The sequence below is a fragment of the Gallinula chloropus genome, assembly GCF_964237585.1.
Source record: "Gallinula chloropus genome assembly, chromosome: 3".
In the NCBI taxonomy this organism is placed as follows: Eukaryota; Metazoa; Chordata; class Aves; order Gruiformes; family Rallidae; genus Gallinula; species Gallinula chloropus.
Genome location: NC_140087.1, coordinates 57,376,032 through 57,497,927, shown reverse-complemented (window position 1 = coordinate 57,497,927; position 121,896 = coordinate 57,376,032). Strand labels below are relative to the sequence as shown.

Below are 121,896 nucleotides of genomic sequence, written 5' to 3'. Positions count from 1 at the left end.
CACACAAATGATGCATACTGTTACCAGCATTTTAGAAGAATGGCTTGATTGATTTTAAATGTTTGGATGTGTATCTCTGTGCTTATATGCAGAGATCTGAAGCACATCACATACTCTACTTTCATTTACGTGTTGCACTCCGTGGAAAACTCCTAGTGTAACCAGCTATAATGCCCAGACACTGTTAGGTAAATCCTCCCCACTTCTTCTGAAAGAAGTAAGGGTGAAAGAACACAAGTATTTGATTATCCTGTTTGGCAATTAGGACTGCCACGTTACTTTCCCTGGGTCCCATGTGGCGATAAATTCTCAGGAAGACCCTAGACTAAAGATGTTAAGCAGGTCTGATATAAAGAACAGCTTCAGCCCCAGGCAGCAGTAAGGAATCCCAAACACTCCAAGGTTCTTTTAAGGTGAAGTCTACCCTTTCTTGCCGGTTCTGCTGCATTCGATTTCAAAAACACCCTGCTTGATCTGATACTAGTGCCATTTTGAAATTATCAGATTTTCTTTGCCTTTTAATGGCAAAGCCAATTCTTTCAGTCCAATTCAGCATCATTAAATTGTCAGAACAGCAGCTTCCTGTTTGATTCTTAATTATTCCTTTTTATTATATTTAAGACACTCAATTTTTTTAAAGTGGTTTACTCTTCCTTGTAATGATCTGTTGTGATTAGAATCTCTTTTATATTACACTGAAGTTTTAAGGGTATATATTGGTACTTCTAGTCTAAACCTCTATTTTCAAGGTATTTAGAGGATTAAATTCTAGGCTGACTCTCTGTTGTGAATTCACTTTGATGTTTAATAAAAAAAGGAGAGACACAATGGGAGAAATTAAAGACATAAGGGACAGCTCTGAATTTTAGGGGCATATTGTCACGCACAGAAATCTTCAGGCATCTAGATAAGAATATACCATAGCCTTAACTTCGAATTTCCTTCCTTTTGTGAAATTAGTCAGGCTGCTGACATTACTTAAACAGCCTTTTTCAATTTAAAATTCCACCCTCTTTAACATTATGCAGCAGGACCAAACGGTGTGAGTGTTTCAGAGGTGGTGTTATGACAAGGGTAGATGTATACATAATGGGGACTTGAGCGGTGAGCCTAGGAACAGCCATCGTATGGAGTGTAGGAAGAGCTATCATAGGATGTGGCCAGGCCTGTGTTTACATAGGAAAAGCTCATATTCCATATACTACAATTACATTAGCACACTGCCTATGATCATATCTTGTTTCCTTGATGCCTACAGATGGGGAATATAGGCTGTGATTATTGTTACAGGCTTTAGCAATAAGAAGATGGGAGCCTTGAAACACCGGCAATTAGCGTTCCTGCCTAACAATAGTATGCTGTGGGGCTGTGTACAGAGAAGAGCACGGGGAAGAGTGGGTGGATGACACACAACCTGCCCCACTCATGCTACTGGGGGTTGAAAAATAGTACAAGTTTTGGAGGAATTATGCAGCTCTCAGCCAGTGAAGGTCACACTGTATGCTCTGGTCTCTATGTTCGTGCCCTGCTTCACGACAGGTGCGGGTGGGAAAGGTTCCACACTTCCACAGCAGAGCCACTGCAAAATCAAGTGGTTAGCGAGGGAAGAGAAATCTTCCTGGGAGTCCTAACCAAGCCTAAAGGTCACCACTGAGTTTCAGCACAGCTTTGCTTTCCAAGTAGCTGCTCCTTTTCCTCAGAGCCCCCCTGTGTCAGCAGCAGCTCTGTGTGCCCTCCTGCCTGCACCAGTACAAGCCAAGCCCCAGCTTGTCTACTCAACAATCGCATCACAGGAACTGAAGATCACAAGTGGGACAGTGCACAACCTCATCACATTGCCTGTTCCACACACAACAGCCTTTGGTTGGTTGCAGACTAAAGTGCTGTGGTAAGGCAGCTCTGCCGTTCCAGTGGAGCCCTGCCCACCAGCCCGACAACGCCGCCATCCCCAGGGCTCACCCAACTGCGTCTTCGCTCTCCTGCTTCCTCCTTGTCCACGAGCAGAGATTTCTGCAGTTTTAAGTCATGGTCCCTGCTACTGACAGCAACCAATGCAGCACAAAACCATTTTGAAATGGCACCAGGTTGAATCGACTGCAGAGTTCCCAAGGGGTTTTTTTGCCCAACTGCTGCTTGAACGGCCCCGTGCGCAACTGGTATGCAGCAGGCTAGGGGGTTTCGCTCTGCACACACTTCGGATTTGGGAATGGGAACATCAAATACCAGCAACAGTGATACTTGTAAGGACATTATACAAATAAAGCAGCATGTGGCAAACAGAGCCATGTGTTATTTTGTCTGTAAAGACATAGGTAAGAAAAAATTTGTCTTTATTACTTAAGGTATTTAAGACAGGGAGAGGTGGGAAGCTCTTCCCCAACCTCCAAGTTTACGCAGTCCCTCTGCTTGGCAAAAGGGACAAACTTCTTCAGCGCTGGAAAATGGCTTATAGAAAAGCTGCTTTGCATGTTGGCTCGTGGGCAGTGGCAGTCCTCCAAAATACTTTTAACTCATCATTTGGCAAGCACTGGCTTTCACTTTGGGTATGCTAAATGATTAAGTAGCTGTTGGAAGTTTCATCCCATATTCGTTCACTGCAAAACACATTCAGAAATGCTAAACCAGTAACAAGTACTGACAGCTACCCCTTCTTTATTAAACACCTCCATCTCCCTGATTCCTCTAAACAAACCGACCACAGACAATACACTATGGAAGGAGAGCCTATGGGTAAGAAGTTAGAGGTGTTGGTATGTCCACTTGCACCAGAAATAACAAAGCTTTTGGGTTTTAGTCACAATGATTAATTTTAATGGCAGTAGACAAGAAGCAGTGTACATGGAGCTTGGTGACATGCTGCTTTTTTTTTCCTGTAATACTCTGAGAGCCAAGACAAGCCCTTCATACGTTAGCAGCTATTAATTAAGGCAACAATGTTTAAGCAGTGGGTTGAGGTAATTTTTAAAGCGCTTAACCCTTTTAAGAACTGACGAGCTTTAAAAAGCATATGTGTGTGTGTGTTCGTATTAGCACGTATATGCAGAGGTATCTGCATGAACAGATTACATACATACGTATACACACACACACAATTTATATTTTGCCTGTGATAGCTCACAATTCATTTCCAGGGAATATTTAGAAAGCAATTCAGACCCAGCATTTATAGAAGCACTGACTCCCAATTCGTGTCATTAGTTATAAGGCTATTTGTTGATGTTTGTCTTTGAATCAAACATGGTTATCTGGAATTGCAAAGTTTGTCAGCATTATTTTGCTTTTGTGGTCACAACTTGGTATTTTTAGTGCTTCCACTGCTAAGAAACCTGAATTTCAGAGACCCCTCACAGCCTTCCCATCAAGGCTCCTGAACCTGTGCTTCCATCACCACCACCACCACATTCAGCAAGCATCTGATCGGAGCCCAGATCCTGCCCAGATGCCTGGCATATCTCGGTACCATTTCCTCCTCACCTTATTTTTTCATGTCTAAATAGTGGGTTTAGAGGCAGAAACATTCTGAGTACTGACCAGAGCCTGTACTGTAAGGAAACAATGCCACTTGCGTCCAAAATCATTTGTATTCTGTACACAGGCAAACGAGCCCACACAATAGTTATCTGCTACTTCCAACCTGACTTCTCAAGCAAACGCATGGCAACTGGAAGCCTGCGAGCATTCACATACTGTCAAAACCAAAAAGTCCAGAGCCTTGTGATGACATACAACCACACTAGTTAGCAGATAACCTCACCATTCTTCAAGACAGCGCTTGTGCTTACGTTCATTTACCGGGGGCTGGAGACAGAGTTTAGGAAACAACAACAAACTTCTTATATAAAAAAAGGCTTCATGTTTCACCAAGAAAGTCAGAAAGAGAAAAAAAAAAAACCAATGTATCCCCACTGCTGTGCCAGTCCAGCCCCCACCAGCAGCTCCTCCCTGGCACAAGGCTGCATCTTCCCTCCCATGATGCAAGTCACAGTGCTGAGCAGAGTGCCCTGCGAGAACCAAGTGGTATCTCAATGACCGCTTTTTAAGACACCTGAATCTTCTGCTACTCCTAGCAGAGAAAACCTCATCTCTTTGTAGCTACTCTTCAACTAATTGTAGAAAGGCACCAAGCCAAAAAAGAGTTCCAAAGCATGCTGCACAAACTGACAGCCCTGGAAAACAGGACATGCACTGCCCTGGATCAGCTGCTCCCAAATGCAGGATGCTCCAATACATGAGGCCAGAGATCAAACCTGTAGCAGCCATTCCCCAAGAGACTGACCTCTGCTGAGACTGACCTCTGCTGAGAGAGGCAGGGTGCCAACAGCTTTTTTTTTTTTTTCATAGCAATTTAATAAACTTTTTGGCATATAATTCGTAGCAACTCAGGCACAGAGGCCCCATGGAGCTGCAGGGGCCTTTCAGGCCACCGAGAAGAGGCAAGAAGGCAGCAGGGCCCTCCCACCACTCCTGTGCTGTAATTCTGCACAGTGTCTCCGTCCACCTACGTTGTGTGCCGTACCTCCTTCCCTGCCTTCCCCCCACACCTGCAACTCCTACCAGCACCCAGGGAAAAAAGTTGTGGCCAACTGTTACTGTTACCTAGAAAAGTCACAGAATCACATAACTGTAGGGGTTGGAAGGGACCTCCATCAATTCCAACCCCCCCAAGGTCACCTGATTACATGGGAGCTCGGCACTGCCCAACACTTCGGGACACTCTTGCTCCAAGACTGCCCCTTCTCAAAGCAAGACGAAAGGTGAACCAGTATTTTTTGCTTTATGCACTTCACAGGGAGTTTTTCCTGGCTTTAGCATGAGAAAAACGCCTTGCATCTTTGTGGTGTGTTCAGTGCCAGAACGAGTGATAAATTTCCACCGGAAAAAACCCCTCTTGTACATGACTGACAATAGCAAAGCCACAAATTACCGTAATTTTATGCCCCCTGCAGCTAGTGGTATAAAACATAGTTTTCAACCTTGTTTTTACTTGCTGAATTTAGACAAATTTATAATGTTATTGATGACAGTGAGAAAGACAGTCAAATGCAGAAATTGTATTCCTGGGCGGAAAAACAATAGGAGCACAATATTTTATACATACTACATATGCTAAAATACATGGCTGTTATTAAAACTACCAAAAAAATAGACTGAATATTGAAGTGTTTTATTTTTCTTAAACTAAATTTAGCATTATATATGTTTATGTTCCACTATCGCACTTGATCAGGGTTTTTCCCTGCTCCCTAGGATGCTGAGCAGTTCACCAGGTGCAACATGTGGTATTACCAGCTCCTCACTTTCAGCACTGTGCTGTCTAAAATACAGCTCAAGCCAACAAAATCACAATGAAGAACAAAAACCTTGTTTAAGCAAAGCCTACAAAATACACGGCTCCTAATGGCCTTTCCCATTGAGCATACACCTCCTATCATATTCCCCATTTTCGGAGGGTCCTGAGGGCCCTAAAAAACCCTGACAACTGCTAGAGATGATGAAGAACTACAGTTGAGCTAACCTGCACATGTGAACCGTTCAAGCTGGGAGGGGAATCCCAGGGAACTCTGCATGTACCAAGAGCAACTTCTTGACTTATTTTGGGTTTGGCAGAAATTTTTTCAGAGTTTGGCTCTGTCGTCAGCTCAGCAACCCAACACAGCTGCTTCATTCCTTCCCTCCATTGAGAGTCAAGAGGTTTCGCTTCTTTCTGAACTGTGAGTTCAATGGCACTTACAGCTCTGTAAGTAACATAACTACGAGAAACACAGAGCTACAGAGAGGTTTGGATCTACCACTTCAGACAATAGCAATTCTATAGATACCACTGCTTTATCATGGTGTTAGAAAGATAATTGCATGAGAAACTGCGAAGCATTAGCCAACTGTAACAATGAGGTTTAAGAGTATCAAAGAGAAACCTTGCATTAATAGTTTTATCTAAAAGTAGATCAATGTGGAACCCCCGTCTATAGCAGGCACTGCGTAAGACAGTTTCTATTATCTCATTTTCTTAATTACAGGAAACAGAGAAAACTCAAACCTCAAGCTTCCGTATTTGCTCTTATTTCCATACCTAGTGGGAAACGCAGAACTTTGCTCCCATAGCTGAGGCTCTGCACACTCGTACTCGGAGAGCTGCCCTGGGATTACATTACAGTCTCAGTTGGAGCCACTAACTCAAAAGGGTATTAGGTTTCCTCTGATTATTGATTCACAGAAGTATTGGCAAGCCACAGGAAGCTGCAGCCATTCTGGAAAGGAAGTATCTTTTTGCAGTTGACTTTACATAGAAATTATGGGAGTAATTTTTAAAAGTGCAGAGAAATTTTTGCTGAAAAGATTGAATTCAGTGACAACCTCCTCTTTTTCTTACATGCTCGGACTTTTTTACCTTTACAGCAACAATATACTGGCACTGGAAATTGGACTTCCCTTCTAGATGCTGACAGACTTCTCACATTGAACAGCAAAACCTCCTGGCCACATCCATCACTGCCTCCTCTGCTGTGTTCCAGGAGTGTCCAGGAGCATCACACCTTCAAGAAAAGCAATAAATACAGTACTGCTGCGGTGAACACATTCCCAGTCTATGTCTCTGCCAGTATGTGCACCTGTGATCCTACCTTCACTGTTACGATCCTCCCTTGCTACTGTAAACTGCAGCTGGAATCCTGCCGACTCCGGCATTCAATCTATAAAACCATCAGAGCTGTCTCTGCTGAAGACACGATCCATTCAGCTACTCCATTTTCAACAGTGGGCACATATTAAGGATGTCTGGAGACAGCTACTGACCTACAAAGCCACATTTCTTGCTGTAGAACAGGGTCTCAAGAGACAAAGAGTCAAAGGAACTGGGTTAGTAGAGAAGGATGGAACTACAGCATGTAATTATCATGCTACAAAATCATTGTATTGGTAGTTAACAGGGAAACTTCTCCCATATTGAGGTCAAACCCCCAAAAGCAGCCTCCTCCTCCCCCCGCCCCCCCGGCCCTCCCCACACCTTCACAGAGCAGGGGAAAGAGGTGAGCCCATAACGTGGCGCAGGGTGCGGAAGTGAGGTGAAGCTGTCTCAATTCAAGCAAGCTTTTCCCAGTCCTCTCAACCCCAATCAAGACACACTATTGTGCAAACACACAGGCGCCCGCACAGTTTGCTTTTTACAGTAACATGTCAGGTCACTGCATGTCAGCACGCTCTCAGCTTCCCACGGAGGCCGCTGGAGAAGCGCACTCCTACCTCACAGGCACCGCACCTGGCCTGGATCTTGCCCAGTCTGTTACCCACTAGCCAGTAGCACGTAATTCTTTTCTGCTCTAAAGGGGGTAAGTGCCACGGTCAGCGTGACAGAGCTCGTTTGGTCTCTGGAGTAATAAATCACCGTGGCAGGTTCGCAAGGCTGCTGTTCTGCATTTTGTCATCTCACAGGTTTCCTTCTTTGAACATGAAGATAGAAATATCAGAAACGCCCACTTCTCTGGTGAAGAAACACCAGCCTTCCAAACTGTGCTTTACTTCATGTGTGAAACAGCTGAGTCTCAGCACACCGATGCACACAAAATACCGTCATTTCAAGCACGTTCTAGAAGAGTTGGCACAAATGCTGATCCTGCAAATCCTTCCCAGTACCACCTTGCTTCAGACCAAGATGACTGTGTCCCAGAGTGGCACAAATCCCTCACTCTCCCATGTTTTGAGGACTGGAGAGACTGCCCCACTATGTGATCATCCCTTATTTGTAGGCAAAACACTTAACTGGAACAGAAACCAGAAATGCTATCACAGAACAGCAGGCTTTGCTCATCTTTTGAATTATCTTTGCCTTCTTGTCTCTGCCACAAGGCCCCACAGGTCAGGGCTAATCCCAAGCAGGATGGCCCACTATCCCACCTCAGTTGTCACGCAGCCCTGGTACCACTTGCTCTCTGGCACCTGCAGTACCTTACAGGTGTTTCACCCGCTCAGCAGCCAGCTCTTTCCCGTAGCTTTCCAAGAGGCCACTCAAAAAGCGATTTCAGAGCTGAATATAAATGGTTTTCACTTACAGGCTATCAAATTTGCTTTCTATTTCCACAACTGCAGCTAGAAAATCATAGGGCATTAGTTCTGTTAGAGTTAAGTCAAGCGAGTTAGAAGGAAAACCCGTGGATGCTAGCTAGCACTAACCGTGCATGGTCAGACCTCAGGCATGAGTGCCAGCAACAGGCAGGCACACATCTGGCTGCGGTGCCACGTACCATGTTTCTGCCTCGGAAGGCAGCAGCCAGCACACACAATCCACCAGCATCACTGCACAGACCAGTGACAGATGCAGCACCTGACAGACAACTGCACCCGGTCCCCGGCCACACGAGATTCCACCTCCTTGTCAAGAAGGCAGCTAAGGTCTACGGATCTGCTGTCAACGTCCTCAGTGATGACCTGGTGTTTAAGTACATTCATCCTCTTCCTCATCCTATGTATCAGCTTAGCTCAAAAAGCTTACTGGCCCGTTGCCACCAGTTACACTCAGATGTGACTCCACAAAGTGGAACGCAGCTAACCCTGTGGAAGGAGAGATGCACAAGATGACCTCTAAAAACAAGAGCAAGAGAAAGGGGTCACTAGCCATTTGAAGACCTCTTCAATTACACTGCTATTACACCAAAGCCCACATAAGGTAGCTGTAAAGCTTCAGAAAAAAAAGCATCTCCCTTTGTGAAACAAAACAGAGCACTCACTGCCCGGGCGTGCTTTCAGGTAGGGCGCTGCAGCCCTCAGCCATGAAGGGAATTTACAATGTTAATGCCTTATCTTCACAACCCAGGAACAAAATGACCAGACTGTTAGAGCCACTTTGGGGCAGCACGTTGTCAAGACAACTCCCGAAGTAGCAAAGGTCCTTGTAAAACCACACCAGCAATGGAGTAGACACAGGTAGGATTCACCCAATTGGTCTGGAAAGCAAAAAAAAAAACCAAAACCCACCCTACCCCCTATTAGTTATGCCTCATTTTTTAAGTAGTGCAGGAATTTTAAAATATACTAGCTAACAAATTGGAAATCTTGCTTTAAAAAATTAGGTCACTTTTGTTCCTAACTTTGGAACATTTGGATTACTTGTACAAGTCTTCCAAATATTCACCAAAACCCTGTGTGCACACATGAATTTTTAACAACCAGTGCTGCCAATGTGGGAAAGCCTAGGAAAGATAATTAACTGAAAATGTAAAGATTGATAAAGAAGTTATTAAATGCGCAGAAACAAGCTCTCGTGTCATTAACACCTGCCTCAGGTACTGCATAGGCACCCTATTCCATTTCTTGTATCAATGGCAGCACCTGAGCTTCCATTATCATTCACACAGACAGTGGATGTTTTTCCTCAGTATTCTCTGTAATTTACACATCTGGCTTTTATGATGCTACAACTCCAGACTGTAAAACTTTCACCTCAGAGTGGGTTTACTCCCACAGGAATGCGAACAAAGCATCCCTACCAGCTTCCCTGCAAGTAAACAACTACCACACCCACAAAGGATGGGCACGCCTTTGTTTAAGAAGAAACTTTTCATCAACTTCCAGGTCTTCTATCCATCAATTTAACTGGACCACCAGTTATGAGAATGAATTAAAGACCCTATAAAACTACAACGCACAAGCTAGCGTAAAACCCAAAAGTGCCTTGGCTTTACGTGGAATGCCCAACGCCCTGAGGAGGTATTTAACACAAGAGAAGTACAGTTAGGAGAAAGTTTAAAAAAAAAAATCGTGTTTATTTTCTGTGTACATACAGCTGAATCCTGAAAAAGATATTCTTTACCCTTCTCTTCCACTTAATGTCCACTGGCCAGGCAAGGAACGACTGAGGATAAGACAGCTTGCTGAAGTTATAGTTGCACACCCCTCTAGCGACTTGCTCGATATACATGTATTTGGTGAAGCAACAGGAGCCAAAACACAGTTCGGGTTAGAGCAGGTGATACATCAAAACAGAGATAGCCTAGAAAGCTGCATCTCAGTATTTCATTAGCAATTTTAACAGCATTTCTATTCATGGCTGTTTCTATTCAATTACAGCTACAGAAAGTGCTGTTTAAACACAGATTTCTATTAAAAGTTACATGGAACAACATGCTTTTTTAGGTTTTTATTGAATGTAATATTTAAACCATTTCATAAACAACTAAAAGATAAAAAGGCTGTTTTTGTTCACGACGCTGCCAATCTTCTTTTTCTCCATTTTTCCACATAGTACTTGAACGTCTCCTATAAATAGAGTGGAATAAACAAGTTCAACATATTTTCAACAGAAAAGTTACTAATTCTGAAGAAAGTCTTACGTCCTGACAAGAGCAAAATCTATTATTCTCTGTCATGCAAAACAGAGACTGTTCAATACCTCTGTATTGAAGTCTGTATAATTAAGAGAAATACCAGAGAGAGAGAATAAAAGGAAAAGGAAAACCTTGCCAAAAATGCATAATGAAGCTTCTATTACAAAATGCAATAATATAATCAATTTCATTTTAAAAATGAAAATACTTTTTAACTGCAATCTGCAATTCTGTCAAAAAAATTCTGAGAGCTTTTAAAGAGCAAGCTGCATTAGAGAAAAATTGAAGCGGGAAATCAGAAAATGAGCCATTTCAGGGAGGTTTTTTTTAAAAAAACCCAAACACCCACTATTATTTTCGCTAGGTACATGTAAGAAATAGGCATTTTAGGTTTTAAATTTAAAAATAAAAGTTCACATTATAAATTATTTCAAGGTTACAGGAAAAAAAAATTGTAGCTGTTAAAAGGCTAAACCAAGCATTTTGTGCCAACAATTTTTTCTCAAATTCTTTGCAAAATGAGAAAAGAAAATCAGATTTATCTTGAAGCAATACGGAGTAACAGCATATAATCAGGTCTTCCTTAGAAGTATAGAAAAACACTTGGTTGAGAATATAAAAAGTGGCTAGAAAATGGCAATAAAAAGTTTGCTTAGAGAGGGAAAATATAATCAGTCTCTGACGTCTACTTTCACTAAAACCGTCCTATGAGTCAAAGGACTGATGTGAAAGAAATATTTACAGTCTTGACAGATTTAGTGTCATGCCACTTGTCACCCTCAAATAAGATATATTTGCACAGTTGCATATATCTGTTGTCAAGGCAGCTAGAAGCAAAGGTGCAATAGAAAAATAATTCCTATAGTTCTAAAATCCCATCCTACTGAAGCAGCAACTTGTAGTAGGTACAAAACAGGAAATTACTGAAAACTACAACCCATTAATCGTTAATGAAATACACATTCTATAAGCCTTTTAAAGTTCAGTTTCTTAGATAAATGCCCCAAGGACATTTGATAAAGGCACACCTGTAGATGAGTGCCTGATAAGGATCAGGTAGCTTAAATATCGTGAGCCCCAAGAGGTTTATTTCCTCAAGTCAAATCCTATGAGAGATTACTACAGCTCCTACAACATCAGTTCTTCACGCATTACCTCCTTTCAGGAGTCTCTTTAGAGATCTAATCCCTCTGTCACTGTTCATGCAATTTGTTTTATTAATATCGACCATACACCATTCTGCAGATCTATTTCTTAATTAGGAAATACTCACAGGGGGTTCAGTGAAAGGAACAGGCTCTCCTACTTTCTTCAGAAAAGTGGCTAGAGATTTCAGAGATAGCTCATGCAGCTGGATGTTTTTGGCTTTTGTTCTCTCATACACAGCCTTTAAAGAAGCAACATCCCCATCCAGTTCTGAAGAAGAAGAAGAAGAAAAAAGAGACAAATAGCCTCCTGTGGTTAAGTGTTTCCCTTTTCGCCTGCTTCCATGATGTCAAACATTCCTGCCGCTTGCAAAAATGTATTCCAAATGTTTCCATAGGTAACATTACATATATTCTGAACACCACTTTACTTCCTTAAAACACAAAGGTGCAATGGAAAAAGCAACATCATCTTAGTAGGACTCATCCAGCCCCAACCCTGGTAAAGCAGGCCAAGTAACTGATGTGCACTCCTCGACTTGAGACAGGAGTGGAATCAATGTCTTGTATAGTGAAATGCTTGTACAGAATAAACTGGGAACAGCTTTTAAACCTCTTCATGCTGGTACTGAATGTCTTCTCAGGAACTACCTATGAGCCAGCTCTGCCTCTGCTTGAAGAAACTACCGCAGCCACCTCTTCCCATAAAGGGTGGTTTCAATGTTGAATACACTCTAACCACTGCTTCGGGTGTAACAGAGCAAGGGATTGATTCTGTGCAAGCTCTGTATGGAACTGTTGTACTACCACGTAGCTGGAACAGTTACTGAAAAAACTTACTGACTTTTTAAATGAGATAGAAGTAGTAGAAGGCTAATGACAGTGTACAGCAGTGGAGAGCACTGCTGGTGACAAAAGGGCAAGTTTTTGAGGTTTTTTGTATGAAAACATTTTAGAAAATTCACCCTGTTGTGAATAAAACCATGTGGCTAAAGGATTTTGGAAGTGAATGTTGTTTTAAGCATTACTCAGGAAGTGAATTTTCTAAGTTAAGATACTACATGGTGAGAACTTCTACAAGTGGATTCAAATACAGTGAGGTTTGTATCCCTTGATAGTTGATTTTGGTTTGAGGTGTTTTACTTAATTCTTCCTATGTATTTCCTCTGTGATAGATCAGAGCACAAGGTCTTCTGTCGTTATTTTATGCTTGTAATACACGTGTGAAAAGCATTTACACCTTGTAATCAAAGTGCAGGACCATGTCAGAGTACACAAGGACACTGCAGCAGAGACACAAGCTGCCAACTGACTGTTGCTATGGTGGCTCTGTGTCCTGGTATTTCAAGAGTATTGCAAACAAACATATATATATATACAAGCCATTTGAGTTTCTTAGCCATGTTCTTCTCTGACTTCAACTATAAAGAGAACTGATTATCAGTTCAAATCAACTATTTCAGCAAATCCAAATGAAGGCATCTGCAATATTAACTTCAGCTAAATTATAACAGGTATAAAGAACCTACGCTGCTAACAATAGCGTTCTTGCACATTACTGACAGAACTAATCACTTCTGATTCTGAAACACATACCTAAAAGGAACCAATATATTTATTACATGTTCCAGGGGAAGAAAGATAGATTCATTTTATAAGCCATTCATTCCTACAGTATTTCTCTCCATGGGTTAGGAAGGATTCTTTTTTTATTCCACTAAGCCCCTACTTAGCCTCTATTGTAGTGGTATCCATTAATCTAATACAGCTCCTTTTGTCAAGGATTCAAGGCTCGGTTGCTTTTCCAACCTCAGAGCTAGGATAGCACGCAGACATATGCAACAAACCACCCTACCTCTCTGGGGCTCAAACTGTAAAGCACGTTACACAGCATAGATCCTACTCCCCTTCTAAGTCTTTCCATGCACTTTCTGAATGTCTCAGGAGTCCTTTCTAAAGGGCTACTCCAAGGAGAGTGAATTACCGTAACATCTCATGAGGTAACGGTAGGCGATTTCCGTATCTAGATACTCAGGAATCAGTTCTAGTAGTGTCTCGATCTTCTTAGCCTATGAAATTGAATGCACAGAAGAGCAGCGTTAACTGCAAATCTTAATGAACCAAATGAAATTGCTGAAGTTAGATTAATTATTTAAGTGATAGGAAGCATACTGATAGCAAGGAATGGACTGTACTACCGAGAGTAGACAGACATAATAACTTCTTTCCCAACATTTCCTATGCAGATAAGAAATAGTCAAAGTAGTCAAGGTACAAAATAAAACAAACAAAATATGGGACTAAAGAAGTCTAAACATTGTTGTCTCGGTTTTTAATATTTTTTTTGAAGGAAGTAATTAACGTATCAATGAGAATTCATCAGGATTTCAACCAATTGAATACAAAGCAAACCAGTCAGCCGCCTTTGCTGACCTAGAACTCAACGGCAGCTACGATCAGTGAGTGGTTGGAAGTCAGATCACTAGCTGATGTGCTTACATCTGGAACATCCCTCCTTCACCCTCTGATCAGTGTGTCAAAAACTCTCAGGTCTCAAATGAAAAAAGTTTATAGAAGTCAGTAACGTTGCATACTAAACTTCTGCGCTATTACAAATTTCAGTTTGAAAAGCTAGTAAGCTTCAAGTTCACATATTTCTTTTACAGACACCAAAAGATGGTGTTTCCCATCATCATATTTATCAGCATCACTTCCACAGAATAACCTTTAATGGCAATTTGCACAAATCCTAAATCTGTTTCTTGTCGCTGTTTAGTATTGGGAAAAAACCCAACGTTAGGGGCTTAGGGTTTTTTTTGTGCATTTGGTGGGTTTTTTGCTTGATTGTTTTTGTGGGAGTTGGTTTTTTTTGTTTGGATTTTGGGGGCTTATTTTGGGGTTGTTTTTTTTTTTCTATTTTGAGGGACACACATGAAGAGGGAGGACCAGTAGTAGAGCAGGCACATAAATGAAAGCATTTCAAATTATAGTGAATGAGCATGAAGCCAGCAAACTAAACAGATGCTGAAACATGCCCAAACCACCCTAACAAGTAATATGTAATATGTCTTTTAACATAAACAGAGGCATTTTATCACTAGAGAGAGGATAAGGTTTGCATTTGTACTCATACAATGTAACCAGCAAAGTAAGTACTTTCAGGTTGTGATGCTGAGCTGGATAGCGCAATGAAACAATTAAAGCACATTTGTAGGATATAAAGTTAACATCAAAAAAACAGGACATTACAGAAACCAAAGAAAATATTAACATCACCCTTCTTTTCACTGTACTCCATAAAGCAAACTGTTCCTTTAAATGTAACCAGCTCTGAAAATTAACCTTCCCCCTCCCTGAGAGACCCGATAAAGCTGTCAACTGGAAATTCAACATCCAAAACGCTTCAACAAAGGTTGAGGAAATACTATCTTGATACATATACAATGATATGCATTAAAAAAGAAATAAAATTGTACCTGGCCAGGTTTAGATGCTGTTCTAGCCATAAAACTCCCTAAAGTTCTCTTCTGCTCAGCTAATGCACCATACCTCTAAAGAAAAAGAAATAATTAGAGTATCAGTCATGAGTAGGTTAGTGATAAACAAAACGGCTGAAGGGAAAATTTCCAATTACAGATGTTTAAAATAATATACTAATATATTACCTATTTACAAGGTATATAATTGACCATGAGTCTAAAAAGAAAAAAACCCAAGCAACAAACCATCACCCAACATAGGAAAAAAAATCCATTTCATGCACCTTTTTGGTAAACATTGTTTTTAAAATGGTAGGTATAAAGTTTGTTTAAAACAAAACAGGGAAGAATTAAACTAATACTTCAACATACCACAAAAATGAGGTTTAGGACTGCAAAAGAATGAAAAAGAGAAACACTATTCCTCTCCAATTATACTGCCAAGCATTCACAAGTGAGCTAGGGATCATAAGGTTAATTATACATTTAATAAGGTGTCAGGGAGATAACTGCTCGTTTCTTTATAAAAATTAAAATGTACAAAGCAAGTTCTCTTTAAAGTATAATTACCTACACTTATGCATACAAAGGACTGATTTCAATCTCTCTATTTTATAAAAGGCTTTCACTGCAATAGACAGTGTTTGAGAGAGAGAGAGAAGTTGAACTTAAAAAAGTTTGAGACAGACCAGATAAATCAAAAATCTGTCTCCCTTTAGAAACAAGGGCAAAATAAAATATACAAGACAATATTTTAGTGTATGTTCCTCAAAGGTGTCAGTCTTAAAATTATCCCAAGGCACAATGCTTTTCACCAGCTGGAAGATATTTTATCAGTACCAAAATACACAGGGAGAGAATACTGTGAATATAAAACCACAGGTACCATGAGCTGACTACATTGGATTCCTGTTTTAGACATACGCAAACAAGAACTTTGGGCTGATGCCATTATGAACGTACTCTGTGTAATACAGTTTGACAAGCTCTTTAAGATCCAGTTGGAAAGGTGTGAAACCTCATTCCATCAGGCAAACTGAGACAAAATGTACATGCAGTGTTCCGATGAAAATTTGCTTTATGGTGATGAACAGAGGTGAAATATCCACAGGACAAGCCTGCAACATTTTATTTACTGATTCCAGCCATTCTCACCTACTGTCACTATAAGGAATAAGGATGCTCCGAGAGGGAAGAGACAGTCTAGCTGGAGAAATACCTTCTGCAGCCCCCTTCATGCTGAAGTATCACACAACTTTTGACTTCCATCAGTAAAAGCATTCTGCCTCCTGACACCATTGCTGTTTCTTGAGCTTTTACACAGACTCTAATGTATTTTTGAAAGCAAGGATTCTCCATGCTTATAACAATACGTTTGTTATTACAAGCAAAAAAAAAATCATGTAGTTGTCATTTGCCATTCGATATAATAATCAATGGACAGTGATTATTACTATCTTCTAGCTGCCTATTAGTAGAATACCTGAATCACAGTAACAGTCAAGAATGTTTAACACAACCTAAAGTTTCTCCTGCACCATATAAGAAACAAATTCTCAGATACACAGAAGCTCAACTCAAGGTTATCTGTGAACTTAACATGAAATATTTTAAAAGTCACCCTTGAGATACACATGTACAATGCTATTTCAAGTATGCTACAGAGCCAGGAATTAAATTGCACGTCAGATGCTGTTGTTATACAAAGTTTTAGGATTATATGAATGGAAATGATTCCATGTTTTGAAGAATTTTAAGAACGTGCAGATTTTACTTAAAAATAATGCCCTCCACCATCTTCACAAAAGCAAGAAACAGCAACCCCTATGATTCTGTGATTCTGTGAATCATTAAGCAAATAAATAAGCGAAGTAATATTCCAGAGCAGGGAATATACAAATAATACACCTCACACTGAAGCAGAAGTAACTGAGCGCATGTTTTGGCATGCACTCTTCTCAAAAGATAGCGTTGAGATATCATAACACACGTAACAGATAAAGCAGAGCTTTTTCTTTAATGACTTCAAATACTTTGGGACTGGTGAATGAGTAGCATGCACCACCAGAAGATGGTAAGAACCCTCAATGCGAGGCAGGAGGCCACAATCAGGTGCCTGCTGGAGTGCCACCTGCCCCCTTGAGGGAGCCTGTCTGTGCTCCCTGCCAGCAACAGCTTGCAGCACCCACACCTCATCCCACCTTTGACTTTATCACTGTGCCAATGGCATGAATGCAGCTCTCTCGCTCCTTGAAGACAGCTAAGACTGTGGCACGGAGACCAAAAGTTCTCTAAGTTCTCTTTAAAGACTCTCAAGGGAAGAAAAAGCAAATTCAGCTCTTAATAACCCCTGAGTACAGACAGCACATACAGTATTGTGGTAACAAGTGAAATAAGGTCTGTGAAAAGCAAACCGTCTGCCTGCTTTTTGTTTGGAAACTGTACAGCTGTAAGATACTACTGTGCTTACAGCACTTAGGAAATTATGTAAGAAACTGCAAAGAGAAGGTTTGCAAGGAGTAACTGCCAACAGAAACCTCAAAATATTTGCTTCAGATGGGATTTCAAGCAATATACAAGCCTTCCTTAATTTCCTTCAGGTTGTCAGAAGACAAAACCCCCCTGTGACTGGCACCCACTACTACTATCAGAGCTAGAGTGCTTAGCTCGTGGTTTGGAACAGTCAGAACTGTGCCACTGCTACTCACGCTGCGATTCAAAAGCTCCTAGTACTAGCCTATGCTACACAACACCTCTTTTTGTCAATTTCTCAGTTAACCTCTGAAGAGCTTTAAGCGCTTCTGTACCTCTCTTGTTATGTCATTACCTGTATCAGCGATCTGGCATCATCCACTCTGTCTGCACTGACATACTGAAGGAAAAGATCTGTGACAGGTCTGTAAACTCCATGCTGACTGGCCAGTCGTTCTGCCATCGCACCAACTGCAAAATGATGGGTACACAGGGAAAATCTTTGATTGAAAAGCCACTTCTGTAAACTCCACTGGCATGATTTATGCTGACTGAGCAGGTTTTACATGTAATAGCTCTTTCATAACACCTCTGTCTAGTCAGAATATTTAAATATCATTGCAATTAACTCACATTTTTCCAAAGCTGTTTCTAATCCTTCCTCAGACACCTTTCTTAACAAAAAGGAAATATTTCTGACAGTTTGATCAGGATTCTGTGCACCAGAGATAAGCAGAGGCTCAAGGTATTCCATGGCAGCATCAAGGTCATTGCTACAAAAAAAAGAGATTGAACTGGCTTAGTTTCTGAAGTCAAGATTTCTAAACCTAAAAAGGCAATTATATTAAAGTTTTTGTTTTCTCCATTAAGGTTACATTTCCCAGGAATGGCTGAGTACCTATGACTCCATTCAGCCACTGTAAAAGTGAAACCATTTATGACCAAATGAATAAATGAATCCGTAAGTAAGTTTTCTTCATGACTTTTGGACCTGTACAAAGCCTTAGTAATTTTGAAACACACTTTTCCTCATTAAGGAAGAGGAGTTCAGCTCGCTGCAAACCCGGAATGCAAAATCAAAGCATTAACAGAAGGTATCTGAATAATTAATGTACGCAACTCAAGTATTTTTTAAATGCTATTCAATTAATTATTTAACCAATTCTTCCCATGCCTGCCTTTCTGGATGTGAAAGACAATACTAACTGCCATTTGGTCAGTACCTTTGTCTAAAACTTTTAATCTTATGGCCTAAGTATAGCAAATGCTAATAAACTAATGCAGTAAGTATTCACCCAAGTGCAAACTCCATTTCGAGCATTCTAAAAAGTTCAAATGACAGCATCTGTTATCAGCCCATTCTAAAAACTCATTTAATTGAAAAAGAAATTGGAGCACAATGAATGCTTTTAGGGGAAGCAGAAACGCAGCACACTTGAAAAACGCTCTGGAAACTGTATCAGAAATACGAAGCAACCAAGAAATGAAAAGGTATTAAAAATATCTGTAAGAGGTAGAGCTTGCAAGGTATTTAAAAATATATATAAGGTGCTTATTATTTATGTTGCTGCTGTCTTTTCATCCAGCCAAGCTAGTTCCTGTATGGGAAATGAAAAGTTCATGCTGCTTAAAGAACCTGTGCCTGCATATAGCAATTTATTTACTGATGGATTTATTCTTGTCACCACTTCCATGACATGGTACTATAGGAAAATATGCAGCTTAATGAGAAAATCCTGAACTGTCCCATTTGGAGTGTCTCATTTAGGCAAAAAAAAAGTGCATCAAGGACCAGTGAGATCAGTCCTTTGTAGACAGCTGTTTCTCAGTGGCTAAAAATACAGCAAGCTCGCTACTGGAACTGGCCTGTGTGGTTTTCCATCAGGTCCTCTTGCTGCTCCAGACACTTCTGTGACTACTCTCTCTGACCTGGCATGCCTGAGGCGAACAGGTATCTGTTATGTACAACAGCCCTATGGCTTTTGTGACAAGTTAGGCACAGAAGCGGTCCCTGATGAAACTGGTTTGAAATAAAATAACAGAATATGTAGGATTCCTGTGGACTGCTGCCTGCAAAGTATGTTCAAGAAGTTCACAGTAAGCCCTTTTGCCCTGACGTGCTTCCCCCCATGCAGCTTTACACAAAGGATAAGCTAGCACAGTACCAATGTATCAACTCAAGAAAAATGCTCGGCACAACATAACAACTGAATGAAACAGTTGAATCAAAGGATACTCAAAGTCCAGGGACAATTGTCATGATCAAAACTGTGGCCTAAAGTGGCACAGAAGCCAGTTATTTATAATTACACCCCAAAAACCTAAAACCACTCCAGAGATATAGGGATGGCTTTTGTATTTCGAGGGTAAACACAGTAACACTTTGTCATTTCAGCTACCAGAACGGGCAGCAGATTTTTGTACTCGAACAAGTATTATATGCAGAATTTGTGGGTACTAACTTGCAAGATTTTTTTGCATTTATATTGATGAAGTAATTAAATGTTACATTCAGATTTCATTGGGTTTTTGATCTAACATGAAGGAGAACACTTTACATGAGGTGTAAGACGTTAGAACAAAGGTATCAAAGCTAAATTACACCACCAGGGATGACCTTATGCTTTCCCAAATGCTTCATAATTATCCTTGTGATTCATTAAATTATTTCCAACCCCAAATGTGGTTTGGAAACGATACCAGAACAGAATTGAACAGTAATCTGCTCAACTTGACTAGATTTTAACATCTTGGACACAGTAGGAATGGGAACAGAATGACACAGATAATGCAAGTGATTTCCCACCACTCTGCATGGAAGATTTACGTGTACTGGTCCTAGAAATACTTACTTCTTAGTATGAGCCAATGCAATAGCATTAGCAGTTAGTGAGGAAGATATACCAATTGATTTTGTGATGCCTTCCAGCATGGGTTTAAGTGCTTCCAGGTTCTTCACATCTCCTTTTTCTGCTAGAGTCTGAGTGAGCACAGTAACTGCTGATCTACTAGGCAACAAGCCGCTGTCAAGCATTCCTTTTAAAACAGCCATGGCATCTAACAATGGTAAAGAAATATGGGAAGAAAAAAAAAAGAGTCAGATCTTAGTTCAGAAGGCAGCCATGCTGCTGGCATCATTAACCCTACCCTTTTAAAAACATGGACAGAAAATAATTCTCTTTCTGAACTTAAGCCCCAAAATTGCTACAGTGAATTATAAGTTGAATATATACACTCACGCAAACAAAAACTTTCAACAGTAATTCAGGTTAAAATGTTTTAATATTTGCTCAATAAAAAGTGTTACAACACTTTTAATGCTTAATTTCTTTTTAGTACCCAGCACCAGGAAAGCAGCTGGGCCATAAATGTCTGCCCTTGTGACCTTAAACTCATTACCTTTTTCAGTTTGTTCTTTTCTCCAAATATAATCAGTTGCATTACTGAAACCCCAAAATGTTGCAGACTCTGTCCTGGCCAGAACCAGGACAAGCATAAACATAAGAATATAATTCGGTATTGAAACTGTTGAAGGCCAGTATTCAGGAACCTCTTTTTAAGTGTGCACCAAAACGTTGTTTGCCAACATTTGAATTTTAAATAAAAGCAGAGGACAGAAGACTCCATACGAAAATGGAAAATAAACTCAAAACTGGACAGTTACCTCAAGATCTCCTAAAATTATAGCAATTACCTATGTTAAAGCCAGACAAAATTGATGTCCTGTCCATATGTCACAAATTCCCCAGACCCACTGAAGGTGCAGTCACCCTCATTTCTCTAACCAGAATTCCCGTCAATTCATATTATACATCAGCAAACACACACAAGACGACATGCCCCTCTGGTAAAATTATCTTAGTCCTTACCAGCACAGGCAGGATTAATCACAGATAATAATTATAATACCGAGGGGTAACACTTCTAACAATATACACCCACTTGAACTCCACAGCATTAACATTCCAATTCAATATGTGGGTACTGTGGAAACCAAGTATTACCTTTTACAAGGCAGTAAGAAAAAACATCCTGTATGTTTAATCTTCCTTTCATAGCAAATTTTCTTTCTGCGCCCCTCTTTTTTTTCTCCTTTTTTTGTCCCTTTCTTTTGTAGGCAAAAGGAGCAATACAACAGGGGCAAGACTCCCAAAATTTAAAAAGCTCGCTCTTAAAACACACACAAAGTTCAAATTCTCTGTTGACTGTAAGCGTTTGCCTCCCTTCAGCATGGAGCATGACAGCCTTCTCAAGAACAAGGACAGAGAAAGACCTCAAAGTACCATGTGAGCAACACTACTGCAAGAATTAATAATAGATTAAAAATAGATTAAAAAAACCCCAAACACTGCCAGCAGAATTTTCTCGTGCTAGAACACTTACTACTATCCAAATTCATAATTTCATCATTCATTATTTAGTGCTTAATAGCAGGTATTTGGTCTTGTGAAAACCAAACACTTAACTTACATACAGCTTTCCTATAAACTCTTCCATACTGTGCAACTCAAGTTTTGACTCAAAGTAACCTGGGTTTTACCAAGTTCTTGCTAGAAGCTATCAGAGCTCTTACAAGTGTATTGAGGGACCAGTGTAAAGAATTTTAACCGTATCACATTACACAGCAAAGAAGGGTGGTGAGCTATATGAGGAAGTGATAAAGCAAGCAAGGTTTCTACAATTCAAAGTCATCACAGGATATAGGTCAAATGGAGCTCACCACCAAAAGGTTACAAAAAACACTGCCCAAAAAATGTTTTGGGCGATCTATGAGCCTCAAAAAATACCAGTATGGTTGAAATATTGAGTAGCTTGCATTTTAAAGCCTTCATTCCAAAAAGAGGAGCAGTATTTTGCAAATTAAAATAGAAGCAAAGATCAAGTCTGACTCTTCATTAACGTTTGTTCAATGTACAAGATAAAGTAAAACCAACATAACCACACAAACTTCTTAAGAAACTCTGTATTGTGCAAAAACATATTTTTAAAGAACAGCAAGGGAGAGGGTTGATATGGCAGTGAATTTAGTATGCTAGCTTAAAAGAAATCACAGAATGAGAGATTGGCAGCGCACAGACACATCAGTGATGTTCTGAAGGAGGGAAGATTTTTGGTGTGCAGCAATTAGGAAGAACTGGCAAAACTTTGTAGTGCACTGAACAAGAAAAAGCAGAATATATATTAGAATAAAATCAGATAAGAATATCAGGTGAAGGCCTTGAAAGTTGCAAAAACTTGCCAAGAGCAAGAGAAGCAAGTGCATTTGCCACAAATACTTCAGCCAGTGACACCTGGCAATGACATCAGACTGGAGACTGAATGGGGAAGGAATCTGAAAGAGAGTTTATCAGCTGTAGGGAAGAGTGCAGGTGAGAAGATGCATCTAAATGCTCCTCTTTCATGTAGCTGATATTGCGTGGGTATGGGCTACTACAGCAACACATAATGGAATGAGGTAAAATAACTGATGACAGAATCAAAAATGGATTTTCTGGTACGAAAGTGAAGCCCAATTCACTGTACTGTATTTTTCTTTGTATGCAACTCTTTGACACTTAAAGGTAACTGGCAAAAATACATATCAACACTGTATTTATGCTTGCATGGGGTAAAAGGCACAGCACTGCATATAAAACTATGTGCTTGCAGAGCTTTTCTCTCTCACCAGAGTTATCCAGAGTAACTAAGTTAAATGCAATGCTGTGGAGCCAAACCCTAGGCTGAAAAACCACCAGCACCGAGAACTGGAATAACACATCAAACTTTATCCACCATCTTGTTGGGTACCCTTACATACTCTTCAGCCACCATTTTCTCTTCCATCGCCACCGTCACATTAAAAAGAAAACCAAACTGAATATTTTGTTACTGTTGGTATTGAGAACTATTAAAAAGTATTTGATTAAGTTTTTAAATCAATATTATAATCATATAGTGCACAATCACGCACATTTAACAGTCAATTTAACTCAACTGGTATCTCACACAACCAACACAATATGCAAGAAACAACTGCTGGGAATTGTTTCAGATGCTCTAAAGTATGTTAATTTCCAAAGCAAAATGACTTGTGCTGTGAATTTTAACGCACTTGAAAGCCTGTACTTTCTCTCGTTCTGGAGCACAAATTTTGCATGTCTGAAGAGCTGTGATTCATCTTAAGAAAACCCATCTTGTGTTAAATGGAATGGAAACTGGACTAAGTGGTCAAATGACAAGTACATTCATATTCAAGCTGTATTATAAATGCATGTACAGTAATTTACGTCTCTCAGCTACCACAAAAGGCTCTTGATAAGCAGGTAATTTGCTAAATGGACTCCTTTATCCAAGTATTCGAAGGGCGTTACAAGAAAAATCTGCAGAGGCATTAATGTGACGTAAAGGTCAAGCATTGTGACATACCTTTCAAATAATCCCGCCTAACTTGCGATATGATGAGGAGGCTGCTGGCAGCACTGTTCAGTGTGAAGCCCTTGATGTGGGTCTCAGCACTAAAAGAAGCAGACATTTAGAAAGGAATTACTGACATGCTTCTGATACGATAATAAATGGTTGAGCACCAAGGTGAAATTATAAAAACTACTGTTCGTATGTTAAAAATATTGCTGCAAAATATCGACCTGGAGACAGCTTTTGTGTTATCCTGTCAATGGTTATAGAAGGATAATTTTTTTTTGCATTCTGACAGATGACAAAGTTGGAAGTGAGCAACAAAAGAAACAAAGTACAAGATTTTTTTTAAACAATCGGTTCAGATTCTTGAATGCTGACATATTAGATGACTAAAATAACTGCATGCCCTGCATTGTTCTGTTGTATCCTAAGCTGGATACTTTTTCTTCTTTTTTCAATAGTCACCATAATTATAAAATGTAAAACTATTCTTTCAGCAATAAAAATGAAACATTTATTTTCAGCACTGTATATTTTAAACATAAACTAAAGCATATTATGAACTAACACCATATCATTTGGTTGATTAATTTTCAAATTTCTGTCATCTAGATGTATACAGGTTTTAAAGTGAACATACTACACTTGCTGCCTTAGCCACGTTAAAATTGTATTTCGCTTATCATTTCTTTATCTCCCGTAACACAAAACTTCACCTATCCATAGCAAAGAGAATCTTCAATAACACTCCTAAAGCCTTCCTAACACTCTGGAAATTAGTCAAGAGAGACTAGCAATGGCATTGATCCTGCACTTCAAAACATTTCCCTTCCTAAATGACCTACAGCCACGTTTTTAATATAGAAGGATAACTTTACAAATGTTCATTTCTAGATTACAAAATCTCTACACAGGAAAGGGGGGCATTGCCATTTACCATATCAGCAATCAAGATAAACCTCACTGATCATCTTGTGGCAAACAACTGAGCAGCCTACCTACTTGAACTTAGAGGCTGAGCGGATTGGGAGGTAAGCAGGGTCGTTGCTAAATTATTCTCCTCAATCCCAAGAAAATCCTTCACATCGCACACACTATGACTATCCTCTCAGTCACTTTCAGCCTCCCAGGCTCACAAATGCAGTCACTGGACTCTGGATTTTCTTACTCTCCCAACCAATCCTCTTAATCCCTGCCTAAGCACCCACTGCTCAGTTCCGCCTTCTCCCCCCCCCCCGCCCCCCCCTTTGTCCCATCTGTCAAAGCCCTTAAGTCAACAATTCATGCATGAGACTGTAAATTACATATAACAAAGGATTTACTTTCTCCAATCTTCCAATCTTCAGTGTGATTAAATAGATGTTAGCTACTATTACAGAACTAATCCATCATTCCAATACTCCTAAATTTCTATTTAAAACTTCTAGGCCTAAATGTAGTATGTATTGCCCAAAACAGCGCTAGAATGCCAGAGCAACTAGACTTGGGTGGACCAGTAGATCAGTAACCTCTGGGTTGTTTATATTTTGGTGCGTTTTGTTCATTGGTTGTGGTGGTTTTTTCAACTGTACTGCAGGAGTGCAATTTCCTTCTAACACCTCACTTTCATGTCTCCTCTAAATTTCTCAGTTCTGATAGCAGAAGGGAAGTTTTAAATTATCTGACCTTTATTTAAAGGTTTTTATTATGTTGCCTACGCTTATGCTAAGACTTTCTAAATATTATTTAAATTTGCCTTCAAGCAGAGTAAAAAAAAAAAAAAAGATGCTAGGTTATAGAAATGAAGGTAGCTTTCCTGTATTTTATGAAAATATTAGGAGTTGCACAAGTTTCAGGCCACTGCACACATTTAGGCTTTGTAGGAGTAATCTCTTTGTAATACGGGGTAGGAAAAATTGTCAAGCATGCAGAAACGTGTACGAAACACACAGATTTGCTATTCCTCAAGCACGTATACACACACAACTGCTTTCTCTATTTCAGTGAATAATTCAAAACTTAAAACTTCTGAAAATGCATAATGTAAGCATGATTTTGTTACTAGGAAAAGATATACAGATAAACACCCTGAAAACTGCCAATGTGAAGCATTTTCTGTCTTAATGTAACAGTGAGCTGTTAACAGGCTGCTTAGAATGTTATTTGGCATTTCTATGCTACAAGATAGAGCATGAGAGTTCTGAAAAGCTATGGGGTTATTATGATAGTTGGCTCTGACCAGTGACCAAGAATAGAACCCCATATTAAACCCTATTTTCTTTTCCCCTAAGTATCTCAAGGTTCAAAGGCTCAGTCCTTTAAAACACACCTCCAATTCTTTCAGTCTTTTACATTTTTTGTTCAATTTTCCCCTGAGTTTCAGACATTTATCTGAAGTGGGAATTCCAAATCATTGAAACACTAGGAGTAAGCCGCCTTTCTGCTTTTCCAATCCGCAGATTACTGCAGATAACATGCAAGAGTTCATGCATCTTCCTTACAAGCGTGTCTGAGCTGCAGAGCAGGGAAGCAGTCAACGCACGCACAAATCTTAAGCAGAAAGTTTCATGCTTCTTCCCTGAAGAATCTATCAATCCATCTTTCAATATGAGAATATTTTCTATGGATGATTAACAAGCAACCTAAATTGTATCACCATTGTTTATACTTCTAAAACATGTCCTTCCCATCTTGTACTTCGATTTCTCAATGCCTTCCATTTCAGGAAGCTTTATTTGATACACCATTTTAGTTTTTTCTTGCTATCAACCATATATTCATCAAACACAAACATGAAAATAATAAAAATCATGTTACACAATACCATTCCTGGACATCAAAGCAGACTCTAAAAGCGATTAGATTTTTATAGTGCCCTATGCATCATGTAAGTTACCTACAGGTACCTTCAAATCCACTATTCATTCAGAGAACACAGTTGATGACAACCACTGTTCCTTTTTTAGCTGAAGAAACTGGACGAGTTAAATTGCTTAAATCTTTGTTCTTCTTACCTCTACACACTGATGAGCAGTAACACTTTTACTTTGAAGCCTATAATCTGACCAAAACATGCATTACAGGCAATAATTACAGTGGCGTACCATACAACTCACTAAAGGTTATTTCAATTCTGGTGATTCTAATAACGCATGACAGCAGGTTGGATTTATTTCAGAAGTGTAAGAGTTGGATCTAAGGTTTATGGTCATCTCCTAGCCACGGGCATCACAGTCAAATGTACCATTTTGCATCTGGCAGGCAGCCAGCTGCCAGGGAGCGTGGGTAGGGTAGGACAGCAGCAGGGATGGGCATTGAGGGGAAGGCTCACGGGCAGTTAAATGAAGGAATCTTGTCTGTTTGGATATTGCTCTGAAGAGGAAAAGGCTGACTGCCAGAAGGGTAGACTTTCAGTTCTGATGCCAAGTACATTTGTTGATACTGTTAGTTGAAATGAGTTATTAGCAACACATACTGTTACTTTAGTAGCTTTTAAACATACGGCATACTGCTCTATGAGCACTGGTGTATTTCTTACTGTTACTCCTGATTACCAGTTTTCCCCATAAGGACTTACCTGAAAAGTGATTCAGGAAGTATTTAAAACCAGCCCGTGCTAAGCAATTAAAATCCCCCAAACACAGAAAAGCCTTACATGCGTTTCACTTCGATGGCTTCTTCTAGATAATTCTCTACTAACAACGCTTTTATAAGGGTGTTGTAAGAATGATACTGAAGCCTGCTCTTCTCCCCCATTTCCAGTAAAACCTTGTAGGCCTCTAGAAAAGATAAAAAGAGAGCCAAAATGAAGCATCACATTGCTATGACATTGATCATAGAAAGAAGTCACCCATTCATTGAAAAGGTCTGTCTTAAACCTATTTATCTTCTGCTTACCTCTTTGAGCCTAAAGCTGTTGGTCACAGTTTGTTCAAAACTGCTGGCATACAACAATCAACTGACATGTACCCCCGTGGCACACGAAGTGCTCCTGCTGTTTTTCCTGTATGTGGCTGTTGCCAAAGTACTGACACAGCCGGTTAGGAGGCTTTTTTAAAGCAACACCTAATTTTGGGGTATATAGTTACAGTGTCTGGTGCATGATCACAACAGCATTCAACAAATAATATAGGAGGTGATTCCAATATGGGGAGATCAAATTATTTGGCTACGACAAGATTTATACAAAACATACAATTTACAAATATACAGATATTTAACAGGTAAACTACGCTGCATTTGTTTGACTGATTAACAGTTTTATTTCAAGCATTCACAATAACTGTCAGTGTATGAAAAGATGTTACCAAAAAGGGGGAAAAAATGATAAGCACACTTTTCAGTCAATTATTTTTCTGAAACAAGATTATGCAGCTATAAACATGCAGCTAGAACTGTTATCCAGGCTGTAACATTTGCTAGAAAGCTCTATTAAGAACCACAAATGATCTTTTATATCTAAATTGTGATTGTATGTTTCATTTAATGAAACTCAAAAATAACCCATTTGCCATTTCAAATCATAGCCACAATAACCTTTAAAACTTTTCAGAAATATGTGGACTACTACCACTACAAATGTCATAGCTAAACGTTGAGGTTCTTCTCTTATACTTTGAAAATAAAGATGAAGACAACTCATTTGAACCTTACCGTGAACAAGCAGCATCACACTAATAGCACTTAGTACAGTGTTGTGCAGATTTTTAAACTGGAATATCCCAAATAAAAAATGCAGTTGTGCTTTTTGGTTTGAATCAAACTCAAAGCAGCTCTTGAAATCCTCCACCACATTTACATGTAGGTCTCAGGTTAATGAACTCCCTTGCTTGCCCAGACGCTGAACACCAGCATCCATAGAGCATTTAGAATGAAATTCATGTGGGTAAGACAATTTTTTCTTCCACTTTTCTTAAACCTGAGGTACCAGTAAACTAGCAATCACATTTAACAATAACAAAATCCCTTTCACAGATATTATCTCTTCCAACTGTAATTTGTTATTTCATTAACAAAAATATAGCTGACTGGTGACAGGTTCGTCCTTTGCATGTGAAAGTTTGGTTCAATTCTATTTTTTAAAGCCAAAAAGTTCCTTATGTTTAGAGGCGCCTACAAAAGCTCTGCTGTCCTTCAGACCAAACTGGGATTTCACCCTGCATTTAAATACAGCTTTCCATTGGTTGGATACAGAAATGGATTTTGCCTCCAGTGGACATGACGTCAAAACATATATTACCATCAATTATTACAATGCATAAAAGACATTTTTCTACAAGGAAAAAGAGAAGATATATTTCTATATATTTACATATATATATACTTTTTATATAAATTTTATATATTTATATGAATGCAGAAATTAAATCCTTTTGTAACAACTAGTTAAATGAAGAACTAAAATCTTTGTGTCAGTTTTGTTTTCCTGTTCTAGGATGTTTTGTTGTGTATGTCAGCCCTGACCTCAGAATTACTATCCTATACAGATTGTTTTAAGATTGTGGTTGGATTAATTTTTTTTTTAATTTTTTGTAATAGTGTAATGTCTATCTTTGAGGAAGAACAGGAGGAAAAATTTGCGAATTCTACAGAGAAACATGAACAACTTTAACCTTAGTTGTAAAGCAGCTAGACACTACACAGCACATGGAATCCTCCCTTCAAATAGAAACAAACAGCCTTGAGACATTGACAGAGAGAAAACAGACTAACACATGAAAGCCAGATAGGAAGACAGCAATGACTGTGTCCATGACATAGTTCTATCTCATTTAATTTCTTTGCCAAATCTACAGCTTAAATAGGATACCTAAAGTATACTTCAGAACCACATCTTATTTTTAAGATTTCAACATCATATCTGAAAAATTTCTTTTAATAGGCCTTCCCATAAATATGTCCCAGCTATGACACTTGACATTAATTTTTCTTCTTACTACAATTCTCATATCTCACACCATAAAACTTGCAACCAAACAGCCAGGTTTTCTGGCACCCATAAAGCCAGTGTTTTTAGAATCAATCCTGTACATAAATTAAGTTTCTGGTGTTTAATGGATACATTTAGGTCCAGAAACTGATGTTAACACAGCAGTACAAAGTGAACTACAGACCAGCAATACTTAGGTAATTTTAAAGTTAGCTACATCACTGTAGACTGGCTTTCAAACACATATTTAGAAATCAGCATTTCTGACAACATTTTTAATACTTTTGCATATCCTTTTTATATCAGCTTCTGAAGCAAAATATTGGCAGGTAACATTATAATGTACCTTTCTTAATGTACTAGCAAACCAACAAAAGGCAGCAGGAAGCATCCGTTGCCCTGTAGTTAAATCAAAATCTTAAAATTAGTGCTGAAGGGGGAAAAATATAGTGGTTTTCAGTTTACCTTTTGCATTGTTTTTCTTGCAAAGCGCCACTATTTTTCTGTCTTCCACATTAGAAACACTTGGAGTGCTAGCATCTTCATGTCTAACCTTTAAAATAAATTTACTTAAGTTACTGTAATGCTATCAATGTTTTTCAAAATAAAGAAATGTATTCAGAAGTATTGTGAGCTAGGAAAGTTAAACTTCAATTACCTTAGGTACCTCAAATGGAACAACCTGACCGTTTTTCTTAAGTATGTCAGCAAGTAAGGTTAGTGTTCTCTCACGAGGAACAATGTTTTCTTCTTGAATTTTAGTCCAGACAGCTTCAGCCTTTTTCCAGTCACTGTTGTTCTCTGAAACAAGACCCAAATCTTCAGACAAATGCACATTTAGAGTACACAAACTTTCTGAAGTGATTACCAAAAAGGCTATCTTCGGAAATAATTTATCAGTTAATCATGTGCTTCTGCTTCATTTGATCATCAGCTTGAAAAGTTCTAAACTACTTTTAATATAGAGGACACCAGAAGATGCAAGCCAAACCCCCCCAAATGGATAGTATGAATTTTCAAACGCATGAGAAATCAACTCAAAAATATTCCAGAAGTGTTCCTCCTAGCTCATCAGTTCTAATAGCCTTGATTTTTAATTGTAAAAGCAATTTAAATTTCTACATTACCACAAAAAATTACTGTAAAAGATTAACACACTAAAAGGTACCACTTGAACATTCTGTTCTGAAATTCTTTAAATCCTCTGGTTATGCTGCTAATGAGAAAAACTTAATAAATTACTACCAAATTCACAGAGTAATTCAACTGTTTTCAACAAGCTATCAATACTGCTGTACAAACCCACAAACAAATAGGAAGCTGGACTTTGTGAAAGACAACAGTCAATTGCTATTTAATGACATACAGCAGGTACTTTCTTGGGTGAACTATTTTAAGTCATCAGAACAGCACTGAGTTCTGGTTGTAGGTCCTATTCACAGCTACCTAAGCCCAACATCCGTTTGTGGTAATCTGTTCTTTCCATGGTTTGATTCAGTCCCGGAAATAAAAAGATGCCTAGTGCAAGAAGGCAGACAGAAGGTGGATGCCTGTACAAACTGTTCACATGACAGTATCTCGGCTTTTAACAGCAGCAATTCAGCTCTTCTGCCACTGTTAAAGAACTTCTGCTGTACTATGGCTCAGGCTCCACTGGCTTAAGTCCTAATACAAGGGAAAGCTGGAGCAGCCACCTGGATGCACTTGGATGTTCTCTGGAATTGTTTAAAAGGTGTTGTTTCAAAGCAGTATATACATATTGCAATGCAATACAGAATCCTTACAGTACAATGTTGTCTTATTCCCCGGAGTAGCACATGTTTAGGAAAACACATGGATATGTAAGTGGGCTGGTTCAAGATCCAAGTCTACTCTCAACCAGGTTTTGGTATCACTGAAGCTTTTTAGAAGCCATAAACTGGGAGGCTAGTCAAATAAAATATAGTTTAAGGACGAAATTCTGCAGATAACATTTTAAAGTAGATTATTACAGCATTTAACAGAGAACATCTGAAAACTTCTCATTGTGCTTGTCCCTGGGCTTGACAGTTCTGTGGCCACATCGAGAGGACTGTGTCCAGTTTTGGGTTCCACAAAAATAAGGGAGATGCCAGGAACTGGAGCAAAATCAGCCATGAAAACAGACACAGGACCAAAGTGGATGGACTAGAAGTCAAAGGTGATGAGTTTTGGGCAGCCTAGAGAAAAGCAGGCTAACAGGGGATCTAATTGTTGTTTTCAATTATCTGACACAGAGGAGAACAAGTTAATCTCTCCTTGGAAGTGCGCAGTAATGGATGAAAAGTGGTGGTTAGAAGTTGCAGCAATGGAGTATCTCAGATCAAGCCCTGGAACAGGCTGCCCATGGAAGACTTCTGTCCTCAGAGGCACTAAAAAAATTTACTCGACAAGGTCATAATCTGTTCTAGCTTTGAAGCTGTCCTATCTCTGGGACAGGGCTAGGCCTAAAACTCCCGAGCCTCTCTCCAGCAGAAATTATTCTGTGGTTCTACAAAACCAAATGCATTGTTTTCAACATTTTTAATCACAGCTCAGACAAGATGGTAGATTTTTTTTTTTATATGCCTAAAAAGATATGGCTTAGGTGCACAATGACAACTCTCTACTGCATTCATGCACGGGCAGCTTCGACAGATAATCCAAAATGGTTGAAAGCAGGAACGCGCATGTTTTTCGTCTTTCATGGTGACAGAAACCCACCAACATTTTCCACTTCTTTGAATAGATGGAATTGGATTTGTCTTTTGAAAGAAGACTGAAGATTTTGTATGACAGAATTTGATAAACTGTATCTTCATAGATTCTCTTCCTAGCAGGCACACTGTCAGACTTAGTCACTGCCAGAGGTGAATGGGATGAATGAAGAAATGGGAAGGCTCCCTCCCTGTGAAGACAAGATTGCTTTTCAGGCCTGCCTGATTTCTGATGGTGAACCAGTATGTCCAAAGCCAGAATTGGGTAACACTACAGTTTGGTTTCAAAGCTTCCTGAGGGTGTTCAGGAAATGAAAACCAACAAAGTTTTCAAGGGGCCTCTGGTCATTTTTCATGTGGAAGTACTGATCTCTCCTGCCTGTGGCAAGTGCAGTGGGGAAGATGCTTCTTTCATTACTACAAGAAATGAAAAAAAGAGTGTTCCAATGGTATTTTGTTTAGTATTAAAACGTCACTAGATCTACTCAACCCAAAATACACATGGGGAAACAGCTTAAAATTACTTCAAGCTCAAATGCAAGTTTTTCTATGACCAAATAGATTGAGTCACTGTAATGGCTTATTAAAATCTATACACATTACCAAAGTACACAGCAATTCCTATAATACTTTATGTCCTAATTTCCTGTTTAGTACTCTACATCCATTTGTAACACAAAGTGTTTTTCCAAGACTTCAAAATAACTGGACCTGCAATTTCCAACACTTTTATTACATATAACACAGTACGATACAGCAAGTGACAAAATCAGCACAGACCGAAAAACACAAAGAGGAAATGCAAACTAAAATACACTAAGTCTGTAGCATAGAAATCAACTTTCAATTTTAAAATCTGTTCCACTCCTATAAAAGATACAAAAGTTAGGTTGTAGCTGGTGGAGAAATGGTATTTTTTAAAAACTACACCTTTTGGAACAAGATCCAATTACAGGAGAATCCAGATCTTTATCAGCTACGAAGGTGTAACAAATGAGCAGTTTTTCTTCTTTAAGCACATTAAAAACCGAAGCAGTAAATTTTCAAATTGGCATACAAGACCATAGCCTGGATTGGAAGACTCATTCTACATAAGTTCTATGTACACATTGAGGTTTGCAGGTAAAAAACCCCCACCTATACTTTCTGTCCTGCAAGATGCCTCAGAAAAACTATCCCAGCTAATGGCGCATTAGGGTAAAACTCCTCTCCAATTCAGGGTTACTTCCTATTTTCAGTCACAAAATAGACCAGATTACAACATAATAAACATCACAAGCTCGCTTACCACACAGCTGAAGCAGGTAGTAGTACATCTCATCTCTATCACATTCAAACAGATTCTGAGTTAATTCTATCAAATGTTCCAAAGTCTCCATCTTTAAAAAGAAAGAAGGAAGAACACAGTTACACCTCAGCCAAACAATTATTTTCCTATATATGTGCACTTACATGCTGTGTGCATTCAGCTAAAATAATATTTCTGTTTAAGTATACACCAGCATTTACACAGAGCATTAAGTTCACCTCATCAGCCTGTCAAACATCCTTTCACAAACATAAAAATCAAGGAATGAAATATTTCAAAACAATTTTCCTTAGAATATAGTGACAGTTACACAGAAAGCATCATACGAGCCGCATACCTCATTACTTGATATACACTTTTTTGCAAACCATTGCAACCTTCCAGAGTGTGCTCTCAAGCCAGGAGTCTGTAAAATATTTCCACAAGAAGCAGCACATTACTTCCCACAGAACATTCAAAGGAAAAGTAAACGTAATATATGCACTCTTAGTAAAAGCTCATAGCTTTTGTGTAGGTTTTTTGTGGCTTTTTGTTTAGGGTTTTTTTTTAAAATCTGAATGAGACTACAAGCTCACAAATAATTGAGTTAGGTCACATTTATAAGAGACTTAAAAACTGCAGTCGTTTTATTCAAGACATTTTGCTTTTTGTTTGAACAGTGCCAAGAAAGTTGATTCAAACTGCACTTCAGAGGAACTGAATTGTTAAATAATTTCTACCACCACAGTAATATTGTTATTACCCACAGTAATCATCTATATTACTCATGGCTGAGAATTACACCAAATGTTTCCAAACTGTCTTCACAATGAAATGCTCGTACTCAACAGCACTGCAATGTCTTAGCAACTAGAGAACCACACCTCTCAACCGCAACATCATCATTTGGTACCCTTTAGCAGCCAACACTATCCATTTTCTTACAACTATTAATATCTAAACTCAATAGTGTTTTCAGATATTGACTTCTCTTGCTACTGCTCAGTAAGAAAAATTACAGAGAAGTAACTGTGTGAAATGTAACACACTGCCAATGCAGATGCCAGGGATGCTCATTGTAGGGCAACTCCCACCCAGAACAGAGCAAAGGCTTACTCTCATGTGTGTGTACACAGAGGGACTGATGTGTAACAGTCAATATGACAGCCTTTCTGCTATTTCTGTTAATCATCAGGTTTGGTGAAATTTTGCTTATTCATTCCTTTGATGTTTTGAACAGTCCACAGCTCCACAACACACATTTTTCAAAAAGGTTTCAGTAGTTAGAAACTCTGTGTGGTACAGAGTGCCACACTGTGCCTTCTCAGCACCACAGACCATATCCAAAATACTTGGTCCTCCACTCTAAATGAATTCTTAAGTAAATGTAAGAAAACTGGTGTTAAAAGAAACAGGTGTGACAGTACTTCTGTCCAACACATCTAAAAAAGAAGCGATACAAACACCTGTGTATGAAGTATTCATCATTTTCACCTCCCGTAGAGCACTTGAATTTACTTTCTTTATATTCTCGTTTTAGCACAAGGAACATTGACATCAGTACAGCTCAGTGATTCCACAGAAATACTTGTTCATTGCTACAGAGAAGCCCGTTTTGACTCCTGAAGGCTTTTACCTGTTTAAACTTGAATCACAACTTCCAAAATTTAAACACCCCTTCACAGAAGCAGCAATATGAATAAAAGACGTGAGAAATATTGAGTCTCAGTTTTAAAACAGTGGAAGCAATTCACTGAAAAAGCCAATTCACTTTCTGTCTTTTTGAAACAGATAATTTTCCTCTTTCCGTGTTCTCCAAGCACCGAATTATTACCATTACATCTTTCTGAAATAATTCAGCATACACCAGAAATCCAGCATCCAATACTTCACTCAAAACCACTGAATTTGCTTAATATACAGGAAACAGTGTTCTGCAGAGTAAATAAATGTTAGGCCATACAATCCTACCAATCATCCAAATCACTTTATGCAATCATTGTAAGGTTTTTTAAAAACAGGATCATAACCTCACAGTTCTTCAATATGGAACATCTTTTCTGTGTATTTAACTGTACTATAAAAAGCCTCAAGTCAAAAAGGCTACAGAAAAATAGTGGCTTCTCAAGTATGCAGAAGTGGTCTATATAAACACAATTTTGCTTTCCAGGCACTTGCATTTTTCCAATTAGTATTTTTTCCCTACAGTTATTTTTCATGTTTATAGGTACCTGTTCAGTGCTTTTTTTCAGAGCTACCAAGCAGTTCCATGTAAAATATGCAGAAAACCAAGTCAAGAATTAACATCTTACACAACAGGCTCTTGAAAATGAAAAAGAAAAAAGTATGTTGCCTGCATTTGCAGTTAATCCTCTTTAGGACATGGTAAAATTCAAATGCTGAATTCACTTACAACTTCCAATATCATTGCTGATCCGAATGCCAATGAACTCAACAGCTTCAAACCTACAAACTTTTTATAGTAAATCCTCTCCTGTTCAGAAATGATTGATGCGTCTGTCACTACAAGGACAGCTGAGTTATACAACAGATATCCTTGTGTTTCATTTTGAAATTGAGAAGTGTTTTCACATACTGCAGGTCTCAATCATCAAAAGAACATCTAGGTCAGATTAACTAAATCTCCAGGGCTTGCCTGATAGTCCATATTTGTAGCTTATCCCTTACCATCTTAGGGAATTTTAAACATCGCATTTAGCAGGAAGCAGACTTTCTACAATACAGCAGACTAACATACAGAACAAAAAGATTCAACAACAACAACAATGTAAACACTTGTTATTCTAATTACTCTTTCAAATTCCCATTTACTATTTTGAACTTGCTTGTTTCAATGGACTGAAAACAATAATCTATTACTGAAATTTACTGTTTATTTTTTTAAAATGCCCAACAAAACATGAGAGTCACTGCTTTGAGAGTCGCAGGCAATTCATATGCACATAAAATAAATGTGTGTGTTTTATGGCTTTCACATTTTCTTGAAATAAAACACCTGGACTGCACAAAGCCAAAGGCTCATCTAGCTTGTTATCTTCTCCCAGATAGTGCCCACAGGAAAATATAGAGACAGAAACCCCAGCAATACTTCCCCCTTGCTGCTCTTTCACTCTCCAACGACTTGAGGTTCAGTAGATTACATTGTTTCTAGCAAGCAATTTCTCTTCCACGAGCTTTTCTGGTCACCCCAGAACCACCTAAGATCATTCATAAGGTGTCTTGGCAAGAGGCTGTAAACTGCCTTCTGCAGAAAATTACCATAATACTATCATTTTCTGTTTGCTTTCAGCCTAACTTATACTAGCTTCCTTGAAGCCCATAGATTTTGTATTGGAAGACAATGCACAATTTGATCTCTTTATCCTCTACATTTCATATTAATTTCAGGAGTGGTATATATAATTATTCCCTGTTTCATTGTTTCTTCTGCAGACTAAGCAGAACTTAACTACTTAGTCATATATCCTACAGAAAGCATTCCATACTTTTTATCACATTTGTTACTGCTATCTTACTGAGGCTTGACATATAACCCTACACTAATTTATTCAATGATTTTATAACTTCAGAAAGGAAAACAAACTAGAAGGTTAAAAAAATATGACACTGCACTTCCACAAGCTACTACTGGGCACTGGCTGGCACAAAATTGTTACATGTTCGGGAACACTTATTGTGGCCTTCCACGGTGTAACTTCAGAATGAACAGCATCACCACTCTAACCATTCAAATTTAACTCTGCCATCTAAGTGGTTTATGTTTTCTTCTAAATCCTTACATTTTCTTCCTGACGTTCAATTTTTTGTTAGGGAAATGGTTCTACTATAATCAACCAATCCAATCACACCAGAAAGAAACAACCAAATTTTTCCAAGCACCCTCAATTCTGCGTTTTCTGATGCTACTTTTGGACCAGTAGGTCCATTCATTCCTCTCTCCACAGAGGAAAACAGCCAGTAATAGTAAGAGACAGCTAATGTTGCTAAAAGAAGAAGAACACTTCATGATGAGTTACATCAACAGCCATAACAGACTTATGTTACCAGTACCAGAACCAGTTACTGAGATTTAGATGCCAAAGCAATGTCTTGCAAGAAAATGCTCTACTTCCCCAAACAGACAGCCTTGAACAGACAGCTATAAGAACTGATGTGTGTCATTTCTAACAGCACTCCCTAACATAAGCGTCGGTGAAAACAGAACAGTTGATGGGAAGTTCTTAATTTAAAGGCAGATTTTTCCCTGATTCCACAAAAATGTCTATGAAAATCTCAACTTCCATGCAGCTTCAATGAAGCCTGGGATGGTTTAGCATGGCAGCTTACTTGAAGAAAGTTTTTTGCAACATAAACACTGTATGCTACGCTTACATCTTCCCCTGTCTTACTACTCCTGGCAGACATCCTCACTTCTACCAAGCAGTAGGTGTGCTGCCTATTCAGAAAATTAAAAAGACTCTGGCGGTTTGGGACCTTATGTAGCCATCTCTGTGTAGCTGGTAGATGAGACTGTTTAAATTATCTTCCACTTCTGTTACATATTTACCTTTTACTAAATACTCCATCCTCAAATAGCAATGCATTAGTTTTAAAACAAATACGGATTAAAACATTTGCATTAATATTTTTTTAAAGCAATCTTAAATCCATGTTCCTATGTATGAACAAGTATACCACTTCGCTGTATTCCTTAGATTACAATCTTTATAACACAATCCAAGTGAAGTAATGCAGTGGGATAGGGATATACAGAAAATACAGAATTCTCTTGATTATTAGGTCTGAACACAAGAGTCCAGAAGTTCATAAAAGATACAGCTTTAAAGACTGAGGGATCTAAAACTAATCAGTGCATCATGAAGCACCTTTCCTGTTGCAATCCTATCAGGTATTTAACAAAACACATTATTTCCCTTTAGCTCAGCTTTTCTTGAAGCCATTGTACTACCAGGATAACACAACTGTATACTTTCTCTACAAGTTCATTTTCCACCCAAAATGAAGTTTAGCTCTTGTGGATTTCAAAAATGGTGTATTTGGTGATTGCACAGAAATATATCCTCATTCAATATATTCTTTCTTAAAAAAGTAAACTGTACAAACTTCTCAGAACTAAGATGGGACTTCTCTAAAAAAACCCAACCTCAACCTGAGTAATTGTTCTTATTATTTGTAAGCATTATTATTATTATTTGTAAGCATTATTATTATTTGTAATCATTGCCTAGAAATAAGTATGACTAAACACAACCCAAGACCCATAATATTGATTTCTTTAATGAAAGACTCATCTGAAACATCTGGACACTTGTACAACTTTTTGGGGCAAAGGATAAATGTATGGAAGCACGAATACAATAAAATCTGTACCTTCCACATGACTGCTTTTCATGTTTGATAATGAGGGCAAGTACTCTAATGCAGCACCAAAGTTCTGAAAATTAGGAGTTGCCCCACAGCAAATGATGCCTTCAAAACCTACTCATAGCGCATTTGATATTTTATTTGTGCTGATATTTAACAAAAGACAAACGGACACACGTTTATCCTCCCTAACTCTTCTGTTGGAAGTTATTACTATTCAAGCTCATGCTCTCCTTTTTGCATATCCTACAATTACCCAAGGTAGCAACTATTTTAATTTTTACCTAAAAAGCAGTAGTGCATAGTAGGAAAATGAAGAGCTTATAGTCTCCACTGAGAAAATTTTTGCCATTAAGGTGGCTTTTTTCCCCACAAAGTCTGTATTTGCCTCTTCAAACAGAAATCTATGTTACTTTATGTTAGGCAGATAATGAGAAAAATGTAAGGAAACACGATTATTTTCCAAAATACCAATAGAAAAATAAGAAATAGTTCTACAACTTCAGTATTACTCATAACCGAGACTGATGTAAATTTAAGAGCTATCAGAATATACCACACATACTGGTAACATTTCAAAAAGAGAAATTATGCAGTAAAGCAGTATTATTTAAAAAAACCCAAACATTTGTAAGAGAACTTCACAACAATAATCAAGTCAGAAGGAAAGGTGACATCAAAAACCCCGCTCAATACAAAATCCTCAATGACGTTTGAGACTCAGAGAAAAAATTTGCTCTTTGCATTAGAACGTGCTTTTATTATGTATGATGAATGAAAACTACCCAACAGTATAAAACCCAGAGGTATCTTCACTCTAGTAAAAAAATCCCTAGAGCTAAGAAAGGATGCACAGCTCCTACCATAATCCCACATTCCAAACACTTTAGCCACTGCTTTTCTGGAAGGAATTTGTTCAGCAGTCGTGTCCTTTACCAAATCTATTTATTTGAAACAGTCATTTCCTTTCTTTTAAGAAAACAGTGTTTAAGAACTTCCAAATAACGAGCACTGAACTAGTAAGCACTTACTTTTTTGTTAACCCACATACAAACATGCATGTATGCATCAACACAAAATCCAACTTCACTAATAGCTGTATCAAAGTCCAGTTTCATAAGGAGAAGTAATGCTTTTATTAGACTAATAGGACTCAATAGAAAGAAAAAAAATAATCTTTCCTTGTAATTATAGGGCTTGCATGCCTAAAAGCTCTTCATCCTTTCCCCTCTCTCTCAGTTGTATACAGTTACTCTAATAAAAGCTATTACACCCCCTACAAACTACAGTCTCAGACCACCGTTATTCTAACACAATTTGCATTCAACATTCACAAAAACTGAAATTTTGTTCTAATAAAAATTCATTCTTCTTTTAACAGGGCAAAAAAATATCTTTATAGGTTAATTCAAACACTAAATATAGCCACCATTAAATTACACATTTAAAAACCATAAATCCTACTGTCAGAAATCAAGAAATCATCTTCTAATAGTTTATCTCCAGCATAAAATCAGCAAGACTCAATTTCATGATGTAGACTCTTAAAAAAGCAATCTGGATGAAAGAAGGTTGTAATCTCTCAATATCAAGTAGAAATGTTCTCATTGTTTTTATGGTAGATTAAATCCAATGGCAACTGGTATCTTGAGGTCTGCTGACAGTGGATGTCACAATTCTTTGCTTAAATCTATTTACCTCCAGAATTAACTTGACATCTGTTGATAGATATATTCCTGCACAGTAAACTCACCCAAAACAGTTCTTTTGTCAGGTCTTGAATTTCAGCAGCAAATGCCTTGTCTTGCATTTATTCACACTGGAACGCAGTTCATTAAAGCATTCCACAACCATTTGCCCCTCAATTCTTCACCTAAGTGTCTTGAAATGTGTGAGACATGGTACGATATATTTAACTATTAAATATAAATGGTGCATTTAGTACAAGGGCAGGATGAGTAAAGTATCACACTTCATTGAGATCTAGATAGGAGGATTCTGAAGCCATGTGCTACGTGTTGCCATTGTGAGGGGAAGTTCCTCTTATGATGGCAAACATGTACAGATTGGTCTTGTACTAAAAAAAATTGCCATACAGTTCTGAGAGCTTCCCTATAACCCAAATAACATAAATCCTTCATTTCCACTAAAACTACAAGCAGAAGAGAAACAAGAAGTTTTACTCTTTCATTGAGGGAGCAATTTTAACTTAATAGCTAATGTGAATTGATCTAGAAAGATTTTCAGAAGTATCTGTCGAACTGCAAAGTGAAGTTGAACATCTCTAGCAACTCCTACCTGCTATCAGAGGAGTCCATAAACTAATTAAAAGTTCCAGTGACCTGATATCTTTTTTAACATGGTGCTTGTTTTGGTTGGTCCATTGTATTTGTTTTACAGAAGCATATTTCTGTCCAATGAAATATAGTTTAAGGTGTAATGATTTTATCAATACAATGCAGAAATGGATTTAGCACCCTTTTAAAACCTCGCATTCTTTAGCCATAGGTGAAAAGTGTTCATTTCTATGTCATTAAAATATGGTTTAGACTTGCTAAGCAAATTTATAGGTCTTGCTTGAACCACTGCTGCAGAACTTGCTATGGTACTTAATGACCAATGTCTTGCAACTTTACCAGAAAGAGCCAAGTTTGGCCATGAGCTTCATTACACATAGATTCATAGAGTATTTTGATAATTATATTCAGCATGAGTAATAAATTAACAAAAAAGGGCAAGTCTAAAAATACCCAACCATCATGTAGGCAAAACAGGTGCTAGTACAAGATCCCAGTGCAGAATTCCGAGATAATCAAATAATTGAATGAAATAACCACAAAAACTAGATTCTAACTGCTTTAGGTAGTGAAAGCTTTAAACCTCCATGCATCATGCAAACAACATAGCAGAACAGTAGGTGAACAAGGAAGGAAGTAGTTTCCTCCAAGGTGGAGTAACATTCTCTCTTTCATTCTCACTCTCCTGGATGACCTTCCCATCCATCCAGATCTCAACCATCAGCTTAAACAGGTTAATAAAGTGGCAGTCAATAACTGAGTAGATACAAGGGAATTCCAACTGTCCAGTTCTAGCAACAACTAAGCAGCTGTGTCTTGGAGGGATTTGGGAAATTAGGCCCTCCAAAGTTCTCTTACCATTTATATACCAGGGTTAAAAGAACATTAGGTCAAGCAACTGTTCCACACTCTCTGATCTACTACCTGGAGCTCCAGAGCAACACATATTAAAAATTATATAAGAATTCTCTTCGGGAGAAAATTTTATCAGATATCTTCAAAACGAGACAGCATTTCAGAAGAGAGGTAAAGAATTTATTTTTTTTTTCTAGGTGCTTTTTTCCTGTAATCCTATGTATTGAAAATTCACAACCCTTTCTTTCAGCCTACATTAATTTTAACATAGTTTAATTTAGTTAAAGTAAAAATGTATTGACTTGAAAAAAAATTAAGTAAGGAAAAAATCCTAAAGTAAGAAGAGCTACGCCACTCCAAAGGAAAGCAAGCTAATATGTGACCTTATGGTAAAGGGCAAGATGAGAGATGTGCCAACATGGTTTTAACATGATCAGCTTTGAAGAACTCCAGACAAAAGCTAACTTATGTGTTGAGGTGGAATTAGGAAATCGAAGGCTAAATCATGTTTTGATGTAGAACCTGTTTCTAGTGGAAAGCAAGAGAGCATCTACCAGCACATCCATCTATCAACATAATTTCAAAGGCTCATGGATCAACAGACACAGCTAGAAGAAAACAAACTTGTACTTCACAGAGCAGCCAGGGGTACCTCATTTGGAGGTACTGCCTCAGAGAAGTTCTCTTCTCTAGCTACCCGTCGCAAAACAAAGAACAGACTTCCAGAAGTTTAACAAAGCAGTCTACCAACATTGCAAACTGCTACCTTATCACACTCCACAAAGCCTCACAACTTAGCTGTATTCCCCCCTGCCCCGTCTTCTCAATCACAGATTCTCCTCCACTTCGCATCACTTCAAAATGACACTTGCACCAACAGACTACAACACACTTTAGTTTACTTGTTCCACTATTGGTTAGGAGCATTCTTTGCCTCATGCCCTTTCTATTCAACTTTGTTCTTTTATACTATCATTCTCTGCTTAGGCTTTCTGTCCTTCCAACAAGCTGCCCAGCCCCAGAGCTTTCAGCTTTTGTGCTATGATTATATGCAACACAAGCTTTTATATATGCATGCACAACACAGTTGTAACCAGATAATGCATATACACAACTCTGACCTAATTTTTTTCTCATCTCACCCAAATCTTATCCTTCTTCTTTCCACATTAATGTCACCCATTAAGAGTTATTTCCTATTCCTGGGGCTTTGAGTTGCAAGTTTTTCAAAGCCGCACTTGTCACAGTTTCACTTAAGAATCTAAGGTAACTCTGATGCATAAAAATAGCAAGAGCAAGCAGAAGCAGTGGTCTTCAATATGTAACTATTTAAACCCCCATGTCCTCCATGGTCTTCATTTCCTTAGCTCCTAGGGATTTTTTTCCTCAGCTTCATAACTACCCTTTTAGATATTTGTTATTAACTGTATGGATACTACTGAAACAAATGAGATCACTAAAATCAATTGACCACCACAATCAGCTATACATGCCGAAAGTTAATCTATATCTAATACACAACACAGCATCTAAAACAGAGAAAGCAGTACCAGCTGATCATCTTTACTGAATATTATTTCATAGAAAGGAAAATAGAAAAACAAATCTGAGGCAGCCAATCCCAAGTAATTTAGTCACAAAGAACAGTAGAGAAAAAGATATACATTCAGCTTTGTTCTCCGTCTTCCACATTATACTCATTAAGACTTCAACTTCCCAACAAACAAAAGAAGCAAACAGTAACTTGTTCACGGTTTAAACCAATAAAAGCTATTTTCTTCTTCAGCAAAATAGCAATTTTAAGTTGCATATTCACTGACAGTGTAAAAAATGTATTTGAAAATACTTAATATTATTATATAATAAAAGCATACTTACGATATAACACACCATATTGCCATTGATTTTATGCCAATTTATCCACTGGTATAATACATGCCTATTATTCCTGGTTAAACTTGAACACTCTTAAAGATTCCAAATTTAAAACCTCTTTTTCTCAACAGCACATCCAAAGCTGTTAATTCATACTTCACAGAAGTTGAGCAAGAACAAGAAAACCTACTCTAAGTAGCATAAAAAGCCAGAAAAACTTCCTTTTAGTCTCTATATATGCCAGGACTTCAGATTTAGGCCTGTCTTGTTTGTGGTTGCTAATAATTTATGATCAATCACCAATACTGCATATCTACAGAGATAATTTGGCACCTATTAAGGAAGCAGAGTCTCAAAGTCGTAGCAATTTGATAATCTGCTTCCACTCATGACTGCTGAACTGCAGCCACCAATACAATGAGAAATTAAATGCCAGTATGAAAGAAACAGCTGCTAAATCACACCAAGTATCAGTTTTATTCATTTAGTTTTATTTCAAATTCTCATGTTTCTTCCTTTTACTTCCTATATGCTCTATGGCGCTTTGGGCAACCTGGTCTAGTGAAGGGTTGGAACTAGATAATCTTTGAGGTCCCTGCCAATCCAAAGCATTCTATGATTCTAATTATTAAAAACCTCAGTGTCACCTTCTGTCAGATACTAATATTTCTATTCTTCTATATTAGAAGACTATGATCTCAAAAAAACCTTCCAAGAACTAAAATAGTGTTTCAATGTTGTGCTTAGCAATTTCCACATGCCACGCAGCACGACACTATTGTTCCACCAGAGACAAACAAGCAGATCTTCAGTTAGGATTTTTTTAAATGCAAGGTTTCTACTCAGTAAGTCAAGCAGAGGTAACTGGTATTTCAAATATTCTAGGGGAAATTGAGGTGGACACTGTGTGTGTGAGAAGTATTTCGTGCTAACCCAAAACTAGGTTATGGAGTAATGTATGTACATAACAAAAACAATGAGAACAAAGTACTACTACTTATGCAAGATGCCTTCTCCCACCCACTAAACAGAAAACTTATGCAGCATTTTAAAAACATACAACTGTGTTAAGAAGAAAAATAATCACAATCTGGGCAGAGTGTGCAGCTGCCCCTTTGACTTATCAATTTCAGTAAGCACAATTTCAATCAAGTCTAGATAAAATATACTAATCCTAAATAGACCAAGTTTGTCACCTACCACTTCCTATAAGCTGCTTACTATCCTGAAAAAGAGAGAGAGAGAGAAGAAATGCTAAATTAAATGCCAAACAGTAGCAGACAGCGCTTGTTTGGCTGATTAACTTGTAGACAAGCATTACAAATAAATCTGAGCATGGTCTGCAGCAAATTAAATTCCAGTGCTTTTAAGAACAAAGAATTCCTTCGGAAAGAGGATTAGCAACTTTACACCCAGGAATGCCAGTTTAATTTAATTGTTCCACAATCCGATATTTAATATGCAAATATCATTTTGATATATAACAGTGAATTTGAAAAAGTGAGGAAACAATTTCAATATATGACAAGACTGTCTCTCTTCTGCACTGTAATTATACAAAATAAAGCTGGTCGAGGAGGTTTTTTTATTATTGGGATTGAATTCTATTAACATGAAACAGAACAAGTCTAATTAAAGGTTAAAAACTTTAAATGTTTCTAATTAAGAGTCTAAATAGCTGCACGATTAGAGTACTATAGTTAAAATCCCACCTCAATGACCTTCCTGGCCTCTTTGTATTTTCCTGTTTGCAAGAAGGCGAAGAAGAGATCATAAAGAGCCATCATGTCACCATATTCTCTGCTTATAAAATCTGAAACTAGAGAGAGAAAAACAACTTCATTAATTTGCTAAATATATTAAAGCATGTTAATACATATATCTGATATTTTTAATACTAATATTTTCCAAGCATCACAAAACTCCAAGAATGAGCTATAAAAAAATACACTTTGAAACATATGGAATGATTACAACACACCACACCATGTGTTCTAGGTTTGTGGTTGAACGTATTTAAAATGTTTTTATGTTTATCTGCACTGCATTTGGAATTATGTTTAACAAACTAGACCATGTATCAGCACTCTCTATTTGTGGAGTGTGTGGAGATCCCCTTTCTTAACTGCACAACTATTTGAAAAACAGATGAGTTTTACTACTATGTTGTGTTAATATTGTTTCTTAATATATATATATAGGTGTGCATGCATATATCAATACACAAATCCATGTAGCTAAAGAGTATTAGGACTTTGAGAGCTTGATGCTGCGTTATCCCGACATTAGTTCTTCTACATTAGTTTTAAATGCCAACTTTCAATCTGAAGAATGTAGGCATCATTTAAACACTTTAAAGTTACACATATAAGCACTTTTTTTTTTGTTTCTCTCAGTTGAAAGAAATGATATATAAATAACAGAAGAAAAAACTTCCAGAAGCACTCCATATAACCAGACAGCATTTGACTGCACACAACTAACCCTTCTGCAGAAGATCAGCGTCTCCTTTTTCTACCAGTTTACAGTAGAGGTTATGCAGCTGAAGAATTTTACCATACTTCTTATAACAGTTCATTAAGGCTTCCAGAGCTGCAGGCATGTCATCCCTTGTGCAATGAAACAAAACAAGAATAAAACCAATCAAATGAAGGGGCAGTACACAACCCAGTCTTGGAAAATTCATCCAACAGTCTACAACCCAAACGCGTATCCCCCCGCACTCCCAATATGCCACAGGTATTTTTAAATGTTGGGGAAAGTTTTCCAACAAACAAATATCATGTATACTTGACAGGCACAGAAATGAAAACAAAACCACAGACTCATGCTTACACCTCCTGGCTGTATAATTTTTGATTGTGTGACCATTGTTCACCATAAATTAACCAAAGCTGTGAATAGCCTTCACCACTGGATGCACTTCAAGAATTAAGTTAAAGTCTTAAGTTCTACTGTGTACTACTGTGACAAAACCCCAAATTCACAGAACGCAGTTTGTATACGATTGATTTCTATTTCTCTTGTTAGAAGTAATATTGTGCACATTGTATTACATCCAAATATCTCTGTTCAGACATTTTCAATTTTTAAGGTCATTCATTTTTTTCCATTTTTAATCCAAAATTAACTATTAACCACAGCTCTTGAGATTGTTTTATACTTTTTTTTTATATATCTTAACACACTAGATATAAAGCATGTTTTGTTCTCTATTTTCTCCCAAGTGCAGGGCTAGCGTTTTTTATTCTATATAAAAATCAGAATACATGTGTATTTTCTGTAGTAAAAAAAAAAGTTACTTTTGCAATTAATTCAACGATATATTATGGTACCAAAATGTATTTTATGCTGACCTATTTATGTTACATAGGGCCATGACACTGGTATACATACACCAGTAAATTAGAGCGGAAGATGCTGTCTTCCTTAAATGCAGCAAGTACCAGTAACAAGTTGAATACTTTTATTTTTTTCTCAGTCCTTCACTGACACCTTTCCCTGAATACATGGTATTAACACCTTCAGAAATACACATAGTTAAAATGCAAAACTCAAAAGCCATAAAACCAATCAGATTTGGAACTTAAAATAACAACTAATGTACATTAACATTCTACACTCTGCAACTAACAGCACTAAATTATCTACTATAGACCCTTTTTCAAAGGATTAGAACGCAATCTTAAAAAACCCAAACCAACAGAGGACAACTACTGAAATGCTGGTAAAGCAACACATGAAGTTATTCTTTGAAGGGGAAGGTTTAAACTGAAATTCGAATTAAAAAAATGTAGTTAAGCAGCCAAAATGTCAGTAAGAGTGCATTTTAGATTTCAAAAGGCTTATGAAAAAAAAGGTGGTGGAAATAGGCAAGGGGCGAAAAAGCTGGTGGGAGGAGAAATCACTCAGCAGCTAAAGACCATAAAACACCTGACTTGGAATAACAATTTTGCATTCCCGAAGCAACTGTATCATTGATCAACTGAACATTAACAAATAAAGATATTACCATTAAAACAAGCCAAATTCAGATGTCCTCTCCTCACACTGCATTTCTTGTGTAGCACAGATTTTGCTTTTTCAAGGAATGGCCAATCTAGATTACTATGTACTACCTTCATCTATGGTAGTATTTTAAAAAAATTTAAGAGTAAGACACAGAAGAAGAGTTAATTTTGTTCAGTAATACTGGCATTCTGAAAATGAACCAAAGATGATGGATTCCTACCTTCTCCCCCTTACTGAGCCCTGTTTACAGTGCATCTTCTGGCACCCCATGGAGTCATTTGAATTTTTGTCATTTGGGGTGAAGACTAAATTACAGGTTAATTTCAAAACTGCGAGTAGATGTTGCAGGCTAGATTACTGTCATAAAAGAGAAATACTATGGTAGTTACCATAGACAGATATAAAGCTTTATATAATCAGTATTTTTCTCCTGCTTTAGATGCAAGTTCAGTTAACATCTAAAAAACCAGTTTTACAGAAAACTACTCAATTTCTAAGGAGGCACAACAACATTTATACATTCAAATTAAAGTTTTCAGTGATAAATCTAGCTTTTCAGATTGATGCTCAAACAGCCATAGTATTGTCTCAGCTGTATTCCTAAAGGATTAAAGTGACTGTTTTTAGGTCAAAGCTATCAATAAATGAATGAGTAATTGGAATGTCAGTCAAACAGGAACATTAAGAGTTTTCTAGTCTCTAAGTGTAGACTTCTGAAGGCATTAATACCGTATGCACAGAGGAAAAAGAAGTCAGCAAAGAACCCAGATAACAAAAATGGAAACACCGTACTTGTTACTTGTACTTACTGCTCAACGGTGCCTGAATAAGTCTGCATTTAAGGAGGTCGGTATCTTACACACTAATTTACTAGACATTTGTTTTGAATCTATTGAAATCTGATATATTTATTCTGTTACAGTCAAGCAACCAACTGGCATCCACAGTTTAGTAAACTGCAAGAGAATGGTGTTTATATAAAAAAGATGAACCATAAGACTGGCAACGATCAGCTATAAAACAATAAAGGGTATAAAAGTTCAGCTTCTACAAAGAAATCCTTTGCACTCCTACTGCAAAGAAAAAGCATTAAGCTTATGCTTGTACACCTGAGAGTGTGATGTACTCAACAACCTGCAGTATTTCTCAACTGTCACAAACTGCAATTAGTTCCAGGTAAGTATCAGCAACTACTTTTGTAAGCATCTTTTACAGTCCTGTTAGAAAAACCCAGTGTAAACTAGGATTCAAATTTCAAGAATAGGTAACATTTTAATGTGTTTCTTGTTATGACTCACTAACTTCAAGAACTGCACTCAAAAAATTTTCCACATTTTAACAAAATACTATCTGGACATTAGGATTTCTCAGCTAGCAAACAGCCATACATCTGAAAATATCTGGCAGTCTCTCTCCACACTTAGGCATGTCAAACATCCTTTTACCCTCCCAAACAATACTTACTACATTACCACGTTAAAAGCCTGCTCCAAAATTACTATTTAATTAGCATGGATCAAGTTAAAAAATAAGTAAAGCCCATATACTCATAGCCATGCTGGAAAAGTCTGATTTCCAGTGTAAGTCTGGACAAAATAGCATTTCAAATGTGCACAAAGACGATCCATACTTCATTTTGAGTTGGCCGGATACTACAGCTTTAAGTCACTCATAAATATTATCTGTACAGGTCTAATACCTGTTCCACTTAAAGTATTTTTCCCTCCCATTGAAACTAATTTGTCTAAAAGAGAAGATAAACTATTCTTTTTGAATGACAGGAGGAGCCTTGGTCATCACTGCACAGTGTTTGGCCACCGTGCAACCCTGAAGAGTCCTACCTTGGCATTACTTTTCAACTAAATCATTGCTAGGGTTACGATATCCTAAGTGCTTTTGATTCCTCTGCTCTCTGTTTAGGATGCCTAAGAAGTCCAAGATACTTCAGGCACAATCTTCCAAAATATTTGCAGGGGCAATTTTACTCACACAAAGCTATTTGAAGTGACAAAATTACTCGGATGTCTGCACGTTTGCAGAACACGCTTTGCAGCAGGACTGGCTATAACGTGCACGGATACAAACATCCCCCTTCCAATTTCAACAAGCCACTCCCATCTTGCATCAAGAATGCAGCACTAAATCTAACCCTTTTACTTGTAATAAACAACTTTCCCAACCAGAGAGTCTGCCTGATAAAAATAAGACTCCAAATATTGATTTTAATTGGAATGAAGTGCTGCAACATTATGCATAAAGCTTTAGTGAAGTGGCAATTTACCTAAGGGGTTTACTGATTGAAAAGCTCTCAAACCTGAAATCACTAGAGAGGTAGAAAGAAAAAAGGGACTCTCTGGGGTGGGGGTGGAGGGTAGACTGGTACAACAAATCCCTCTCTACAAATCTGAAGCAGATGTTAGTGTAGAGGGAAGTCAATTCAGCAAGGTACAATCAGCTTTACAAAAATTATTCTGTTAAAAGAGAACGGGCTCTTGAAAGAGCTAAATGTTTTTCTGTTCATTTGCTATACTAAGGAATCTTCAAGGAGACTGGTGTTGCAATTACAACTAATCCTCCCCAAAAAATTAACTGTGTTGAAGGCTTTGTAATTTCCCTAGGTACAATTTAGCTGTCACTTACTTTAAAATTTACTCAAACATGCGTTCGGAACAGCACTAACTTCACATGTCAAGTGCTTTCCAGCCAATTGAGTCTAAACTGGAAGTCGGTGTTAAACAACTGAATGATTAGACAAGATAGCTCATTTCCCTGCTCTTTTGTTCAGAATAAAATGCCACATTTACATTATCAGACTCAACAGGATTTTCTGACAGAGGGAGAAAAAACCCTAGTGAACACTGTCCGTACCAAGCACATGAAGCCTGTCATTTACCAATCATCCTTCAAAAAGCAATAGCCATGAATGTAACTTAATTACGACCCAATGATCCTTGACGAAAAATCATCTTATCACTGTCCTGTCCCCATAGGGCAAATGAGACACTTTTGTCCTTTGGCACTGATGATGCTAAATTCCTAATTGCAATAATGGAGTAAGAGAGCCAAACATCCCTAATTTCATTGCAACACGTAAAGAGTTTTAATACAAATATTAAAATAAAGCTGCTGAAAGTTAGGGAAAAAACCTCTCCCCACTAGAGATTAATTTTTCTCTACTAAAAATATCGCTGAATTTTAAAAGATGCTTATTCTTAAAAGTAAATTTAAAAGTCAATTAACTTGTGCTATAGAACCATCACAAAATCAAGGAAAATTTAACTCTCAAAACAACAGAAGAACAATTGTCAAGGCACAGGATTCACACTGTATCTGCTACATAACAAACTAAGCAAAATGGGTTTCTACAGCATTAATCCCAAACCCACACACAATGCTTTACTGGACAATGCTGTATTAAAATACACTGACTGTTTTTAAAGAAACACATTCCAGTTGTAGCCTTTTGATCATTTAAAATACAGATACAAAATGTGTGTCTTCGCTAACCTTAAATCACAAAATGTTTTCTTCATACAGATTGTAACAATGTTTTCATCATTTACCTGTAAACTTTCTTCCCTCTGCTTACCGATATCAGGAATTAATACATTTCAAACCTGAAGGAGTTCTGTTTTGCTTCTTTTCTCAGAGATTATATTATTTAAGGAGAGCAGAAACAAAACTGTTAACGAAGAGACAGGAACCACATCAAGTTTTTAAGATGTGTATTCCTATTTTTGGTTGTACATAAGCTAGCTTGTGTAGCTTTCTTGGAAGAAAAAAAATCATCAGTAGTTACTCTATCTGTAAATAGGTATTATTTGTGTATCAGATAGCAATTGATCAGGTTTGCTTCACAAACCTGATCGGTTTTGTAAAATGGTTTATGTTTAAATAGGTTTCCCCTGAGAGTTGGTAGAGAAGGTAAAAGCCACTGCAATCCTTAAAATAGTAGTGAATTTTGTGTGGTATAGGTAACACAACCTTTTCCAATTATTATCAATTAGAAGAACCAGTCCAAAAGTTCAAAATGTCTGAGGAAAAACGTACAAGTTCTTCACAGGCGTGCAGATTTTGAAAACTAAGATTTTTGTCATGCTGCTCAAGGCAGGCTCATCACCTGGATGACAGACCGTGATTCCACATGTGGACTGTCTCGATTTTCAATGTGATTCCACCATCTTGAGAAACTGCTCAGTCATAAATAAAAATCATGATTACAAGAAGGGCATGGTTCCCCTTAAATTTACACAGGGTAAAAAAAAAAAAAAAATCAAACAAAAACCAAACGACATAGTATGATTCCTCTCTCTAGTTACTTCAGCTAAATATTTCTCAAAATATTGAAGGCAAAATGTCCATTCCAGTAGAATATTGGAATTTTTTTTTCTATAACTTTTGTCAAGTTATACTGTTCATCAATAGTTTTTTCTTTTCCATGCTCTGCTACAAATTGTCACTTTTAACAGTCAATTTTACAAGGATTTCAGAATATTCTGGACTGGGTACAGAGAAAAAGGGTAGATGAAAACATTTTACACTTAGAATTGTTGAAAATTTAAAAAGCACTCCACAGATTCTTTTACAAGTAATTAAAAAGTTTGAAATAAATTAAGAACACAAAACATAAGCACAACTGCTGTTGTGGAACAGTGAAAAAAATCCCAGAGATCATTTCAGAGGCATGCTGATGACCTGCAGCTAAATCACAGCATTTCAGCATGATACTCAAGCTGTAGTAAGCACTACTACTGTAAGAAATGACTAACACTTATTTCAGTCACTCATAACTTTCAAAATTTCTTATCTCTAAGACAAAATAAATTTAGAAAAAAAACCCACAACAATCATCTGTGCAATTCAGTTATTCCTCCCAAGCGAATTACGTGGGAAAAGCTTCCCCCTTCTGTTCTGTCTGACACTGGAGAGGATCCGAGTCTCTGCACCCGTAAGACAGCAGTAAAACCCATAGGAAAGGAGCTTACTTTTGTATCTTATTTTCATACACTTATGAAATACAAGTTATACAGGTGAGTACCTGTGCCTTGTAGCCATAGAGTCCCTTTTTAAAAAGTTTTACCTAACATTTATTTTCTGCAAGAATGTGGATTTGAACTACAATTACACCCTCTACGGTTCTTTGCATCCACACATCCTCACATCCTTGTATCATCATATACTGCTTCTGAAGTGAGAAGAACCCAAGTAGCTCCACATAGAGCTTGCATGTCAACGTGCATAAAGCAATTATGTAAAATGCAGCTGTTCTTACTGCACACTGCAAAGCATATCAGATATTTTTCCGACATGTTAGTTACATATGATTGCAGTTAAATTACTTTCATAAACATCTGCCTTGTCCTGTGATGTAACCAAGGCAGTTCTGCTGACTGACATGATGTTCAGTGTATTCTTAACTGGTGACCACTCCAGTAAAATACTCTTTTTAGAAGAGTATATACATACATCTGTCAAGAATTACACCTTTTTGACAAGAATTTTGAATACAGAAAATGTTATACACACTTTACATATGCAGAACCTTGAGAGAACTAAAAATCCCTACAATTTAACAAAAAAATTAATAAGCATCTTTGGTGCTTACATGATAAGTAAGTAAAAAATTCACTTATTTCACAGGTAATTTTATATATAATATCAATATGTTATATTTCATAGGTATTATACTTATGCCAAAAACATTTCATACACATGAAGCCAACTGAAAGAGACTGATCAATCACTCTGGCTGCAAGAGATTAAAATCCAGCAGCCACATAAATGACATAAGAAAAAAAAAAAATAAGAGGATTGTACATATGGTAAAGGAAGTGAAAGGGACTCATGTCATTTTTAGCATGAAATTGTTATATAGTTCATACATATGTTAACAGAAATATCCTAAAACTCTCTTAATGAAAAAATACGCAAAATGACATGACACATGCCATTACAGATACTTCCTGCCAGAATGTACGTTATGAACTTCCTTTTCTCTAATAAACTGTACTAAATGGCAGGGGACGGGGGGGGTGTGTGTGTGGAGAATCACAACAGACAAATTGGGACAGTACTTCCTTTGAGTTTTAAATTCAGCAACATAGCAGACTCTTGGCAATAACATCAAATTATTTGAATTAAAAATAGTTCAGCGTCCAACCACTGCTCTTCAACTCACCTGAGACGGCACAGCAAAATAACGCTGTTTTCACGGGAAAATGCATACTAGTTAACCACAAGAGCTGAGACTATACATATCATGCTCTGAAGAGCTATCGTGTCAAACAGACTTTAGGACCAACTAATTCATAAGCATATTCCAATACACAGCCACTCCATCTCTGCCGTGTCCATAAAGCACAGCTGTTGTTCCCAGAGACTGTGACGTGATCTATAACTGATGAAAACGGACTTACCTAACTAAAGAAAACATATTTGCTCATTAGTATTCCTAAATCACTTCCGTATTATTCGTGCGTGCACGCGTGCATGTTTACGTGCATGAGCACTTGGAAACGTGAACGGGCAGCTGTGCATAGTGTAGACAGGTCATAGCACACAAATAAACATCGTATCATAACTTGTTTCCTCTGAAGCCCAAACATAGCTTACTTTTCAATGTGAACCGTAATCAGAGTGGAATGAAGGGCAGCAGTTCCTGCCAACCCCAGGTTCACAATGGTCTCGTGTAATCGATTCACAGTTTCGACTTCACCTCGCATGGCAGCGGCGTTAAGAATGCGGAAAAGAGATGCAACTGTTCTGTCTGAGATAGGAACATCCTTCTCTTTCATCTCCGTTAGAATGTTAATAGCATCTACAATGAAACAACACAAAAGACCCTTAGGTAATTTCATGTAGGGAAAACAAACTGCTATTAAAACAGCATTTCAAACCCAGCAGGAATGTAAATTCTGGCGTATAATGCCGATTTCAAGTTAATTACTACTTGCATTTCTAAACGAGACTACAATTATAAATCCACAATAGCATGGTTTTATCATTTTGCTGCAACTTTGACTACAAATTATAGATAGGAACTGTGTGCCCACTCTGCACCACATAACCCTGTATAGTCTGCCCTATAGCTGCAAGATTCTAGTAAATGGATGCTTTTATCATTCAATGCTAACATCTGCTAAATCACTCCATTGTTTCTTCAGCAGATGGCTTGTCACGAGGCCAGATAATAAAGATATGTTTACACTGTATATACAGCCAGACTAATGGTCTGATACCGATAGGGCCTGTTTGCTGTGTCGATACTAATTAGCCAAGGAGAGCCAATGAAAGCTTTCTAACAGACTGCATGTTAAAACATTAGGTTCATTAAGCTTCATTAGTAAGGCAGAAACAAACATTTTGGTATATGGAATAAGTGCATTTTTGTAATGTTCTTAATTATTGCACAGACTGTTTTGACCACTTTACATTTGGCTACATTTATGAATTGTTTTATTTTCCAAGGGACGTTTATGCTCTTAAAAGCAAGCTAATCTTTTCAAACTGCTTAATGCAGAGGTGGTCATGATCTGATTTATTATGATTTTGAAAACATCAGCTTTGTTATTTTTCTAACAGTAAGCTTAATAAGAGGCCAAGACAAATTTCAAAGAAAGATCTTACAAGAAAAAAATGCCTTACATTAGCTTTTTTCTTTTATTGTATAGTGTTCTATATAAAATCAGAGTATTTTGTGCCTAGGCTCAGACTACGCTTTTATGGTGTTAAAACCTTCTACAAAATCACAGAACTCGATATTCAGAATCACCTTTTGAAGCTGATGACAGTCTAAAGTTCTTTTAAAGATCAACCAAATGATGTAAATTACAGAATTATATTAGACTAAATTACAGAAATTAAAGAGCTAACAGCTTAATGCAAACATCTAGAAATACAAAATAGGCAGTTTGCAGAACGCTCATTAAAAGCCAAAATTTCCAGGCAGTTTGACAGATTGACTCTAAAATTCAGTAACACACACATAAAAGAATACTAACAGAAAAATATATACTTTATAAAAAGTTAAATGATTTTTTGCAGTACTTGGCTCTTATGAGGAGGTTATGTTTATAGGTTTTACGTTCAGCCTTCAGACCTTCTTAAGCAAAAACAAAGCCATTAGTCTAGGCACATACACAATTTGTGCCATAAGTCATGATCTTCAAACTCAATCCAAACAGCAATGCTAATAAAAACTAGCTGCAGAAATGCAAAAAGCACTGAGCTGTGCAAATGTAAATGACAAGCTTGCCAATCCATTAAAACTAATGGCCTGCACTGTCCAAGCATCTCTGGTTGAATTCACATGCAAATTTGTATGCAAAATGTTCAAGCACTTTTCAGGACGTGATATACCATTAATATCAACTCATTTTTATTCTTGAAGCAAGATACCTTTATTATATAGCAGAAACACACAATGAAAGCAAATGGATTACCTTCTAGTCTACCATGCTTTGCTAAGACTTCTACCAGTGCTACGTACTTTCCAGTGTCAAGAGCAACAGGTGAATTCTGAGGGAAGCTAGAAATTCAAACATTAAGAAATTTATCAACAGAAGTTCACATTTTGTGGATTCAGCTTAATGATCTATTTTTAAAAATTACATAACAAAGTAACAGCATTGAGAGCTAGAAGATATAAGAATTAAAAAAAAATCTGATAGACTTGGAAATAGTGCACCATTAAAACATGATTTAAAAAATATTATCTACACACCTTCCCATCCCAAACCCTCAAAAGTTATATTTTAGAGAGCCAAATATTTTTAATAATTATTTGGCAGTTACTGCACAAAATGGGGTATTTCCCAGGAGCCTGGGAAGAAAACTCAGGCCACATGTCTGGGGCAGGGAATATGAAATAAGAATATGAAACTACTGCCCATAGTAACAGGTTAAAAGCTACTCCCTGGAGTTTCTGCTATGTATTTGTTTTGGTTCCCCCCTACTCCCTCGGAAGTTTTAAAATTAATTCCCTCTCTGTTGATTCTTTTTGTAACAAGTCCAAGAGTCGCTTCTCAGAAATCTATTATGCTACACTTGAGGCAGATCAGTAAAAACATGCCACTGCAGTGGAACTCCACTAGAAGACTCAACATCACTTCACACAAGCTCACAACAGCGATTACATGAGCGGTAGTACAGCCAAAACCAGTATGCCACCGGGACCTGCAGAGTGGCAAGTTTCTTGATACTCACAGCTCAATCATTTCACATAATTTCAAACGCTAGCAAGGTGCAACAAGCACTTGCCTGCTACCCTACTGTAAAACCAAAGCAAGTACTTCGCCAGCGTATATGAGACAGAACCTAAAAGTATCAGGTATCTGGTTCTATATTCACTGTAGCATCAGACTGAAGGGAAGCTTTCAAGGGAAAAAGGGAAGGGGCAAACAGAAAGATCATCTCTGAGAATTTACTCCGGGATAAATCATGCACAGATTGTCTTAGTTTGGAGCTAATTTTCACAGCCAAGATACAAATCTCTGAAAATGAAAATTGTGAAGTAGAACGCTTGTTGACAGTCTTAAGTAACGTCACACTGCTATCCTAAAGACAGTTTAGGTGCAGCAGATTCTAAACACATTCTAGATGCCTTCTAACACACAAACCAGGTACATTTTACCCTTAAATTAAGCCAGGCTTCAGTTAGACACTATGTATGTTTAAAATAAAACCAGATCCTAAACAGTAATTTCCCCCCCCCTTTTTTTGGGGGGGGGGGGGGGGGGCGGGGGGGAGGGGGAGAAGAGTGGGGTAATACATACCATACAAAGTAGCTGCTTCTGATATTCAATTATACATAGCAAATTTTTTGTTTTAAAAAACCCACCCTTGACTGTTTTAAATGCACATACATTGGTGGGGAAAACTAATTAAAAATGGATGAGGGGGTTAATAGTCAACCTACTTAATTCAACAAGGTCTGTGTATCAGCATAAATCTCTGTGACATGTTTCAGTGCCGGTGTACTTACACTTTTTCTTTCAGGTTCATTGCCTCTTCTACATTATCATGTCGACAGCACAAATTTATTAAGGCTGCATAGCCACCGACAACCATGTCCGGTTCGTATTTGGCTTTCACTTCAAGGGCTTTTTGCATATTCTAAAAAAGGAACAAAGCAAAGATGTGAACTAGAGGAAAAGTCGGTATGACATTATGATTCTTGTGTGTTCAGCGTGCAGTTACATGACTGCTTTAGTGCTTTTAGTAGTGTAAGATTGTATTTGAAAACAGTGTTGTAATGCTTTAGTGAATTTTAAGGGTCAAAGTTATTGAGCAGAAATTACTATTTTTCTAAAATCCTTTTAGATTAACTTGAGGGGAGATTTCTAAAAAAATTTTCTTGCTTTACATTTAAGTCTCTAGCATGTTTTAGTGTAAGTTATTGTTTTTTTTTTTAAATCCAGACAGACAGCAGAAACATGATTAACCCAAACTCCAAAACAGTTCTTGTTTATTTGGAACTCTAACAATTTTCACCTGGTACTCTGCCAAGCACACAACAAAACTACTTTCTAAAGAATAAGAAACTGCTTAACAATCCCGTAGAAAGCTTATTTTTTGATACATTCCTATTCATACAGTTGACCCCTTTGAACTTACAATGGTGTTCGCTTCTAGTCTTATTTCATATGCAAAAATCGTAGAGACAGACAGCTGAGAATCACTCTTTCTAAACTGTATTCTTAGCAACAGAGAATATTGTGCTATCATCTGCACGACTGCTACTGCTCCTATATATACAGCTTTATAGGCAGGATCATACTGAACAAGAAACTGAATAAAAGTGTGGTGATACCCCACAAATTACAGACACACACTAAATGAATGTAAACTACAGCTGGACGCCTGCCGAATGAAGGCAAGAGACCCTTTATCTCAGAAGAGCTTTCCTCCTGCAGGAAAATGGAATTTCAATCCCTGCATTAACAACCTAGTAATATTTGAATTGCAAATGACTAGTGCATGTATCAGTTGCTTGACAATCTAGATATAAGAGACCGGAGCCATGGCTTGAAAGGACATTTGGCATGTATGATAAACCTATCACAGCTGTTACTATCATTCACTTTGCAGATTATTGTAAACAAACTTCAGCAACCCCAAAACATGCCATTCAAGGTGTTGTTGAAATTAGTTAACCTTTTGATTTAATTGCTTTTTGCACTTATGTTTGATTTATAAGCATCAAACCATGAAACCTCAAGCACTGCACTTGTCTTTGCTTAACTATGTCTTTCCATAATACCGTCATTTATGTCCCTTTAAAAATATAGCTATGTGTTTCCAATTATCTCTGCATTGCTTAAGATACCTCTTCTTCACAAAGAGCGTGTATGAGTTGTTTCAAGACATCTGTAATAGGCTGGTTTTCAGCTTTTCGCTTTTCTAGTTTCTTCTCCAAAGCAGACACGTCAGATTTAGCACTCTAAATGGAGGTAACAGAAAGAATGTGAATTGCAAAAACACCCTTCCCTGAACAACTTGTCGGATCACTTCTATTAGAGACAGACAAAATAATCTTCTTCTTTCACACTATAAGAATTTTCTTAATCATTTAAGGTGCTTTTATCCATTTAAACAGTACACCCTAATTGAAGATTTGAGTCAATGCTTTTTTTACTGTATTCTAAGTAGCACATCTACAAAAGGTCAACGTTACTATTTCTCTCATACTCTGTTCTTTGTGCTCAGGAAAGTAGGGAACAGAAGCCTGTTTCTTTTTCCATCTCCACTCTGCTCAGATCAGAGATGTAAAGACTTGACACTCCACCATTAGAAGCAGTGTGGATTTATATGGTTCCTGCCACTCAAGCGGATCACTGTAATTTACAAACACGAATTAAGCCTCACACTACCACTGTTAACTAACTAGAACTTTCAAAGAAAATATTTACCAGACAGGGAAACTGAGGCACGAAGCCTCAGCCAACTCTGAGGTTATGAAGCAGGTCTAGGTGAGAATCTGAATAGCCTTTACTACTCTGGAAGGTAACCTCTGAACATCAAAAGGTAGATTTAAATAACATTAATATACTTCCATGATCTGAAAGCTAGCGATTACATTTTCTGTAAAACTCACATCCAAACAGTATTATTACAGTAAGAACAGGCACAGCTATCTGTGAATTTACTTACTTCTGGAATGTTGTCTGGCGACAAGGGTTTTTTATGACACAGTAACCTCGCATCCTAAAAATGTAGTAAGACAAAGGTATCACTAACCCCCTCCAAAAAAGTTCAATCTCCAAATTCACAGAACATGACAAAAACTTTCAAATTAGTTAATTGCAAAGTTGAAAAAAAAGCTGTACTCAGCAGCATTATTACATTGATTTGAAAAACCTCTTATTAAATGTATGCCTCTGAAAGTTTCATATACAAAACCAGCTTCAACAGTGAAAAATCATGGAAAAGTTAAAAGGCTTACATATAATCACTGCATAAAGGTATTTATTTTGCTAAGGAGAATATATTCACAGAGTACAGATACTCCTTTTTTTAGCTTCAAAGTAATTGCTATAGAACCACAGACCTTACTTAATTCAGGAACTTGAGAGGAGTCCAGCAGTCTGCAAATGCCGCTGCAGTAGGTTGCAGGGATAACTATATTCTGTACCAAGAGGTGGGGAAAAAATTATATGAGTTTTGAAACACAACCAAAGTGAAATTTGTCTAACAGAAATTATCTCAGGCGTAATTCAAGTCTCCAGCTCTTGCATGTCATTGAGAAGTGGTCTGGTTGTACTTAAAAGCAGCAATTTCAAATCTAATAGATACATGTCAGGCAGGACAGGCATTATGTAGCAAAAAATGAAATGGTACCATCTTCTTCAGCTGATGGAAGTATTGTCTCAAACGCTCCTCCTTGGCCTGTACCTCTGAGTCACTCATGCTGTCAATCAAGTGATAAAGAAAATAGCCAACAGCTTCTGTGGAAAAAAACAAGAGAAAGCATTCCACTAAAATTACCGAGACTGTCATGTTATCAAGATTAATTTATAAGAAATCATTTTGGTGTGAGATGTCACCCTGATGAGAGGCTCTGAAATGGCAACAATGATCACTGAGGCATAGAGATTATGTGGTTTGGGAGCACATATCTAACTGGTGAGTGAAAGGAATATTAATTATTTTCAGACCTAGTGACAGCTTTTCAGTACAGAATCTTACTTCAATCTATTTTTTCCACTACTGTGTGACAGAAGTGGTACTGCCCAAGGCCTTCCCCCCCTTTCCTGCCCGCTACCCCAAATAGTTGCCACAAATATTTTGTCATTGCTCAAAAGAAAAAACAGATTTCTAACACTTTGCATATTTATTCTGTACATTTTACCCATTATATCCCATTTCCAGGCTACGTTAAGTATTATGATAGTAACATAAAAACATTAAAAATATTTTTAACCATTAGATCAATTAATACTGAAGAAGTTGCATGAAATGAATATAAACAGATTTTAGCAAATATTTCTAAGCTTGTTATCTATGCAAGTGTGAAAATATATAGGGTCCTGTAGGTGAGAATAAGAAGGGCATCATTTATTGTCTTCTCAAAGGTTAGCTTTCCCCATGCCTCTTTGCCCCCTCCAGCCCTAACAGAAGGAAAAAACCTCCAGTTTTAATAAATCAGATTAATCCAAAATGTACACTTATTTCAAAGCAGAAGATTTGAAATGCTAAGTACCATTTTGCTTCACAAAAATCAAAGGAGCTACTAAAGGTAGAAATACTGCTTTTTAGAATTATTTTTGAAGTGTTTAAGCACTGATACTGTGTTCAATCCTACATCTCTGGTTTTGGTCAATAAATTGTTATCAACAAGATTTATTTATAATTCTAAAAAAAAAAAAAGATCTCATGGTTCTCACAAAATATGCTCTGATTATTCGAATCAGGATTTTACCCAACATGTTTTCAAATTTCACTTTCAAAAAGAAGCAATCAGTGTTTACTGTTGTAATCCCTCAAACCCATCATTACACAGAAGAACGGATTTGTGGATAAGTTACAATCATAGAAATTGAAACTCTACCAGTTGGTCCTGGAGGCGTCAGGCAATAACGTTCATCCTTGTACAACAGTTCTGTTATCTGGTGAGACAGAATAATCGTACATTGCAGCCAAAAGAAGCAAGCAAGGACAAATAGTATCTGAAATTGAATTCTCAAAATAATAAAGCATTTCTCTGTTAAAGTATTATTCTTTACCACATCATAGTAATTCCCTAAGAAATACAAGGAAGGTTTTTTTTTGTAAATAATAGGTTTTCTAAAAATATATATATATATATTGCAAACAGAAATGCTTTCTGAGGTATGGCAATAAGACAGATGCTCTAGTGTTCTGTTTATGTATCATTCTACAGAAAAGTTATCTATCATATGACACTGCTTAAAGCAAATATTAACCAGTGTCACTGCTGGAGATGCTACAATTATGTTCTGATTTACAGAAAGGCTGAATTTGGCCCATGAAGCTTTACTTTATTACTATTTTGAACGAAACAAATACATAAAGAAAATAGAGGAACATGATTTATGACACTCTGCTAGATCTAAGGTAACTAGTACAGATGTTGTAAATAAATGCTATTCTGAATGACAAAAATAAGCCTCCATAAAAATTAATTGTATTTGACTAAATTTAGCACACATTCTGTCAGTCACACAAACTGAAGGAATACGTAAATTTCACTTCATCAGAGAAAAAGCCGCATTTACCCCAAAGCCCCCACATCTTATCTACAAATACCTTCACCTAAATTACATCACTTCAAAAATCCATTTGATTGTTTTAAAGGAAACTGCATCACCTTGGTTAAAATTTTAAGTATTTCAAGAATTTTGCCGTGATTCTAGAAGGCAATCTGCAAGTAGTTAGAGGGAGATGCATCCCCACTGTCGAAGTGCTGTGTTTTAAGTAATGAGGAAATAAAAGGAAGCTTCAGCTTCAACTGTTAATGAAAATGAATTAATAAAGACTGAAAATACTAAATGTGCAAGAGAATACCATTACCTATCACTTTTCATTCTACCAACACCACTTACACTGTGGACAGTTAAACTACAGCTTTCTTCTGCCCTTTAGCCCTTGTCCTACTATGACAAATCAACACACAGAACCACCTACAATAAACCCCAAATCTCAGAGAATACCAAAAGGGTGGATTATAGAGGGGAAAAAAACGTGTGGTATTATTTCTAATTTTAAGCATGTATTTATTTCTCAAGTTAGCATTTCTTATTTTAGAAGGTTAATACATGATAAATTTTATGAGCAAACACAAAGAAAACAAAAACTATCTTTCTTCCACCGTGGAGAACAACAGAAGTAACTCTAGGTACTACCTCATCTGTCCTCTGACCATCCTTCAAAATCAGTATCTTAATAAGAGTAATAAGAGATTCCCTTTTTTTCTCTCCCTGCCTTTTTTTTTCCTTTTAATCCAGAAAACGCAAGATAGAGGCAGAGGACAAAAACATCCTCTCACTATAATTTTCACACAACAGAAAATGGTAGTAAAATACAAAGATATCTGCACCTGTTTTATATAAACCATTCCAAATTACAATTTGATTTGTATAAATCATTCCAAATTACAATTTCCACTTCATGCCATAATTTCTTCACAAAATCCAAAATATACAGCAACCCACGCCCAAGTTTGTTAGTCAGCAGGTACAGTATCAAGGAGGGGGGGAGGATCAAAAAAAAAAAAAAAAAAAAAGAGAAAGAAAAAACATAGTGCATTCTTTCCCAAATTCTGTAACCACATCCCAGGCAGTATCTCTCAATGTCTCCTTTATTCTAGCACTCTGCAAAATTTCTCGACCAGGTTCGGTTGCAGTGTCTTTCTAATGCAGCCCATGGCAAGGAGGACAAGGCAACTTGGCTTCACCCAGGTGATTTCTTTCATCTAGCTTTGCCTTCACAGTTTTAAGTTATTTGACAGAAACTTTAAAATGCTAACTGTGCCTTATTGTTCTATTAGCAGTAGCTTAGCGTCAGGAAAAAAGTTTAGGGAAGGCAGGAGAAGGGAACTGAACAATGTCAGATTGCACAACATGGTCAGCTTTATTCCAGAAGCTATGACTACATACTATCTTCAGATATAACAATGATCTAGAAACTGGAGTAGCATAAGCTACACTGCATGGTAACACCACATTTATTTTTCACAATTACCCTTAACTAATTTGAAAACTCAAATTTCACACATTTGTACAACCTGCCACTGACAAAAACCTTGCTCAAATTAAAATCAGGTCTCAAATTATCAGGTTCAGAATTCAGTTTTACAGAAACGAACCATAAAGATGCGGTGCCTAAAGAACTTGCTTTTATTTACAGCATTATCAGCACTTACCTTGCACCAAAGATGTACATCGTTTGAGCTGAAGAGGGCAGCAAAGGATAACAAATTGAAAGCAACAAAATTATTTCACTTTTATCTTTAAAAAACCACAATTCATTAACACTGAGATTCTTATTAAATTATTTAAATTATAATACAGTAATTGCACATATTGTCAAAACCAACTTTGTACAGATTAAGTATTGTAATTTTTACTATGCTGCAAAAGGTCATAGTTTCTGCTATATATAACTTAAAATAACAAAGCAGCCCATATGGATAACTCTAAGGGTAGAAATAATATCTTTTAGTTTTATTTATTGTTCATTTTTTTAACATTTCCTAATTGCATTTTTTTCAGATTTCATTCTATTTAGCATTTCAAGAAAACAAGCTTCACTCAAGCAAGGCACAATTTACACAGCAAACACTAATACTTGGGATTTGCTAGAGCAAAAATCTATATTCCTGTGCATTAAAACTAGGTTTTTAGTACAGACCGGTAACTACAGGCAGCTATAAATGCATTTATACCAATATAATAATAAAATCTCTTAAGGTATACTATTTATTACAGTAAGATAAATAGAAAATATAAACCAGAAAACATTGAAGAACTCCCATTTCTCCCCTCATAGAACAAGACAAAAATGGAACTTCATAAATACACCCCTTCTCTGTACCTCATCAGGTTACAACAAAAAACTAAATGTTAACCAGTTCATTCAAGTATAAAAAACCCTAACATATTCCTGTAATTTCTACAACATCAAAATTCTCACTAGAAGCTGGAACTTTCTGACAACTATAAAGCAGCGTTAATCTAAACAAGGCTAAAAGAACAAAAACTTATGACCTTATTTTAGCTTCCTATAATGCCCATGAGCTGAAAATAAGATGTCAGTCTGAACAGCTGCAGAGAAACTTGAAAACATTCGAGTTTAGGACTTTATTTAGGAGGTTCATCCTATGAAACATTTGTTCTTTTTGTGCTGCTGTGACTTGTATTTGAAAACGAGTCAAATCCAGGTCTGCATCGGGGGGCTGGGGAGGAGTGCTATCTGTGAGGTTAGTTAAGCTTTCCTGGGTGAACTCACTCCACCACTGACAGCATGACATTGAACTGCAGATATCAAATGCATCAATTTCCTAAAGTACTTGACTTTGAAATAGTAATGGTACATCAGGCAGATAGAATGGGAATACTTTGAAGCAGTTCCTAGAGAAGAGCAGCTTCCACAGAAACCCAGAAACCAGACTGCCACAGACATCATTCACACGTCCCTAGTGTCCACACCCTGTGCTTTTGTACATGTCCTGGTTTCAGCTGGGACAGAGCTAATTTTCTTCCTAGCAGCTGGTGTAGGGCTGCGGTTTGAATCTGGGGTGAGAACAATATTGGTAACACACTGATGTTTTAGTTGCTACCAAGCAGTCAAGGCCCTTTCAGCTCCTCAGACTGCCCTGCCAACGAGAAGGCGCGGGGCAGGCAAAAAGCTGGGAGGGGGCACAACCAGGACAGCTGACCCAGACTGGGCAATAGGGTAGTCCATACCATAGGCCATCATGCTCAGAACATAACTGGGGGGGTGGCTGGGAGAATGGACAGCTCAGGAATTAGCTGAGCATCAGCTTTGGTGGTGGTGAGTTGTGCATCGCTGGTTTTGTGTATTATTTTATTACCGTCACTATCTTCCTTTTTTATCCTATTGAACTGCCCATCTCAACCCAAGAATTTTACTTTGCTGATTCTTGCCCCCATCCCAGTAGCAGGGGGTGGGGATGAGAGGAACAGATGGCCATGTGGTTGTTTTCAGCCCGGTTAAACCATGGCAGTAGACCACTCCTAAACTCCACTCCACATTTAGTTATATAATTTTGCTGCCGTCTTTACAAAAGGTAGAATCTCTTTTTCTTTTTTTTCTCCTTTAAATCCTAGCATACCCTCAAGCTTCATTTTCAGGCTGTTTTAGCTGTTAAATTTAAAATAGAAATGAAAATATGAATTAGCATGCTTTCGGAAACGATGTAAGGGTGAAATTCAGGCATAGCCAACTCTGTAGATAGCTTCTGAAGCCAGGTAGCAGTGAGGCAAACCAGAAAAAATAATATTAATAAGATGTTTAAAAGCCTTATACAAGTCACAAGGAAAGGGAGGAAACAGTGAACTGAGCTAAAAGAAAAAAGTGCCACTAAATAACTAAAAAGAATCTCTCAAAAAAACCCAAAATTAATTTCCCTCCAAATTCTGAGGTTTTAGCCCAAACATCTGATAACTATTGAATTCACAACAGTAGTAACTGTTCCACCACTGAGAAACTCACTTGAGCGAATATGATTTTTCAGCAGCTAGTTTTTACAAGTTGGTAACATTTTAAAGATACTTTAAATCACATTCTGAACACCTGCATGGGTCTCCAGCAGTGGGGCTATTTGACACAAGTGCTGGTTGTGTGGTAGATGTTGGTATGCCTTCCTGACAATATAATATTTAACTGCGGATACAGAGAGAAATGTTTTTCAAAAGATCTGTTATTTTAATTACTACATCTAAAATGGACAATTCTGGAGCTGACTACTAAAAGGCATAGTAAAATACTTCTATGGGATCTAAAACATTATTTCACTTAGCCCTTGAAAGTCAAGATCAGGTAGAGCCTAGTTAACAAACCCAACTCTAATACTGGTTTCCTTTTTCACTTCCTTTTCCTGTGGTGGAGCAGGATCAGACATACAGAACTTGCAATTTAGGAGGAAATTATTTTAGTCATGTTCACCTGGTATGTTTTACCAATATCCAACCTAAACATACGGGTTTTTTCCTAAAATTTTGCAACGGCCATGAGATATAACTCAGTCAACAAAATCAGCCTCCAGACTCTGGTCCTGAGTAATATTAACTGACCTCTCTGGTTCCCAGTGGTGTGGGTCTGCTTCAAAAAGCTCCCTCATTCACAGTCCTACACTAAGGCAGTCAATGGTAGAAATGATGGCTGATTCATATATACTTGCATCAGCCTCAGACAACCTGCAAGTTCTCAAGGAACCTTCCTTACAATACAGAAAATGGCTGTGAATACCAAGTCTGTAGCACAGTACTCAGTGTCAAACACAAGCCTTGGGAGTCATATTAGCCAGGCGCCACAGAAAGCTATCAGATGTAGAATATGCCTGGCTTCTACTGGTATTTTATCTTCATTAAGGACCCATTTACTTTACTAGTTCATAATTATAATCTTTAGGGAATTATTTAGCATAGCAGTTTATCAACAAAAAAATGAATGAAGATAAACCCTGAGTATTTACTACCCTGAAGAGTTTATGTACTGTCAAATACCACAGAGCAAGCAACAATGAAGTTCTTTTCAATCCACTATATAACTTCAAAGGGATGCTCATTTATAGCAGAGGCAAGGAAACCAGGGAGAGCAGAGTGGAAAGAAGACATTCCTCACATCTGCTACAGCTGAAACCCTACTTTCAGATTTTCAAACATGGACTGGAGGGGGAAACACTGCACAGACTTCTGTTCAACAAGGCAAGAAGTGAGGGAACTTTGCTACAGGGAGAGGGAGTGGAAAAAAAAACGCTATTCATATAGCAACCTTACCTTTTAAAGCCCAAAATGAGGCTGCTTCTAATCTGACGGATATCAATAGGAGGTGTGTTTGCTGAAGACACTGTAAGTGAAAGAAATGTTTCTAAATAATTATTGTAAAAATATACCTGAACTACAATGAGTAAAGTAATGCAAAAAGGGTGTCCTTAGAGAAGAACTATTTCTTTAGTTAATGCTGGCAAAACTTTTGCAAATCAAAATTTCAAGTATCAAGGTATTTGAAACAGTCCTGGTTTTATCAGCTCTAAATCTGCTCCATCTCAAAAGGAATGAAATATTTTAAAATATATATTTTTCCCTCTTTGTACATATTCATGATAGGAGTAAGCATCTTACCTGTAAAAAATGGCATCACTGAACAAAAAAAAAAGTTCCAAAAAGCAAAACCCAAAAAAACAAAACAAAAACAAAAAAACCTCAAAAAACTAAACAATCCTAATCAAGAAAAGTTGAGATATCAGTGGTGGGGAAAAAAACAATATCCAGAGGCAAACTGCTAAGTGTTTCAGACTGAAAGCCTGCCTTAAAATTGCCTTTACAATTTTGTCTTCTATTTTGTTTTTAGAAAAAAGAAAAACACATCAAAACCCATTTATATTTTCCTCAGGTATTTGCTTTTGCAGGTGTAAATTGCCTGACACAAGAAAGAAAAAAGCAGTTCGATCTAAACTGCTGTCCACTGAATTAAGTTATACTTAAGGGGAAACAAAAAGATACACAGTTCTAACTCTTTGCCTAATATTTACAATATTGGCTGAACACAAAGGAAACTGAAATTACTTAGAGTTAGATGTCCCCAAAAGGTCTTTTACAGTTATGCCCTAGGACCTCATCTTGCCATAATTTCTTGGCCAAATATTCCAAACCATTCTTCCTTGTTCCTCAAGAACTGCTGTGTCTCATTCCAGCACTGCAGTCCAGCAAAGAAAAAAATACAGTAGCAGGTGCCTTAAAGTCCTGTATGACGTTACTACTACCTGACCTTACTATCATGATAGATAGTAAAAACCTGAATGCAGTAGGCCCTTTCAGCAAGGGCTGCAATATGGTACATGGTAGAAGAGAACTGAAATAAAAATACCAGCTCTTTAGAAACCTGGGAAATAAAAGGCAAGAACAAGACGCTAAAACCACTCGTTAGTTGAAATCCAGGCATTTAGAAAATGAAGAGTCATAAATATTGGAACATTTATTTCAGTTTAAAAATTTCAGGTACAGTTGGCTTCAAGAAACCCTAAAAACCCAAAACATCCTCCAGTGGTATATTAAACTTTTTTGCTCATAAAAATAAGAGCAGAAAAGCATCTTAGTATGCTCAGCTGCTGCTGACAACCAGCAACCTGGTTTCCTTAGCAACAAACAAGTCTGAGAAAATCAAGAGGCTGACAATGAAGTGGAATGGAACGGCATGATAAAGGGAAAAAGTGGCTCTCATGTATGCTGCCTTATGCACCCAGATTCCTCAGCTGATGCTTCGTAGTTTTCATCTTGTCAGTAGCAGAAATCTATACATTATAAGGTATGAGAAGCTGAATCAATACACCTAGACAGCAACCACCACTAATAACCTTCACATCCCCTGACAACACTCATGAGACAATCTTGAACTATTTTCCATACTGCATCTGTTTTTCCTTCTTTGTAATACTGAGAAAGAAGCCAAGTAAAAAACAAGCAAACAAACAAACAAAAAAAATCAACTGTTTAATATCTGTGCCTTATCATTACATAGGTGCTAATTAGATTTACTAGCATTCATTTCAGCTTGGTAAACTATTTACAGAAGTACCTTCCTTTAAAGCTCAAGTTCAAAAGAAATTTTGTATGTCTCCATGAATTATTAACCCTGGTCTTTGTAAATAGAAATACCGCTACAACATTTAAATTCAACACACAGACAACAGCTAAATAATACACTGTGAGACTGATTTCATGACAGTGACACAGAATGCAGCCTTCTCTGTGTGCCTGTACCATACTTTTTATATGATAAAAAATACCCAAGACCAAGTGCACACATATTTGTGCCTCATAGCATCTTAGAACCTGACTATTTCAATTAACCAGAATGAACGTGCAGGGGTGGGTTTAATTTTTCTTGTAGGCAAAAAAACCTCAAACACTCAACCTATTTCATTTTCCAGAAGAAATGTCATTGCTCCTAAGACTTTTTCTTTTTTTTTTTTTAAATCATTTCCAAGTTATTTTAAGTACTTAATTTTTATGGTTGATGTTTTTTGCTGCAGTAAAAGCCAAAGAAAAGAGAGAATGAAATGGGAATCTTTAAGATTCACTAATCAATAAATCTCAAATACAAAAATTAAATCACTGATTTACCAACTACTCATTTAACTTTATCATTTTCAACACAACAGCTTCCCACAGTCATGGTATATAGACTCTGTATTTCTACAGTTGTTAAATCAAACAGTTAATGACAATTTCAGCAAAAGGCTGCTTAAGCTTTTCCCTGAACCCTGAACAAATACAGCTGTTGCTTAGAAAAGGCATCTTTCTGTATCAAATTTCTTATTGTCTCAGTATACTAGGCAAAGAAAAACTCTACTTTTTTTAATCCCTTTTTTTTTTTTTTTTTTTTTAGAGAAAAATCCATTCCTACTTAACCAAGCAGATCATCCCATCCATTCAGCCTATGATATAAATTAACTTTTGCAAGCACAAAGCATCAGAAAACTCTTTGGAGAAAACTCTTAAAAAGCAATTAATTCATGCTGTTAGAACTTCATCACCTAATTAACCCATCAAATTTATACACATAACTAACACATCAGCAGATCACCCTCAGGTTCACATCAGTGCCAATCAGTTCATGAAAGCTAGTTCTTTCTTTCACCATCCTGTGGTACTTCAGAGCCATATTGTTAGACCAGCATCCTGCTGCTATTGGTGCTGCAAAAACAAATCCCACACCAAAGACTAAAGAGTCACTACACCAGGCAAATTGTTTCCTTAAGCCCTCTAAGTATGAGAGGATCAAAATGCTATCACCACTACAGCAAAGCCGTAGTCTGTAAATATCTCATATATGAACCTTAGGGCTAGGTCCAATATTAAATAACTTAACCACGACAGGTTGTCCAGAATTGGGAATTCCAAACAGTCTGAAACCTCATCATAGAGGACCTTGTGTTTGGCTTTAAACATTGCATATTGATCTTTAAACATCATATATTGATACACATAAAACTCTTGGCCTACAACCAATCAACACCACCGCCAAGTACACAGAAAGTAGCAACACGAAAAACTTACATAGAGAAAGAACGTTGTTCAGTCTTCCATGTGCTGCTTCATGTCTTAGTTCTGCTACAGAGAGCCCAACAGTTTCAAACAGGCAGTCATTTTCCTAGAGACAAAGCAATCAAATCACTGGAAACACACACAGGGAAGATTTTCTGATACCCTGTATTTTTAAACATTGCCTTCCCAAAGGACATTGGCATTCTTCTATTGATTGCTGCTGAGAACATAAAAAGTGTTCTGCAGAAGTCTATGTAGCTAGCCAGGTAAGTTGCTACTGACAATAAATTATCCAGCTTTCCTACTGAAATCAAATGCAAGAGACAAAGTTATCAAAGTTAGAAAGACAGTGGGACAGTGGAACTTAGTCTTAATTCTGAATTCTTCAGCAAGTAAAAAAAAAAAAACAACCAGACAACTTTAATATTCTAATGTCCAGTTCAAAAAAATAAAGAAAAAAAAAAAGAGACATCATTCATTTATTTAGTTGCCCATTTCAGGAAGCAAAAACACGACAATCTTTTGGTTAGCAAATGAAAGCCATCCTAAGCAAACTATCTGTGCAACAACAGTTTCAAAACCAATCTGAAAATTCTGAACAGGCTTCCTTGTACCAAGTTCATGTTTAGAGCACTACTGGGCTCTACAGCCTTACAGAAAACACAATGAAACAAACTGTGCAACAGTCACATCTGTGAATTATAAATGTGAACTCACCTTCAGCTGGGCAAGGGCAGTTTCAGTATCAGCAAAGTTATTAAAAACATAGTCTGTGTACGTTTCTGTATCAAGTTCCACCCCCAACTCGTGCATCAGTTTGAGGACCTCAAAGATACCTGTCGAGGCAAAATCAGTAAGGGTATTTCAGAAAAATGAAAACTCAAGACTCAACTTATTTTTAAAAGTGTTGCTTTTCATTAAAAAGACTTGTCTCCTCAATTTCTCTCCTTGGAATTGCCACAAAACCCTTGCATTTTTATTGTAGGTATTAATAAAATTCTTAACTGCAAAGCTTAAAACAGATTTACCAAACCCTCTCTTCTGTGCTGCACTACCAAAACCACAAAACTCTTGGCTAGTTTGGATCACAGTAACTACATAGCAGTTACCTTAGTCATGTTTGCAAAACATCTCTCAGAGCTATGTATAAAAGCACCCATATGATTGTGCACAAAACACCAAAACTCAAGTTTGCTGTATGTAATCAAATTCGAGATACCAGTGTGTTCTTCAATAGATAACACACTTGGCTTTTGTTCCTGGTATCCAACACAGATTAGCAAGGCAAGCTTTCAAGATCTGTCTCTAGGTTGGTTTAATACAAATAAGATTATTGCAAGCAAATACATTGATTCTCTGGCAAACTGGAGATTCAGAGAAAGGCTGGAGTCTCCCAGCTACATTCTAACTTTTACAGGCTTCAGATCAATTCACACGACTCAACTGTACACACTACTAATGCAGATAAGCATCTGAAGACAACAAATACCAATCTTAATAGTTCAGCAATTAAAGCTTTGAGTTTCAGAGTATGTCATGCTTTTTAATTGCTCCCACTCTTCTGATTTGCAGAAACTTCTGACAGTAGCCACAGCTAGGAAACTCTGAACCCGTCAAAACAAATACAGGTATTACCATTTTTTGCCAGTCTAAAAACGATTTGTCAGTTGCTGCAGGACACCAGTACCAAACAGCATATGTTTTTATCAACTTGCATTTCATACTTATTACTTTAAAAAATGTAAAGTTTCCCAAAGTCCCTGTCTTTGCCCTGGAGTGCCACCTATGGAAAAGTGACACTTCCATGAATATTTTATGCAGTGCACTATGGTGCAAATAATCAAATGTGAATTCCCTTTGAGCACTTGAAAATACATGCAGGCAAGTCACACTAGATTAAAGTCGCATCATCTGTTTGAGTTTGCCTTAAACAAAAAGTCTGATTTTGGCCCAGAATCTGCAAAAATATGAATAAAGAATTAACTACAGTTAGTATTTCTTGATAGTGTTCAAATTTTGACAGCTAGTTTCTATTTCCTGTTTTCAACTTCACAGAAAATACACAAAGTTCTCTTAGGCTGAAACCTTTTAAAAAAATAACTGTATCTATATCACTAGAAAGGGTTTTGAGCACCAAGAACCAGACACCCTAGTGACTAAGGTGTGGTAAACTCAGGAGATTTGAGTTCAAATTTGTACCTAGAAGACAGCAGAAGACAGGCTTGTGAAGCATCCCCATTCCCTAGCATTCATCACAAAACCGGTACATGACCTGCCCTAGTTCCTGAGCAGGAAAGGGCACATATGAAGATTAAAACACCAGAGCAGCCATGAGATGCAGATTAAGGAATGCCACTAACCACACTGCACGTACCCAAATTGTTCACAAATTTAAAAAAAAAGCTGCCACGCATTTCTTCATTTCTATGATGGCTGATGTACCATTTGGGGGGGAACAGAAGATTAATGGAATCCGACACAGAATCCTACAATTTTGCATGCACGTTCTACTTCACTGGGAGCAGAACTACTTCATTATCATATAAACATCTTCCACAAAAGCAACAAACCCTTTGCACTTCAATCCAAATACTACAAAATTGTCAGATATATGCATGAAATAGCATTTGAGCATTATGTGTGTAGACTTTGAGAAATCCCTTCTTCTCATGTTGGAAAACACACTGACCTCTTCTCTCTCCCCAAACTAAAGAACAGACTAAAAAACACACACACACACACAAGTGCAGTCACATTTATCTACAACACTAGTGCTCCAAAACTTTGAGAACACAATCCCAGTATGTGTACATTTATTTAGAAAGTACATACATGTACAACTGTGCTGATATATTATGCACATTATAAAAAACAAACACATAAAGTAAGTAAGTAAGGATGAAATTATCATTTTACTTATTAACATCCCACTCACTCCCCAATGGATTGCATTGCACGCCTCACTTTGGGGACTACACAGATCCACAAGAGCAAGCATGACCAAAAGTCAAAGTGAAGTCTTCTACCCATCTCCCTGCTTGATCAAGAATTGGGATTTTTTTTTTTTGAGACCTTGCACTGAGATGAGGACAGCAGGAGCTGAGTATCTAAAAATCAGTTCAGTGGAAAAAGGACAGAAATAGGGAACAAAGCCCAGCCAAACTTCTGTTCTCCTCTTTGTCAGTACTGGAAACAGCACTGGAACACCCCAACAGCTCTAAGAGATACAGCTTCATATTAGTGTATCCAAGAACAAATACAGAAGAGATATTTACATGATGGTCATAGTATTTCTGTGGCAGAGCTGAGGAACTTGCTGCTTTTCAAGAAGTGAGAAGCGTGCCTTGCATTTCAGTCTACCTGTCATTTCATAAGTCTCTCACAGAAAGTCATGCTTTCTCCTGAAAGCAGTCCCATCAGAACAAGGGGGATTTCTAAGGCACTTACATACAGTTCTACATGTGCAAGGGCAGTAAAACTGGGCTTTAAGCAGTTTTCTAAGGAAACAGAAAAAATTGAACTCCAGTTCAAAGAGTGAGGTCGCATTCAATAAAACACTATCTAGCACAGTTTTGCTACACTGTTGATTTCAGATGCACTCAGAAAGTTCTTTGCCAGAAGAGTCTGTCTATAAACAGTATTTCATCAGTTACTTTGTGAAATCACCACCCTTATTCCTCTCTGGACTCAGACTCTTATTTCCCAAAGGAAAAACTGAATTGCCATTCACTAACCAGGCTTTGTGTAGATAACAATTTGGTAGAAAACCAGAATAAAATACACTAATGACTTCTAAAAATTGTCTTTAAAAATACCAGGAGTATACAAAGATAATAGGGAGCTATAAAATATTCAGAAACAAGTCTAAGTCAAACATTTCTGTGTATTTATACTAGAGTCCTCTGGTTTTAGCACATAATCTGATATGAGATGAATCTGAGTGCCAATAAGTTTCAAAGACACAGCATATTGATCTTTTAAATCCTGCAAGCGCTTTCCATTCCTAAAAGACCACCAACATTTACTTAGATACATTCTATGGAAACAAGTAATTAACAACTTATATGAGAGATGTATATAAAGCAAGAATGCCCGATCTGAAATGATTTGCCTGCACAAAATGACAGAAAAGAGACATTTGCTATTTCAGAGTGGTTTTAAGTTTGCTTAGTTTCTTAGCTCTTGGCCAGCACTTCACTGCTATTTTTCTTTCAAACTTACGAGCATGATACACAACTTGGGGATTTCCTTTGATACGGGTTTCAGCTTTTGTTATAGTGAGTGTTAGATAAATACATAATAAATGTTGTTACCAGTTATACAATTGTTTGGGTCACATTATATATACTGATTCAGACATTTGTACCCTGCAGGTCTAGATGGGTTGTTACTTATATTCTTTGTCCTTTCAGGATCACTTTGTTCACTGTCTATCCTCTAACAGATTTTTAATAGTTTTTTTCTCAAAGTTGTTTTCAGTTTCCAGCCTTACCTTCACTCGAGATGCAAAATTAGACACGTTAGGCTGGGCATTACTACTTCGTAGAAAAAGGAATTACCACTTCATTTTTGGTAGTGATACTGTATCTATACTTCTGTTCACAAAGCTTTTTGTAACTGCTAGAAAGCACCGCTCTGCTCATTTACTATCTGCTGTCACCTTTAGGATCTCACTGCAGCATTGTTTTTTGCTTTATTACTTCCACAAAAAAATTTTGGGGTGGGTGGGTTTCTCCCTGTATTTCCTTTCCTTCAAGTGCATTGGTTGTATTTTTGGATAGTAGATCTTATTTCACCAATTCTTTATTTCAAATTACAAAAATGGGTGTGTGGTTACACATAGGGAAGAACACGACAACCTGTTCCACCACAGCAAGAATAATTCTTCACTGCAGAGCTTAGGTATCTTGTGCATTTTAAGAACTGCAAAATCACTGACTTTTCTAGGTATGCACAAAGTAGCAGTGTTTCCACTTGACAATTCTAACTCAGAGACTAAGTATCAGGTTACAAAAATATGTTTGCAAATCCACAATATCATTATACAGCCATAAAGAAGTCCTCTTCTGACGCCTTTACAGATAGAAAGGCTCTAGAAAAGAGCAGAGAAAGGCAGAACACTGACGATTCCTTCATCAGTTTTCAACCCAGTTTGCTTATATGACTTCCATCAGGGGCTACCAGCCAAAGCACAGTTGATATCTACAGTAACAGTCCAAACTAAGGCACAGACCCAAAGACATACAAAAACTTGGGTTTCTCTGATGGTCAGATATTGCTTCAGTTCAGGGAGCTAATTTTAAACCTAAAAATAATTCTGATGTCTCCTACTTGTGTTAGGTGAAATTTCCTGTGAAGTAATAGAAAGCACTCTGCCCACTGAAAAAACATCCACAGAGGGAAGTGTGACTCTGATTTCAATTTCCTTTTTTTTGGCAACTTTGGACTTCAAATCAGTCATAAAGGACCCAACTAGAAGAACATTACCAGACTTTTAAAAACAGCACTGAACTTTCAAGCATTTGAAAACCTGGGAGAAGATAAACTTGGGAAGTAGTCTAGCAGGAACAGAGCCTAAGGAGTTAATAAAAACTGAATATTGTTTTCACAAAGGCTTTTTGAAAAAGACTTGAGACATTTTTATAGCCAGAAACAATTAGGGAATACTTGTTTCAGCATTTCTTCCAAACTGGAATGTGACTGTATATTTAAGATAAAATTGCGATATGAAGAGTCTGCTAAAAGCACTTTTTTTTTGTTTGTGCATTTTGTTTGTCACCCAGTGTCACACTAACAACTCTGCATCTCATTCTAAAGCACATTATACTGTGAGATAAGATGAAAAAGACAGTTTTTTGTTTCCCCAAGGGGGAAGTACTTCTGTTAAAAGCATCTTTTTACAATACCATTCTTTCTGAATTACCAATAACGCAAACCAAAGAATTAGATACTGTACTCTAAAATTTAATATTTCTTCAATTCTTATTCATATCCTGCAGACATCCCCATGTGTAACAGGGGAAAGTATGCTAAATGCTTAAACCTACTTAAGAATCCCAAAGATTGAGCATTTCTGTCCTTCAATCAGTATGCTGTCAGGTCAGGCTCACACATTCAGTGATGCAAGTTCTCCTGCAGTTTTTATTATTGTAACAAAACTCACATCTGGCTTAGCAGGTCGATAAAAAGAAGGTGGCTTGAAAAAAGGAGTGGGTTTGCAGTCCAAGGCAGCTATTATAACACAACCTTACTTTTAAATGCTTCTTTGAGATTTCAGTTTCTTCAAGAGTAAACGCTGCAAAACGTAATGAGCAGGAAAAAGAGCCAGCAGAAAGCAGGAAGAACATGAAGAGTTAAAAAGATAATTAAAAATTCTCTCACATCTTTCCATGTGAAGGTAGACTTTACATTTGCAGAACTGTACCGTGATTAAGTAAGAAAGGAGGGTTTAAGAGAAGTCTTTCTGAAGGAGAAATTGCTTGCAACAAAGACAGACATGCAGCAAGGTCTTCAGTTACAATTCAAGAGTCTGCTGAGTCTCATAGCAATGCTTTAACACAGATCTGTGCACTGGGTTTGCAGTAATGCCAGAGCAGCCTGTATCAAGTAACTAACCTTTAAGATTCTTCTCTTTCTGGAACCCAACAAGCAGTGGCCACGAGTAGTGAGGTCTGAGTGGCAAGCCTTCCGCCTTCATCATCTTCATCACCTCAATGGCCAAGGCTGAAAACATTCACAGGATAATTAAATGGCGACCAAGTACTTTAAATAAGGATATGTAAAATAACTAAATAAGCAGAGTACCTGATTTGTTGGTCTCCAAAGCGCAACGTAAAATAAACTGTAGTGGTGCTGAGTGCATTTTTGCTTCTTTTAACTCATTACAAAATTGCTTCAGTTTTTCCACAGGCTGCAAAGAAAAATGGCAAGATTTAATCTATTTCTAAATATTTCAAATTCTTAAGGATGTCACATTCTTCTAATGCTTAGAAAATTGATATTGCACCGGCCAAACACAATTCCTTTGTGAATTATAATTTACTATGCAAATTGAAACAAAATATTAAAATCCCTCTTTTAATCTTTTAAGAGCTGTGCAAAAGAATCTACAGTTTTCCATCTTCAAAGCTGCATTAAACTAAATACACTGTTAACTAGCATATTAAGAAAAAAGTATTACTATTCTGCATACCATATCTCTATTTACACAGTGTTGCAAGAAGAAGCTACCCTGGTCCATATTATCACGTGATAAATGATTAAAAGACTTCAAAATCTGGAAACTTATATCTTCGAAGCCGTGAGTTATCAGAGTCAAACAGAGGTTCATTGCATCTAGCAATTGAAAAAACAGAGAAAAACAAGAGTTAATAGACTGTAGATAACTTATCTTTGCATTAAACTATTATAATCAGTGAAAGCTAGGAAAGTATGTTTTACAAGTCGCATTAGTACACTTTTAAATGTGAGTAGACAACCAAATTTGAGACTACTCTTTGGAGACGCAGTTATAAATACTGATTGGTGATATTCACTTTTCCCATTAAAAAGACCGTGCTAAAAACTACAGAAGCATCAGCACTGCAGCATGGCAGAAGGATACAAAATAAGACCACATTTCTAGACATGTCAAAGCAGAAATATGGTTTAAGTACAATAAACAGTTACCAATCAGATTGTGTATACAGGGATCCAAAAAGGACTTGAACTGTTGATGAAGACAACTATATTCAGCATGTGGTCTCCTTTTATGACAGTCACAAAAGCTGTTACAATAGGAATTGCAACAGTGTTGCCTGATCAAATCTTAATGCATTTCAGAAGTTTTAAAAAATTGAGATTAATTTTTGCATGTAAATTACTGAAATAATTTTAAACTTTATAAAATGTGATCTAAAGCACTATAAATGGATCCACAAACCAATGGCAAAAATATTTTTTCCTAAGTATTCAAGAGAAAAAGTACAAAACTACTTATTTTTGGAAATGTTATTCTTGAAGAAAAAACCAACACAACCAAAAAAATTTCAACAAAAAGAAAATCCTTTCCCTATGCACCCCAAGTAGCAAGACACTGCTGTAGCAACCAAGGACATACCTGGAATTAATTCCCTTTCAAATCTTATGCGTTGTTTAATATCTTCAATATACTGAGGATATCCAGCCTTGGCAAGGCTAAAAATCACCTGCAACAAAATCCTATCCATAAGGTAGCCTTCGGTCTTCTCAACCTCTTCTAGAGTCTGTAAACCAGAATAAATTTAACTTTAAAAAACTGTAAAGTGTTTCAAAACAGAATACATGACAATAAAATTAATAATAAAAAGCTTTTGGTTTTTCTCCCATTTTTAAAACTTAGATACATGGAATATTATAGAATACCAAAGATCTACAGAGGTGGTCTCAAAAAACCTTTATGCTGTAAAAAGGAGCAGATAAAAGGGACATAATAGATAGTTTCTAATACCTAAAAATATATGAAAACACCAAGGTATTGTGAGGCGACTTTCAAAGGAAATTACTTAAGAAAAAGGACGATTTATCAACTTTTTGTTAGTGCTTGGAAGACGGATGGGTGACGAAGATTTGTTTAATTTTTAAGTCACAGAACAGTATTGTTTCCTCCATCCTCTTCCTTTATTTGGTCCTCTCCATCTGATGCTACTTACTTTCTTCTCTCATTCCTCTCCGAATACTACTTTGATAAAAAAACAAAACAAAACCGCCCCACCAAAAACAACCCCAAAAAACCCCAAGAGAGAATACTTGGGAAAAAAAAAATCTGCGAGGGGCTGACAACCTTATCCACACTTCATGAATACCTAGCATGCTGTTATGAACTATCAAAAAAATTCAGTTTTACTTGAAAGACTCCATGGATGCAACAGAACCCAAAGAATGGCTCAAGGCAAGCAGGATAATTAGTGTTTACTTGTTTTTTAATAAATAAGTAGATCCCATGTGCACTATTTGTTTCTTGACAAAAACCCCCACCTCAACTATTAACTCACTAGCAAGCATATCTTCTCAGCCTGAGATGCTGAGACAAGTATTTTTCATAAAGCATGAGACTGCTTTTAGTTAAACAGGTCTTCAGATGGAAGAAAACCAAAATTAGTTGCTGCAAACTAGGAGGAAACAAGTTATAAAATTCAGTATTATTCCTCCTGCATGGCCAGAAAGCACTCAGAAGTTGAAGTGAACAATGCATCAAACAAGTTGTAATTAACTGAAACTTGCAATACCTTTTTGATGCTCTCAGCATCACCCTTTTCAGCATACACATTCAGCAGCGATAAATAGGTGTCTGGACCTGGTTCAATACCGGCCGTCCTCATCACTGAAAGGATGTTTTCTGCACTCTTCATATCTCTAAGAGAATTCAAAAGAAAGACCCTCAGTAGATTTAATGATAAGACTGATTACTGTGACTTCCACATTTCCTCATTAGTTATAACTGGAAACAAAGACTGCAGTGAGAATAGAGAAGCTTATTTTAACTAAGCAAATGGTGAAAGGTGAAAGTGAAAACCTTCATTTTATTACTTAAAATGCAACTTGAAAAAGTTCAAAATTAAGCGTAGCATTTTTTGTTTTCAAACAGTAAATACTGAAATTCACAATTTTCGAACACCAGAAAAATCTATCTCTTCTGTTACATCACAGAAATAGACTGGTTTGGATGGGAAGGGGCCTCAAAGACCATCTAGTTCCAACCCCCTGACATGAGCAAGGACACCCTCCACTAGCCCAGGTTGCCCAAAGCCCCATCTGACCTGGTCTTAAACACTGCCAGAGAGGGGGCAGCCACAGCTTATCTGGGTAACCTGTGCCAGGGCAAATAACCAGCCCTCTTTTGCTTAAAAACTGTGTATAAAGACAGTCTCCTACATATTATTATTTAAAGCAATCACGCTATTTCACAGCATGTCATTTTCATGCACAGTTATCACTTTATATTGTAGTAAAACTAAAAGAAAGGAAAAGACACAAGTTATTAAACGTTACCCTGATCTCGCATGACCTTTCACAAGGCTACTGAATACTGCCTCAGTGATGGGGAGATCTTTGTTCTTCATAAATCCAAGAATCTTACTGCAAAACACAAGACAACAAATGATTAATTTTTCCCCCCTTTTAAAAGGATAAACTACTGGGCTATTGCTGCTCTGCTAGACAAGTACCGTATCATCAAAACCAAATCCTGGTATCACTGAGCAATTACATTTGGGGGTGCTGCATAATATGCCTATAATTTAGTAATTTTCTTTTTCAGATGAATTGTATTTGTCACTTTGAAATATGCAGACACAAGGGTGGGGCTAGGGGGGTTTTTTATTATTTTTACCTTCCTTTTAGTTATTTCTCATGCTCTGCAATCATGCTGCTGCACCTTAAACCTTCCTAAAATTAACATGTTAGATCATGGGCAAGCCCTTCGTAACAACAACAAAACACAGAATTACTACTATTTGCTCCTTAGCCCTCTTAGCTCTCAAATGCCTTTCCCAGTAGCCATTTCCTTATATAGGCTGCAAGCCTTCATAACCTCACATTTTTTCACACTAGCTTTAGAAATGAGAAAACAAGCTATTTTCTGGGCAACTTGAATACAATTTGATTTGAACACACTCATCTATCACTTATTTTTATTTTGCTTGCGTGGGATCCAGCTGTCTTTGAGAAACTGCTCTTCAGTGCTTGATTAAAATGTACTTAAAACCTCCTCTTTGATTTGCTCAATTTGTAAGAATTACACTGAAATGAGTTTTAGCATTAATGGCAGGGAATACGAGAAGCAGGTTTTTGTGGAAATCCTTTTAAACATAAATGCTGAAGAATACCTTGATCCTTCAATGTCGCCCTCATTGCAATAAGCGGCAATCAACCTTTGGTAGGTAACCTACAGAAAACAAAAAGGGGAAGTTAACGAGTTCCATCCCATAAACGGATACCACTATTAAGAATGAAGAAACCACAGCAGGGTACCTACTCGATTCGGCTGTACATTAGCTTCTTCCATTCTGGCCAAGAAGTCTGTCGGAGAAAATTTATGCTCGTTCTGAAGGTAGACTTTAAGTAAAGCATTGTAATGGCTTGTATCATACACAGCACCTATGGAAATATTTCAACCAGTCAGTGAATGTAGCATCTCTAAATTCAGCATAACTTTCTAGCATTTCCAGGCTAATTAATTTCATATCCATTTTATTCTGAATGAACTCTATGTATAATCAGGCTGCTTCCTTTCATCCACCTTCTTTCATCCAGCATCTACTTAACAGCACATATCTGTTTATAAAAGGCTAATACATAGCAAGTAACATAGAGCAACATCAATGGTTGTGTGCATGCTACTCATGTCTCTACAGCTGTACTTAACAGATTCAGCGACACTATCGTCAAGAAGCAGTTTCCCTATGCCACATCTAATAACTAACTTAAATGTCATCTGATAAAATAGCTGATAGCACTAGGAATACTCAGCCCACTAGATATCAAGGTAACATCTAACAGGAAAGTAAAATATTTTCTTATGATTACCAAAATCAAGCAAAAGTCTGATTTAAAAAAGAAAAAAGATTCAGATTTATTATGAAAACCCCTAGATGTCAGTATAACTCCCGGAATAGCAAACAGGTCTCTCACCTGAATAATAAAACCTAGCATTTGTTCAGTAGCAACTCTCTGCAGTTATAACCTAACATTTAAACACTCTTAAAATACGTTCAGTCTTTTATTACAAAAAAGTAACTAAAAATCACATAGCCATTCATGCAAGGTGCACTAATGGAACCAACGTACCCAGTTCTTTCATCTTGTCCCATATCATATGGGCTAGCTCTGTTCTTTCAGGTGACAATACCTCTGGTAAAAGACTACCACAGCTTCGCAACAAAAGCAAGACCTGGTTACTCCCTGGAGACCCTGCAATTGGAACACAACCACAGATTTGTTTACAAATGATTATGCATTTAACACTAGAAAAAAGATTCAAGACTGACCCACTGAAATACTTAAACATTTTCTTTAGAATAGTACCTTCTTGAAGATTAAATCTTTTACTGAACAGGATACCCAAATGATTCAACAATGACACTACTGTGCACTGTCATGAAAAAGATTCATGATACAACATGCCATTTAGTACAATAATGTGCTTAACCAAGCAGAACTTTTTAAAGTACAACACAACACACTAAATTCAGATGATCTTGTACTTTAAATTTCCCGATCCAAGATACACAGATTGTTTCATCTTAACAGGGACATAACTTTCTGATAAATTTCTAAAACAGCAAGACACTATTCCAAAACTGGTATTCAGAGACATTCTGAATTTCAATCTCCACTTCTGCCCGGGCTTAATATAAAATGAGAAACTCACATCAAAAGAATAGCAAAGGAAGCTGTAAGAATGTCTACCTTCTCTGAATCTGTAACTAGTCCCAGGATTTCAAAAAAGCAACTCTAAACTCATCCATTTTTCTTGGACTACTACTTCTGAGGCAAAATAAAGCAGAGCTGCCAAATCTATCACAGATTAGCCAACAAGCTTGAGACAATTTCATTTTTTTCAATCACATCTTTATAAGCAAACCCAACAATTTCTAATAGAAAGGAGAGTTCTTTAGAAAGCAGCATACTGTAAAGAAAAACACACATTAAAAATATTATGTACCCCTTTCCTATCAGAGAGAAAGGAATACTTCAAAAGTAATTTCATCTAACAAGGAGCAAGATACATGTTCAAATACAATGTAAATGATGAAAAGATCTGGAAACTTTTCTATCTCTAAGACACACAAGTAGACTTGAAAGATTCAGATTTCTAAAATGACCTGAAGTCTAAAACATCACGAAGGCTTTTTAAGTTACTTCCAAATCATCATACCAACACAACAAAGTTCAGTACTGCCCAGCATAGAGGCAGCAGTCATCACCAGTAAAGGTATCTCCAGCTGCTGCTGATCAATCTAAGTGTAACTTTAATTATACAGAGCTGTAGAAAGAGCTAAAAAATGGCAGCAAAATCAAGTAAAAACTCAGCAGCAGAAAGGTATGTACTGTCTAGAATCAGATCTTCAGGTACTGAAAAGGACCAGCAAATCTAGGATAGCATATTAACTGTTGTAAGCTACCTTTCAAGAGCAGAATCTACAGCAGGAAAGTTACTTGTACGGAGTAAACTCATCTGGGAAGAAACAGTCACAAATAGGGGGAAAAAAAGCAATAATGAGAAAAGAAATATGTTAAAACTTGGAGAGGAAGCAAGTACAAACTATAAATGGGGGGCTGAACATCTGAAGACATAATAGTGGGGTAAGGCAAGTCATACTTGACTAACTTGTAAATCCCTGCAAACTATTATCTCATACGATAAAAAAGCCAACACATCTCCAGCTTCACACTGCCAGGGTTGGACTAGTGACTGAGCACCCTGACAGGCAAAAGACACAGAAGTTTGAGCATGGAAAAACGCAGGACAAGGGATCTATTATGAGCACCCTCTCTGTGCATTTTCCATGTTGTAATTAGAAATGGAAGAACAAAACAAAGGAAAAGTTCTTTAAGTCGTCAACAGTAGCTCACCTCCCATGCTTTTGGTAAGTCAGTTTTCAACACTGATTTAGCAAATCACTGTTCAATGAAAAAGGACTCAATTTTCCACTTGGAAATATTTGTCATTTATTTTAATAGCATCCTAGTGGAACCTATTGTAAAGTTCCATGCTTTTTTTTTTTTAATTAAAATGTACCTACACAGCCAAAGGAAACCACTATAAACAATTAATCTCTTTGTTAGTATGACTTCCTAAAAACTAACTTAAACATCATGAAGAACTGATTTGCAGATAAGCTCAAAGACATAAAGGTTCTTGCCAACCCACACGCATAAATTATAATTTTATACCTAAAAAAGACAAAGTAGTCAGAATCAGAAAGCAAAAAGAAAAAATTAAGCAGTTCAACAGAAAGAGAGCAGGAATGGAAGTGAACTACATAACTTTTGACAAGCATGATGCCAAGTATACAAGCCAGTTACAGTGGAGAGCAATGAACAGCAATGTTAAGAAATAAAACAACACAAGCTGTCATTAATACTGTCAGTAGACTTGGGTGTGTTTATCGAGTACCTCCATTAACTCATCCTAACTGCTACCAAACTTCAACTGTGGTACCTAGTTTGCAAAAAAATGAACATAGACCAGTTATTTTCAGACAAAAGCGGATTGAACCTGTAAGAATGAACAATGCCTCAGCTGTTTAGTTTTTGTTTTATTAAAAACAAATGAAGATTTCTTGTCTGAAAACTACAACTACCTGGGAATGTGGAAACTTGAGCATCACTTCCGTATTTCCCTGTAGTTGCATTTTTTAAAAAATAACCTCTTAAGGACAGCATGGTTTATTACAAGCATTTTAAAAAGATAGTGGGAGTGACAGACAGGATCCCTATTCAGAGCACATAATACTATTATAAAACATAATATTACCAGATTAAAGATCCAGAATAAGGAAAGCAATGTAAAATTTCTTAAAGGACCCTCAATTTTTACAAGATTTATAAATTCCCAAGACAAAAAAAAAATACCACCATGAAAAAGTAAACAGATGCATTCAAAGCAAAATAACATTCCTAAAGTATTTCAAGTCTGCTCATCAACATGTACAGCAGATTTAACAACATTCAAAGACAAAATATAAACTGGAACTCAATTAACTTTCCTGGTTTGATGAACTGTTATATTGCAGGTTTAAACTTTTAATTTGTTTTAATTGGAATCAACTTACCTGCTTTGTATATTTCATGAAAGACTTTTAGTAAGAGAGCTTTAGGGATGCGGCCAGTTTTCCTGACGGAATTATCCAGCTTATTTAATGCCCAGTCAAACTGCCAGCTCTGTCTGTTTTGGACTTCTGAAAGTGGTTCTTCTTTAACACTTCCCTGCTGTTGAGGTGCAACTGTAAGGAACCTTGTTTGGTATATAATGTTTCTGCTTTAATAAAAACAAACAAAAAAAAAAGATTATATTTCTGTGAGTCATTTCACAACTACACCAGTCACACAATGTCAAAAAGATAATGCACTTCACTTTTTGCTGACCAACAGTTTCTCAAAAACATTCCATACAGATATAAACCAACAAATGCAGGTGGCAGGTGGTTCACTTCAGTTTCTTTCTACTTAAAAAGACAGCCGTTTATATTTTCTCCCAGTGACAACTGCTTCTGAGAGATTTTCAGTTGCATTCACCTCAGGAGCGCAATGGTTCAAATCCTATTCCCATAAAACCATCTGAATTCATCCAAGTGCTATAAAGGTCTGTTGTCCCAGTACAGCTTCTCACAAGAGTTCTCACATGCATTGAAAAACTCCGCAAACAATCACAGCCATCTCTCTTTCAGAATACAGTAAATCAAGGCAGCAAATCATACCTTTCTTCTCAATTAAAATACACAAAAACCACCACAAAGGCCAGTGTTTTAGACAAGAGCAGCTTGAAGAACCACGGGATCATTCCCCGTTCTGACAAATTTACATTAATAAGTACGAAGTGGGCATCCTGCCATGTAAATCAAACAGCAACACTGGATTTTAAAACTCTTCTTTTCTCAAAATGACAAAAAGAAAGCCAATGAGACTGTGTTCCTACTTCTGGCATAAAAAAATGCACCTTTTTTTTTTTTTAAAAAAGAACGAGCCGATTTACATAAGGGTAAGAAAATGGTATTTGTGCCGTAGCAGAACTGTGAACAGCCTGTACTGGTAAAGTTATCATTACACACAAGTATTTCTTGAAGTTCTCAATTGTCCTTACAACTCCATAATATAAACCAGAATATCCTCCTCCAGAATCCTATACAAAGGAAGCAAGCAGTACATCCTAGATTGCAAAAAGAAGATTCAACAACTTCTGAATTGCCCTCCCTCGTCTCTGGCTTTCCAGCCAGCTCTTCAACTAAATTTCTGTACCGTCTCTGGACTAGTTGTTGGACTCCCTACTGCTTCTGATGATGCTCCAGGAGTCCTCATGGAGTAACAGCTCCAGGTTTTGTTCAAGTGGCAGTGAGGAGTGCTGACATTCTCTGCAACACCACTTGCCATACCTGAAGCCTTTTCACAGGTATACCTGCTGGCTGGTGTCAGTTTAAAGCCCTAGGAGAGGAAGTCCAGCAGAGGAGGAAAAGCTTGCCGGCCATTCAATGTGTCAGCAGCACTGGCAGCAAGACGCTGAACAGCGGAAAAATCATCAGTGGGGTGCACATCAGTGTGGTGGGAAAAAAACAGACTGGTGGTTTACCATCTGGTTGCCTCCTGTGAGCAAGGAGTAGCCCAAAGATCACCTTTTTCCTTGCTGTTTGAAACCCTAATTTGCTAAGCAAGCAGGGCAGTGCCAGAAGTAAAATTCGTTACATAAAATCAGCCTGAAGCAGAATTTCCTTCCTACGAGACCTATGAGAACAGTTCAGGAGATGATCAGTTTGACTTTTGAGGGCACTACAAAAAATAAAAATCCTTTAATAATGAGGAACATTGCTATCATTTAACATTATCTTTTTCAAACAACTAAATTTAACACTGCCTTATCTCCTCGAGTTTCCTCCTGAAGAATATTCCAGATGCCAACAAATTATATGCGTTTTACTTGGTATGGTAAAGGATGAAGAAGGAAGAATTGGGAGAAAAGACTGCCAAAAAGGAGAGATGCCCTCTTTCAGTTTTGAGTTCTACCTGTCTAGATATAAATTCCCACTTAACTCACTACACTGGCACAATACCAATTCAGCCACTTCTACAAAAAAAACCCCAAACCAACTCTGCTGTTCAATCAGTTAGAGTGGAAACAGCTCATGATGTCCAAAAAGCACCAGATTGAACAATAAAACAGAAACAGAGGAATAAGGAGCTAAAATTGGAGGAACTACAAAGATGAAGAAACCATAACACCACTTTGTGTGGTAAGCAGCTCATCAGATTAACACTATGAAACTTTTGTTACTAAGAACGCCATCTCCCACATTTTCCCCGATTCTTTCATTTTCCTCTTCTTTTACCTCATCATATAACCAGAGATGGGCTACTTTCCTTAAAACACAAATCATTAGACTAATTACAGTCAAATCCAGAGTTACGGGGTAAGAGTAACAGTAAGATACTAAATCTTAAGTCTTCTGGGGTTTAACAACCAAATGAAATGTGTACAACTTAGATAAACTCTTCAATAATATGCAAATAGCAATACTTAACTATGAGCTAGCCACTGGAGAGCTGTAAGAAAAAATTGTAATGACTGTAAATTCCTTATCTATTTTTTCTTAAAGATATAGATGAAAAAAGAAAATGGTATCATCCTCTTTTATACACCCATCAAAAAAGCTACTTGAAAGCTTTTCAGAATACTTCCAAGTCAGGCTGGAAAAAATGCTTTGGAAGCAAGAGGGAACATGGGACTTAACTGTCCTCGTGACATAGAAATTTATACTTTGATTTCCATTAACAACCGAAGCACAGAGGGACAAAACTCCCGTGCTTCAGATTAAAATTGAAACGCCTTTTTCCACAAAAATCAGCTCTTGTTTTATCGTATTTTGCAACTCAGTGAACTACACCTTACACCACATAGCACGCTTGTAACCATAAACTAATTGGGATCCACAGTTCTGAAGTCCCATGGCTGCTCTTAGGAAGCCACCTTTCTGAGATGCTCCACGTGTCAGAAGTCACAAGCATTCTAATTGGCTGGAACTGTGCAAATGTTTTAAGTGTGAAGATGAAAACAGCATCACACATGCTGAAAATACGCTGGTTAACAGCATGAGAGGACTCTGAAATTTCATAAAACTCTAGCTGCTTAGCAGTTAGCAGGATGCTGTTTATAAGTTTAGAATACACTGTATCTATTGTTGCAGTTCTGCACAACAAAATATTACACTCTTACACCAAGTATTATTTTTATACACTAGCTTAACCTTTTGAAAGATTAGCAGCACTAGGTGTTTCTGTTTAGACACACACACACAAGATATCACCAAATACTGTACTGGTCTTTCTGGTGATTTATACAGATTAAAGACGTTTTAAGGAACAGCAATGTGGGAGTCTGAGTTTCAGTTGTAGACAGATGGGATAAACAGTGTGAGAGTACAAAACAACCTGAGGAACATCTGCTGGCACGCAGCTAAATCACCACTATCAATCTGAAATATAACATCTAGGATAAGACTTGGGTGTATCTTATCTGTAGGCTTTCAGCATTCGAATAAACTTTAATTACATTCAAAGCACTGTGTAACGCCAAGACTTTCTTAAAAAACAGCTATGGCTTCAAAGGCTGGATGAAGCTTCAGGTATCAACTGTCTTGAATTTGGTTCTTAGCATTACAAATCAACTAACACCACAAAACTTTGGAAGGAAAAAAAAAAAACCCAACAAAAAAAACTAAGAGTTAACTATTCAAAAGATCAAAGATTGATCTGACCAGAAAGACAGCTTCAAAAAAAGGCAAATTGAACAAATTAAGGGACATGGAATCAAGTTATCTCAGGCAATCAAGTGAAAAGACAGAAGACAGCAGATAACATACTTTCTGAAAACTGGTACTCATGGCACAACCTCCCCACCACACAGAAAAAGAAGTTAACAAAATGAAGCAGTTACCCGTGCATGAGGAATCTTGAACATCTTTGTGTGATTATTCTCTATTATTTAGAAGTTGAGAGGAACACATGATTATGGGGAATTTAAAAGCAACCAACCAAAACAAGGCTGAAAATCAAGCAAGCCATGTTAACTGTTTCAGTCAGGAAGTCACATTAAAAGGCAGCAGGAGAGGCTTCTAAATAGAAGATAGATGATTTAAGGAAACACACCTTCCCCCTTCCTTAAAGTGGAAAAAAAACTTCAGACCACACACTGTTTTGTTTTCAAAAAATGTTAACTGCAACCTTACTATGTAAATTTTAACTATTTTACCATAACAATTTTAATGAGGAGAATATGGAAAAATGAGAAACATAGTTTTTGGCAACATTGAGACATGTTATATTTAAGACACATTAATGGACCTGATTCAAACTCTAGTCCTTTGGAATTACCTTCAAAAGTTCATGGAAGTTTTGAGAAAAACAGAAACTCAATCAATAAAAAAACCCCACAATTGATATACAGGCTTTTGGCAACATGTTACCTAACAATCTCAGAAGCAAAACAGGAAGATAAAATCTACTTTTAGTTATAAAAATATGGATCCAGTAGCTCTTTGAAAATACACATGTATTAATGAAATGGGCTGATGGGATTTTGTGGCAAAATTAGGAATACATTTTATGGGATTCTAAATTAAGCTATCACCTGATCCAACTGGGAGAAGATTGGTATGCCTGTGTCCATTCAATTTCATCAGCAGTTGGGATCACAGAAAAGTCAATAAACTTGCAAGATTTGTAGTTGACACCATAATGGTGGCAAACTCTTAGAAGGTCAGCCTTAGACTTCAGTCATTTTGATTACTTGATGCAATGGTGTGAAATCAACAGAAAGGAAATTCAATACAGGCAAAGTTGAACATTTTGGAACAAAAACCCACCCAAATGCAGAAACATGAGATGGTGTACAACTGGCTAGACAACACCACAACCAAAAAAGTACTGATATTGAGCTGCAGCTAAATATAACATTATGCAGCAATAAAGAAAACTTAAATTCTTCTACTTTTAACAAAACCAACATAGGTTAGGACACAGAATTATTCTGCTTGACATGGTGTGTTTTCTCACGAAAAAAGTTTAAAAGACTCATCTATGCCATCCTACTCTCCTTGCAGAGGTGCAACTCTGCCAATCAGGCATCACAGTGGTGATATTGTTTTAATATTAATTACAACAAAATATCAGAATGGGGTACTTCAGCAGTCAAACATTCTCATTTGGAAACAGAAAATAAGACTTGGGGGGTGGGGGTTGGACACAGACCCCTATCATGCATGACCTTGGTATTTCTGATCCTGCCTCGATGCTTGATACTAGATTATATACTCTTAGGATGTAACCACAGTTTTTTCAATAATTTTAAATAACTTTGTTCAGAACTAAATGCTATGCTATACAGCAAAATGCTGATACTTCTCCAAGAGCTGCAAAAACTACCAAGTCTTTACTTTCATCAATCACCTTTAAACAGCATTTTAAGATTTTCTCCATGTGAAATGTTAAGTATTTGCAAGCACCTGAAGCTGCACAATAAACTTCGGCGCCGTTTGCATGAGCAATCTGATTCTTCCCCAACCTGTAATTTCTCTTTACCCTCCTTCAGAGACGTGTTTCTTTGTACCTACCCAGAGAAGCTCAAAATGATACAAGTGAACTCTCTCCTACTCCCACAATCACAAGATTTAGAGCATTCTGGTATTTGAGCCTTTCCATAATTGTACCTAAACACCATTTTCATTACCATTGTACCTAATTGTGAGGATTAAAACCACAGAGTTCCCCTACACAGGAAAGGCTGACCCATTTTACCTTCAGAAGCCCAACACACAACCACCCACTCTTTAGCAATTACCTTTTCACCTCCAATTTGGCTCACAATGTTTAGAAAGTAGTTGGAAGATAAACCCATAAAAAAACCTTATCCAGAGATGAAGTAGCACAAATGGTAAGAAGTTGTGCCAGGGCAGGTTCAGGTTAGATGTTAGGAAAAGATTTTTTACTGAAAGAGTAATCAGGGCCTGGAACAGGCTGCCCAGGAATGTGGTTGAGTCACCATCCCTGGATGTGTTTTAAAAAAGGGCAGATGAGGTACTTTGGGATATGATTTAGCAAAGGATGGGAATGGTTGGACTTGATGATCTCAAAGGTCTCTTCCAACCTGTGATTCTGTGAAGTGCACATGGGAAAAATTTATACCAAGTCAACTAGTAATTTTTTTCTGTGTGTGCACAGGTTAGAATCCCAGTACCCTACTAAGGTACTCACACATTCTTCATATTTCTAGAACAGATTAAAGGCAGTGCCCTCCATTTCCTAAAGAAACAGCTGCACACCAGCTTGAGCAAAAAAAAAAAAAAGTCCCACCTCTCCCAAAACTCAAAAAGTAGGTGGTTCCAGTGCTCTCCCTGGCAGCAGCAGAAAGTTTACTTTCTGTAGAACTCCCCCAATGTGAAACACGGCAAAAAAGAATTACAAAGTCATCATATGGTTATCTGCCTCCCTTTGTCAGAACCACCATAAACTGCTATGCTGTTTCTAAGAGAAGTACTGAGCATTTTATTCTTTCCTAACTAAATAGGTAAAGGGTGTGCAAAAGTTTTCAAAATATAAGCCTTGCTCAAAGTAGAATAATGGTAAACTTCAGAGAGCTAAAAAGCATTACTGTAGGTAAAAGCACTACAGACTTCACATTAGTTAAATTTACTAAATACAAGCCTAAACACACCATCTGAGGTCCCAGCATGATTCACGTGTGGGCTGAACAGTATTTCCCCTGACATAGCTATGATCATCTTTTTTAAAAAAAAAAAAGGCCACAATGTTCAGGCCACTGTATCCCTGTTTCAGTGAGATATAGTAAGGTCCTACCAAAGAGGAAATTTTATGGTTTTTCATGTAGGCTGAGAAAACTCAAGTTTCTTGGAGAGTATCCAGAAGATATCAGAATTACCGGCCAAGTGATTCATGAGAAACAAAGCAGAAAAACTTCATGCTATTTCTTTAGAAGTGTCTAGGTGCTGTCTGCCTGTCAGTAAAACAACTACAATACTGTACAATGGTGCAGCTCCTGAAACTTTACTACGACGTAGCATCACTTCAGTATTACAAAAAGCAAGTCTACTGAATGCCTCCTCTGCATTTAAAGCTCATTAATTCTATCATTTTTTACTGTAATTAAACTTTCCATTCTACAGTTTTATCCACCAGTGATGAATTTCTGAGTACAACAGTGAACAGCTAAATGCAACTTTTTTGTAGCTGATTTAAAAAAACCCACATCAATGCACCACGCATTAAACTGTGAATCATTTGGCTTTTAAACTTACAGCTTACCCAAAGCTCAAATCACATCACCCAAAATCTGAAACAACATTCTTTAAAAGGGTATCCTCCCACCTGCCTCACCAACATGCCTCACTCTGATACAAACACACTACAATGTACCTGAAGTGAACAACTTGCAAAGCACTGCTCACGGTGCCCTGTTACCAGCTGACTCTGCAATCACTCCTCGGAACAGAACACAGACCTTGCAGTGAGTAGGAGGTTTCACTACACCACAGTTTGCTGTTTGGGGAGATGCTCTTTGCTCTGCAGTCCTGAAAACTGACATTTAAACTCACAAATAAGAGTGAAGCTGAGCAAGTGGCAGCAGGCCAAAGATGCCTTGCGAGACCTGCATGTAGAGATTCCACTTGATTCTCCTCCTCAGCCATACTTTCATGATCTGTCCCTTTCTCTGAGGACAGATAGGGTGTCAACTTCAGGATGAGTGTTCTACCACTTGCACATCTGAAAGTGCAGTTCAGCACTACAGCTGTATCGATCTAGCATCACAGAGTCACGACAGTCTGCTCCTAGCAGCAAATGTCGGCACCTCTTCTCTTAGCAAAGCTTCTATGAAAAACACCCATCCATTTGTACCACATAAATCAGCTCAGTGCTAAAGTCTGCTGTTGTAGATCTTAAGTTTCTTGTACTGGTCTATCGTGGTTTGTCTATCTTGTTATAATTGCACAGCATGAGAGTGACGACATACGTCAGTATAGTTCACATTTCATACTAGAGGTTGTCAATAGCAAATTTGCCTTGGACCTGATTTGCTATAAAATGCTGCTCAACCACCCAATGCAATTGGATAACCATCCACTGCCCTAACTCATTTTAAGAAGAAGTTTAAATTATATATCAGAGCAGTAAGACACTTTGATAAAATCTCTGTTGGAGTGTCAATGGTTGCTGCTTCATACCTCCAAAAAATTTAACAGATCTGCCTCTGGACGGACTCTGTATGTTCAGTGCTAAAACAACTATACCAAGAACACGCAAACATTCACGCAGTTCTTTCAAAATCCTGTATTATTCCCTGTTACTTGTTTACTTTTAAAACTGTGGGGTTTCTTTGTCCCACTACTCCAATTAGAGCTTTATCAACACTTTCTGCAGTTTACTGCAGCAGACTGCATTTCACTCTCAAAATACCATCTTCAGACCTGAACCATGGGAACACTGTCTAAATGTTGCCCATGTGTTACTCTAGTTCTTCACAAGAGGTCCGTTTCCAGAAATTAAGTATATTAAAAAAAAAAGCCAATGAATAGTTACTTAAGGTAAAACATGAAGTGAGATTATGTGTTTATATGTGCGTAGTTCAGCTGATGTTACCCTTGCTTTACACTTTGGCCATGGAGCATCACTTGCGCCCTAGGATGCTGAAACCTGAAATACAGCAAAGTGACAGTAAGACAAAGATTTTCAGTGAAAAATTTATCTTAGGAATTAACTTACAGGATAGACAGAATGCACAAACGTAGACATGCTACTAAGTCTTACTCTAATACCATTCACAGTTTAAACTGAAACCCAAAAGCCATGAAATAAATAGTGCTGCAGCCTCCTGTCAATGTGTCCTCTGCCAGGCACCGTTCTCAGACAGTTAACTAAATCTAGCCTCAGAATTAAAGTTTTCAACATTATGGCTAAACTATCCCATGTGTGACCCACCCCCCCCTCATTTATACTTGAAAATATGGAATATAGTTTGGTGCAATACAGTAGCAGTGTGTAGAGGAGGGGGAACAATCAAAAAACCAAAACCCAGCTGTCAGAACCACAGCATCATCACATAAAGCACTTCTCAGGTTCTTCCCAGAAACACAGTCCCAGGGAAAAAAGTGCTTGTTAGACCTTCACCAAGTCAGCGTGAATTTTGGTGAATATTACTTCTAGCAACAAACTAACTTCAGAAATCAAACTTCCAGTTGAGAAAAAAAAATAGTAGAATTGTCACAAAATAGAAGAGTTTATTCACGATTTGCAGCTAACTAAATGTGTGGTTCTGTTGTAAACCATGCAGCAGATGTCTTCCCAGTTCTTGCTCCTTCCTGCGCTGGTCTACTTCACACCAACATTTAAGAATGTCACAGTTTAACCACTAAAACGAGCAGAAAAGTATAATATATTTTTTTAGGTTAAGATTTCAGCCAGGCCACTGAATAAAATCAGATCATAATAGGCTTCATAAGCACCGAAGTTAGCGCAGGTAGCAACAGCTTCTTTATTTTGGACTTTCCCCTTAGGAGTTGACTCTCCACTGGTTCTCATCTGTTCCCATCCCTGAACCAGCTCTGAACTCAAGTTCTCTGCTGAACATATTTATCTACCTAGTACGGCAGACAACTGTTGTTGTTTTCTACCAGGAATTAAGTCATGCTGACTTACAGGGACCACCAAAGCTATAACAAGGCACAAGCATGACTGCCCAGAAGAACTTCCTCCCTTCAGTAGCAGTAAGTTTTTACGTCAGCTCATAAAACTCTTTGTACGTTTAATTTTTTTTTTAATTCCCAAATTTTATGTGAAAATTTATCTATAGCATCCTTCAAGCATTTTTCAAGTTCCGTCACTGATAAAATTAGTTAAAGCCACAGGGTGATTACTTTTTTTCCAGGTAATAATGCTGTGATTCCATATTCAGAGCAAATGGCAACATCAGCTGCTATTGGCATAGTTTGTGCAGACATCCCAGAAGCACCACATCCCCTTCCCACCGCACTGGATCCTCACCAGGTTTTGGAAACACTGGGGGAAAAAACCTACAACTAACATTTGTATCCTTGGAGGGAATTGATCTAAACTTCTACTTAGCTATTAATATTTACAAATTGCTTATAATTGTTTAATTCTACACAAATTTTTACTTAACTGTAATTATAATAATTTGGCATAAATGAAAGTTAAGCCTCTCAACCCATACCCAACACCCTCTTTTAAAAGTTAAAAAAATGGTCCTGGTGGGAAACAAAAATCTAACCCCCACTAAGGCTTCGAAGCCATGAAGTCTTTCTCTCATTCACCAGCAGCCTGTGAACTTGCAGACAATGAAGTAATCAGATCTTTAAAATGTTTCTAACAGGATACTTACTATATGCGATGTAAAAATATATATAGCAGACGCTTTGACATAGCTACTACGTGTACAAGATGCTTGCTTCTTAGGACAAGCTAAGGAAAAAATTATGGAAGTAACGAGCCTGCCTATATCACAGGAAGCCAACATCACCCTCATGACTTATTAAAAAAACCAAACACCAAATAGCACAAGCAAAAAACCCTGAAATATTGCATGTTCCCTATGAACATGGATTCTGAAGTGTTTGTTCATGGAGCCAGGGCTGAGCCTTCTGCACTCCCACATCTCAAAGGTTCATGCTGGAGACAAAAGCCGTCCGGAACGAGGAGCTGCTGCGCACCACTACTGGAGAGGAAGTTTTGGTCTCTCAATACTTTTTTTTTAAGTAAATAATTGAAGTGCGCTCATGCCAATGGAGGGCAGTGTATCCAGACTTCCTGCAGGACACCAGCCACACGTTGCTGCGGCCAAAACTGCGACGGGCTCGCACACGGGCGGGGTGCGTTCTCCCCCCAACCTGTCTGATGGAGGAGAGGGAACCGCGGCAAGGGCGTTAAAGGATTCCTGCAGCTGACAGGCGCGGATGAGCCCGACGGGCGGGGGGGAAACCCAAGCTTCACCGCGCAGTTCCCCATTGGCATCGCTTATCCCCGCGCGGTCCCTCCCCTCCTCCACGCCCCCTCCTCTGCCCGGTTTGCCCCACCACGGCAGCACCCTCCGGCGCCAGGCCTGCCCCTTGCTCCTCGCGGAGCGCACCGCTCCGCTTCCGCTGGAGCCCAACGAGACGCCGCTGCCGGGCGGCGCGGAGGGAGCAGCGCTCCGCCCTCGCTGACCCAGCCGGCGGGAAGCGCTTCTCGCCCGCGGCCTTTGACCCTGAGCTAACCCTGCGGCGCGCACGCTGCCAGAGGCCGCCGGGCCTCGGGGCTCCCGCCCCGGGGGACGCCGCAGAGGGGGCCGCGGGCGCGCCGCACGGCCCAGCCGCCGGTGCCCTTGGCCACGAGGACCGCCGCCTCAGCCAGCCTGCCGGCCCTCCGGCGGGCGCCGGGCAGCGCCGCGGCGCAGGGTCTCACCTGGCGGGGGCCGGCGGGCAGGCGGTAGCAGCGGCGGGCTGGCGCAGGAGGGGCAGGAGACGCGGGCAAAGCGCCCGCAGGCGCCCGGCAGAGCTCAGCAGCGCAGCCATGACCGCCGCGCGCGCCGGACGCAGAGGAACACGTGAACCGGACGCGGGGCTACTGCGCAGCCGCACTAGAGGGCGAGGGGGCGGTAAGCGCCGACTCCCCGCCTCCGCCGTCCCATGTGATGGGAGGGACCATTCCTCACAGGGGCGACCGCTAGCCTCTGTCGGAATGAGCCCGCTCAGGTGCCGGCGTGATTCTAATTTGCCTCCCCCCTGCCGCTGTGGGACGTTCCACGCAAGGTCGGCGGCGCAGTTGCAACACCGGGTTGGGTCGATCGGCAGCCAACCCAGAGTTACCCCCAGCGGAAGGCGGCTGGGAAGGGGTTGTTGGCTGTAAGGGAAACGCGCGGGCTCCCGGGGGTGGAAGGGAGCGGAGGGAGCCGCGGCCTTTCCCGGGCAGGGCGTTCCGCTTCCCTCCGTGCAGCTCCGGTGTTGTCGCTGGGCCCGGGAGGGTCTCGCGGGTGGGCAGCACCTGCTCGCCCTTGCCCGCGGCAGGAAGTCACGTGGGCCGGCGGGCGCGCGCCCCGTCCCCCCGGGCTGCGGGCGGCCCCGGCAGGCGTGTCTGGGTGCCCCCCGCCCGCCTCCTCCCTCGTTCGGGCGCTTCTGCGGGGAGGAGCCGCCGCTCCCTGCGGGTTGTTTCGCAGCCTAGCCGGGCAGCGGCGGGCGGCTCGCTCCCTCAGCCCGTCCTGGTGGAGAGTGGGAGGCCGCTCCCGCCTGGGTGTCCTGCTGGTGCCGTGCGCGGGCGGCTCCGCGGCGGGCGGGGGAAGCCGGAGGCGGCCGTCAGCCTCCGCAGGCTGTCCTGTCCCCAGCAGCCCTCCCTGCTGGGAGCGAGTCGGGGCCGAGGGAAGAACTGCCATTAAAATTCGGGAGCCCGGTGATAGTTGGTGGTCCCTCTACCCTGGTGCCTCAGTTGGGCGTGCCGGTTAAAGCTGGTGCTTGGGGCATAAACCCCAAGCTTGTCCCTACGCTGGTTGGGGAAGCACCTGGCTCCCGAGAAGCAGCGTGTGCTTCTGCTGGGGACTCCCGAATAATTACTCCAGAGGGAGTGGCTCTCATCCAAAGGAATGAGATGGATTTTTATCAGTTGTGAGCCGTATCTGCTATTGCGGGTTCCTTGGTAAGACTTGCAAAGTCTCCTCGTCAAGCTGGGAACGGCCCAGCTTGTAAACGCTGCCGTTGGTAAGACAGTCCTGGGTGTTGGAGACCTCTCAGTCAGGCTGTGAGGCGTGAGCTACAGCTGGCAAGACAGTGTTCGTAGTCTTACTGGTTATTGTGGCTTCTGCCGTATCACAGTGGTATGGTATTGCACAGAATGCTGAGTTCAGTCTTAATAAGAAAGACCAAGATGGAAACAAATGTAGTAGCATTCACACCAATTATTAGGCTGAGTTAGGTATGTGCTTGCCAAACTTTTACATTGAGTAGTGCCCTGAGAGCTGGCTGTAAAGATACAATACAAAAATGTCTACGATGCTTACAATAAGGACCAGAAATGATAAATGACTGGAAGAGTAAAGGAAAGTCCTGAGGTGAAGTTGGCCAGCATAAAAAATAGTCAGTTCTTGTTGCTGAGGCTTCACTGCTACTGGATCAGTAAGGAGTGGTTTGAAGAGGTGTTTTGAAGGACAATAATGGGACAGATGCTGGCTAGGAAATCTTCCAAAGGCCAAAGAGAATATAAAGCTGTTTGAAAGTCTAGTAAATGGATAATGGGATGTGCAAAAATGGGCTGCCTAAGGAGGAGTTGTCTTTTCACTACCGGTTGAGGGCTCATAGATAGGATTTTGTAAAGACATCTAGTCATGTGAAAAAGAAAGGAGCTCCCAAAAAAATAATTAAAAATGTGATATAGCAGTATAGCAGTAGACCCAAGAAATTCAGTTTGCCAGAGTTCCCTGAATGTATGTTGGGGTCTAGATCATGTTTATCGAGGTCTGAAGAAAAGAAAAATCTTAGTAAATGGAGACACAATATTTAGGTGAGAATTTTAGCTCTCTGGATGTTGTAAACAAGTTGTGTTTTCATGGAGAAAGCTATTGTCGCTCACATATGAGAATCTAGAGAAAGCACTGTCAGCAGGAGTGGTTGAGACACAGGAGGAGTTATCAGATGGAGAGTGAAAGTTTCATTTCAGCCATACCACGCTCGAGTTGAGCCATACACGAGATGTGAATGAGGGGCTGGGATTTCAGTATGGACAAAAAGCTTGAGAGAGATCTGTGGGTTTTCAGTAGCTACACTGTATTTGTAGAAAGTATTATCCACAGATGAAATATACTGATCCAGAGATACAGAAAAGGCCAAAGGCACAAACATACCCAAAGTGGGGGATGAAGATACTCAGTAAAAGCTGTGGCCAGCTGCCTGAGAAGTGAAAAATCAGACACGAATGAATCCAGACTAAGAGAGATGGGAAGGAAACATGTAGCAGACAAGGGACCAGGAAAAGGAAGCAGGCCAAGGAAACCTGGTTTGTTGGTTTTCCCAATCAAAAGAAAGAATTAACAGGAGGCTCCAGACAAGCAAAGTAAGTCCTCTCCTGAATTCCTGCTTTTCCTCGCTTTGAACAGGTCACATCCTCCAAGGTTCATGTCTGGATTCACTCTGCCCAGGCAATTTATTCCCATTGCTAGTCATCCCCAGGAGCCTATCCCTAGGGATAATGATCAAGCAGTGCCATGTTATGTTTCTGGGCTCTGGAACTGCATCTTTGCTGTTGAATTCCTATTTGTGATAGATGAGCCTTTGTTCAGTAAACCACATGTACCTTGAAACAGGTTGTAACGTTCTGATTTCGTAAGAATGATTGTGTAACATATATTGTTAGTTGCTAACAAAGCATAGAACTGAGTTATAGGTAACTTAGAAGTGGAAACCATAGAAATTAAGTAGCCAATGAATGAGCTTGCTGTTAAAGATGACCAAATATGGGAGAGGGGTCAACTAAGGGACAAGTGAGGAAGAGGAGCAACTTCATCCCATCGACCACTAGAAGGTAGAAGACGACCCCCTAACAACAACTGGCGCATGTGCAGAATAAGCCTCAGTGAAACAATCGGGACCCGGAACTAAAGGACTATAAAAACCTGAATTTGGAAGGGGACGGTGCGTGCCGTTGGTAGAGCTGAGACTCTCCGGCCGCCCAGCGCTGTTTGCTTAATTGCCACCTGCTAAATTAATAAAATTAACTTTGTAACTGAATTAACTGGTTTCCGACTGGTGACTGGGAAACCCACGATAACACTATTCTCTATGAAGATTTCAATCCTATGCCAGATGATTGCTTGGAATCATCTGAGGAATCATCATCACCTTGAGGAATTCGTGTCACACAGCATGGGGCTGTTAGCAATAGTCAATTTTGGCGATGGCCGTGCAGTGACAGAAGGCAGGAGGATTTAAAAGGACAGACTCTGGTCAAACTCTTCTAGTTGGCTTGAAGGCCACAGAATGGCTATGGTTATTTAAGGTGATAGGTGGACATAGTCCACAGACATACTACTGCAACTGGAACTTGTAAGGTTTCTGCTAATTTCATAGAGAATTTATCATAAACACTTCTCCATCATTCTTTAAATTTAATCAAAGCATGACCTGGAAATTTCCAAAGCAAGAGTTAGAACAGCATGCAGTAATTAGGGCTCTTTTTGCTCTCTCTCTTCCCATCTTTCATGTAAAACCTCTAGTATAAAAAAATTGCTAAAGAAAAATAGTAGCTTATTCCACCCTTGGCTTTTGAAGATTTTAAAACCCAGAGTTAAAATTGCACTAGAATTAAGGGGGGGAGGTAGGCCTTGGAATTGAGAAGATGGTGAGATATGTATATAATTATATTGGTTTTATTTCTAGTGTTTGAGGAAGGCAAAGCTTAGACTTCAGACTTTGGTATGAAGAATATGTGTTTTTTTGGTATATCTTGGGGGAACAGGACAAAGAAACAAAACCAAAAAAACCCACCCTTTTCCTCCTTACGGCTTCTTCTGCAAACCTGACTGAAAGAGTTGCCTTCAGGCTCTTGCCTCAGGCGTGCAGTTCAGGCTGAAGCAGTACAGCCTTTGGAAGAGATGCCTCTCCAGGTGGTAAAAGAGCGAAGGGTAATGATGAAGTGGCTCTCTGCATGTTTACACATATGTCTAGCTATAGATATAACTTCTGTGGCAGCAAAGAAAATCGAATTCTAAGCTCATACCTGCTGAGGAGTTTTTTGTATGCTTTTCATATTTCCATTTTGTTCTGAAAGGAGAAAGTAGAACCAGCTTAAAATACTCACAAGGTTGCTATTGAACACACATTTTTTTGTTGAATTGCTTGATATTTCTCAGATCTTGGGAAAATGTGTATTTCAGCTTCATTTGCAAAAAAAACACCAAAACCAAAACACCCAAACAAAAACCTGAGAACATCTGATGAATTTGGAGAAAAAATACTTTAAATGAACTTTTAAAAAACAAATTTGTGATTAATGGTGGCAGTAATGTGATTTCTTTCTCTGGTATATTTTCCAGGATCCTAAATTGACTCCAGCTTTTAATAGTTAGGAGTCTTTCAGGTCTTGCAATTTGGCCATTGTTGTCTAACATAGAGGTTCTCCCTGAAAAAAATCTCTAGTTGCAAATAAAATTCAAGTCAACAAGTGTTCTGAACTAGTCAGGTTTTATTTTGAGAGGGTGAAAATGAAACAAGAATTTCAAGAGCTGTAGCAGTGAGATGGAGCTGGTATAAATGAGCATGTTGTTCGGAAGGAAGGTGGGGAAGGGTGGCAATGGAATAGTTTGACAGAAAGGAAGGAGAAATCAGTGAGATGGCAGTAACGGAGTGACTGCTGAGGCTGCTGACTCTGGGTGGAAAAGGCATTGCTGTTCACCTCCCGAAAACAAGGTGAGGGATTCGTCAAGAAGATTGTTGGAAGATCTGTGGAGTTTTTTCATGGACTTTTATGTTTATATTTTGTTACTCAGATACATGTGGGGGCTGCTTGTTTCTCAGGTGTCCATTGTTTCCCCTCTTCTCCTCCACCAAAAAAGTTCCACTGTCTCTGCTGTAAATTTGCTTAAGTTAAAGCTAATCTCAGAAGTTCTGGAAGCCTGACTACATAGCTGTGATGTATAGTGTATTGCTTTGCTGGGATCTGGGTCTGGCAGGGTGACAGAATCAACCTGAGCTACTGGAACAGCAGCAAGCAGTGGCAAGGAAAAAAATCGAAGGGCCAAATTTTAGGATTTGTAGGATGATGTCGTGTTTTGTTAAAATGACGAATAAGAAGGGAAACCCAAGAACCACAGAAAAATGAATAGACAATCTGAATGGAAAACTGCTGCTTGAGAGTCATGTTGATTTCCATATATCATGCTCAGTTTTTATATAAAACAATTCCCCTCCAAAGGCCAATGATGACTTATTCTATAATAAACTGCAGAATTAATTCCTTATTGTATCTCTCTCTTAGTTAAAATGTTTCTGCAGGCACAAGTCTGCCTGAGCTGTTGTTTGATCCCACTCAAAACCTTTGATGAGCTCTCAGAGCTGTATTGCAGTGCAAAATAATTATTTCCACTGAAGATGCAAAAGAGTTTAGCTCCCTGTTCTCCTCAGCTATGTTAGTTTTGCAAGGTTAGTAGAAATTTTAATAAGTAGTAGAGGCTTTATTTTTGTAACCAAGTCAGCAGATCTTATCCCAGATATCTATGGGGAGTAGATCTGATGAGTAAGAAGGTGCTTTTTTTGTATAGTTACTTTCAGAGGATCACAGTTTGAAAATGGTTGTGACATAACTGGGTCACATCTGAAAATTTTCTATAAGCTGCATAAAATGAGAAGTTGAGGTAGCTGCTTTTGTCAGAAGATATATTCTTAGAGGTGTAGTGAATCATATAGTTGAGAGATTTGCATATTGTGCTGTTACTGAAAACTGCAAAGCAGTCATAAATCTCTAACTGATTAGTAGTCCTTCAGTATCTTAAATCTGTTGCTTTCAAATAATAGTAAGATTTAGGAGATGTTTATATATATATATAAATATTCATGTGCATCACATTTATGGTTTCTTCTGTCATTTCCTTTGTTTTACAAGTTTAGTTGCGGGCATGGTGTGCTGCAAAGAATTATCAGGTCCCAGGGTTTGTCTATTATGAGTGTTGGAGGGGAGAAAATATTTAAGACAAGTTTTAGGAATGGTAAAACTGTGTTTTTTCCTCCTGTAGCTACAGTACATGATAAGCCATTTTCAGATTTTGAAGCACACTTTAACTTTAGGTCAGAAACAAGAATGGAGTGATTCTGAGATCATGCAGATTTCTAGCTGGACCGGGAAATTATAATAAAACTCGATTCATAAATTTACAGGGTTTATTTTAGATAAGAATCCCTACGCTGTTTTTATATCAGTGGACATGCTGGCTGATTCGTTTTGCCACATCTCCTCCTAGCCCAAACAAGGAAAAAAAGTCATAGTTCTGAATAGATGGCAGATTGAGTGAGAGCACCTAACATTGAGGCTTCTACCTTGGTTCAAAATAGTTGATGTTTTCTTACAGATGTAATAATTTATCTTGGTGGTTACTGAATGTTTTTAAGGAGTCGGGGCAATTAGTCATGTGGGATCTAGAAGGGTTTATCCAGAGGCCATGTAAAGTCTGCAAAACCTAAACCACTAACAGTAAACAAATATTAAATCCCTTGGTGTAGGCGTACCATATGCGTGTACCTCACTGGTATCCATGCCAGACACGGATACAGCATGCTACTATACATCTGCACAGCTCATCTGTCTGAACAACACTTAATTTAGTTTAATTCAGGTTATGCAAATAAGATATGGGTGTCTAAAATGATAGTTAGGTTGTTATTTTTAAGAACAATAATTAAATTAGCTTTTATCGTGTTAAGAATGCCCATTTTTCTGTCTGTTCTCTTTCCTCAGAGTAAAGCTGCAAACCTGACTTACTGAGCAGACCAAAATACTCGTAGAGGTGTCAACAAGCATTTGGAAGGGCAGAGAGCAAGGCTCTCTTAAAGCAGATCAGCCACCAATGGAGAAAAAGGTTTTCATTCTTCTGGCAGCTGATCTGCTTAGAGACATTTTTCTTCTCTTGCTTATTTCTCCATCATCCTGCTGGGCATTTCTGCCCCACTGGTTAAGTCTAATGCCAAAACAAATGTTGGTGTGGCTGTGCTCTGACCGAGGGGCAGTTTCTCCAGTTGTGAAGGCATGGCAGCAGCAGTTGGGTTTTTACTTCTTTTTAAGCACAAGTACCGGTTGTGTTGCAAGGCAGAATTTACAACTTGGGTGTCAGTCATGGAGAAAATTCGTACAAATTGAACAACTTGCTCGGCAGCCTCTTTGAAGAGGAGGAATTCAGGGAGATTAAGTGGGAGGAAAAGTTGTGTTATTTCTCTGGCTTTAATGGTTTTCTGACAGGATTTCTTCCTAAACTCAAGAGCTGCTGAGTTTAAAAAACAGATATACTTACCATAAGCAGGGTCCAGTGGTGGCCTTTTCCATGTTGCTTTACTCCCTTGAGTATGTTTTGTATGCATTTATATGTTCTGTCATGAAAAAAATCATTTTTTTTCTCAAATGCAAGAAATGCACATTTATAGCAGAGCGTCATTCTAAGTAGACCTGTGTGTGCACAAGGTGAGTTAGGGCTGTGGTGGTTTAGCCCTGGCTGGAGGCCAAACGCCCACCAAAATCAGTCTATTACTCCCCTTCTTAGTTGGACAGGGGAGAAAACATATATTAAGAGGCCCAGCAGTCAAAATAAGAGAGATCATTCTGTCAGCAATGACATGGGTAAAACAGACTCAACACAAAATGAAGAAGGAAAACTATCTCATTTATTACACTACCGCTACAAAGAACAGTGAAAAAACCGTAATCAGAAGCGTCACCAGATCTTAAAACAAACGCAATCAGATCTTAAAACTTTTCCCCCCACCACTCCCTTCTTAGCAGACTCTAGTCAGAATTTTGCTCCCTTCTTCCCCCCCATTCGCAGCACAGGGGGATCAGGGACTGGGGAAAATGGGGTTCTCGATTACTTCTTCATGAGCAGTTTTCCAGATCTTAAAACACCTCTAACCTTCCCCACCCCCCCACTCCCTTCTTAGCAGACTTCACTCTAGTCATGATTTCACTCCCTTCTTCCCCCCCCCCCCCCAAATGGCAGCACAGGGGGCAGGGACTGGGAGATGGGGGCTTCATTCAGTCCCTTGTGGCTGGAGGGTGGGGGCATTCATTCCACACCCTGCCCCTGCTGCACAGTGGGGCCTCACCCACAAGAGATAGTCCTCCATGAACTTCTCCAATGTAAATCCTTTCCCACAGGGCTTTATCTCTTTATCACACTGTCTCTCAATCCCAGTTCTCCACAGGATTCCAAGCCTCCCCCCAGCAAACCTGTTCCAATGCAAATCTCTCTCTCTCTCATCTCTGTGTCTCTGCTTCTCCTCATGGCTGCAAGTGCTGGCAGGAGCTTGTTCCGATGTAGGGTTACAGCATCTCCTCTATGTCTCCACCTGCTCCATCCAGCGTGGAGCCCCTCCACGGGCTGCAGGTGGGGTCTTTGCCTTTTCCATGGGTTTCTCCACGGGCTGCAGGGGCATCTTTCTCTCCCGCACCTGGGTTGCCTCCTCCCCTGTCCTTCCCTGCCTTGGTGTCTGCACAGCTCCTTACATCTTGTCGCTCCCTTCTCTGGTGGCAAAATGCAGCTGCTTCCAGGTTGTTTTCTCCTCTGTGTGATTCTCAGAGGCACTATGATTATCTCTTGGGCCGCAACTTTGGCCTTGAATTGTCCAAAGTTTAAACTGAGGCTGGCAGAAAACTGTAACTGCTGCTTACAAAAACCATCTCAGCAGCGCAGCCTCACAAAACTGCAACAGGGCCAAAATGTCAGCTCAAATGAAATAAAATTCTCAGTTAACCAAAGTCAAAGCCAAGTGCCAATAGCAAATTTCCCCAACAGATAGCTTGAACTCTCTTTGTGGGTTCAAAGTACTTTGTATTTTGATAGCTATTTAGCTTTTATACTACTCAAAAGAATTGTTTATCATTAAATACTTCAGACTCTTATCAATTAATCAGACTTACTTTTTTCATGAACTTCAATTAGGATGCCTGGCATGGGTATCATTTAACTGGAGAGAGTAACATGCTTCAGCAACATGGGTTGTGTTGCTGATATTTTCCCATTGCTGCAAGGTGTGAAGGCTGGAAAGTTCAAGTATTCCCCACAGGGCAGATACTGTCGGGATAAACCAAGGTAAAACAGCAGTTGAATCTAATGGGCTATCCAAGGTGCAGCACAGGTGATCCCTACAAAGGATGAAAAAACGTACTAAATTTTAAACATTGTTTCCTATGAAAAAATCCCTTTTACTTTTCCCTCTCTTGTCTAGTGCATTACTTTAAATACATGGCTTTGTGGCACAAAAGTGTTTATGCATTTCTGTAAAGTTGTGTTTTAAAGTCATTATTCAAAAACATGCAAATGAGGTGGTATTTTTAGAGGTAAGGAAACACATATTACAAGCATACATTTGCTCTGCAAAAGCCTCAGCTTATTGGCAAGTGTATGTTTCTGGTGAAGCCATGAAACACTTTTTGATTATTTTACTAAATCAGTGACTCGGACAAGGATGTCATACTCCAGTAAATCTGATTTTGTACACTGAATGTTTGCCTTAGAATTTAAAAAAGAAAAGCTTTTTCCTCATCTGCTTTCTTTCTTGATTGTTGCTGTTCTTTGGAAAGTACCAGTAAAAGTTGCTTTTTTTGAGAGGGGAGAGCATATTGCACCTTTCACAGTCAGAATTTCTTCTCATGTATTTTTAATATTTGAGCTGAATAAATGTCAGCAAGGAAAAAGAAACAAACAAAAAGCCAGAAATCATAGAATCACTACAGTGGAAAAGACCTTTGAGATCATCGAGTCCAACTGTACCTGTCCTATGCTAAACCATATTCCTAAGTACCGCAGCTGCCCTTCTTTTAGGGACATCCAGGATCCGTGACTCAGCTGCTTCCACTGGCTGACAACCTCTTTGGTGAAGGATTTTTTCCTAATGTCCAGTCTAAACCTGCCCTGGGGCAGCTTGAGGCCATTCCCCTTTGTCCTATCACCTATGGCTTGGGCAAAGAGACCAACACCTGTGTCATGACAACCTCCTTTCAGGTAATTGTAGGCAGGGAGAAAAGCAGTTAATCAGTTCTTAAGTGCTATGGCTAGCTTTATAAATTTACAGAACAAACTGAGGCTGAATGGTTCTTCACACCAGTGTTTATGCAGAGGAGTTTCTGGCTACATCTGGCTCCCTGGAAAATTTCTCTTCCATCCAAGAGAGCAGATGTCTCTCCAACAGGCACTGCACTAGGCTTGTGCCTTGGTGAAAACGGAGCTGTGTTGCCTTGAGTCCGGTTTGAAGGTTGCACAGTCCGTGATCTTTGGTTATTCAGAATTTCTCAGTGGCCTGATGTGACGCCTTATTGCTATGTAGGTACGCTGTACTCACAGGTTGCAAACAAAAAGCAAGGAAGAAAAGCTTGGTTACTGCTATCTAACATTAGCAATAGAACTGCCAGGTTTAAAGAGAGGGTTTGAAAGATGTTTGACTACCTACGCTTTGGAATGAAGTTGTTTCTCTAGTTATCTAGCCAAAAAGTTTCAGGTTGCTCATACAATCTGATGTCTGGATCTAGACATTCCATTAAAGCTCTCATTCCAGACACTGTTCTCATTAAGCACAAAAGTAGGGAAAAGGAATTTTTTTCCTTAACATGAAAAGAGAGGAATTCTGTTGGTAAAAAGACAGTTTCTCAGCATGAAAGGCAGAATATTCTACAGTACAGAATCTGTTTCATGATGTCATGATTGTGAGTTACCACAAACCTTGATGCCTCCATATTTCTGAACAACAGTGGTTTTTTTGCCCAACAGTGAAGAGGAAAAGGACTACTTCTTTGCAATAAATAGTTTTGTGTAAGCAGGTTGAAACAAATCATCCCAAGAGGTTATTATCAAATCTGTCTGGACCAATGATGCAGATTTTAAATGAAAATTGGAGACATTCCAGTGAATCAGGAGAATGATCTGACACTGCTTTAAGTCATAAAACAGGTGATTTTGGAAATTAAATAAAAGACAAGTGATTCAGGAAATTAAATATAAAAGCTGTTTAAGCACAGAGCCTTGATAAAGTAACAGGTCAACTAATAGTGGACTTCATATTAGAGAATCAAGTGCTGAGAATACAGTTAATGTTAACCAGCAGGAGTTTTCTCAAAGATCGAATCATAGAGATTTGATTGATTAATTTGATTCTGTTCTGAAAGGCTACCAGTCTGCCTGGTAAGGGTGATAGTTGTGTTGGCACACTTCTGTAAGGCATTTGACTTGGTGACACCAATTAAAAAAATGATTGCTCTTCAACAACAGTAAATTCAGAACAAGTTAACTAGTAATATCCAAAGTGTATTTGCTAGGAACAGCTCACAAAGCAAACTATAATCTTGTGAGGTTATATAGAGATGATTCTTCACTTAGTAATTTACTTAAAACCTAAAGGAAAAGTCACCGTCTGAATTAGAAAAATCGTGGAGCAGTTAGTGATGGAAATGGTTCACTTATCATGATTTGGAACGTGTTGTCTGCTGGTACAACCACTGAGTTATTTCAGGACATGTAAATTCAGGTGTGTTGAAGTGAGTGGTCACTGCTCAAAAGGTCTTGGAAAGGGAACCTCACCAGAGATGCAGAGTTACCCCAATGGGACCTGCCTGTGAGCACTTTCTGTGTGGGTCAGGGCAGCATCTCATGTCAGGCAGGAGATTTTGCTGGTGCTGAGAATGCAGCTTGATGTGCATGTGTTAGCTCCTGTATCTTTGCTTAGAGAGTGTGTTAGGACAATGGCATGCCATACCCATCCCCACTTCTCCATATAAATCCTGCTTCCACACACTTATTTAATGAACATTCTTCTATAGATTTTTTTGCATTTTGACATCTTTTACAATACTTGACTTTAACAAAACATTCTTTTTCAGACTGTTATCAGAATTACTTCAAATGTAATTTGAAAATAAAGCCCTTTAGTTCTTTTGCTTTATTATACAATTTATAAAAGGAGATGTCTTGTTTAATTTTTTGGAGGTAGCAGTAGATCCCCAAGAAAACAGAGTGACATTAGATAGTATTTTTTGTCCTCAAGAAGATGTATTTTCAGTTAGGCAAGGCATAAGTTACTTTCTGAGTTACTGAGGTTTAATGCAATCCATCTATCATACAAATCTTACCCTGCTTATTATTTAGCCATCCATGGAATTTTTGAAGAAAAAAGTACATGTGGCAGGCATCTCTAACGTAAAGAAATAAAACATGGATATTAAAAAGCATAAACCCAAGAAATATACTTTTATTCCCTGCTGGTCCACTTGAAGTTTCTTGGACTGGGTTCACCATTAGATTTACACAGAGGGTGAATTGGGCCTCTGTATTTTTCCTATCCTGCAGGTATTTTCCCACTCAAACCAGTTCTTCTTCTTCCTTTTTATTCCAAATATTTGCTTCTAAGCCTTTTCCTAGCCGCATCTTTATTGTCAGCGCCTGTTTTTCTCCCTTTCCTGTTACCTTTCTGTCCCTTTGAGTAGAGCTCTTTAAACATTTACAGTTTCAGAAAGTTTCCAATCTGCCATTACTAGTAAGCTCTTAAAAGAATTCTTAGGGTAGAAATGTCTAAGTAGGACACCATTACTTCATCAAAAGATGAAAATATTTTTCTAATTATGTGTCAATTTAAATTGTAAAGCTGTTGTAGGAATCCTTGTGTTTGGTGGCCGTTTCCTTAAATACATTTGAGTGAGAAAGACAAGTGTTGCGAGCGTCAGCAAGATATGCCTTCAAACTGTTTAGGTTTGATTGCATTGCATTATAGAATGCTTCATTACTAGTTTAACCTCTCAGAGGTTTTCAGCTGCTGTTTTATTTAGCTATACCGACTACACTGCCTACAGCAACTCCAGGCAATGATTCCCCCAGTGGCATGCATGAGCTGCCCTGCTCTACTGCAAAAATACATTATGGCTGAATTTGCCCTCAGAGTTTGGAAAGATCTAAAGTCTTTGGAGACTAAAAATGTGTTTTTTCTTTGTTTTAGCTGGCAGTATGAGCCTCTGGCATTTTAAAGTGCAAGTCATTAGCGTCCACAAGGGTGATGTTAATATGTCTGTGTTTCAATCTCAGGACATTTTCCAGTTGCTTCTGCCACAACAATCTCTGCCATCTCAGTGCTTTTTAAGCCCCTTGTGAATTCAACTAAGCTTTGCAATGCCAGTAAGAATCACTGTAGACTTTGGCTGAAACCAGTTGCTACCTGATTTATTCTTTTTGCAGTAGTTGGCAGTGAGGTTGAAAGTCATTCGGAGCTACTTGGGGGGTGTGGAAATAAAATGAATGAAGGGTTTAATGCTTAGAAATGTTAAACTCAATCGAAAGAAAAGCCAGAGAATTTTGGACAACCTTATTATTTTCGTATTTGTTTTTTAAAATTATTTAGACTTGTAGCAACACTCAGTACCGCAGACAAAATCCCAGCAACAGGGATGACATGGCATCCAGAAATAAAACTAAAATCCCGGCAACAGGGATGACATGGCATCCAGAAATAAAACCAAACTAAAGGATCAATTGAAGCATAGCCTGAGGGACCAGATGACAGTCCTCATTGACAAGAAGGATGGAGTCTGTCAACAAAGGCAATGCCTTGTGGGAAATGCAATAAGGCAACAGAGTAGATCAAGGGCTGACCCTTTTATCCAGCGTGTAAGTGCCGAGTGTGGATGTACAGCGTGTTTGGTCAATTGCTGCTTGCTTTCACTGGGAGGAATGTCAGAAATATTCCCCCTTCCCTTTTAGACCGCTTTACTGTATTCCCTCCAGTTCCCAGCTCGGGCATAATCCCAGCTCCCACATCTAAGAGGAGTGTAATCTAATCGGAGGGATAGGGCGGAAGAAGAAAAGAGGTCTGAATGTGAAGACAACCGAGCCGAGCTAAAAACATAAACATTTTGGCAAGTGTTGCTATTTTTAGGCATTTTATTTGGTCTTGGGGAAAGCTGAGTAGTATGGTGCCAAGTCAATAATGCCTGGGGTTAGACTGCAAGGTTTCACAGCCGTCACTGCCTATCCCTGCTGTGTAAATATATAAAGGGACTGGGGACTAAGATATATGGTTTCTCTCTTAGTTTTCTGCCGATTCATTATTGGTTTCCCCCTAAATGCCTTTGAATCAAGACATCTGCAGGGGTTTATTTTCTCCAGCTCCAAGCAGCGAGGCTGTCCCTGGCACAGGTTCCTGCCTGTGCCGGCCACCAGCCTCAGACACGGGGACTTTCAGAAAAGGGCAGGAAGTGTCATTTGCGTGTGTGCCCACATACACGTGTCTGCCAGCTTGTGCTCAGCCTGGTGGGAGAGCTTGTGTGGAAGGGATAATCCTGGATCACATTATGATTACTGCTGGCGCTATAACTACCAATTTGGTGCTTTGTAAAACTGCTCATCTCTCGCTCATGAAGTGTATGAGGAGTCCCCAGAAGGGTTGGTAGTGGTTTGGATGAAGCTCATCCAGATCTTGAGACCTGCAGGTAGTGAGGTCATGGTGTATTAGTTGAATCAGTCCTGTTCACCCATCTATTTTTACAATATTTGTTACATTTATGGATCAATGCAAGGCTATTCACATGCTTCTAAACTCAGATGTCTTGAAAATATCACAACTCCTTATTCTGGTCTCAAGTTGCACTTTTTCCTTAGGATAACTGACTTTTATTCATACTTTTGGGAGCACATATGTTCTTTCTGGCCACTTCCATTTGTTCCTATGTGTTATAGTAGCAAGTAGCTCTGATCCAGGTTAAGACCTTACAGAAACTTACGTGTTGCTCTGAATGTCAGTAGTAGTATTGTTTATTTGGTCTGTCCTGTTTACACTGTGACCTACACCTCCATAAAAACTTCAATATAAATTTCACTTTTAATGAAACTGCAGCCATTCCTGGCCTGTGCAGAACAGGGAGTGGTAAGGATGGACAGTGCAAGTGATCAAAAAAGCAGAACCAAGGTGTTGGCTAATTCAAAGTACTCTGTCAACATCTGATGAGAGGGATGGACTGTTATTTTGTATGGGAAGAGGTCAAGATGTCTTATGGGAAGTGTAGCAGTAAATTTATAGTCATTGGAATCAAAATGTGGAGGTTTGTGACTACAGTTGCAAAGCAAATGGATGGCAGTGCTGAGCACAGGCTTGGTTGAACTTCCAGTCCCACCTACCAGAGCACATGCTGCTTCTTTTTACTGGTTTGATTTGAATGTGACTGGAATGAGCAGGTGAGGGCCTTCTCGTGCTCTGAAAACTGTGTTAAGATGTGTTAAGTGTGGATTAACACTAACTTAACTGTGTTAAGTGTGGATTTGACAGGATTCACAGACACGTTCCAGAAATAAAAACTAGTGGGCAGTGTCTTGTATTTCTCCTGAGCCAAAAGTTGCACATGAAAAGCAAACACTTAGCAAGCTTTGTACATGTCTTACTGACGAGAAGGAGGAAGGATGACTGCAGGCCTGGGTTCGTGTAGCACATGTCAGTACGACGTAGATGTTCAGTGTGTCTGCATCTTAACAGAGGCTGAATGTATCTATCTGATGTATTTTCAATTTCTTTTTTTGTTGTTTATGTGGAAAAATATCTGAGAGCATCATAATACTTTAATCATTAATGGTCAAGTTTTCTCTTTATCATTTTAAAAAATAGTATTCCATTTACTATAAATTCAACACAAATTGTTTGAGAATAATTGTCTGAGAATAATCAGTATTCATTTTATATAAATTCAACAGAAATTGTCTGAGAGTAATAGCTACAAGAGGTTCTATTTTGCATATCTATCATTCTTCCAGTTGAATGCTCTAAAAGCATTTTATAAACAATAATAAATTTAGCTTTACAACACCCTGCTAGTTGAATGAATATTATGAACTTATTTTTAAAAGAGGAATACTGAGGCATAGAGATATTAAAGCAAAATGCCTCAAGGTTAGCCACTGGCATCACTTCAGGATGCTTTCATTTCCTTTCAGTAGAAGAAAATGACACTACATTATCAAACCAGTGGAAGTGTAAGGGAAAAGTTTCGTGATGTTGTCATTACTTCTGCAGTGGTTTTCCTCAGAAGATGAGGGGTAATCTGGGGGGATATGCAGGATTTTAAAGAAAATCACTTCAGATTAGCTGGAAAGGACTGCTGTGAACGTTATCAGACTTTCTGCATCATGTAGTGCATGAAGTGTTATGACCCTTATAATTTGTAGTAATGCACAATTGGATGTGAACATAACTTTTAGATGACTTTCTAAAACAAATGATGAGCGCTTTATGTTTTGAAGATAAATCCATTCCAAATTGTCTAGACATGCATTGAAAAACTTTTCTCTTAAATGGGCAAAATATTTTTAAATATCCTTATACCTCCAATATAATATTACAAACAGAAAGCTTTAGATCATCAACTGTATAATAAGCAATAAGAACGTCACAGTGTGAGTGTGCTCCAAACTTTGATCTAAACTCTGCTGCATGGATATGAGACAGCTGATTGAAGCTGATGGATCTTTACAATAATGTGAAGTTCCTTTGACTGTAAACAGGGCCGGTATATTTATAACTTGATTATATTAGATGTCTTGAATTTTTGGCTTCTGCTTCAGCCAGATGTGGAAGAAAATCTTGATGGAGCTTATTAACAGTACTGCAAAGCCACTGCAATTCTTTGTACCAAAAGATCTGAGGTGAGCTGTAGAAGGTGTGAGAATGGATTTTAAAATTAGCCAGGGCTGAAAACAGCCCTTGGTGAAATTATCTGTGGCATAGTTACATATCAGTGTTAAATTTACACCTCGTTTGGAAAATGTACACTGCCTGGTGTCCTTTATGTAGAAAACTTTCCGATATAGAGCATCGCTGAGCCTTTATAGACTTGCACCTTTAGAATTCTGCCTATGTTCTGTGATGTCCATGGGACATCCTTCTCTGCAGCAAAACAATGAAGGAAAATTTCATGTAGAACTTATTAATACATTACTTCAAACATGAGAAATTGTTCTGTACATTGTTGTGCTTATTTTATAATCTAGTAATTAGTGTTTCATGATTTATAATATGCTGCTTACTTCAGCTATTTAAGGATTTATTTCTAAGCAAGTTAAATCAGTTGGCAGTAGAATGATCACCCATCAATTCCAAAATGGGACCTTAGCTAACATCAGTTGCTGTGTAGGTGGTTTCAGATGTAACTACCTTGGGTCCTGACGCTAGGGAGGAAGGTAACTTACAGTTCATTGTACAGCGCTCGAGAGCACTTCGATGCAGGTGTAAGTCAGAATGCTTTGCCTGAAACTGAGCATGCACTTTTGACTTGAGCAGTAGCACTCCTACACTGTGTCTCAAGGAATGATCACAATTAAGTAAATGAATTAAAGTAAATTAGCAAGCAGGGGGCTGGCTGTGAATGACCAATTCTGATTTACTTGAACTTTGTGTCTATCAGTGGTCTTGAGCAGCTCATAATGAGTTGCTCTGTCAGCTTTTCAGGGTAGGAGATCTTACTAACTAAAATATTAGGCCTCTCAGGACTATTTTATTCTTTTGATATTGAAACCATGCTGTAAATGCTAGGGGACCTTGCAGGAAAAGATGCAAATGTTACCCATGAAACAGTGAAACCAGTTCCAGTGAATTCTGCCTCAGAACCTCAGGATATGTGAACTGGTTTTGGCTGGGACAGAGTTGACTTTCTTCATAGTAGCTAGCACCAGGCTGTGTTTTGGATTTGTGCTAACATAGTGTTGATAACACAGATATTTTCATTATTGATGAGCAGTGCTTGCACAAGCCCTTTTCTGCTTCTCACCCCACCCCACCAGCGAGTACCTGGGAGTGCATAAGGAGTTGGGAGGGGACATGGTTGGCACAGCTGACCCCAACTGACCAAAGGGGTGTTCCACACCATGTGGTGTCATAATCAGCCTGTAAAGCTGGGGAAGAAGCAGAAAGAGATGGATGTTTGATGTGATGGTATTTGTCTTTCCAAGGAACCGTTAACACATGCCAGAGCCCTGCTTTCTTGGGGATGGCTGAACACCTGGCAGCCCATGGGAAGTAGGGAATTAATTCCTTGGTTTGCTTTGCTTGCGTGTATGGCCTTACCTGTTGAACTGTCTTTAGCTCAGCCTGTGGGTTTTCTCACTTTACTCTTCTGATTCTCTCCCTGATCCTGCCAGTGGGAAAGTGAGCAAGTGGCTGTGGTGGGGCTTAGCTGCTGGCTGGGGTCAAACCATGGCAGTATGGAATAAAAGCTGCTTCATATTGCTTCACAGAGAGATGACCTCGGTCCCTGAAAAAGATAATGTCTTTTTTCCTCCCTTGTTGTTTGTCTGATTGGAGAGTACTGCAATTTTCTCATCTTTTCCTACTTAACTAGAAAGCTGCTTGTAGGTTTTATTCCCTTAGCTTCCTAAGTATACTACTGCTGAGTATCCTGTATTCTGGCTGGGCAGGACTCAGTTCCATTGGGTTAATGGTCTAAGAAGAGGAAAGCATTAAAGTAAAAGCTGAGCAGCAGATTTTGAGCCCTATATAGTAAAGTTATCAAACTGTTTTCCAGGTGTTCGCAGGAATGCTTGATAGAAGAATTTTGGTGGGTTTTTTAAAGGCCATTGGATTTCAATATTTCTCCTTTAAGACTCAGCGATAGGAAGACTTTGAGAGCAATGAAAAAATGATCAGTTTTAATATAAATTCTTATTCTGAAAACAATGATTTAAAGTTTTTGTAGGGCAACTGCCTTCAAAAGATTAGCTAGGCTAATCTGATTGTGCTACCTGTGTAATCTATGGAAATCTTGGAAGTGCTGTGCAGTGGAACTGTTTTCACAAAATAAAATCAGTGTAATGAGTGTAATATGTTCCATTAATTTATGAAATATATCTTAGTAACTTCTGTACAATGCAGAAACACAAATTTCCCTATCTCATGTGACTCACTACCTGTATTAATTAAACACTTGCATTCCAGTTTACCATTTGTGAGCATCACTACTTGTGGGTGCTTTGAGTTAGACCTTTAATAGTTAGAATCCACTAGCAGATCTTCCCTCCCTCAGCCTCTTTCCCTACCTCTCAGTGTGTCTGTACACACATGGCTCTATAGGAAAGTAGTATCTACCACAGATTCAGTACAGATCTGTCTTCTTCCTAAAAGGTTGTATGATTTACTGAATCTTCCCTGGATTAAAAATGGTCAGGATCTCCAGATTGGTGAAAACTAGACATTTTTGTACACCAAAGTTGTAGAATTCTAAGATTTGAAGCTTGAATTTTTTATGAAAGTTGTCAGTGTCACCTGCACTGGAAGCGTGCTTGGTTCTTTACTTTGCCTCTGCAAACCAAGGTGGCTCTTCCAAGGTTTTTTTTATTTAATGACATTAATATCACTGTTTGTAAAATTCTACAGGTGCTGAATACCTTTGAAAATTCTCCCCATGGTCCATTAATACAAGATTATGAATGCATTTTCTTGTAGAGTACTTTGGGCTGAGGACACTGGCCTAAATTGTACCTTTGAGCTTGTGCACAGCCGGTCATTCATTTGCCTGTCGCAGTGATTAGATGGAAATTCCTTTCCTTCTGCACCCAGCTGATGTTTGTAATCAGGCTCAACTGGTCACTTCACATATTATCTCATCAGCCTCTTCTTGCAGGACTGTTCCAGTTTGAGGAGTTGTTTCCTGAATAAGGCAACCTGAAAGCTTCATAGTTAAGTGTCACTTAAAGCTTGCAGACAGGGTCTCACCAGCTGTGTTGCACAATGATATTAGTAGTTCTTCACCAGAAAAATCTCATCTGATACCAGCTTGGTATCATTTGCCTTTCTCATGCTGGCATCAGCTTGTCATCTGCATCTCCTCCTGTGATCACTCATTACACTCAGAATCTTTATCCAGATGATGTTATCAGACTCCAAATGCTGAGTCTTCCATTTTGTAATACACCATTTCTTCACAGGTTTATTTTTCCAGTCATCAGGTCTTTCTCTGAGACATAGGGACTCCTTTTGTACTGATGTGCATTTTAGCTGAGCATTGCCAACCCATCTCATCAGCACACTGTCATTTCTCTGTTAAGGTCACAGAACTTTTAAGAAGAGTTTGTTTTTAAAATTATCCTGGAAGATACCCACTAATAGCCTCTCTTCAACTTGATATTACTATTTTCAGCATTGTTTGCTATTATATCCTCTTTGATCAGTTCCCTATGCACCATGTTTTCATGTACTAATTTCATCTTGAATTTTCCCAGGTAGCAATTTATCAAAATTCTCACTGGAAACCTGGCAGAGAGTTTCCTCATTTCTTATAACCAGAAACAATGATTTACTTGAAGAAAAAAAAAAAAAAAAAGGAAGGTTGGGCAAATGTGAATGACCAGTGAAATATTTTTTCCTGCTATTTTCCGTTCTATTTCTTCAGGAACTTCTATTCATTTCCAGTCTTTCTCACTGATTTGCTGAAAGTTAGTCCTCGCATGCTATCGTATTATTTATGTCTGAGTAACAGGTTTTGTCTCCTTCTCAACCCATACAATTTTCTTTCTGACTTTGAAGTTTTATTCTTCAGTCTCCAGTTAGACAAGATGTTCGAGGACTTCATATTGGAAATTTGAATTGAATGACTTAGCTAGAAGAATCACTGTATAATCCCACAGTGAGAAAGAAACAGCTGAACAATGGATTTTCTTGCTTGCTTGCCTCAGCTGTCAATTGAAAATTTTTAGCTCAGGGAAAACAGAAGTTCTGCTGCTAATACAAACTTTATATTTATTGCATTTCCCTATTTTTGTGCCTTTTATGTGAATTCTAATGAAGGATTCGCAAGGAAACCCAACTGGCAGTCACTTCCCTATACATTTTATCACATATCCCAATAGAGTGACATTTTTAGCATGCTTTTCCAAGTTGTTACATTAACAAATTTGCACTGATTTCTTTATCCTGTCATCTAAAGACCACCTTGTAGTAAGACAGTGAACTTTTACAGCATTCCATAGTTGATGCACTGTCTAATGTCACAAATGTCTGCTCAAATTACTTCACTAAGACTTGAGAAGAGTCTACATTGTGCCTTCCATTTGAGCTTGATTTGACAGAATCAGTCCCTGCGCTAGCTCATGGCACTTATCAGTTAGTCAGCCTTCCTCAGGGAAGAGAATTTAGAGTGCACCATATTCAGTTTTCAGATCAAGCCCTGTCCCCTTAGGAAGCTATGTACTGCATTATTAAACAAGGTGCCATCAGCCGTAGCACCATGCTTAAACATTCAGTCAAATAAAAGACGACATCATTATGTTAACTCTTTTTTCACCAGCTTCATTTGTCTTTCAAGTGGCCTGAAATAAAATGCTAAGACAAAGGGAACTTTGCTACATCTTTCTTTTCATTTCTCTGGAAAGGGCATAAACATGGTCAGGAAAACCTGTCTGATGTTATAAAATAGTGACTAAACTTCATGCTAGATGAGGGGTTTTTTTGCAAATTAGATTTTTTTTCTTATTTGAGACAAAGCTATTGTTTATTTTGTCAGGTTTATATGCAGTTCTTGTATAGGCTCATCATTTTGTATGTTTTGATATAACTCTCATAGCTATACACAGCCAAATTCTGTTGATTGCTATAACTTTAAATGTATCAAAGACAGAAAAGTTTCTTCAAGCTATATATATCACAGAATCACTAGGTTGGAAAAGACCTTTGAGATCATCGAGTCCAACCGTAACATATATAAATGAGAGAAGAAATTGGTCATAAATGTAGAAGTCCCCCTATAACATATATTCTCTGTAATAGTATCAGTGCACTATGCAATAAGGTGTAAGTAGACTGTGATCAAATTATACACACAGCGCCAAGAATTATGGATCCTGTAAAGTATTTTATGTCGTTTCAATCAAACTGAAAATCACACAGAAGGGAGATGTGCTCCCCCTTGAAAGTGAGCAGGTTCCAAATATACACTTTAAGATTTACATTTTAAATCTCCTTGGGTCTTCCTCTTTATATTCAAAGTGAGTTTTGTACATCTTTATTTATCTTGTCAGACCAGAAATTGTCAAGATTCTCGGAGAAAAGGAAAGATATCCTTTTTAAAGCTTCATGTTGATATAAATATGAAAATGGATTAAACTCTGCTTCCAATTTTCAAACATATGTACTTCAATGAATATTAAATGGTAGACCCATATCATCATCATGACTTATTTACTTTGTAGAGTTTTTATCAAAAAAGGACTGGAGTTTGCTGTGGAGCGTGAAACTCCACTGTAATTGAGTTTAGAGTGGTAAAACCACTAAAGAGGCCATGGCCCCAGAGAGTTCCCTGAAACCCACCTGTCAGCTGGTGTTACATCACTGATCCAACAAGCCGTGCCTTCCTCTTCCCGCTAAAGACTTCTGTGGCAATAAAAAAAAAAAGAGATTAAAAAACACCCGAAGTTGCCCTAGAAAAAAAAAAAAACCCTCTGCGACAGCTGCACGGTGTCAGCAGAAATAATGATCTGAAACTCAGCCTCCAAGGGATGCTAGTCTGGGTCCTAATTCTGTAAGGTGTCATTTCTTTCATTGCAATGCCATTAAGCATGAAAGTAATGGAGAAGACATGAAGTATTCTTTCACCAAAGTATAACGAGAGGGAAAGGGTACTTCAGGATATTGATGGCAAAAGGTGTCTTGTTTTGCTGGAAGGATCTTCTTAAAGGGCCCATGCATAAAAATGGCAATTTCATTCTCACTGTTTTAGCATCAGAATTGCACATGTTGACATTGTAGCTTTTGAAGATGTATGTTGAATTGAACATTGAAATTGTAAGCAGTTGTACTTTCTTTGGGCAAAGGGCAGGTTTTTGTAGGTGGATGAATGATTCAGAAGACTGATACTGGACAGCTTTAAAATCATTGATGAAAGTAGTCCTCAGGTCAGGTACCCGGCTTGCAGAACTCCATTTACCTCAGTGGAGGCACGTCTGTGCAGGATCCAGTTACAAGCCAATAGCGACTGTTGATATTTAATGAATGGTTCACTACCCTGTTGTCGGTCCAGCAGCCAGTTAGATCTGCAGGAACAGTGTGGGCACACACACACACACACACACACACACATCCCTGCTACAATCTAAGCACTTTTTTAGCAGAGATGAGGAGCCAAACAACAGGGGAAATAACTTCTTAGTGAAACTCAGGGTGATGCCTGCGCCAAAATGTCAACGCAAGCTGGCAGGGCCATGCAAGCAGTTTTCCAAAATGGTGGCTTTGTTCTATTTTTGGCATGAAAAGAGGCTTTCGTCTTCAGACTGTCAAGTAAGTGCCTTCACAAAAGTGAACACTTAGCTTCAAAGACGGTTAAATGCCTGAGCTTTATTTTAGAGCTTACCTCCACTGAAATCACTGCCATTCTGACGTTGGATCAAAGTCTATAAAAGAAAAGAGTCCAAATGTTTTCTTTTGAGAAGATGTAGCTGATCGTATTGAGCCCCTTTTTCAAAAAAAGGAAAGAAGCTGCTCTGTTAGACTTGGATTTGTTTCAAAGGTTGTGGCTGGCAGATGCATTGTTCTGAAAACTACTCCTGCCAGTTTTTTTTATCTATTACACCTACATTAATATTCAGTGCAAATGAATTGTCAGTTTGGGCTTTGAATTACTACTGTGATCATCAGTGATGAAATTGAGAAAGGATATGATATTTCTCCTATGTCTTTGCTGCACATCAAAGTCTAAAGTAGTGCTTACTACAGGAGATGTGCTGCTCTCAGAGTTGTCCTGCTGTAACATCCTTCAGAAATAGTTGCTGGGGGAAACATTACAAATTGTTTCACGTTGCCTACTTGACCTTGGCATGCAGACTTACTACAGGTAGTAACTCCGAACTCGATCACTCGGGGTAGAGGATAGACAGACACTTCCAACCTGCTCAAGGAGTGATTGTGCTCCCAGCCTATTCCCATGGGAGAATAGTGTGAGTGCTCTCCTAGCTCTGTGCAGGTATGTGTTCTTTAAATCAGAGATTACTGCAAATCCAATGCCTCCCAATGTTTCCACTTGCTTTCAGCTT

General features: G+C 38.4%; 1 protein-coding gene across 2 annotated transcripts; it reads right to left on the bottom strand.

Moving 5' to 3' along the window:
- Positions 1 to 10,114: 10,114 nt before the first annotated feature.
- On the bottom strand, positions 10,115 to 97,696 carry LRPPRC (leucine rich pentatricopeptide repeat containing; the record flags this gene model as incomplete). Of its 2 annotated transcripts, none has more annotated exons than XM_084261509.1 (38): positions 10,115 to 10,248; positions 11,590 to 11,732; positions 13,446 to 13,530; positions 14,938 to 15,012; positions 17,768 to 17,883; positions 18,046 to 18,185; positions 20,265 to 20,469; positions 23,818 to 23,906; positions 27,443 to 27,566; positions 30,182 to 30,269; positions 30,375 to 30,517; positions 33,719 to 33,809; positions 34,077 to 34,145; positions 45,843 to 45,949; positions 46,615 to 46,739; positions 54,754 to 54,958; positions 56,583 to 56,668; positions 58,124 to 58,254; positions 59,468 to 59,581; positions 60,292 to 60,345; positions 60,689 to 60,766; positions 60,979 to 61,085; positions 62,189 to 62,246; positions 64,523 to 64,550; positions 68,121 to 68,190; positions 71,403 to 71,496; positions 72,108 to 72,226; positions 78,006 to 78,113; positions 78,195 to 78,300; positions 78,583 to 78,725; positions 79,489 to 79,633; positions 80,636 to 80,762; positions 81,399 to 81,485; positions 82,235 to 82,293; positions 82,384 to 82,505; positions 83,196 to 83,318; positions 86,186 to 86,391; positions 97,587 to 97,696. In XM_084261509.1, the coding sequence occupies 38 exons, from the start codon at positions 97,694 to 97,696 to the stop codon at positions 10,192 to 10,194; spliced, it is 4,137 nt and encodes a 1,378-aa protein (XP_084117635.1). In that variant the 3' UTR covers positions 10,115 to 10,191. The 2 variants fall into 2 exon arrangements, with proteins under 2 accessions (XP_084117635.1, XP_084117636.1); XM_084261510.1 differs by having other exon boundaries at positions 86,186 to 86,388.
- Between the last annotated feature and the right edge of the window lie 24,200 nt (positions 97,697 to 121,896).